We start from the raw sequence: 140,236 nt of genomic DNA on the forward strand, positions 1-140,236 counted from the left end.
ACACTCTCTGGGGTCCCTATAGTTGAGGCCTCCTCCAACCCCTACAGCCTCACCCAAGCCTCCAGGTGTAATAACAAAGCCAGACAAACTCAAGCCTCCTGGCTGTAACACAAACCTAAAGCCCCCTGGCTAAACCCTAGTGCCCATCCTCTCAGGGCTATCATGAGCTGTACTTGCAAGTCATGCTCCTTTCCACATCCTCACTCCCAGAGCTCCTGCGTCCCAGGCTGCTGGCAGAGAACTGCTAGCCTGGCTTCAGCCCTGGGCTTTACAAAGGCCAGGCCCTGCCCCCTTCTGGCCAGCTGGCTCCCCTTAGTTGCTCCTGCAACCCGCAGCTGCGCTCAATCGGCTCTGCTAGGGTTCTCTCTCTGGCAGTTTCTCCTCTCTAGGAGCAGGCACTAAGGTGCCCTGCAACACTTACCCTTCATCAATGCTGACCTCATGAAGGAACACCTTGAGAACTCCTGGAACTCTGGTGAAGTGCTTGGTGATTGGTAGAAGGCCGGTGTGGTGCCTATCTTCAAGAAAGGGAGGAAAGTAGATCCGGCAAACCATAGGCCAATCAGCCTGACCTCTATCCAGGGAAGGTCTTAGAAAAGATTATCAAAGAGGTCATTCTTAACAGACAGGCTGATGGCAACATCCTGAGGGCTAGCCAGCACAGGTTTGTTGCAAGTAGGTCTTGCTTAACCAATCTCCTTTCCTTCTATGACCAGGTGACCTATCACCTGGACAAAGAAGAGATTGATGTCATATATCTTGACTTTAAAAAAGCCTTTGATCTGGTATCCCATGATCACCTCTTAGTAAAACTAGCTAATTGCGGACTCAGCCACACCATGATCCGCTTGCCGGGGAATTGGCTCCATGGTAGGACTCTGAGGGTGGTGGTTGATGGAAGTCAATCGTCATGGTGTCCTGTGACCAGTGGGGTCCCCCAAGGCTCTGTCCTTGGTCCTATACTATTTAACATCTTCATTAATGATGTAGACATTGGTGTCAGAAGCGGACTAGCCAAGTTTGCCAATGACACCAAACTCTGGGGTAAAGCGTCCACACCTGAGGACAGGAAGGTGATCCAGGCAGACCTTGACAGGCTCAGGAAATGGGCGGATGAGAACCTGATGGTGTTTAACACTGAAAAATGCAAGGTTCTCCACCTTAGGAAGAAAAAGCTGCAGCATGCTTATAGGCTCGGCAGTGCTACGCTGTCTAGTACTATAGACGAAATGGACTTGGGGGTCATCATTGATCACAAGATGAACATGAGCCTTCAATGTGATACTGCTGCTAGAAAAGCAAGTAAAATGCTTGCTTGCATCCATAGATGCTTCTCAAGTAAATCCCAGGACATCATTCTCCCATTGTACTCAGCTTTGGTGAGGCCACAGCTGAAGTACTGCATCCAGTTTTGGACTCCACAATTCAAAAAGGATGTGGAGAAGCTTGAGAGGGTGCAGAGGAGAGCCATGCATATGATCAGAGGTCAGGAAAGCAGACCTTATGAAGAGAGGCTGAGAGCCATGGGACTCTTCAGCCTGGAAAAGCGCAGGCTCAGGGGTGATCTGGTGACCACCTATAAGTTTATCAGGGGTGCTTATCAGGATCTGGGGGAACATCTATTTGTTACACAAATTGCCAATTGCTCAAATCACAAGTGAGACTTTATAAAGGGGGATAAGGCAAGGTGCCACATTTATTGATTACGTGAGTTAGACATAGAGGTTTGGGCACACCATTTATACAAACACAAATCATCATACACATCATTACACACAGGCATACACATACACAAAACAACTATTTTATCCACACATACACTAGATATAGTTACCAGCAATAGTGCTTAATATCAGCCCAGGGTGGCCAACCCTGGCTTATTGAGTAGATGATGATGATTTGAAGATAGCAGATTTAAAGATAACAGCTGGAGCGGGGTGAACAGATGCATCTGTGCTCCAATGAAACAGCAGGAGAGAAAAAGACTCACCCAACTTGGCCGTTTCAAAGTGTTCTTTTATAGGGATTCGCATCCTTTGTTTCAGTGCTTTGAGGTTTTTCCATACCCAGCTTCTGTTTTTGCAGTTGCTCTTCTTCTGTCTTCAGCTTATTTTAGCTTTGGAGTGTTCATGTTGCCTGTCTGGTAGAATTTCTTCTTCTGTTATGTTCTTTGTGCCCTCGAGCTTCAAAGGGATTCTTCAACCATTTGTTAGTTAGTTATTGGGTGGTAACTTATATTTGGTGTCTTGTTGCTTACATAAACAGTTAAATCTTCTTCTCCCATCTCTATGCCATTCTCTCACCATTTACCCTTTTACACACACTCGTACATAAAGGCTATGCAGAGTTCATTCACTTATGTCAAGCAGAAGGATACAAAATGGAGTTTTCATGTTGCTTATAGGACAAGACTAACATGGTTATATTTACTTTTATTACATTCTATGTTAACATTATCTACAATAGTTCAGTTCATGATACATGTTCACCAGAGTGCCCCAAGGGATAACAAGGTTGAATGGTCACAAACTCCTCCATGACTGTTTCAGGATGAACATAAGGAAGAACTTCTTTACTGTCTGAGCCCCCAAGGTTTGGAATAGATTGCCACCAGAGGTAGCTCAAGCACCTACTCTGAACACCTTCAAAAGACATCTGGATGTTTCTCTTTCTAGGATCCTATGATCCCTGCTGACTTCCTGCCCCTGGGGCAGGAGGCTGGACTCAATGATCTTCTGAGGTCCCTTCCAGCCCCAATGTCTATGAAATCTATGAAATAGTGGTCTCCCTTAGTCAGCTGAACCAAGGGAACCCCAATGCATAATCTAGACCCTCTCCCAAGAAGTCTCCCATGCTAGGTACAGAGGAGAACTTTATTGGTTACAAGGAGTAGGTTTGGAATAGGGTACAGGGTAGTGCAATGTCAGAGAAATCTCTTACAGCAAACAGTGGCATGGTAGCCTTTGATTATGCATCTGTATTACTGCAAGCTATATATCTAGTTAGATCTCAGGTAGCTTACTCACAAGTATCATCCAGAGGCAGGTGGAGATTTCTTCTGGAGGCAAGTAGTTCATTGACCATGAGGTTTCAAGAGAGAGAGCAAGTTTCAGATGGTCCAGCTTCTCTGAGAGTTTTCATTATGGCTGCTGCTCCTCCTCCTGGGCAGTCTTTAAGTTATATAGACCTTATGACCTCATTTACCTCATCCAATGAAGGCCAGAAGTTGTTGGCTGCCAGCCAACCAATTTGAAATGCATCACTGGTTGCCAGGTAGACTGGCAGGGTCTCTAGACCTCTCCCAGTCATGATGATATCACTTAAGACAATAGGAGTTTAAGCCCCCACCCAGGTGTGTTAGGCCAGTCATATAGGCAGAGGGAGCTTGTTTCCCCCTCTCTCAGAAATGTATCCAGCTCAGGTTATAACCCAGGATTACCTGAAGCCAATGGGGTCCAGGGTGTCTGCTGTCCAGTGACCATGGTAACCAAATTGTGAGATAGGTCATCAGCCTGATAACAGAGTTTGGGGAGAGACAGAGATGGCATTCTGCCACAGGAGGCACTGGCTGCTGCAGGTGCTGCTGGACCTCCTCCCAGGCCCACTGAGGAGGCATGGGGTCACTGGCAGCCACCAGGGGGCAGGTGTGGCTGAAGCTGGAGGCTGGGTGACAGGCAGCTGCCAGAAGCAGGCCAGGGCTAGGTCCAGAGCTGGGACTGGAGGCTGGGTGGTGGCCAGCTGCCAGGGGGCAGGCAGAGCTAGAGGTTGGGTAGTGGACACCACAAAGGTGACCACCAGGGCCATGATGGTGTACAGCACCTGGCAGTTCTCCTCCATTGGCTCCCCTGCCTGGGCCACCATGGCAGCCTGCTGCTTCTGGGCCTCTATCATCCTCTCAAGGAGGGTAAGGTGCTTCTCCTCATTGGTGAGGAGCTGGTCCCTGAAGGCATGGTCTTACTGGTCCCTATCCCACTCCCATGCCACATCCTCGACACCCTGACCTTCACTACAGTGACCAGCCAGTCCAGCAACAGGGTTTTGTTGTGGGTGCTCTGCTGGTGGAGGTGATGTATGCTGAGGACTCCAGCTGATGGAGGTGACATCCTTGCCAGAGCATCCCCACAGGTAGCTGTTGGTTCTCTCCCATGTGCAGTTGCTGGACCTGCAGAGCAAGGAGAGAGAGGCTTTTTGAGGGTTTGCAACATTTCAGAGTTAACATGCACTGTACCAAGAGACTGTGCACTAGGGCTGTGGAAAACAGCACTGTTTCATTTAGACTTCCATTTTGCCATTTCAACAGGACAGTGTTTCATTTTGAACTTTGTTTCATTTCAAAGCACTGTTCCATTTCATTTTGTCAAAACTGTTTCACTGTTTCAACACTGTTTCTATGTTTTGCCCATAGGATATAATTGGGAAGCATGAAACTGCCTATAATTTTGTCATTTTCTGGCAGATTTGGATTACAAAAGCAGACATGGTACCCCCTTATGAGCGCAGCAGGCCTGCAAAGTTTCAAGGAGATAGGTGCAAGGAATTTCTGGGAAACTACACTTTAAAGTCTTGAAAACTAAACTCATGTCACACGTGCATGTTAAGCCATAGTGGGGTGAAAACTGCCAGCATGGTAGCCCCTGCAGGCTCCATAAAGCCTGCCAGTTTCAAGGAGATAGGTGCAGAGGTTTCTGGGAAACTGCCCTCAAGCTGTTGATAAGCAAAACTCGTGACATGTGCGACTTTTTGTGTGTGTTAAGGCACGCCCTCACTGGCACTGGTGCTGGTACTCGACATGGTAGTGTGCCCCAATGAGGCCTCCTCCATCCCTACAGCCTCATCTCAGTCCACCACTTAAAATAACAACAGGCAATAATAACTTAGTAAGCAGCACAGTAGCACCAGCAGCATTTTAGGCAGCCAAACTGTCACAGAGCCTTTCTTTCCTCTCCTGCAGAAGCTTCTTCTTCAGCAGCTGGCAGAGAACGCCCTCTGCCAGCCCCAGCCCTGGGGCTTAGATATGCCCAGGGCCCTTCCTCTTTCTGGTCAGCTGACTGGGGACAGCTGCTAGTGGTGATGGTCTAAGGACATGGCACTGGCAGACAAGGTTCTTTGGGTCAATCTTGTATCTTTTAGTAGACCAACTGAATAGTTAGAGAAATATATCTTAGCAAGCTTTTGGGTTTAAAAACCCTTCATCAGGCTGAGAAAGCACCTGCAGTTGGTGTGTGTGCTGTTCCTGGATGGAAGGAATTGTAAAGATGTCAGAGGCTGGCATGCAATGCAGGCAAGAAAGCCAGTCAGCAAAAATGGAAATGGAGGTGTCAGGGGGTGACGGACAGGCTGGGGTGGAGGGGGGATGTAGCAGCTCAGGTAAAAGTGGAGAAGTACCTGGAGAGTCAGATGGTTGGCACATTGTAGTGTGTCAGAATTCCAACGTCTATATTGTGTCCATGAGTTTCTGTACCTAGGAGGTTCATCAAGTGCAGTTCATAGGCTCGTCTATGAAAAGTGGTTTGTAAATTCAAACAAACACTGAACCTCTCTAACCTCATTACCAGAATCCAACTTCCTATAGCCAAAACACACTGAATGGATCCAGGCCATGCCATGACAAGACACACTAAACCTGCCAACAATATCTCTAGTATGCAGATGTCTTCACAATACAATACATATCTGGAAAATACATGGAGACACCAAGCAACAACTGTACATCAGAATGGGCACACAACAAAAATCTATCAAATACAAGAACAGAACACCACCTGTCTCCAGTCTCTCAGGCCTGATCCTCAAAGGGAATTTACAAGTCACTTTTCCATCCAGGAACAACACACACACAAACTGCAGGTGCTTCCTCAGCCTGACAAAGGATTTTTCAACCTGAAAGCTGGCATCCCAGGCAGCTAAGCTAAGCTCACCTGGAGCCTCACAACTCCACTGCAAACAGCAAGCCTCAGGCCTGTCAAAGACATGATGGGTCTGGGCTTTCCACAGCTGAACACCCTCTCACTTGGAAAACTAGTTGGTAGATAAGACAGGTGTTCCCAGGCAACCATGGCCACATCTGGAGGTGGCTTGCCCAGTAGGCCAAGGGGTTGCACCACAGTGGCTCCACATCCTCAGCAAGATAGGCAGCCAAGGGCATAGCTTCCTGCTTGATGTGGGGTCTGGTGCCTCTGGACCCCACCATGGAAGTCATGCCCTTGGCCCACATTGACAGCGCCTGTGGTGGAGGAGAAGACTGGCTGGTGGATGGCATACCAGCATGGGAAACTGGACCCCCTCTTCCACGTCCCCCCACCTCCACTATTCTGCCTCCCTGACTCTCTACCATCACCTCTGTCCACTGCTTCAGGCTTTGGGTGCCACATATGCTTCCCTTTACCCTTGGATCACACATGGCTTTCAGCACATGGACCATACTGGACCGCAAGGGATCAAGCCATTTCCTGATGCTCTCCTTCAGCCGCCTCACCAGTGCCTACACATCTGGTGACAAAAGCTTGCCCCAGCCAGGAACATTGATCCCCTGGAACTTTTCCATTTGGTTCTGAAGTTCCCTCACTACAGGGATCACTTGGCTAAGGAGAGCATCGCCAGCTCTGAGGGTCTTGTTGACCTAGAGGAAGGGCCTGAGGACCACCAAGATCTGGGAGATGGTATTCCACTTGTCTCTGTTAAGGGGGCTGGTGATCCCAATCTCCCTGAGCATGGCCATCTTATGGATGGCCTTCTGTTGCTCCACCAGCCTCTTGAGCATCAGGTATGTGCAGTTCAACCAAGTCTCCACGTCCTGCATGAGTCTGTGCTGTGGGATGTTCAACTCTGCCTTTTTGTCCCACAGCATCTTGCCTGCCTTGATGCTCCAATGGAAATAGCCTGCCACCTTCCTGCATTTGGAAATGAGCTTGCTGGTGGTGCTGGCTCCATCACCGCCAGCCCTGTCCCCCACCAAGCCATCCCTGAGAATAAGGTGGAACTTGTGTGCCACACAGCGGATGCCAACAAAGTTGGCCTTATGGACAGCCTTGATCACATTGGCCACATTGTCAGTGACCATGAACCTATGGGTAAGGTTGCCCTGCCCAACAAACCACCCCTGCACCAAGTGGTTCATGATCCCCATGATCTCTGTTGCCATGTGGGACTCATCCATCACCTTGGATTGAAGGAGAGCCCACCAACAGCGGGACTGGTTGCACCAATGTCCTGTGAGGGAGAGGTATGCATGATCTCTACCCTGGCTGCTCCAGAAGTCTGAGGTGAAGTGTAAGGCCACCTGCCTTATGCAGTTCCTCCCTCAAGTACTCCCTGCATGCCTCATACAGGAAGGGCACCACCATCCTGCTGAAGATGGTGCATGTGGGCACTTGATATGATGGAGCCATGAGCTCCATGAGTCACCTGAACCCTGGCCGCTCAACTAAGGAGAAGGGCTGACCATCCATAGAAAGCATCTCCCCAGTGGTTTTGGGTGATGCTGCCCTTTCCCCCTCCTCAGCAGGCAGAGGCACAGCAACAGGAGGAGTGGACTCAGCTGAGCCTCTTGCCTCCACACCCTCTACCTCAGCCTCCTCTGAAGTGCCTTCTGGGGAAGGAGACCTGGCTCTAGGGGAAGCTTGAGCACAAACTCAGATGACCCCCACTCCTTCACCAGAATTTCCCTGCTATGGCACTCAACTCCAGCTCCAGCTCTTCCTCTGGCACTGGAAGACTCAGGGTGAGAACTGAAATGAGGGTGGAGGAGACTGTCATGCTGGTGCTGCTATTTGTTGTCATGGTGGTAGTGGGAAAGAGTTATGGCTGGTGCTCTTGGAGGGGATGGAGACTCAGGCACAGGCAGTGCCACTGTCACTGCTCCCCCTCTTCTTGCTGCCTGTAAAACTAGTGGAAGCCTCATGCCTTCTTGTTGTAGCAAAAAGGCTGCATCTCAGTTTGGAGGGCAGAACTTGCAGCTCTCCTTTTATCCCCTCTTCCACTCTTCCCTGAAGGCTTGCAGCTGCCTTTCCAGTACATTTCATGGTGTGTTTCATAGTGTCTTGTCTTTTCCTTTTTGTGCTGGAAAATCTGTGTCTTCTTCTGTAATGTTTTCTGATTTATGTAATATATGTAGATAAGATAATTGTATGTGTATTTATGTAATGTATGTATGTATTTGTGTAATAAATAAAATAAATATATATATATATATTATATGTATGTATGTATGTATGTATGTATGTATGTATGTGTTCCTATATAAATTCTATATTATAATATGCAATATATGCTGTGTTTCCCTGCACAGTGAATGGAATGCACACTGTGAGAGAAAGCACAGATTTGAAAAGAATCAAGATAGACTAAACAAAAAGAGGATTTTGGGGAAGGTGTAAATTAAAAGGAATCAATGAATATAATAATAAAATAAAAGGGTATAGAAAGCAAAAAATAATGATGAATCCCACTTGCTAAGCTAGCAAGTAGGAAATTGCTAGCTTAGGAAAAGGAGCACATTTGTGGGGGGGCCAGCAGGGGAGATCATGCTCAAGGGCAAACAGCATGGATTCATCAAAGGCAGGTCCTGCCTGACAAACCTGATTGCCTTTTATGACCAAGTAATGAAATCCTTGGATTATGGTGTCGCCGTGGACGTAGTCTTTCTAGACTTTAAGGAGGCCTTTGACACTGTAACTCACCCCATCCTCATCAATAAATTAAGTGACTGTGGCATTGATGCCTGCACAGTTGGATGGGAAAAAAATTGTCTGATGGGGCGCACCCAGAGTAGTGGTGGACGGGTTGTACTCAACCTGGTGAGATGTGAGCAGTGGGGTATTCCAGGGCTCAGTCCTCGGGCCCGCACTGTTTAACATCTTCATCAGTGACTTGGACAAGGGGGTGGAAAGCACGCTGTCCAAGTTTACTGATGACACTAAGATGTGGGGTAAGGTGGACACACTTGAATGGAGAGAGAGGCTGCAACTACATTTAGACAGACTACAAATTGGGCAGATGAGAATAGAATGGGGTTCAACGTAGACAAATGCAGGGTGCTACACCTTGGGAGAAGGAATCCACAGCATACATACAGGCTGGGGAGTTCCCCTCTTTAAAGCACAGAGGCGGAAAGGGATCTCAGAGTCATTATTGACTCCAAGATGAACATGAGCTGCCAATGCCAGACCGCAGCCAGCAAGGCCAGCCATACCTTGTCATGCATCCAAAGGTGCATCTCAAGCCAGTCCAGAGAGGTGATACTCCCTGTAGCAGGGCACTAAGGTGCCTGCTACTCATAGAGCAGAGATAGTTACCCAGGTGCAGGTTGCTAGGGGCAACCAGATTGAGCTAGTGACCCACACCTGCCAACGGTCTGCTGACCGGAAGGCACAGGGTCTGGCTCACTTTTAAACCCCAGGGCTGAGGCCAGGCAGGGGGTTCCCTGCCAGCAGCCAAGGGGGAAGGAGCTCTCCCGAGGCAAGTGAAGGAGGAGAGGCCTGACTGCAGGTACAGTCTTTGATGCTGTTGTGGGATGGATTATTCCCTGGTGTGGCTTGCATGTTGTTATAGCTGGGCGGCTTGAGTTTACGTTATAGCCCAGGGGCTTGTGTTTTGTTTGCTATTTATTGGCCCAGAGGTTTGGGTGAGGCTATTAGGGGACGGAGGAGGCCTCATTTTTGGGGACCTGCTGCGGAGAGCCCAAATGCCAGTAAAGGCACAGTTTGGGACAAAACAAACCCCGGTACTCGAGGGATGATTGTAAAAAGCTGGAAAGGCCTGGTGCACCTGGGTATATTTTTGTTTTTGTTTGGACTGCTGGTGTCATGCCCTGGTTTTGAATTTGTGACCCCCTTATAGATTCATAGATTCATAGATGTTAGGGTCGGAAGGGACCTCAATATATCATCGAGTCCGACCCCCTGCATAAGCAGGAAAGAGTGCTGGGTCTAGATGACCCCAGCTAGATACTCATCTAACCTCCTCTTGAAGACCCCCAGGGTAGGGGAGAGCACCACCTCCCTTGGGAGCCCGTTCCAGACCTTGGTCACTCGAACTGTGAAGAAGTTCTTCCTTATGTCCAATCTAAATCTGCTCTCTGCTAGCTTGTGGCCATTGTTTCTTGTAACCCCCAGGGGCGCCTTGGTGAATAAATACTCATCAATTCCCTTCTGTGCCCCCGTTATGAACTTAAAGGCAGCCACAAGTTCGCCTCTCAACCTTCTCTTGCGGAGGCTGAAAAGGTCCAGTTTCTCTAGTCTCTCCTCGTAGGGCTTGGTCTGCAGGCCCTTGACCATACAAGTTGCCCTTCTCTGGACCCTCTCCAGGTTATCCGCATCCTTCTTGAAGTGTGGTGCCCAGAATTGCACGCAGTACTCCAACTGCGGTCTAACAAGCGCCCTATAGAGGGGAAGTATCACCTCCCTGGACCTATTCGTCATGCATCTGCTGATGCACAATAAAGTGCCATTGGCTTTTCTGATGGCTTCGTCACACTGCCGGCTCATGTTCATCTTGGAGTCCACTAGGACTCCAAGATCCCTTTCCACCTCTGTGCCACCCAGCAGGTCATTCCCTAGGCTGTAGGTGTGCTGGACATCTTTCCTCCCTAGGTGCAGCACTTTGCATTTCTCCTTGTTGAATTGCATTCTGTTGTTTTCTGCCCACTTGTCCAACCTATCCAGGTCTGCCTGCAGCTGTTCCCTGCCCTCCGGCGTGTCCACTTCTCCCCATAGCTTTGTGTCATCTGCAAACTTGGACAGAGTACATTTGACTCCCTCGTCCAAGTCACTGATGAAGACATTAAAGAGTATCGATCCAAGGACCGAGCCCTGCGGGACCCCACTGCCCACAACCTTCCAGGTCGAGACCGACCCATCCACCACGACTCTCTGGGTGCGACCCTCCAGCCAATTCGCCACCCACCGGACTGTGTAGTCATCCAAGTCACAGCCTCTTAACTTGTTCACCAGTATGGGGTGGGATACCGTATCGAAGGCCTTCCTGAAGTCTAAGTATACGACATCCACCCCTCCTCCTGTGTCCAGGCGTTTCGTAACCTGGTCATAGAAAGAGACTAGATTGGTCAGGCACGATCTGCCCGCCACAAACCCGTGCTGGTTTCCCCTCAGCATAATTTGCCCTGCCGGGCTCTCACAAATGTGAGCCTTGATAATTTTTTCAAAGACTTTACTAAGGATGGAGGTGAGACTGACTGGCCTATAGTTGCCCGGGTCCTCCTTCCTCCCCTTTTTGAAAATGGGGACCACGTTAGCCCTTTTCCAGTCCTCCGGGACTTGGCCCGTGCGCCACGAGCGTTCGAATATTCCCGCCAGTGGCTCTGCAATGATGTCGGCCAGTGCCTTCAGCACCCTCGGATGGAGCCCATCCGGGCCTGCCAACTTAAAGGCATCCAGTTCTTCCAAGTGACTCTGCACCACCTCAGGATCTACGTATGGAAGTCTGGCGCCTTGCTGCTGCCTCTCTACAACCCCAGTGAGAGACTTGTCGTGCCCCTCACTTAGGAACACTTAGGAACACTGCCCTCTTAGGAACACGTGCCCCTCACTTAGGAACACTGAGGCAAAGAACTCATTGAGGAGTTCAGCCTTGTCCCCCCTATCTGTCACCAATTGTTTCTGCCCATTTAGCAGGGGTCCTATTCCTCCCTGGGCCTTCCTTTTACTCCCAATATATCTAAAAAACAATTTCTTGTTGTCTTTTACTTGGGTTGCCATCCTCAGCTCCATGGTACCTTTGGCCCGTCTAACTGCCTCCCTACAAGCACGAGCAGAGGAGGTATATTCATCTTTAGTGATCTCACCTTGTTTCCACTTTTTATGTGCTCCCCTTCTGGCCCTTAGGCTGCCCTGGATTTCTCTGGTCAGCCATGGAAGCCTCCTGGCCCCTTTCCCTCTTTTGCCTCGCTTGGGGATCGTCTTGCTTTGTGCCTGAAGGATCGTGTCCTTAAGGCACAGCCACCCTTCTTGGGCTCCCATCCCTTCAAAACTCCTACTCTGCAGTGCATCCTTGACTAAGCCCCCTTGCTGTGGGACTGGTGCCCATGCCTCTGGGTCGGGGAGTGCCATGCTCCAAAAGGGAGCAGGAAAGGGGGCCACGATCCTCCAGGCACTGGAAGGAAAAGCTAGACCCTCAGAGTTGAACCCTGGTTGGTGGGTTTGGACAGGGAGGCCTAGCTAGAGGAAAAAAGGGGTCCGGCCATCCTAGGAGAGACCCCAACATACCCAGTATAATAGGCAGTCTCCCGCTCGCATAATAATTTCCATCAAGACGTGGCAGGAGAGATTAGGGCAGGACAGAAGGATTCCAAGAGGGCTCCAAGGGCACCCCACGCAACATGCGGATGACCAGGAAGATGGCACTGGGGAGGGTGACCTGTTACGCTCCCCCTCTATGCGACTTTGGTCAGGCCGCAGTTGGAGTACTGCGTCCAGTCATGGGCGCTGCACTTCAAAAGGGATGTGGCCAGCCTGGAGCGGGTTCAGAGGAGGGCCACCTGCTTGGTGAGAGGGCAGCAGGACAGGCCCTATGAGAAGAGACTGAGAGACCTGAACCTGTTCAGCCTCAGATAGAGGAGGCTGAGGGGGGACCTGGTGACTGCCTACAAACTTATTGGGGAGATCAACAGGAAACAAGTAGAGCCCTTTTCTCCCCAGCACCACCTGGGGTGATGAGGAACAGTGGTAATAAGCTGATGGAGAATAGGTTTAAGTTAGAGATCAGAAGGCAATATTTTACAGTTAGGGCGGCCAAAATCTGGAACCAACTTCCCAAGGAAGTGGTCCTCACCCCTACCTTGGGCAAATTCAAGAGGAGGTTGGATGATCACCTGTCTGGGGTCTTGTGAACCCAGCATTCATTCCTGCCTGTGGCAGGGGGTCAGGCTAGATGATCTGTTCAGGTCCCTCCTGACCCTAGCTACTGTGAAACTATGAAATTAATGCTAGCCTTTGTTGTCTGACATTGCTGAGCTGCTGGAAAACTGACCCCAAGGTAGAAAGCAGCTCAGTTCAAACAATGCTGCTTTTTATGCTGTTTTTCCATCTCTCCACCAGAGCACTGGGATTGGAAGGAACCTCAGGGAGGATCACAGTCACTGGCCAGCTACACAGTCAATATCAGAGCAGTCCTTCCCCCTCTCCTTACTTTCTGTTTCCCTGCAGGCAAGCCCAGCTTCAGCATCAAAACTCAAAATGTTTCAAAACTTTGGAAACCTTTCAACTGCCCTCGTTTCATTTTGAGGCTGTTTTGAAGCCCTTTTTTTCAATTTCATATTTTTGAGCTCGAAACAAGTCAAAACAGCATCAAAACAAATCAGCCAGTGAAATTTCATACATCACTATTAAATAGGTTTTCTTATGTGAATGATTTCTGACTCAGTGTCATGAAAGAAGTTCAGGGAATATGAGCTTGACCTATTTAGGTCAGGGGTGTCATTCATTTTGGATTTGAAATGCTCATTTGGCTACTCCTGGGTGGTTAGCAACATTCAGTTTTTATAAGCTGTTCCTTAGGTGTGACCTGAACAGTAACTTACTTTTTTTGTTTCTAAGCATAGATGTAAAAGCCTTTTTATCCTATATCTGGCTTCTCCTTGCTTCAGCCTATAATAAGGCTAGTTGAATGGAGAGCTCTCTCACATTTCAACAACAAATCATTGTCATTTTCCCAAACAAATTCCTTGTAGCACATTTTCCTTTAAAAAGAGTGCACTGAAAACACTTGATGTAAACTCGGCTCACTTACAAAAGGTGCTTTACTATGTTGTATAATGTTGCACTGAAGAACATTATTAGCTAAAAGCAGATTACCTTGATTTAAAAAAAAAAAAAATTATGTGAAGGGATTGACATTCAAGAACTTCTTAATAATAATACAGTTCCTGGGTTTTGTTTATAATAGTGATATACTTATAAAAAAGAAGCACATCCTTGGAAGAGGCAAGGCTTTTTTAGAGTAGTATCTTTTATTAGACCAAATGTATAATTGGAATAAAGCTAGACAAGCTTCTAAATGTAAGACATTCATCAGGTCTCTGATCACAGGAAACTAGCTGAAAGTAAAGCGATGTTTTGTTTTGTTTTGTTTTTTAATTTTCCCCTCCCCCACCCACACATCTGTAGGCACCCACAATGAACAGAGGAAAAGAAGCTGATTATTAGCAGATCAGGGCCTTCTAAAAGAGAGGAGAGTCATTCTTGCCCATCTTGTGTGGAAAAAATTCAGGAGTTGGATAAAATATAGTGTGCCATAAACCCAATATCATTGTTTAGTCCTTGGTTCTTAGTGTCCAGACATCTTATGAATTTTTGTTCCCAAGTTTGCCTTTTAAAGGTGTTGGGTAGATTTCCCTTGAGCTTGAGGATAAGTAGGTCATAGAGGGAGTGGTTGTTCTGTAAGAAACGTGCTCCTAGTGGGGGTGGGGGTGTGTTTCAATCCTTTTAATATTTTTTTTCCTGTGAGTTCATTCTGGTATATAGTTTCTGTTTAGTTTTATCCATGTAGTTGCCAGGAAGGCACTTGGTACATTGGATCAGATATATCACATTTTTGGAAATCATGTAGGAACCATGAATTCTGATTTTGTTTTTCTTTTTATGGGGGATGTTGACCGTAGTGGCAGTGGAGATGCACTGACACATTAAGCATTTGTTGCCAAGGCAAAGCTGTGTTCCACTTGAGGTCTGTTGGGCAGTGGAGAGTTTGCTTCTGATGATGAGTTAGGTAAGGTCATGGAGCTGTTTGAAAGCCAGGAGTAGAAGGGCTGGGAATACATCTCTCAAGGTCTGATCTTTGTCAAGGCTGCAGTTGTTTGGTGATTCTCCTGATCAGTGCCAGCGTGGGGTGGTAGGTGACAACTAGGGGTGTGTGGTTGCAGGGGCTTGGGTTTTTTTGGGGGGGGGGGAGGGGGCGTATAGTAGCAGGTTACTGCAGGGTATTTGGATAGCACTTACAAATGTATGGGCCTTTCAAATGTGTGGGATACTACTTGAGTATCCTTGTTGAATAAAGGCAGATTTTTGGCTAGTCAGGTAGACATCCTGAGTATTTTCTTGAAACTTTTCTCTGACTCCTCTTCCATGTTTGTCAATTCTATTTTGTTTCACTGGTACTCGGCAGGTATTTAAATGATCTAATTTGACATTTGTCAGACAGAAAAAACATTTTTAAAACATCTGTTATGCAACTGGTAATATTTTTTCACTGTGTAACATTTTCATTATTCTCCCAAGTGTTCTGTGTTAAGTGAATATTATAGGAAAAATAGAAGTGGAAAAGTTAAAATTCTCCAATACATTTTTCAAGTGTTATAGTATGGGGCCAAAGTTGCGTAAATTGTCTTCAGACTGCTTTCTCCCCAGAAATAATAGTTCTTTTCTTCTTTCTGTATTTTTAACATAACCCTTAACTGTTATCATTAGAAAACAACATTTCTGTTGATAATATTCTGCTATTTATTAGGGATTTCGATCACCGTCTCCAATTCAATTCAGCCAAATCTAAATCTGAAGACTCAATACAGAATCAGAGAATCAGTGATTTGGACACAGACATAGCTTTAAGTTTTTTCTACATACCTCAAGGTACTAGTGCAGCTCGTGAATGCTGCAATTGTGGGGCACATGGAACATCCCACAGGAGTGTGGGGGCTGGCCCTCCACGTGCTTGGTGGTGAACCCAGAAGTACTTCAGTCCACTTCCAGGTCTACTGGGGAGCACACTGCCCCCCCCCACCTCAACAATAAGCTGCAAGGGGGCCCCGGGTGCCCACCCTAGACCCAGGAGGCACCAGTCACCAAGCTAGAGGGCATGGGTGGGGGCCTCTGCACGCTCCCCAGCACAGCTGGAAGTGGACCAGAAGTGCTTCTGGTCCACTTCTGGGTCTGCTGCCAAGCACGCTGGGAAGTCCCCCATGCTCCTGTGGGACACACCATGCACTCTAGCTTATGCCAATGCAGCAAGTTGCATTGCAATAGGTAGCAGAGGGAAGAGCTCTGGCAAGGTTAAGCCAAAGATACTGTAGTCCAGGAGCAGGCAATTATTTTGGCTGGAGGGCCACTTAACAAGTTTTGGCGAGCTGTTGAGGGCTGTCAGAGTGGCCCTGCTCCTTGACAGATGCCCTGCCACATGGTTGCCATCTTGGAAATGGAAATCCTGCCCCCTAACCCATGACATTTGCCACCAGAAATCCCTCCCCTTGCCCACAGAAATACTCCTTTTGGCAATGGAGTTTGCTGTTTTGGAACTGGAAAAAAATTATATTCCAAACCAAATTATATTCTAAAAATAAAACATCTACAACATACATTAATTTGATTTTTTTTTTTTAATTGTTGTCCTGATTTACATGTCCCACAGTGCTCAGTTCCCAGCTGCATGGCCAGAGCCACAGAACACAACAGGAGCCAGCCTGACCCCTGTGCTTTCTAGCTGGATACTGCTGTGCAGTGTAGTCGCAGCCACACAGTCAGGAACCACAAGCCTGTCCTGGCTTGCATCACAGGTTTCCTGGCTGCAGGCACAGCAGGAGTCAGCTGGGAACCATGGGGGCTGTGCTGGCTCCTGCAGTCCCAGCCACGCAGCCAGGAACTTTTATGGTGCTGGTTGGGCTGGGCTGGTTCCTGCTGCATCGGTGATTCTGTCCCCTCCTCCCCCGCACCCGCCTGTTTTTATCCGAGTTTGCACTTTTGGTTTGAAGGAGAACAGGGGAACAGCCCCATGGTCACCAGGCCAGAAGCCTCTGCTAGGCAGAAGCATCTGGTTGGTGGCTAGGGTTGGGGAAGCTGGGGGTAGGGTGGGGCTGGGCAGGCCTTGCTGCTGCCACCACTGGGTCCTGCCATTGGCTTCTTCTGCCACTGGCACCTCAGCAACTTTTAGACAGACAGCCACTGGCAGGTAATCATTTTCTAAATTTTAGAGGGGTCTCAGAGGCCAGATAAAATGGCCTGGTGGGCTGGATGTGGCCTGTAGGCTGTATTTTGCCTGTTCATCAGGAAAAGAGGCCACTGAAGGTGGTGGATGAAGGCACTGCAGGTAAATCCTGTGTGGGCTATGGCAAGGTCTATGAACTATAGGCACACTACAGCAAGGGCCAGAGAGACTGTAAAGAGGGCTTGGGAACCCAGTGATAGTGGTCTCCTCACTGGGAAAAGGGGTTTCTGGACTGTCAGTCTGGGTGTCTAAAGGCAGTCTCCCAAATATATGATTGGTAACATCAAGACATAGTGGGCAATGTGAGAGAGTGTGCCAGATAGATGGAAATGGACCAGGACAGGACACCAGGGGGATTACAGACACCCCAGGCCTTGCTATAATGAACAACAAGCATAAAGCATGATTTTACCCAATTATTTCTGGAAATCTTCCAGCACAAATCTTTTTCTCACCTACTGGACTCTCCCCTTCTTCCAAGTGGCAATTGGTGAGATGGATCTATTTAGCCATGCAAGTCAGATGAATCTCTATATCTTTAGGTATCCAGCCTATTACATTGGCAGCAGCAATGCATAGGGGATGCACAGGGGTGCATGTGTACCCCCCCCCCCCCCCCGAGAGCTCTGGTACACCCCTTGTCAGGCCGTGCTCCCTGTTTAGGCAATGGGCAGGGGGGCAGGTGGGAGCACCAGTGCCCTGAGCACCGGCTGGGGAGCAGGGCCACCAGAAAAAGTGGCTGCATCACTTCTGGAAGTGGCTGTGGGACTTTTGGAAGTGGCGTGGCCACTTTTTGAAGAGTGAGATCAGCCACAGGGGGTACTTCTCCTCCCTCAGCCAGTGAGATCAGCTGCCAGGAGACCACCCCCCCAGTCAGTGAGATTGGCTGTGGGGGTCCTTCCCCACCCCCCCTGGTTGCTGACTAGTGACAGGGGGCACATACCCTCCCTGATTCAAGAGGCACTAGTCATCCATGTACCTTGGTCATTTTTCATTTCAGGGCATGAACTGTTCATTGCCAAGTTCCTTCCTCTGAGTCATGACTCACTGGCTACTGCTAGAGGGCATTGACTTTGAATCTGAGATGGCAAACTATGTTTCCATATTTCTAAATGCTATTTATGCTGTTAATGGCAAATTTATTTTAAATGTAATTACAAAATGAAGGTACAAATTAATGCAAACTACATTTTGTAAGGCCACTAAATCTTCATGAAGATGCTCAGTCTGTCTGTGGAGAGCAGTGACTCATCAAGAAAATAAATATAAAGCTTTAAGACCTGATGAGATTTTAAAGTCTCTCATGGAACCCTGAATGAGAAAGCAAAAGGGATTCTCACTGAAGTGGTCCTTTCATCTCAGTATTGGCATCTTTCTATAACACTGCACACATTTGCTTTTCCATCTTGATATCACATGTTTAATCAATCTGCAGTAGTTTATCCATCAAAAGTGATAATTCTGGCAAACTTATTTTTGCTTACTTTTGGCTTCAAGAAAATTAAATATGTTCTTACAGCAGTTCTCAGTAGTCCTGAAGAGATTGATTTCCCCCCCCCCCCCCCCGTTTTTTGTTTTTTCCCCTAACAATAAATATATATGCTTTTGTGGGGCATAGATACAAATATAGAAGAAAAAAAAAATCAAGAGTTTGGTGTAGTGTATAATGGAAGTATTTTAAATAGACTGACTTTCATAACTGGTAGCATGCTACCTATGAGAATATCCATTCAATAGGTGACAACACACCAAAGAAACATGATATCATTTAAGTTGGTCTCTCTAGTTTTATTGTTTAGTGCAAGTTTTCTTTAGCAGCTGGATATTGTATTAGTTAATATATTACAAACCCTAGAAGGGAAATATATCCTTGCAAAATCTTGTGTGGCATTATCACAGTTCCAAAGGAAAATGTGAAGCAGAAAGGTAGAGATTTGTCTCTTGTCCCAGTACACCTATATCCAAACTGATATGAAAACCAAAGTTTCTGGTTCCCAGGACTGTATTTGTATTGTTGGACCATGACACTGTTTAATGAATTCTAATAAGGAGCATTGGATGCTGCTGCATCTTATATAACATACCAATGTGCATGGCAAACAGATCTCTGATTACAGGTGGAGCTTTTTCCCCCCCAACCCCCATTTCCTTTCCACCTGCTGTTTCATTACCCACCCCCATCCAGTTCCTGGCTTCAACTATCCACTTCCTGGCTTCATGTTCCTGCTCCCCCCCACCTCATTTTTCACATAAGCCTACCTAGAGCAGAGATAGAAGCCTGTCCTGGCTCACCAGCCCTGTGGTGGCAGTTCACAGCTGTAGCTCTTACTAAGGCCAGCCCTCTGGGCTAGGGACAGGCATTAAAAAAGAATGAGCCTGAATCAATTCAATCTTGGCAAGTTAGTCTAACCTGGCTAGGCTGAATCAGTTTGTAACTGCAGACATCCCAGAAATGTAGGCACCTGCCTGCAGTGGCTCAGACTAGAAGCCAAGGGGTGCTAGAGCAACCCTCCCTTCCCTTCCATAGTGCTCAGCTGAGGGAGGCGTGGCCAGGGCACAGCAGGATGCTCTGATTAGGGATGGGATTTGTCCCCCTTCTGACCAGCCAGGCATATACCTGAAGTCTCTGCTGAGCTTCAGCCAGGCATCACAGGGGAGGGGCCAGCTCTGGAGTCTGTCACATTGCTTCTTAAAATAAAAGAAAAGACATCAGCTCACTTTCTGTCTGCCCTTCCCCTTTTGACTTTTTGGAAGAGGCATTTTGAGACATCTAGTCAATTGATTACAACTATAAATAAAGTTATTCTTCTTGATACTTTGAAGCTTTAAATGGATTAACACAGGAATAACTGTTCAGAATACCATTATTTCTGTGTTTTATCCAAGTTTAAACAAATGCCTAATAGGTAGGGAACTACACTGTGATGCCATTTATTATACTGCATTATCCAGTGCTTTAGTACATCACACAGTTATGATATATGCCAGAATTACCAGAGCAGCTGAAGGTAGATAAATATTTAATTGAATCACTAATGCAAATTGCTTTGGCATGGCTTGGTTGTGGCTTAAAATAAACCACCTCTTGCTAACAGCTGAAATATGGCTTTATAAACTGAAATCCTTGTTAGTGCCCCAACATTTCTAAAACTAGGAGGACTGGACCCTGGAATTCAAATGACTCAGAAAATTCCTCCTAAATTATTGTAAGGACAATATAAAGATTAAAGTTAATAAGAAAATTCAGTGGTGCAGGGTGGTGATCTGGGCTAAAGTAACTGAAAAAATATTTTGTTTGAATTTTATACTGGATGCCTTTCAGGACCTGGTTACACTTTAAACTTATGTATGCTTATGGCACCTAAAATTCTGTGAGCTTTCCATAAAACCAGTGTAAAGGAAAAATAGTTTTAATATTAATGGCAAAGAATAGGTATGTGTGATGGCCAGAAGCAGAGGGGTTACTATCATGAGCAATAAATATATGCTTTTGGAGGCATTCAGGCAATTGTCTAAGCAGTTAAGATTAGCTAATGCAAAGCTTGCAAGTTTGCAACCTACAAGTGGAATTTGTCTGTCACAATTTAACCAAAGTGTTGAATCTAACTGTTTGCACTGATCATGGGACCACTGAGCCCCCAAAATAAGCAGAGCTACAAGATTAGCTGATCTAACAGGTTTTTTTAAAGGTCAAGCCATAACAAGATCTAACCATATAGTTAGCACATTCCAAAGAATCCAGGAATAAGAAACTAAGGGCAGAGTAATGCTAATTTCAAACCTGAAAGTAATGTGGTATAATTTACTTATTGGGTGAACCTAAGTTTGGGCTGTAACCTTTCATGATAATTTCTAACACCTTTTGATCCCATATGGTAACAGCTATAGGGCAAGACTGTGAGTGGCTCAAAAGCCAACAGATTAGCATAAAATAAGGCATAAAGGAACGTGCATGTCAAGTGACCAGTTAGAAGGATGGGACAGAAGGACCATAGCTGTACCAAGCCTGGACCCCAGACTCCCAGTGTGAGTGAGGACCAGATCCTGACCAAGGGACCTTCCCAGTGACTCCTCGAACACAGTTGATTAGGGACGCCTGACTTTGCTAAAACAACTTGGCATGCACCTGGCATAGAGGGACTGCTGATAAGTTGCCAACCCCATGTGGGAACTCTTTGTCATTCTGTCTATCTGTTGTTATCATTCACTATCAGCTCTTTATTACTGTACTTTCTGTTAACTGTTGTATGCTAAGCTATAAATAAATTTGCCTTTACTTCATTCCCGACTCGCCTCCTTGATCCCGAACCCAGCAGCCTAACAGCTGATACGCTCACAGCGCCTAGCCGGCCTGTGACATATGACATACCCAAGTATCCTAGTGGACTCCAAGATGAACATGAGTCATCAGTGTGATGAAGCCATCAGAAAAGCTAATGGCACTTTATCGTGCATCAGCAGATGCATGACGAATAGATCCAAGGAGGTGATACTTCCCCTCTATCGGGCGCTGGTCAGACCGCAGTTGGAATGCTGTGTTCAGTTTTGGGCACCACACTTCAAAAGGGATGTGGATAACCTGGAGAGGGTCCAGAGAAGGGCCACTCGTATGGTTAAGGGCTTGCAGGCCAAGCCCTATAAGGAGAGACTGGGGCACCTGGACCTCTTCAGCCTCCGCAAAAGAAGGTTGAGAGGCAACCTTGTGGCTACCTATAAGTTCATCACGGGGGCACAGAAGGGAATTGGTGAGGTTTTATTCACCAAGGCACCCCCCGGGGGTTACAAGAAATAATAGCCACAAGCTAGCAGAGAGCAGATTTAGACTGGACATTAGGAAGAACTTCTTCACAGTTCGAGTGGCCGAGGTCTGGAACGGGCTCCCAAGGGAGGTGGTGCTCTCCCCTACCCTGGGGGTCTTCAAGAGGAGGTTAGATAAGCATCTAGCTGGGGTCATCTAGACCCAGCACTCTTTTCTGCTTATGCAGGGGGTCGGGCTCGATGATCTATTGAGGTCCCTTCCGACCCTAACGTCTATGAATCTAAGTAATTATTTATTAGAATTATGTCACTAGAAACCAACTCATAACTTACAGATTTTTTTTTTTTAAGTGTGTTCTGTTTCCTCTGGGTTCATGTATTATTGATTGGTTTAGTTGTCATATTCAATAAGGCTTTTCCATAAGGAGAGGAATAACAAGCACTTTTTGTGCCCTGGGCAGTGGTGGTGGCCAGGGCAGCAGCTGGTGCAGCTTGTACAATCTTGTACCACCTCTCAGATGGCACCTGGGATTGGTTCACCACTAGCCCACCCCTAGCTTATGTCATTGTCTGTCAGGTCCTCTTTTCCTCCTTTCCCTTATGAAATTAAGAAAAATAGTGAGTAGAACTAGCTTCAAAAAGTTAATATACAGAACATTGAAATTAAGGTATGGGAAGATGTTGATCCCAATATATTCTCAGTATCTTGATACTCTGAAATCTAAATACTTTTCTTTTTGTCAATCTTTTGTAGTAGTTGACCAGTTTTACTTTTGTGCACATGAAAATTGGAGATAATTTTGATTTTCCTTTAGAATCCCCGCTATAGAATATAGAGGATGGCTAAATACATTAGTATTTTGCAGTGAATTGAAGAAGATGGGGTAGAGACAATAGTCTCACTTTATCCAACATGTCAAATGATTGACAAGGTAAATGTTTACTTTGAAAACTGAACAAATATACTATGCACAGAAATACTTTATCTCCATAGCTGAGACCATCTTCCAGAGTTTCACAAAATATATTCACAACAACTAAATGTAATAGATCTGTTAGACCAGTGAATTGAACTTCCGTACCAGTTCCGTTCCCAAATCAAACTAGGTTGCTGTCTGACAGCATCCCAGTTGCTTTTGCAGCTTCCCCACTAGCTCCCCTTTGCAGAGAACTGCACAGGTAGCAGAAGCCTGTCACACTGACTGCTAACAGGGGTAAGTGGTGGAGGAAAATGGGGGATCAGCCATGCCTGGCTCCCTGTCGCTGTGCCCGCTCTTGGGAGGCATGGGGGTGTCTTGGCTGCTGTGTGGCAACCCACCAAGAGAGCCCCATACCTGCTGAAAGTGGGTGCAGTGACAGGGAAGCAGACACAGACTGGACATGACTGTCATGCTGACTGCTAGCAGGGGAGAAGGGGCAGGAGGGATAGGCTCCTTGTGCATTACAGATTGATTGAGCTGGGTTAAAATTAGTTGTTCTTTTTGTTGTTTATTTGCTTTTTTATTTTCCACCCCCTTGATGGCCATGGGGAGAGGGATCAAGGAGAGAGGGAGAATGCACCCCAACTACAGAGAGGGTGTGGACAAATTGGAGAGAGTGCAGCAGAGGGCAATAAAAATGGTTAGGGGGCTGGAGCACATGACTATGAAGAGCAGCTGAGAGAATCGGGCTTATTTAGTCTAGGCAAGAGAAGATTGAGAGGGGATTTAATATCAGCCTTCAACTACCTGTAAGGTGGTTCCAAAGAGGATGGAGCTAGACTGTTCTCAGTGGTGGCAGATGACAGAACAAGGAGCAATGGTTTCAAGTTGCAGCAAGGGAAGCTTAGGTTAGATATGAGGAAGAACTTTCTTAGTAGGAGGGTAGTAAAACACTGAAACATGTTACCTAGAGAGGTGGTGGAATCTTCATCCTTGTAGGTTTTTAAGACTTAGCTAGACAGCCTTGACTGGGATGATCTAGCTGGAAGTGGTTCTGCTTTGGGGGGTGGACTAGATGACCTCCTGATTCTATGGGGGGGGGGGGGGAAGCAAGAGAGGGAGTATGGAAGCAACGGGGATAGATAGAGTATGAGGGAGAAAAGAGAGAGAGAGAGAGAGATTTGAAAAGGTTATTTTTCTATTTTGCTTCTTCCCTCAGTTCGTTGCTTCTGTTGAAAGCTCTTTGGACTATGAAAGGTGCTGACCACCAGAGAAAAACAGCAACAGCTGTTTAACTCTGTTGGTTAGTGCTGCTTCTAACACCAAGGTTGTAGGTTTGATTCCCTAATTAGACTATATGATCTATGGAGGTCCTTTCCAGCCACACACCTGTATTGTGTTTCTATGAGATGCCACAACTATTCCCTTGCTGAGTGGCTTGGGGCTTCTCCTTTTTTAAAAAAAAAGTTCTTTTACTTTTTTTTCTGTCCTACCTCCGCTATGGTTATGATTTCTGCCCACCCCACTCCTGCAGCATTGGGGAGCTGTGCCCTGCTGCCCCCCCATTGTAGCTCTCAGCAAGCCCAGTGGCTTTTTGCTGTGCTTGGCCTCCGCACTTCTCCACGCTGCAATGTGAGGGGCCGGGGGAGAGAGCGCACGTGAGAGAGAGAGCACGTGCACACACCTAGGGTGGCAGGTTCACATGAGTCACTGCTTGTGGTATTTCCCACCCCGCTCTCCCCCTGTTTCCCCAGTGTGAAGCCAGCTGTGTCCTGTCTCCCTCCTTTTTTTCTTCTAGCCAAGGTAGCACCTCTGTTTTGAAGCAGGAATAAATCAAATGCCCCCCTTCCCTGTCTCTGTGCAGATGGTTGCTGCAGCACTGTGTATGTGCACGTTGCTCTCATGGCCAATTCTCTCCTTCCTACATTCCCCATCAGCAATCAGTATGACAGGCATATCCAGCTCCCACACACCCATCAGGAGTCTACTATGCCTCCCATGAATGGATGCAATGATCGGGAGCAGACCTGGCTGGAGATGCCGGTCACTGACTCAACAGTGCCCCAGAATTCCTGGCAGCCCAGAGAGGCTGTGGGTCATGCTGGCAGGTATGCTTGAGTACCCCCATCTTGTTGACCTGGGCCAGTGCAAACAGTGTCATGCCCCCTCTCCCACCCACTGATCAGCAAACCTCTGTTCCGTTTGCTCCAGACCTAAACTAAGGTGTGTACCTATGTGGGTTCAAGTGATTCAGCCTCCAGCTTTTTGAATGTCTGTATTTAGACTGTGAGATACCTGTGGAAAAGAATGCAAAGTGTAGCATTACACATTTCTTTTCAATTTATGCATGGGCTTCAGTAAGGAAATATCTATATTTTCATGTATAAAGAAATTTAAAAATTAGGACCTGGAGAAGTTCCAAGCTGTAGATTCAACCATGCATTTGAAATTTGTGCCTATAAGACGGACATAATTTTATGAATTTCTATTCAAGTCCCAAATAAAATAAGAGCAAACTAACGTGGTGCACGTGGCTATGATCATTTTGTCTTGCACCTTGAAGTAGCTGACTGCCTACTGGGAGGCAGGACTGTGAAGGGATTCAGAATGGAATGTTTTGCAATGAGAATTCTATTCCTCTCTAAATAGTTCTTGTTTTTCGTTTGTGTGTTCCTTCTGAAAGTACTTCTGTAGATTGATATGGCATGGTTTTGCTCTTTGAGTATGGAAAACATGACAGTTAACACTAGGAAATTTCAGTTCTTAATTTGGCTCCCAGGAGTCTACTTATTACAACACAGCCTTTAACAACATGATTACAAATCATGTACTGTAGGAAATAGATAAGTACAGTAGGAAACTTGATGAGTCACACAGGCTGTTTAAAAAAATCTCCAGAAACATGGCTAAGACAGCAATGCCTTGCTAAAGATAGGAAAAAGCAGGCTAAGATAATTATTGTAAAGATAATGGTTGGAATGAAGTCAGGCACATGGGTATAATTCAGGCTGATAAAAATGGCAAGAAAAAATGGTCTTAGCATACACACATTTTGATTAAAAAATTGTTCTCATTTAAGCCATTTGTTTGTACTTAAATGACACGTTTATCATTTAAGAAAGTTTGACTCTTTTTAGCATTCTTTTGCAGCAGCATCTGGAATGATAAGTATGCCACATTTTTTGGATTTTGCCCTTTCCCTTTAATTAGAATGTAAAAACAACCCCTTTGCATCTTTTGTCCTTCTGGAAAAGTCATTCAATGTTATTGGCAGGGATCCAGGTTTTCTGTTTCATGCAGAAAAAACACAGTTTTTTTTTTAAAGGAGAAAAGGTTGGATTTTGCTCTTTGAAGTGGGGAACTGCTAGTGGGGAGTGAGCTGCAGGCAAGGAGCAGCAGGTGGGTGTAGCTGAGCCACTAGGGGGCACTGCCCAGCTGTAGGGACCTGGCTTCCCCTTGCCCCCACCAGCAGGGGCTTGGACTGGAACAGCAGATGGAGCTGGGGTTGTGGAAGTCTCCTGTGCCCAGATCCCACTGCCATGGGGAGGGAGAGAGGTGCCAGGACCCCCACAGGGGTCAGGTGGAGCTTTCCTACCACAGAACCAAGACTCGTAGCTGCACAGTGGGTCTGCCCAGCCCCCCGGCAGCAGCTACCCCTCCCCCAGATTTCTGCATTGACAGCAGGGCACAGGGTATGGGACTGCAGCCTTGCTGCACAGGCACTAGACAGGAGCAACCTTCATGGCCCAATAGATGGAACTTGGCATAGGAAGGCAGAGCAGAGCAGGGAGGCTCAGTACTGCTGCTGCCAAAAGCCCCACACCAGCCACGCTGTGGCCGCCGCGGTGAGGCACCCCCTGCCTGCCCCTGTTGTATCTCTAATGCTTCCCCCAAGATCCCTGCCACACTACCGCCCTTCAGAAAAGCCCTGGGGCTGCATTCTCCATGTGATGGGCCAGCAGCAACCCCTCAGATCCCATGCCACCTTGTTCTAGTTGCTATGGTGCCTACTTGGGCTGAGCCAGCCACACAATCCACCCTGCCTCAGGGCTGGGCCAGACTCTGGCAGCCCCAGACTCTGGCAGCCCCAGTGGGAGGGGGAAGGATGCAGTGCACCTGGCAGAGGCCACCCTGCTAGGACCAGACACATTACTTTCCATGGAGTGAGCTGGGAAGTGTCTGGCCTGTCAGCATGGAGGAGCCTACCAGTTCTGGGTTGCAATGACAGAGGTGCAGCTGGGGTGCAGGCAGCCCAGGCCCTGCTGCTAGGCAATGTCAGGGGCAGGGCACTGTATATCAGGGCTGCTCAACACACAATTCAGCAGCGAGTACAACTGCAGCTGGACCCATGTCTTGGTGAGCAAAAAGGGTAGATTTTGAGCTCTGATTTTCCATCATAAGAAACCAAAATCAAATGCCAAAATATTTAGGTATTTAGAATTTATTTTATTGTAATGATTGAGAGGCTGGTAGGCTTCCAAATTGCTTTTAAAATTATAATATTTTATGGATATATACAAGTATCAGTTAAATGTAACTATATAGTGGCCTTTCTTTTTAATCATGGAAAAAAGAAATTTGGGGGGTTTTAAATCAGATAATTTTGAATGTTTAACAGAGAAAACCAGGATCCCTGGTTATTAGTTGGGAACTAGGGAAAAAAGCAGGGGCCGGGGGAAGTGAGAAGCACATGCAAAGTTAATCCTGGGGCAGAATCTCATTTTACTTTACTCCCCCAAATGGCACTTACCTGTTGCATAACTGTCTGACACTTGCACATAATGAGCATGCTCAGTACACTGGGAACCTTCTCTAGTTTTCACTTAATGGTTAAAGCACTCATCTAAAGAACAGGGGAGCAGGTTCCAGGGCTCCCTGTCCTAGAGAGGGGTTTGAACCTACATCCAACTTATTTCGGAACACAGTGCTCTAGCTACCCCACAACCAGTTAGGCACTGCTCATGCCTGTTTTCCAGCTCTCCAGCTGAAGCTGAGACACTGCTCTTTTACCATATTAACTGTATTTACTCAGATCCCAGGCAACAGTTGTTTTTCCCCTTATTTAAAATAAATAGATCTATTATTTGTGAATCATTCTTTTGTACTTTGTTTTTACTTGTGTTACATATAATTAAGTCACATTAAATTCCCTAATTGGACAGTATATATTTCTAAAACAATACAGTGGAATTGAGGAAGATATTAGAGTAGAAAATATTAGTTATTAAATGAGATTCCATTAAATAAGATAACATTTAGAGATTAAAAAGAATACTTAATGTTTTGAGCAAAATCTACAAGACAGGTATTCCAGACTAGGGTAATAGTAAGTAGTGGAGTAATGACTGTAAAAGTTTGAAATCTGTTTTGTTATCTTGTACTGTTTTCACTTGTATTTTTACTTTTGGCTTTATTAAAAAGATGATAGATATTTCCAGATTCTGGAATTTCTACATTCTGGAACTGAACTGATTCAATTCAGCTGTTCATTATTTAATTCAGAAACATTCAGCTAATGATCTGTCAGCCCATGTATTTTATTTCTTAATAAGTCTGCAAAAGCCTCTATTTTTCTCTGGTTTGGAGAAGAAAACTTTAACTTACTGTAACAGGGGGCCTGCTTGGGGCTGATTTAACTGTGGCCCACCCACCTGTTTCTGGGCTAACCACCTGCCTTCTCACCCACCACGCATTGTTGGTATAATTAATTAATAGATCTAAATTAAGTGGGAGGCTGCCCATTTCCTGCCCTGATGTCAGGGGGCACTATCTGCAGCTCCATTTCTCCCCTACACCACAGCTCAAGCCTTGCTGATGACATCTAGATGCTATCATAATCACCAGCCCCCACACTGGTTCCCAGAATCCTCCTAATTGAACCCCACCTGGATTCTTCTCCTCAGGCAGTCTCATCCACCTTCATACTAGGCAACATAACTCCCTGAACCACTTCCCCTTCTGGGTGTGGTTTCCCACCCCACACCAGGACCTTTGGCTCACTAGCCTTGGCCCACCTCCAGGCCAGCTGGAACCCCAGGCCTTCAGCTCTTGGGTATTCCTTGCAGTGGGCCCCCAGCCCTTCAACCCTTCCAGTCCTGGCCCTAGCATAGACCAGTCAGAGGAAGTCCAAACAAGCATGAGTCTATGGCCCTTTTTCTCTCTCCAAGGGTCCACCCTCCAAACAAGGGGTAACCCACCCAGTTGTGAGGGCTAGGGGTTAAGGCGCCCCAACCCAACTTTCACCAGGGTGGTAACTGGCCTGGCATTTCCTGGAGGCTCCCACACCACTGAGAGCCCCACCAGGCCACCCACTCCTGGCAGGGTGCAGTTTTAGGTCATGCCCAGGACCAGAAGCCTCCAAACCATCCCCTACAGCTCCTCCCTTACCTCTAGATGATACCAGCAGTCCTCCAGCCAGGTGACCCTAGGCTCCAGCAGCAGAACTGCCCTGTTTATATGGGCAGCCCCAGATTCAAAATGGCTGCCCTCATCAGGCACCTGGCAACTGCCAGCTCCAGACCCTTGAAGTGGCAGGCACCCACAGTGCCCTTCCACACTTACAAATGACACTTTGCAAGTTAAAGTTGAACTCCACAGCAAAATATGCCTTTCAGTAGTGTAATCAAAGGGGTGCAACAGGAGCCCTGTGTGTAACCTTTGTGGAGGGGCATAAAATAGTCATCACTACAGCAGCAACTAACTGTGCTACTGCCACTGGTATCATAATAGCAGGTGCTGCCACAGGTGCTGCAGCTGCCCTGTTATACCTGTTTCATAGATTTCATAGATTTTTAGGCTTGGAAGGGACCTCAGTAGATCATTGAGTCTGACCCACTGTCCAATGAATGTTTCAGTTCATAACATTTTAAATGCCCTGACCATTGCTTAGTGATGCTTGAATACAAGGTTTTTTTCCCCTTTCCTAGATCAAAATAACCTTACATTTCTGAATGATCTACATAGAATCCTAAAAAATTAAGGTTGGACAGGACAGTGAGAGGTCATTTAGTCCAAACCCTGCTCAAAGAAGGACCATCCCCAATTAGATCATTCCAGCCAGGGCTTTGTCAAGCTGAGCCTTAAAAACCTCCAAGGATGGAGATTCCACCACCTTTCTAGGTAGCCCATTCCCATCCTTCACCACCCTCTTAATGAGAGTTTTCCTAATATCCAAGCTGAACCTCCCTTGCTGCAACTTGAGACCATTGCTCCTAGATCTGTCATCTGCTGAGAACAGATGTGAACAGTCTAGCTCCATCTTCTTTAGAACCACCCTTAAGGTAGTTAAAGGCTGCTATCAACCTCCCCTCAGTCTCCTCTTCTACATAACCCTGCCTATCGTAGATTAAAATGTAAAAGTTGGCCCACATAATGAAGAGGTCAGCAACTCAAAATAAGTAATATAATAAAAATGTTAAGAAGATTGAGTGAAGATTTGAAGTGTGCTTATAGTATAAACATCTACAATAAACTGTCAGGAGAATCAGTTTCAGAATTTTCCAGCAAACCTGGAACACAAGTATAACCAGTTACTAAAACTGATCTCCACAAAACTTTTTTTTTCTGTTGGAACATAATAGCACCTTTTAGTTAGTTACTACAGTCACTGTAATTGCCTGGGGCCAGATTTTTTGGCAGTATTATAACCAGGATTGGGTGAGAGGGGAACAAGTTGGGGGGCACTGGCTGGGGGAGGGAGGGGCACCAAAATGAAGACAAGGGGGTCCCAGAATGGACACTGCTTTTCTGGCAGCTACAACCTGACTGCATAAAGTGGTGGAAAGAGACAGCCAGTGACAGTGGCAGGGCCTAGGGTGCTGTCAGCTATGGGATTGGGGGTGGGGGGACATGATGAAGATAAGGGGAACCCCCCCACCCGTTGCCACCATCTTTGCCCCACATGGCATTCAGAGGGGCCCTACTGGGGGAGGAGGTGAGAGGCTTAACTCTTTGGCTGAGGGATACCTTCCCCTATAGCTTCCAGGACCTGATAGCTTCCCTTGCTCCAGGTATGCCTCTGGCTTTCCCCTCACTCTTAGCTCTGCTTTGTTCAGGGCACTGAAGTTCCTTACTACACCTCTTCTTTTTTGGGACCATCTGAAGTCCCTTTGACCTTCTGGAGTATGGAAGAATGGCTGGTATAATATGTTACCCATTTTTCACTCTTTTCCCAGATGTCAGGGAAGCATATGGCAAGAGCAAGAGGGGTAATGCCTGGAAACCACATATTTCACCTAAGTGACTAGATGATCAGAATTAATTTTATTCCATTGGCTGTAGATTTAACAGAGAAGACAGGTAGTATAGAACTGTTTCCTTTCTGGTCAGCCTGAAGCAGCTTGTTTGTTTGGAATACACATTGTTAGTTTCCTAGTTTTCACATGTTTTAATGTGAAAAAATCCTTAAACTCCAAATTAATTTTTCAACTGGAAAAATTTAACTTGGCTATTGCAACTATCTCTGTAAAATGCTGTATGTACACATTTCTTTAATAATGCTTTAGACCTAGCAGACAATAATTTTAGCAACTTGTAACAAGATACTAAGCAACAGCTGCTGAAGGTGACGCTGAATATTTATCTGTAAAGAACAGCCATTCTCTCAACTATCTTCTATACAAAAATCCATCCACATAAAAGCTCACTGAAGCAAATCAAACACCATCTACATAAATAAGGACTATAGAGAAAGATTCCTATCTGAGACATAGGCCCCAGACAGTTCTTTGGGTTTAATGAGAGGTAATAGGTTTACCCTTGTTAATAAAAAGAGGCGTGAACAACTTTTCACAAACTACTGTATGAATGTATCATCCTCACATCTTTAAATTCCAAAGAGTTGTACTATTTGAAGCTTCACATTTAAATTGATTTATGAGCTCCAGTGTTCTTGGGCACTACACATTTTATGTACCCTGCAGCAGGTATCTACATCTGTCCTGCACTTGCTTCGGGTTGTGCAATGTCTCACACTGTGCCTTACAAAGTAATCAGAAATGTGAAAGGAATACAGCATACCATATTGCTCAAGCAGGACATCAGTAGAAATCTTTGGCAAGAAGTGAAATAATGCATTATTTCCCTGACTGAGATCTTAAAATGTTACACCAACCAACCTGCCTATCGCAAACAGGAGCAGAATGCTTGTTTTGGATGTGGCTGATTGGCAGACATGAGCCAGAGCTCAGAGCTGCTTAAACACAAGAGAAATTCCTTGCCAAGGAGAGCATTCCATCACCCCATCCTTCTGTGAAATATGAAACACCATAGCCAGAAGCAAACATGATTCAACATCCTGCTTGCTATCAGACAACTTCATGGTAAATAGACTGCTCTAACTTTTATCTGAGCCTAACTGGCACAAAATGAACTTTCCAACCAGGAGATCTTACAACAACTCTAGCTCTCCTGTGAAATATGAATTTTCATTTCTGCCTAGAAGAAATTTTACAATCTTTAAATTCTCCTATGCCTGAAAAAGTGTGTGTGCGCCTGAAAGCTTGCAAATGAAGAATTTTTTTTGCAAGTGTCTAGTTGGTCTAATAAAAGATATCCCTCTACCACAAGTTTTGATTCCTTTTGCCTGTACAGCAATATGGCTACAACCTGTATCCCTGGATATATCCATGCATTTTAAGTATGCAATCTTAGGGTGTGTATAGACAAAACCAGGACCCTAATTTGAAGTGGTGAGTTTTTAAATCCACAGCTTCAATTTAGGGCCGGTAAAACCCCTGTGTCATGCACACACCCTGCACTCTCCAGCAGCAGGAAGGGCAAGCTGCCAGCAGATGGGGCGGTCCCTGTACTGGAGAGGGGGAGGGGGCTGGTGTTTTCCTTTGTGGCAGTAGCACCCCCTCCCCAGGTGTCACCTGGCCACAGGCACCCAGCTCGGGCAGTCCCAGGGGGCACTGCAGCCATGAAGAGAAGCACTGGGCTCCCACACAGCTCATGCATGCAGGCAGGCTCTGGGGTGGGAAATCAGGATCAGTGCTTTTCTTGGGTGGAGCCCGCCTTCCCGGGCTGCTGCCAACCTGCCTGCAGGGCTTCCCGCAGAGCCCCTGAGCTGCACAGAGCCTGGTGCTTTGCTCAGCGGCTGTAAGGGCAGCAAACTAAAACTCCTCACCCCAAGTCATTTGAAGTGTATTACGCTGCCAAATTTCCTTCAGCAGCTGGAATTAATGTGCCATACACCACCAAGGTGTGCAAACACAGACACCATTAAAGCAGTGCAAAAGCATTTAGCCCAATTTAAAATGTTGTGCACGCAGGCCCCTCTTTTTGTCTACACATTGGCTTAGTTATAAATGAGCTGTCTGCTTTCTGTGTATCGTAGCACTAAAAAACAGATTTAGTTAACAAATAGTTGAACCATGAAAGCACAATAGAGTGGATATGTTGCTCTGTGGGGTCAGGCCAACTCTCAGGATCTCAATATTGTGCTGCTAGACAGGAGGGTGTGACACAATTGCACATATACAAACACACAAATCAATTGGGTGCATATACACACACACTACCAACTCAGGCACATACACATCCAAAACAGCCTAGGCACATGCATACCTATCACCAATTCAAGCACATACACTATATACCCCAAAAGTTAAATAAAAAATCAATTGTCCATACCCACACACTCAGTACACATACATAGATCACTAATTCATATATCATGCACACAATGACATATATATATATATACACACACAAACATACTCACCAGTTCACACACATACAGTCCACCTACACATGCACACAGGTAAGTTCCTAACTTGGATGGTACATTGTGTATGTGTGTGCTTGGGATACCTGGGATACTTGGGGGAAGATTAACTCTCTCTCTCTCTCTCTCTCTCTGTCTCTCACCTTAAAGTGTAGGGAGTAAAAGTTGTTAGAATCAGGATTAGAACTGGTGGGCTAGAGAGAAACTGAATGAGGAACTGAGGCTTGGGGTTACTTAAGGTCAAGTGGCCCCAGGTTACTTGAGGTCACTGGTGCAAGGGGAAAATCCTGGTGGCAAGGAGGAGACAGCCAGGAAAGAAAGAGAGGCAGAAACCTGGGAGCTTGGGGCTGGAAACTGAGCCAGACAGGTGGGGGGGCGGATAAGTGGTGGCAAGAAGGAGACAGCCAGGAAAGAAACTGAGGCAGAAACCTGGTTGCTCAGGGGAAAAGGCAGTGGGGATAGGACAGTGGCAAAGAAACAGGGGGGTTGCAGGGAGAGAGGAACTTAGGACAGGTGTTGTAGGTGGTGGTGAGCCAGAAGCAGGAGAGGGACAAATGAGACAGAAGTTAGAGGGGCAAGGAGCAGAGATTGGAGCAGGGCCACAACTGTAGTAAAGCAAAACCCAACTCAGGGGTCCGAATAACAGGTTTATTAAACAGACAACACACTACACAGCTCCATGAAGTTATTGGTTCATACATACAAGCACTCACAATGGCAGCAAGAGAAAGAGACTCAATGGAAGGGCTGGAGTCCAGGTAGGGAAGAGAAGCAGAGTCCAAGTCCTTGGTTGAAGATAGGGTGGGGGGTGATAGCTATGTCGCTGCCATGCACTGCAGCAGGGGGGGGGGGTCCGGGGCCTTAGAAGGCCGTCAGACAGGTACTTGTGATGCTTGGAGTGGAATTAATTAGGCACAGAAGCTTATCGGTTGCAAGGCAAGATTATTTACTCACGCCGTCAAGGTGGTGAACAACGGAGGTCAGAGATACTTGGTTAGTTACAGCTTAGGGTTCGTAGGTCGGTCTGCATAAGTGGTCAGATAGAAACGGTTGGGCAGAAATATGGTCAGGCCAGCAATCGTTGATTTACGTCTGAGATTGGGTCGAGACGGTGGGGGGTACTGACAAGTGATCAAATTGCCAGTTACTCTGATACGTGTGATCAGAGGTCTCCAAGGTGCACACGGAGGTTCCCCTTCTTCTTCGTCTTTGCGGAAGTAAAAAACAGGTTTTATTTGTGTAATAGCCAATTGGTTTTCGCCACGTCATAAATTTAATTAGAATCACCAATTATATAGCGGTTTCACTAGGGTGTTATTTTAGGACTACTCCCTGTATTACTCTGACCAGTTATAATGATTTATGTAAAGCACAGAAGGCAAAAGTTTTATCTCTGTTAGTGGCGCAGTAATAAATTTCTTGTTGGCATGCACAGTGGAGAAGGCTGTTATTATCATTTTGTTAACCCTTAGTTAACCTAGTGCAAAATGGGCACTACTTAATTGGGTTGTGACAAGCTACCTAGCCAGGCTGGAAAGGGGTCCTTGTCCAGTAGGTGTTGTTCAAAGTGGGGTCACCGGCAGGGCCTCCGGGTGGATAGGTAGTGTGGCCTGGTGCTGGTCCAGGTGGAGAGGGTGTCCCAAGGAGTCAGTCTTCACTACTTCTTTTTATGGGCAGACTACCTATGGTCTCCTATGGGGAGGGCCTGTCCAGGCAATGTCAGTCCTGTTCCAGAGGGTTCCAGGTGTTCTTACTGAGCATGTGTAGCCCGGCACAATGGTGGGTTGCCTCATCATTTGTTTCTTGAATGCTGAGGGTGGTTCCAATGGCTGGGTCATTGGTCCAGGTATTGGTTTTGATGGTTTGGTCATTCAGAGGAAGCTATTTTTAGACCTATTGCCATTGTCTCTCAAGCACCCTCATTCATCCCCATTCATTCAGGAACAAAGTTATATAGGAGGGGTAGATATGAGTCATAGGTTACACAATGGGGCATGGGGAACAAGATGGACACTTGACAAACACTATGGAAACTTGACATGACTTATGCTAACTTACATATGTAGGCCTAAATCATATAGTACCAGGAAAACAGTAATATGGAACAATAAAAATCAATATAAACGTAATAATTATACAATATAAAGGAGAAAAAACAAAACAAATTGCTAGCAAATTTAATACAACTCTCCCCTTACCAGGTAGGCAGGCTAGCCTTGACCCAATACTGTCTGCCCCAGCCAATCAGGGTGTGTGTGCTCTAGTGCTCCCTGGCTTCTGGTCTGGGCCAGTGTAGGCATGCAGCTGCATTTCTGGAATCAAAAGTGAATGTTTTTTCACTTGCTTATCAGTTCAATCTACACAGCTCAGACTAACCTGCAAAGTTTGAATCAATTCAGACTTGGGATTTCTGACTATCTACACTTAGCCTAAAAGGAAAGAAAGAAAGAGTTGGTGCTGGTGAAGACAGCTTGACAATATGAACAGTGTTAACTGAGGCAGTGCTGCATTGGTGAATCTGTAACTACCCTGAAAAATACCCAGGAGTATGGATGGCCCCAGTTCATCCAAGTTTATTTAAATTTGAAACCCACATTAACATTAACACAAAACCTTTGACTAATTTGCTTTTTGCACAGTTTCAAACTCTGTTTTTCACATGCCAAGTTTCATTTATTTGTTTGTTTATTTTAGTAGATAATGGGAGCAAGTCAATTCTAGCAATACCAATATTTTTCTTTATTAAGACTCTTGGTTCAGATTGATACAGATAACTGAATGGATAAGAAAGGCCAGGGCTGTCCAACTTCTGAGTGGCTGGGGGCTGCAGACTCTCAGCCACACACCTTATGGACTGCAGATCCTCTGGGCCCAATGCTGCAAGTGCCACACACTGTGCCAAGTCATATGGGTCCCCCCACTACCTTCACTGTTCTGTTCCAATGCCCCACACCCCACACACTGTATCATGTAGCCCCCCTGCTGCACAGCATGTCCAGTTGCCTCCTATTCCCTGGCAGTATTCTTGTGCCAAACAAGGTCCTCAGGTCTCTCTCAGCCCACTGGCTGCGGGTTCCTTCTGTACCATGGACCACTTTGTTCCACGCTTGGGGAAGCTGCAGAGAGTGGAAATTTAAGAAGGTAGGGGGAGCCCAGAGATTCCTGCAGTGATCGGGTTACCATATTTCCAGGTCCAAAAAAGAGGACACCTGTCACTGGGGTGGGGGGAGTGAGCCATGAAGGGGAATATGTTGGGGGGGCAGTGGTGCCTTGCCCCTGCCCATTCTGTTGCCCCTCACGGACAAACACACACCCCCAGCCCTGCTGATGACCCCCACTCTGGACCCACTGACCCCAGCCCTGCCTGTGCCCCTCACTCTCAAACAGCAGTACCCTGCCCCCCATTCCTTGCTGGTGATGCTCACTCCTGACCCACAGTCCTCTGGCACCACCAGTGCCCTGCACATGCAACACACAGTCATCTGTCCCATGTCCCTCACTCCTGATCCGCAGCCCCCTGCCCTTCTGCCGGTGCCCCTCACTCTTGACCTACAGCCCCTGCCCCCCCAGCCTTGCTGGCAGAGGTGGATTAAGGTATATTGGGGCCCTGGGCCAGCACAAAATTGGAGGCCATCTCCCCTGTTGGGAGCTGGGCTGCAGGAGGCAGGGGAAAGGACCCCCTTCCCCTCCTAGTGCTGGTGGGAGAGGCTGAGTGGGTGGACCCCCTCAGGCTGGGTGCACACACCCACCTCTTATCCCTGCTCCCTGCCTCCACTATGGCTGAATGTACATGCACACACACACACACACACACACACATGCACACAGGCGTGTACACTCTCACTCTCTGCACATGGACACAGGCACACACACAGATCCACACAGACCCCCCCCCTACACACACACACACAGACACATGGACAGACCCATACACAGACACAAACACACATTCACCCCCCCACACACAGACACAGATCCACACACACAGACTCACCCACCCACCCACACACAGACAGACACACAGATTCAACCCTCCGGACACAACACAGGGGTCCAAAAAAGAGGACATATCCGGGAAAACCCAGAAGTATGGTAACCCTATGCAGTGGTGGCAGCATCTGGAGTAATGGGGCTCTAAGCTTTTTTTTAAAAAGAAAGAAACAGTTGCTCATGCTTGAGAAAAACTTGAGATTATGAACAGTGTTAGGGACACAGTGTTGCTGTGGTGAATCTATATCTACCCTGAAAAATAGCCAGGAAGTACAAACTGCCCCAACTAATCTCACAACCCTGAGGTGGGCCAAAGGCAAGTGCAACTGTGAATTTAACAAGAAAAAAAGGAAGACCCCAGCAAATTAAGCACTTTCACATTGACAGTCTTGACCCTTAAATAAATGTAGCTATGCTAGAATGTTCCTCTACACTAACTATTCAAGACAGTCCCAGCACCCTTTCACAACCCTTGTGACATCAAAGGGAGAAAGTTTTGATAACAGTAGGCCTTACTTACAGGGCTTTCTTAGATTCTCCAAGAACTTGGAGCTCATTGTGCACTCCCAGAGACAAATTTCCACTAAGATTTGCAAAGACAAAATTGGATTCGCTCAGTTCATAAATAACTAAATTCATCTGTCAGTATGTGTCAGATTTATGTTATGCTTGCCATGCCAAATTTCTCACATTCATGTGCAGTAATAAATTAAGAATGATTTTTATCCTTTAAAAGGGACCATTTGAAGCATGTTAAGGAAAATGGGAGTCCATTTGTAAACCAATATATAGAGTTTACATACTAGCTCAGCTGTATGACAGATTCCTATTTCCCATCCTATGTTGAACAATCTAGAATAAATTCCAAATATATAGAAATAAATCATAACTGGTGATGACTCTGTGGAAATAATAACAAATGCATCCATTTTAATTACAGACAATGGTATCATGAAGGACACTCATTTCTACTAATACCACTGAAAGACATGACATTTGCATCCCAATTGAGCAGGCTACTGAATATCCTATTTTGTGTCTAAAGCCTGCAGTACTCATAAATGAAAAGTGCTTGGAATATAAATGATGCAAGAAAGGACAGAGGACTCACTGGAGTAGAAAACAAGAACCTAGCAGACAATTAGAGGCTTCAATATTTTATGCTTTAAATTCAGAAATGGCCTTGGATATTGATCAGCCCATGCAAAGTATGCCCTCCTTTTCCATGCAAAGTCTATAGGCAGGATCTCATTTCACTTGATGCACCCAAGTGGCAGTTACCCACAAAAAGCAACACAATGGCCATTTTTGGCAATTGCACACACTATGCAATCTTATTCTACATGCATTGTGGATGCATGAGCATTTATGTGGTTAGTGAGTATGCAGAGTTGGGTGCACTCTTGCTGGGCAGAAACATGGCTTGACATGTGTACCTAAGCATTGTTCCAAAAATGGTAGCCAGGTAAAAGCCAGGAAGAGGAGGGTGGCCCATGTGTCAGCTCAATAGCCTGTGATTAGGGCACTCATCCAGGAAGTAGGGACCCTGTTTCTAGGCCCCCTTCATGCAGTGAGGGCTTGAATATGCATCTCTCCAACTTTCCAGCACAGTGTCTAATCACCACTCATCAACCGGTGTCCTCCTCGGCCCTTCTCTTGATGCTGGGCCATGCACCTTGCATTCATTATTCATTGGAGAATAAAGAGAGAACAAGCAGGGAAAGTTTCTGCCTCAGAGGGAGCAGAGGTCCTGGCTAGAAGCCAAGTAACCGCCACGTCACTGAGGCACACAGCCTCTAATCCACTTCCCCCTGTCCCCACATATCTCTTGGCTGCCCAGAGGCAGTTTCAAGAGGACAGCTAAGTACTGCATAAAGCTGTGGATTTGTGCTTATAGCACTGTGCTGTGATGTAACCAAGATGTAGATACAAATCACATCTGCGTGGAGAAGGTCTGGAACCTGGGTCTTCTGCTTCCTTTGCAAATGCCCGGACCCTCAGCTTCTTGGGCTAAAACATAGAAAGATCCTCCTCCTAAAAGCTATTAGTGGGTCTTTGCTCAGTTACAATTTCAGGGCTTAAGTTCACTCAGGGAAGGTGCATCTGGAGCTATGTACCTGTCTGGCCAGGTCAGAGTATAAGGGGCAGCCAAGAGATATGTTTTTCTTGTTCCTTTGTAACAAGCAAATGTTGAAACCAGAAACCTTGCAGATCCTAAAGTAATAGAGATTATTATAAAAATCATTACAAAGAGTACTTGCCCCTGACTAAACGTTACTCTCAGTACTTGCCCCTGACTAAATGCTGCTCTCTTTAATTGAGGCAGGTTATGATGCCTATAGCATTAGAGTTTCATTTTGCAGAGCAAATTAAAGACTATGGTAGAGATATGTATCTGTCTCAGGTCATCACCAGCCTAAAATTTCATCCCTTGGTAACCAAAACAAGAGTACTTTTATTTGATAAAGACATAACGTTCATTAAAGATGACACATCTCAGCTAACTTTCTCCTGACCAAAGCTAATTGTCTCCTAGAATAAAAAACACACTTGCATTTGGAAGGAATGCAGTGTGCAGTTATATTATCCAAAGTTGTACAATGCCTTTTGTCAGTTATCTATTTCAGAAACCTACTTTTGCTGTAACTATGTATATACCATGTATGGGCTGATGGCTTTTTTGTAAAGACATTGGTTAGAGTTCCACGCTAGTGATTGAGAGCTCTCATGGGTCTTGCTGTCTAGTTCAATTCAGAGTCTAGCTCAGTTGTGTACTTAAACTTATAGTTAACTTCTAATTTCAGTAAGGATACTTATGCTTAAGGCTACATATACATCTAAATAACTTGCTGAATTGGGGTCTAGCAGTTTGAAAATTACCTATTTGGTACATAATTACATTGGGAATTCTGTAGAAGCATGTATGGCTTCTAGAGTAATCATGATCATTACAATAATAGAAATAACTACATAATGGAATTAAACTGTTGTGAAAAGGATTGTACCCTGAAATTATATACATGTGGCTTTAAGTTTTGCACAGTGATTTGCTATGGGTACTTCAAGTTATTCAGATCTTCCTATTTGATGGAGCTGCTTTCTGTAGGTCACAGTGTCTCAGCTAAAACTTTAACTATAGCAGCCTCAAAGCAAACTCATCCACCACAAGAGAGTATCCAAACTAGGGGGCCTGTAAACTTAGCTGTCAGCCACCATGCAAATAAGCTAATAAAGTGTATGAAGACTTAACAGCTCTCAATTAATGGAGTATTTCAAATATCTCTAAACTTTTACTAAGTAAGTGGGAAAAATATTCCTGGTAAAGGCTAATCTGATACCTCTTAAATATTTGCATATTTTTTGTACACAAGGAAAATGGGCTGAGATTTTCAATGTAAACAATCACTTCTGATGCTTTCGTTAATACCCTGTTCCTTAAACTTCATTTTTAAAGTTCTAAATGCATGTCAGAATTTTTGTTCCAGTGGGAATCAAAGGAGACAAGAAAATAAATGCCATCTAAAGGCCCCTTTTAACACTTTTAGTTAATGCGTGCCTTTCACTTTCAGTAATAATCCTAAAAACATAAGACATGCCATACTGGGTCAGACCAGTAGTCCACCTAGTATCCCATTTCTGACAGTGGCAGGAGTGAATGCATTAAACCAGATATATCTAGAGTGATCCATCCCCTGTTCCCCTATTCATTATACTACCTGGCACCCACCATTATTAGCTCAGAAATGCCAAAGGAAACATCTCCAACCAACCTGCCTATTAATAGGTCCATCATTCATGAATTTGTCTAGTACTTTTTGAACCTGGCTATGCTGTTTGCCTCTACTACTTCTTGTAGCAGTGAATTCCACAGGTTAACCATGTGTTGTATAAAAAAGTACTTTTTCTTGTTATTTTTAAAACTTTCTTCTACTAATTTCAGTAGTTCTAGTATTCTGGGAGGTAGTGAATAACAGTTTCCTGTTCACTTTGTGCATACCCTTCATGATTTTATAGACTTCTATCAGCTCCCCCCTCAGCCTCGTTCTTTCCAAACTGAAGAGTCCTAGCCTTTTTAGTCTCTCCTGGTATGGCAACTGCTCCATGCCTCTGATCATTTTGGCTGACCTTACATTTTCCAGTTTTACTACCTCCTTTTTCAGATGTGGAGACAAGAATTGCATACAGTATTAAAATGTGCGTGCACCATGGATTTGTATCATGGCATGATGGTATTCTCTCTCTCTCTTCTTAATGATAACCACAATTGTATTGGCTTTTTTATTCACCACAGTACACTGAACTGACATTTTTAGAGAACTATCAACAATGATTCCAAGGTTTCTTTCCTCAGTTAGAGCACCGAGTTCAGAACCCAGCACCATGTGCATAACATTGAGGTTATTTTTCCCCCCGGAGCATTACCTGGCACTTGTAGACACTGAAATTCACCTGCCATTTTTTGCCCACTCACTCAGCTTGGTGAGGTCTTTCTGCAGCTCCTCTTTGTCACTTTAGGATTTGACTACCTATAATAATTTGATATCACATTCAAACTTGGAAATTTCACACTGCACTCCCATTTTCAGATCATTGATGAAAATGTTGAGCCAAACTGGGCCTGGCACAGATCCCTTCAGGACTCCACTTTTGACCTCCCTCCATTCTGAAAAGTGACCTTTTAGCTCTACTCTTTCCTTCTTATCTTTCAACCAGCTCTCAGCCCATGAAACAGCCTTCCCTCTAATCCCATGACAACTCAATTTTAATACAGGCCCTTGGTGAGGGCCCTTGTCAAATCTTTTTGAAAGTCTGATTAAATTATGTCAACTGGATGATCCTTGACCACGTGCTTAACCTACTCAAAGAACTCCAGCAGACTGGTGAGGCAGGATTTCCCTTTACAAAAGCTATGCTGACTCTTATCCAGCAGGTCATATTTGTCCATGTGACTGCTGATTTAGTTTTTATTATCGATTCTACCCATTATCAAGGGATGGGAGTGAGGCTTAGTGGTCTGTAGTTCCCAGGATCACTTCTGGAGACCTTTTTCAGGATGACTGTTAAGTTGGCAACCTGCCAGTCCTCAGGCACAGAGGAATTTTGTAACAGTAGGTTACATAATCTTGACAACAGTTGTGCAGTTTCACCTTTGAGTTCCTTCTCCAGTGAGCCCCATCCAGTCCTGGTATCCTACAGCTGAATTAAAATTTCTAACATAGTTTCTCAAGTAATTCACATGCAGAAGACCTTAGATAAGCAGCTTGGAGGGACAAGGAAGAAAGCCAACTGGGCTTCATACTATACTTCTGCAGAACCCCCAAATGCCACAAGCTTGCCTATCCACTGTTTGGAACAGTGAAGTGTTTCTATTAAAAATATTGGAATTGAATGCAACATTTGCTAAGCATTTGCTAAGCTTTCGCTTTAAGGACTACTCTATATTACCAAGAAACACACCCCACCTATAGGTTCCCACACTGTGGGCATGTCTATACGTGCACCCCACTGCCCAGTACCTGCCAGTACTACACAGTCCTGGTGGTGCATAGGTTGTTTCTGACCGTACAGCGCAGTAGCAACAGTTAGTGACCGCTGACGCTAAATCGCTGTAGCTTGCCACTATGGCGACACAGCATCTTGTGTAGACACACCCAGTATATGCCAACTTCTAGGAAGGAGGCAACATAGAACCCATCAGGAAGTACATCTGAGACCAACCACCTGAATGAAAATTTACCACTCAACATCTAATGAGTCAAATCTATACAATTCAGCCAAGACTTGAAAAGATACAAACACCGATAGAACACCACACAGGTAAAATAAAAAGGGTTTTATATTTTTCTTGGTCAATTATGTTCTCTTGGTCAACTAAATTTTCTTCCCCAGACTTTTGGTCCAATTTTCTTTTCACAAACTAAAGGTAGACCTTTTTTCAGAAGCTGCTTGAAGATCTGATTGATTTTCATGTTTGCCTTCATTTCACTTCCATATTTTATAAAAATCCATTTTGGGGGTTGACTGTTTTCTATTGGAAATGGTAAATCCTTGCTCAATGAATGGTGAAATATTGCCAGGAAATTTTAATGGGAAAAAAAATCTGCCAGCGGATGATACAAGCAAGTGGCAATGTGAAACCTAGTGTCATTACAACATCTGTTACCGTGGCAGGCTTGCTTTTCCCTCCCTCCCACGTGTGGCAATTACTGTTTTTCCAAGATGCATGCTGAGGACAGAAAACATAGCTCAGATTTTATGTCCTTAGACAGCTTTATTGTAGTTCTTTTATAACTGTATTTCTCTTAACCAAGAATATATCCGTTCTTTCCTGTCTCAGACAGCTGAACAAAGACAGAAAAATGGCTTAATTTAACCGTACTGGCCAGCATGCCCTCATAGATTCTTCTGACCAGACATTCTCTCTTTCTGCCTGCATCTTTTTCAAGAAAATGTATTCTTGTAGGTGGCAGCATTTTATAACCCTATTTGTTTTAGCAGGTCCAGCTTCTGCCCACATGTTCATTGCTCCATGCCTCATAATAACATCAGAGGCATATTCTGCTGTGACAGACAAGATTTGGTTTTACTTCTGAAGTATATGGAAGTTATTTTCTCATTGGCAAAAATTAATCTTTTAGTGTCAGGGCTCTCAGTCCAACACTTTTCTTATTCTGCTTTAGTGCTGAGGGTGCTTCCAGGAAACCTGCTACGCAGAGAGCAGTCACATGGAAGTTATATTGCTATTTTGTTTTTAGTTTGTGACTTTCTGTAATGGCACAGAAAAAAATTTCCTGTTTAAATTGTCAGGGTGTTATGAGACTTCAAAAGTGTTTCCTACAGGTGTTTGAACAATGGAATGTATTTTCTATGGAAACACTTCAAAAGAAACTAAAACTTGATTCTGTTAAAAATGTTTTTTCCCCCTCCAAATCAAATGGAGAAAAGCAAGGTGATGGGTCAAACCCAGCAATTAATTTGGTAGGAGGGGAGGAAAGAGTTCACTGGAAAAAAGTGAATTTTTGCCCCAAAGTCAGTTTTCCCTGAAAATCAAAATATAGAACAGCTTCAAAGACAAATTTTCTACTAGTCTTAATATCCTTTAAATTATTATATAATTTCAATATATATCTGCCTTTAATTAAATTAGCAGTAAGTGTATCACCAGAAGATATAATGTGCTCTATGATTTCCACTTTCTAGGGGAGCATTCATTTCACATAAGGAAAATATTATATGTTTCTATTTTACAGCAAGCTCCTTCTACCTTAAAAATCTATTAAACAGTGATATACAATATCATTGGGACTGAGAAAAAGGAAGTACTAGGTCCTTAAGCTAGCTGCAACACTCTTTTTCTTGTCTTTTCTGCTTCTAATTTAATTGAGCAACAACATGGGTGTAACATGGCCCTGCCCTGTTACTAGGGATTGGGGGAGTCTGAACAGCTCCACACTCCAGAAGCACCTCTGCACACCCACATGGGAGAACGCACCAGAGGCTGGGGAACCAGGTCCTGGGATGTAGTGAGTCCTGCAGCAAGGGAGCTGACACAGGTGTGGGGATTGAGAGAGGATTAGTCACAGGAGCCCAGAGGGTGAAGGATAAAAGATACTGAAAACAGCCTCAAGGGGACTATTTGATGTCCTGTTGACAGCTGGAATGCTTCAGAACTTAGGGCCGTCGACGGTCTGACGGCCGGCGGTGGAATACGGCGTCCGGTGCTGATGCTGCTGCGCCGCTGCAGACAGTTGGTGTTGAAGGAGAAAAAAATCAGGGCCTGCCGCTCGTGTTTGGGCAGCTGGGCTCCACAGAACCATCAACTGATTATGTGGGACAAATAAAAAGAAAACAGGGTGTGCACGTGAGGGTCAAAGGGCCAAAACAAGTGCTCCCCCAGGGGACATTGAGCAGAGCACCCCAGACAGCGCCCACCAGCTTACAAACTGAGGGAGCTCGCCGGCGGCTACTGCCCAGTGGTGCTCTGCTCAGAGACGGGCGCGAAGGACACCGAGGAAAAACGCCCCGAGGTCTCCAGGAGCCTTCCCAGCCAGAGCCTCCCACCTGGATAGCCAGATAACGAGCTTGGCCAGAGCCGGGAGGAGGTTGACCAGGAGGTCCCGGGCCTTGGTGGGGCAACGGATGGGGTGTGCGTAAACTAAAAGGTGCGGGGAGTATTGCAGCCAGAACTTGAGCAGCAAGTTGTGGAGGAGGAGGTGCAGGGTCTGCAGCCTGGCGCACTCGATGACCAGATGCACCAGGGTCTCCCTCTGGTGGCAGAAAGGACACTCGTCGGAGACCGTGTTGATGCGTGCCAGATACATGCCCGACGCGACGACCCCGTGAAGGAGCCGCCAGCCTAGGTCCCTGGCGGCTCTCGGGACGACCTCCGAGTAGATGCTCTGCCACCGAGGACCGTCGGCTTTGCCCTTGCCAAAGTAGTCCCTCCATTTGGTGTCCTGGTGGAACGCGAGGGCGGTGTGGTGGATGGTCCTGTGGATGAGCGTGTAGAGCTGAAGCCGGTGGGCCGTCGAAAAGCGGACCGGCGGTGTGTCCCCCAGCCTGCAGAGGTGGTGTGGGGGGGAGTGCATCAGGGCCTGCCGCTGTGCGCAGTTCCCGACCAAGAACTCCACCTGCACCTGGCCCAGGAAGCAGGCTGCCTAGAATTGCCAGGGGGTTAAGCAGCCACAAGGAAAACCTGGAGCAGGGTTCTTCTCTGTCTGCCTGCCTGCTTGCTTTCTTGATCATTTGCTTTGTTGTACAAGCCTGCAGGCTCTGCAAAGCCTCTGAGAGATAAGAGGCAGCCAGGGGGTGAAGCTTGGAAGAAACACTGGAACACAGCTAAGTGCTAACTTATTTGTTTAACTTCTTTTGTTTGTTTTGCATTGCTAACAAGCCTGGAGTGGCCTCTGGGTATTATCCACTAACCTGGCTGTATCGGAGGCAAGAGCCCTGAACAGTGGGGCCTTGGCTAAAGTCAGCAGCAAAAGTAAAACTGGTCAGCTCAACTAGCTTGATCAAACATCTTGCAGTGATCTGCCCAGACTGTGCCCATAGCAGCCTACAATGGGTAAATATATTGTGAATGGCTTGCCCTATAAGTAATCTGTGTAAAAAGCAGGGGGGGGCACACAATACCTGCTAGTCCAGAGAAATCTAGACTATATTACTCTACAGTTATATATTTTGATGCTACAATAACTTAAGAGGATTTTACTAGTTTATATTGTGTTCTCTTTCTTTAGTGATTTACTTTCTTTCAAAAACAGCTTTTCTGATTCCACTGAAGCAGGGGTGAGCAAAATAAGGCCCACAGGCTGGATCTGGCCTGCCAGGCACTTTGATTCAGCCTACAGTGCCCTGCAATGAATTGTGCCTTGCCCAGCCCTTCTGTCCATGAGGGCAGGAGTGAGGCACCTACACCCATCCCCAACATGTCCTATTATGCCTCACTTCCCCACCCCCCACCCCCTTATTGGAAGAAGGGCCAGCCCCAGTAGCATGGAGTTGGGCTGCTGCTGCAGGCTTTGATAGTAGCCAGCTCCCTCCAGGCAGCAGGCAGGGAAGGGGAGGGGGGCTGCAGCTGGGCTAGAACACAGAGCTTGGGTCTAGGGCTGGATGTGGCCCAGAGCCCTCGCCCAGGGGGTGGCAGCAGTGCAGAGCTTGGCTGGGCAGCTTGTGGGTGTAAGGGGACAGGGTTATGGGGACCCATCCCATATTACCCCCATGGCATGCGGCCCTGGCAGGCAGCAGGGAAAGCAGCAGCAGGAGAGGGGGGGGGGGGGGGGGCGCTCTGCTTAGTGCTTGTGCCTGGCTCTTGGATTCTGCCAGCACTGCAAAGAGTGCAGCCCTTGCCAGGCCATTTGTTTCCCCAGCATTCCCCACAGTCGCAGGGCACAGGAGAGAAGCCCCAGGCACTGGAGCAGGCTGGGGTTTCTCTCCTGTGGTCCGTGAGTGTGGAAAGAAACAAATGGCCTGGCAGGGGCTGTGCTCCTCATTGCAATGTACAGCACTGGCCAGATTCAGGCACCAGTGCCCCCACCTGCTGCTGCACCATGGGGGGAGTGGGGGGGGGGGGGTCCACACACCTCACACCCCACAAACCACACACACAGACACCCCCCGCCTTTACCCCCAGTGTTGCTTGCATTGACTGCAGAAGAGGACAATGTATTCCAGAGCAACACACACACACACACACTTTTTCCTCTTGTTATCTACCTTATTGGTGTGATTAGGTTTAATTAATCAATGGTCACTGCTAGTGTTGCATGCATTCATAAGGCACCTATATCCTCAATATCTGATCACACTTTACACAGAAGTAAATAGTTTCTCATATACAGGAAGCAAAAATGCAAGTATATGGCTTCCATTCGGTGTCTTCTCATTGAAGACACTACAGGCATATAACATATTTTCCACGCTGTAGTGATAAGCTGAAGCTGCATCTGCATGATTTGGTATTGCATCTGGACTTTGCATCTTACATATTTTGGGGGTGTATTCATTGTGAATAGTATTGAATAATGAGAGAACTAGCATTTAAACAAATGCCAGAAACTGATTTGGTCCTACCAGCACTGCCCAACAAAAAGGGGTAATAACTAGGCCTGTGCAAATAGGGAAGTATTCAATTCAGATTCGGCCGATTTTTGGAGGACAGTGATTTGATTCAGATCACTGTCCCGATTCGGCGCTGATTCAGAGAGGTCAATAATTCAGATTGGTCAGAGAGGCAGGTACAGCTGGGTGGCTGCAGGTTCTCTTGCAACTCCTCCAGTTGTCTGCCAATCCCCAGGTCGGGGGAGCCATGGGAGAAGCTCCCATGACTACCCGGCCCCATCCCACACCCTGCCCCAGCCTAGACCCAGCACTTAAAAAAAAAAAAAAAAAAGGCCCTGCATTCACCAGCTGCAACAGTGGTGATTGGGGCCTCTGGGCACTCATGGCAGACCTCCCCCATGCAATGTGGGGCAGCGGGGATTGCCGCCCCCCCCCATGTGGCAGCTGCCCCATGGTGAGGGTGCAGCACAGCTCAGCAGGGCACCATGCACTACCTGGGAACTGGGGCTGCTGGGACTGAGCACTACTGGGCTCTGGCTGACACGTGGAGCTGCCCCAGCTCCCAGACAGTATTTAGCGCCTTGCCGAGTCATGCTGCACCCATGTCATGGGGCAGCTACCACACAGGTGACAAGCAGGGGAGCATCCCTGCTGCCCACCACTGCATGGGAGGGCCTCTGTCATGAGCACCCAGGGGCCCCAATCACTGCTGCTGCAGCAGGTGAATGCGGGGCTTTTTCTTTAAACCCTGCACTCACTGGATGCAGCAGCAGTGATTGGGGCCGCTGGGCATTCATAGCACAGGGTAGTGGGGGGCATTGGGGATTGCCTCCCTGCTTGGCACATGCACAGCAGCTGACGCATAGCGTGGGTGCAGCACAGCTTGGCAGGGTGCTACACACTGTCTGGGAGCTAGGGCTGAGTCATGTCTGGCTCCAGCTGACGTGGATTTGCCCTAGCTTCCAGACAGCAGGGCTCTGCATGCTGAGCTGTGTTGCACCCACACTAGGGGCAGCTGCCATGTGGGTGCCAAATGGGGACGGCAATCCTCGCTGCCCCCCATTGCTGCATGCTATGCAGAGGGGCTCTGCCATGAGCTCTCAGAGGGCCTGATTCCCCACTACCAGAGCTGATGAGTACAGGGCTGTAGTAAGAGGAGGAGGCTAGGGCATGGCAGGGCAGCCATGGGGGCTTCTCCTGCAGCTCCTCCAGCTGTGCCTGCCTCTGCCTGGGTGGCAGGAGCCACGGGGCTATGCCCTGTTGCTGCTTGCCCAGCCAGTGCGGGTAGGGTGGGTACAACGCAGGTGCGGCTCGTTCCAGGTGGCAGCAGGGCATAGTCCCCACTCCCAGTGCTGCCACACCCACTTCAGCACTGGGAGCGAGGGCTCTGCCCTGCTGCCACTTGCCCCCTTCTGCCTGGAGGGAGCTGCACCAGCATCCCACTCCCTTTGTCTCAGCCCCCCCCCCAGCTGGGCAAGCGGCAGCAGGACAGAGCCCCTGTTCCCAGTGCTGCTGTGCCTGCATCCTGTGCCCCCCTGCCCCAGCTGGGCAGCTTGCCCCAGCCCCTTTTCCCCCCTCCCTCAACCCCAATGAATTTACCAGTTGGAGGCAGCTGTGTCAGCTCCCTGTTTAGCCTATGGCCAAATCTCTGAAGGGGCCAAATGTTTTCCAAATCAATTCGGATGCTTCAAATCAATTTGGAGCTTTTAATTGGTCTCCCAGTTCATTTTGAATTTGGAGATTGGGTCCCCGAATTGGGCTGGATCTCCTCCAAATAGAATCAGCTACAGAAGCTTCGCACAGACCTACTAATAACATATTTAAACTGTGCAAATCTCATTGTTGTGTAATGAGGGCCTAAAAATTAATTCCAGCACTCTGCCTCATGCTGCATGTAAGAAATGACTCTCAGGAATCTCTGCTGACTTAGCTCCCAGCTCCTATCTGCATTCCAGAGGGAGAAGCTGAATTGTGAGAGAGCAAAAACACAGCCAACTTCTAGAAGTGCAAACACTTGCTTTTACATATTCATAGATTTCATAGACATTGGGGCTGGAAGGGACCTCGAAGATCATCAGGAAGTCAGCTAGGGTCAAAGGATCCCAGCAAGATAAGCATCCAAGCATTTCTTGAATGAGTCTAGAGTAGGTACCTGCACATCTGGAGGGAGTCTATCCCAAGTCTTGGGGTCTCAGACAGTAAAGAAATCTTTTCTTGTGTCCAGCCTAAATCTTTTCTTGTGTCTAGTCTTGGAAGAGTTTATGACCATTGGTCCTTGTTTTCCTTGGGGCACTCTGGTGAGCACATGTTCTCCTGGATCCTAATGAACACCCCTTGAGTACTTGTAGGCAGCCACCAGGTCCCCACCTGAGCCTGCACTTTTCCAGACTGAAGGGTCCCATGGCTTTCAGCCTCTCTTCGTAAGGCCTATTCTCTTGCCCTCTGATCATGCACATGGCTCTCCTCTGGACTCTTTCAAGCTTCCCAACATCCTTCTTGAATTGTGGAGCCCAGAATTGGATGCAATACTCTAGCCGCGGCCTCGTCAAGGCCGAGTATAGTGGGAGGATGACATCCTGAGATTTACTTGAGGAGCATCTATAGATGCAAGCCAGGATTTAGTTTGCTTTATCAGCTGCGACATCACATTGGTGGCTCATGTTCATCTTGTAGTCAATCATGACCCCCAAGTCTCTTTCAGCAGTGGTGCTAGCAAGAGGTGCACTGCCAAGCCTATAAGTATACTGAAGGGTTTCCCCCCCACCAGGTGGAGTATCTTGCATTTATTGGTATCGAACATCATCAGGTTTGTGTCCACCCACTTACTAAGCTTATCCAAGTCAGTCTGGATCACTAGCCTGTTCTTGGGTGTGGACGCTATGCCTCAAAGTTTAGTGTCATCAGCAAACTTAGCCAATGCACTTCTAACACCAGTGTCTGCATCATTGATAAAGATGTTCAAGAGAGCTGGTCTAAGGACAGAGCCTTGAGGAACACCACTGGTCACAGAGTGCCATAATGACTCTCTGCCATCGACCACTACTTTCTGGGTCTGACCTTGGAGCCAATTTCCCAGCCATCAGACTGGTGTTACAGAAGCATTACTTGAGAATTACAGCGTGGCTGAGGGTAACAGTAAAGCATGATGTTAAAGTCTTGGATCTGGGGGTGATAGAGAAATTGGCTAGTGAGTAGAGTACCCCAATTATTTTAGTGCCAAAGCCTAATTAGACTGTCAGATTCTGTATCAACTTCCACAAGGTCAATGAAGCGTCAAAGTGTAACACACCCTCTGTCCAGAATAGACAAAATGGTGGAGGGTATAGGCAATGCAAAATGTATAACCACCTTAGATTTAACCAAAGGGTACTGGAATATGTTTGGACCCAGGCCTGTGAAATCATGGCTTTTGCAATGCTCTGGGCACTTTACCAGTTTTTGTGGACTTTACCTTTTGGGCTACACAGAGCCCTGTGATCTTCTAAGGATTAATGGACAAAATACTTTGCCTGCACTGAGCATATTGTGGCTGCTTATCTAGACTGCATGGTAATATTTGCAAACACATGGGTAGACCATCTCCAGCACCTGAGGGAGGTGTTATAATCAATATGCATGGCTGGTTTTATGGCCAATCCAGGCAAATGTCACCTGGGGTACAAAGAAACTAAATATCTGAGGTATATACTAGGCAATGGCAAAATCAGGCCCCTAGTCAATAAGGTAAAGGCCTTATTGCCAGTGCCAACAACAAAAATGCAACTGAAGTCCCTTCTAAGCTTATTATCAGTAGTTCATCCCACAGTTTGCTGACACCACTGCCCCACTAATGCCCCTATTGCAGAGAGGGGCACTGCAAAGGGTCCAGTGGTTGCCAAAATGTAAGACGGTGTTTGGGGATGGTAAACAGCTACTGTGCAGTGCACCAGTCCTGCACAGTCTAGACTTGACAAAAGAGTTTATTTTACAGATGGATGCCCTGGATTGAGGCCTGGGAATGGTTCTCTCCCAAGCATTTGAGGATGGGGAACACCTAATCCTGTATATAAGTATGAAGCTCCTTTCCCAAGAGCAAAAGTTTGCTGTGATAGAAAAGGAGTGTATTGCAATTAAGTGGTCGGTTGGTGCTCTCCACTACTACTTCCTGGGGGCTCACCTTTGTTTGGTCACTGACCATGCCCCCTTAACTTGGCTGAATGTGATGGGGGATGCCAACCCCCAGGTGACAAGGTAATATCTGTCCCTTCAGCCTCTTGATTTTACAGTACACCGCCACCTGGTATCCTGAGGGACAAGCACCAAGCTAGAATTGAGGTAGTCGCATCAAAAGAGAAAATATCCCTTCCAGGATGCGGTGCTCCCTGATAAGTATACACTGGGCGTGTCTATATGAGATGCTTTACTGCACAGTAAAGCATCACTATATTGCCATGCATAGCAGCTGCTGCACATTAAAAAGGCTAATGTGTGTTTTTTCTACTACCTGTAGAATTAACTAATGTGGAGTAGTGCCTGTGTAGACACTGACCAGGAGCAAATTTGCTCATCAGCCAGGCTCTTGCCTGCGGCAGAGCAATGTGGCTGGGTGTCCCTCTGGACATGGGGCAGGGATGGCTCTTCAGGAATCCCTGGATGGCCTTCAGACCTAACTTGACCCCTGGGGCCTGTGCCAGCTGCTGCCTGGCCTTGGGCACTCTGTGCTGATGTGATGGGCATGTGCTGGCTGCAGCCTGCTGCAGAGCCCTGGCCTGATCCCAAGGCCTCTGCTAGCTGCTCCCTGGCCCCTGGGCATCATTCCCCTGTACCGTGGGCACATGCCAGACACAGCAATCCTGCAAGCCCCTGGCCTGACAGAGACACCATGCCTCTCTCTTGTGGGTATGTGCCAGGACCTGATGGTACCCAGAGTCCCTTCTAGAGCCAGCATCTGTAACAGCAGTGTTCCCAACCCTGGGAACAGAAGCCAAGGGCCCAAACTAGGTGCCAGAGGAGACTGCAGACCTCATAGCAGTCTGGGGTGAGGCCAAGGTCCAGAGACAGTTTTGCCAAACCACCTGGGTGAAAGCCCACATTTATGAGGACATGGCAATCCACATGCAGGAGTATGGCCATGATTGGTCTAGGTGGCAATACCGCATAAATGTGAAGGTCCTGCAGGCTCAGGGGTCTGCATCATGGACCATAACCACCAGTCTGGGGTTGCCTTCAGGACCATGCCCTGTATGTGGGAGCTGGACTGAATCCTGGCTCCCAGGAACCCAGACCACAGTCAATACATCTACTCAAGCACAGGCTGCAGACCAGCCCAAACGAGGACTTGCCAGAGGAGGGCCCCTTGGGGCAGCAGTGGCAGCAACTGGTGCACTCCCCACCCTTGGCCTAGTCCTCCAATGTAGGCAGCCCAGGCCAGCACCTGTCCCAGCAACTTGGGGCATGCACCTGCAGTGGGGAGGGTAGGCCAGGGATGACCCCACCCATGGCCAGCTCCAGCTCCTCCCTGGAGGGGGCCACTGCCCATACAGTTGGGTATTAGGTCTCTGTACCCAGGACCCTGCAGGCAGCTGGATTATGTCACCACTGCCACGCTTGGACTCTGACAGCTGGGACTTCCTGCCATGCCCATCCAGTAAGCCCTGCACAGGGTGCAGGGCCAGAGGGGGAAGGGGGCTCCACAGCCGCTCATGCCACCTTGCCTGCCTGTCCCTGGGCTGCATGCCTGGAGTCAGGGGCCCTGAATGAGGCAGTAGGGTCCTCCCTCCTCTCTCTGCCTGGGCAAGTTCCTCTCTGCCCACTGCTGTTTCCCCCCACCCCAGCATGCAGGGAGGCAGGAGGCAATGCAGGACTTTACTAAGCAGCCTGTGCCCCAGCTAGGCTGCCTCAGCTAGGCAGCCAGGTGCCTGTCACATGCAGAGAAACTTATTGATGGCAGCAGCAATTTCCTCCTTGGCCAGGTGGTCAGGGACTCATAGCATAGCCCTCTGGGCAGCGACACACATTGCAAGGAAGTGTGGGCTTGCCTGAGATGCTGTTGAAACTTGGTGAATGGCATTGAGCAATGATTGACCTTTGGTAATGATTGACTATCACATGAACATGAACCATCAGTGCGATGCAGTGGCCAGCAGGGCAAATAACATGCTGGCATGCATCAACTGATTCATCCTGTGTAAAACTAAGGCAGTGATACTCCCACTGTACTCGGCACTGGTGAGACTGCAGTTGGAGTACTGCGGCTGGTTCTTTGGAAAGGACTTGGAAAAACTTGAGAGGGTCCAGAAAAGAGCCACCTGTATGATTGGGGACTTCAAAGCAAGCTATACAAGGAAAGGCTGAGGGACCTGGTCTCTTTGGTCTAAAGAAGAGAAAATTGAGAGGGGACTTGATAGCAACTTACAGCTATATCAAAGGAGTGCATCAAGGGTTCAGTGAACAACTGTTCACTAGGGCACCCCTGGGGAAGACCGGGATCAATGGATATAAACTCCTGGAAGGATGCTTAGGCTTAATACCAAGAAAAACTCCTTCACAGTCAGTGTTCAGACTGTGGAATAAATTCCCTCCAGATGTGGTGCAGCCACCTAGCCTGGAAGCTTTCAAAAGGAGACTGGACAGTCACCTCTGCTGGGGTCACTTGATCCCAGTTGTTTTCCTGCCTAGAGCGGGGAGGCTGGACCTGATGACCTGTGAGGTCCCTTCCAGCTCCTAACAATCTGAAGTTCTTAGCTGTGCCTGGGACACCATGGCAATCAGCAGTAGCAGGGCATAGTGGGTCAGGCACCCCACAGTGGGCTTGTTGCAACATATACCTGGGGGACTCTCAACATGGGCGTGCTTGGGATACAGGTCACGTGTGGTGGGGGTCCTGGCCTGGGCTGCCTCTCTGGAGAGGGCTGCTGGCAGGAGAGGGAAGGAATCACCAGCTCAGTGTCCCAGCTGGGCATGAGCCCCTCACACTCACAATCCTGGGTGCCATGGGCCCAGTGGCATGACTGCTTGGCCTGTAGGGAGAAGAAGCGGGGGGGCGGGGGGGTGGATAAGGCTCAGAGTTGCTGGAGTTGCTGCTGACAGGACCTAGCTCTGGCCCAGCCTAGGGAGGAGATGGGGAAGGCAGGTGGGTTGCCACAAGCAGGCTGGCTGCCCCCATGGAGGGAGTGGGGATGGAGGGCTCACCTGGTGGCCACCTGTGGCAGGGCCTGCCTGGCCAGTTTACCATGGCCTGGGCATCAGTGCATGCATAACCACTAAACTGAGACTGGATGGTGCGCAGTAGGGCTGTGTGAAATTTCAATGCTGTTTCGACTTGTTTCAAGCTCAAAACAGCAAAATCTAAACAAAATGAAGGGCTTTGAAATAACATTGAAATGAAATGAGGGCACTCAAAACATTTTGAATTATTTCAAGTTTTGAAGTTGAAGTTGGGCTTCCCTGCAGGAAATGGAAAGTAAGGAGTTAGGCTCCAGGAGCAGCAAGAGACACATTGGTGAAAGCCCGCTGCACCCCTGCTCCCCCGAAGCCCCCCAGGGACCCCTCCCCCCCCACTGGAGGTAAACAGGGCCCGTGGTGGAAGGGGGGTAACCCCTAGAAAGTGGGACGAGGTGGCTGAGTGGAAGCCGGGCCGGCTCTCGCCCCACCCAGGCCCCTACTTCACCCAGCCCCCCAGGGCACCATGTGAACAGGCTGTGCAAACAGGCATGCTTGTCTGCTGGTGCGTAAGTTAGCACAGCGTATGTGCGGGAGGGCCTGAGGCCCTGTCTGCAAGCCCCCTAAGGTAGGTAGAATCAGGCCCAGCCCGCCTACCAGCAGCATACTGTGGATGGGCACTCGCCATACCCTGAGGGTCCCTCTTTCAGGCTCTGGGGCCCAGGAGCATGGCTACCTCCCCTTGTGGGGTCTGCTCCCTTTTGGGGTCTCTGACACACTAGCTGGAGGAGCTCCAGGCCACAGTCCAGAGACTGCATGCCATCAGGGACTGTGAGCAGGAGATCAACTCCTACTGCCAGGCCCTTCTCCCCCGGGAGCTGGAGGGTAGACCACAGTCTCCCTCCGGTACAAGGAAGGACTCGGACCTCCCATTCTGTCCAGTCAGGGGGATGGACCAAGGTGGTCAAGGGCCCTAAGGCCTGCTGCACCAAAGCCCCTGGACCGCTGGAGCTCAGCACCAAGTAATAACAGCAACAAACCTGTTGCAGTCCCAAAAGGGCCTGCTAAGTTGCCAGCTCCTGCAGGCAACACCTGCTCAACTGAAGCTACTGCCCCCGCTCTCCCCAAGGCAAAACTGTGTTTGTCATGGGGAAACTCCATCCTGAGGGGGTAATCTGCCACCCTGACCACTTAGCCCAGGAAGTCTGCTGCTTCCCAGGGGCCCGCATCTGAGACATTGCAGAGAAGATCCCTAAACTCCTCCAGCCCACAGACCACAATCCCATGCTCCTTATTCATGTGGGCACCAATGACAGGGCTTGGAGTGCTCCCAGCAGAGTCAGGAGGTGCTACAGGGATTTGGGAGCGGGGCGAAAGGGTCTGGGGGCACAGGTGGTGTTTTCTTCAATCCTCCCAGTCTCAGGGTATGGGCTGAGGAGGGAGAGGAGGATCCAGGTAGTTAACCAAAGACTGCAGTGCTGGTGTCATTGGGGAGGCTTTGGCTTCCATGATCACAGCCTGCTCTTTGGTGAGAGAGGCAGCGAGCTGCTGGGAAGAGATGGCCTCCACCTCTCTCCACTGGGGAGGAGGCAATTCTCAGCCAGACTGGCTGATCTGCTCCACCGGGCTTTAAGCTAAGCCCACTGGGGGAAGTGTGTGTGGGGGGGGGGAGACTATGGCCACTGCTGGCCCACTGAGCAACCCTTGCAAAGCCAGCAGGCCAAGGCACTTAAGGGACCCCACCCCTGCCCCAGCCCTGGTGCAATCTGTGGGCAAGGCAAGAGCCCCCAAGGGGACACTTGTCTGCCTGTACCCAAATGCCAGGAGCTTGGGGAATAAGCAGGTGGAACTCGTCCTCCTGCTTAACACAAAGAATTATGATGTCATAGGGATAACAGAGACGTGGTGGGACTCCACCGATGACTGGACCACAGGTATAGATGGCTATACCTTGTACAGGAGAGATCAAGTAGATAAAAGGGGTGGGGGTGTAGCTTTCTGTTTAGGAAAGCTACACATCCCAGCAAGCTGATATTGGTGACCAGGGTGGGTGACTGGAGACCCTCTGGGTTAAAATCCATGGGGAACATGGCGCAGGGGACACAACGGTGAGAGTCTATTACAGACCTCCCACTCAAAGTCAAGAGCTTGACCAGGAGTTCACCTGGGAACTGGCTGAGGCCACATGCTCCAGGACCATGGTTGTCATTCATAGATTCATAGATGTTAGGGTCAGAAGGGACCTCAATAGATCATCGAGTCCGACCCCCATGATGTCATGGGTGACTTCAACCCAGACATCTCGTGGGAGGATCACTCAGCAAAATCCAAGCGGTCGCAAAGCTTCCTCTCCTGCGTGGATGACCTCTACCTGACCCAAGAAGTCTATGGGCCAATGAGATGTAAAGCGCTGCTCGACCTGATACTGGCAACTGGGGATGATCTAATCAGCGACCTAGTGATCGATGGGTGACAGCGACCATGAGCTGATCACCTTCAGCATCTGCTGTAAAACTGGCAAGTCGATCAGCAATACAGAAGTCCTTGACTTCAGGAAAGATGACTTTGACAAGCTCAGGAGGCTTGTCAGTGAGGCCCTAAGGGACCACGACGCCAGGGGGAGGGGAGTTCAGGAAGAGTGGTTGCTCCTCAACGGAGCAATCCTCAATGCACAAGCTAATTCTATTCCATCTCGGAGGAAAGGCAGCAAGAGGGCGCAGCAGTCCCCCAGCTCTCCAGGGATCTAGCAGACCTACTGAGGCTAAAAAGAAAGATCTATAAAGGATGGAGGATGGGATTCACCTCCAAGGAGGAACATTCTGCACTGGTTTGGTCCTGCAGGGAGCAAACCAGGAAAGCCAAGGCTGCAACTGAACTCCAACTAGCTTTGAGTATTAAGTCATTTTTCAGGTATGTGGGGAGCTAGAGGAAAAGCAAGGGCAACATTGGACCCCTGCTAAACCAGATGGGACATCTGATAACTGGTGCCCAGGAAAAAGCCAACCTATTAAATGGGTACTTTGAGTTGGTCTTCCATCAGTCCCATGGAATGCCCATGCCCACTATGGGGACAGGGAGTTCTGGGTGAGGGTGATCCCCTGTCCTCCAATGCTGACCTCGTGAAGGAACACCTTGAGGGGCTGGATACCTTCAAGTCAGCAGGCCCTGACAATGTACACCCCAGGGTACTCAAGAAGCTGGTGAGCATCATAGCCCAGCCCCTGGCACGGATCTTTGAGAACTCCTGGCGCTCTGGTGTAGTGCCCAAAGACTGGAAGAAAGCCACTGTGGTGCCTATCTTCAAGAAAGGGAGGAAAGTGGATCCGGCTAACTACAGGCCCATCAGCCTGACCTCTATCCCGGGGAAGATCTTAGAAAAGTTTATTAAAGAGGCCATCCTTAATAGACTGGCTGATGCCAACATCCTGAGGGATAGCCAGCATGGGTTTGTTGTGGCTATGTCTTGCTTGACCAATCTCATTTCCTTCTATGACCAGGTGACTTATCATCTGGACAAGGGGGAAGAGATTGATGTCCTATATCTTGACTTCACAAAAGCCTTGTGATCATGGGATACCAGGTCACTCTTAGCGAAACTGACCAATTGTGGCCTTGGGTCCACCACGATCTGCTGGCTGGGAAATTTTGGCTCCAGGGGGTGATAATTGATGGAAGTCAATCATCATGGTGCCCTGTGACCAGTGGGGTCCCCCAAGGCTCTGTCTTTGGACCCATATTGTTCAGCATCTTCATTAATGATGTGGACATTGGAGTCAGAAGCAGACTAGTGAAGTTCGCCAATGACCCCCAAATTTTGGGGCAAAGCATCCACACCTGAAGACAGGAGGGTGACCCAGGCTGACCTGGACAGGCTCAGAAAATGGGCAAGAGCGAACCTGATGGTGTTTAACGTTGAAAAATGCAAGGTTCTCCACCTTGGGAGGATAAGCATGCTGCAGGTTTTTAGGTTTGGCAGTGCTACGCTGGCTAGTGCTACGGAAGAAAGACTTGGGGGTCATCATTGACCATAAGATGAACATAAGCCTTCAATGCGATGCTGCAGCTAGAAAAGTGAGCAAAATGTTGGCTTGCATCCATAGATGCTTCTCGAGCAAATCCCAGGATGTCATTCCCCCCTTGTACTCAGCCTTGGTGAGGCCACAGCTGGAGTACTGCATCCAGTTTTGGGCTCCACAATTCAAAAAGGATGTGGAGAAGCTTGAGAGAGTCCAGAGAAGAGCCACGCACATGATCAGAGGTCAGGAAAACAGACCTTACGCTGACAGGCTGAAAGCTATGAGGCTGTATAGCTTGGAAAAGCGCAGGCTCAGGGGTGATCTGATAGCCACCTATAAGTTTTTTATTAGAGGTGACCACCAGTATCTGGGGGAACGTTTGTTCACCAGAGCGTCCCAAGGGATGCCGAGGTCAAACGGTTATAAACTACTGCAAGACTGTTTCAGGCTGGACATAAGAAAGAATTTCTTTATTGTCCGAGCCCCCAAGGTCTGGAATAGCCTGCCATTGGAGGTGGTTCAAGCACCTACATTGAACACCTTCAAGAGAAATTTGGATGCTTGTCTTGCTGGGATCCTATGACCCCAGCTGACTTCCTGCCCCTTGGGCAGGGGCCTGGACTCAGTGATCTTCCAAGGTCCCTTCCAGCCCTAATGTCTATGAAATCTGTGAGAGGGAGGGGAAGAGGGGGAAGAATTGCTCTGATATTGATGATGTAGCTAGCCAGTGACTGTGATCCTTCCCTGAGGTCCCTTCCAGTCCCGGTGGCCTGGGGAGGTTGAAAAACACCATAAAAAGCAGCACTGTTTAAACTGCCTTGCTTTATTTTATTTATTGTACAATAAGGGCATAGCTACAAGCCAGGGCATAGCTACAAGTTTATTGCCTTGGTCAGTTACTGAGCTGTCTTCCAGAAGATCAGCAGCATTACACAACAAGTCTACCTTTCATTGCCTAGCAAGTGTGATTCAAAAAAAAAAATTTGTGTTTTCAAAAAAAAACCTTTTTGCTTTGGTTTCTATACCCTTTAATTTAATTTTATTATTAATTGATTGATTCCTTTCAAATTTATTCCTCCCCCAAAATCCTCTTTTTCTTTAGTCTATTTTGCTTCTTTTCAAATCTGTGCTTTCTCTCACAGTGTGCATTCCATTCACTGTGAAGGGGAGCACAGCATAATTATATTGTATATTATAATATAGAATTTATATAGGAAAACACATGTATATATTTTTATTTCATTTATTACATAAATACATACAAATGTACATACAATACATAAATGCACATACATACAATTATCTTGTCTACATATATTACATAAATTGGATGGATAACATTTACAGAAGAAAAGACAGATTTTGCCAGCACATTAAGGCAAAGACAAAACACTATGAAACACGCTATGGAGCATGCTGGAAAGGCAGCTGGCAAGCCTTCAGGGAGGGGGTAGAGGGAGAGCTGTAAGTTGTCCCCCCCCCAACACATCCTCTCAAGCTGAGACAGCTTTTTTTGCTACAAGAAGAAGGCCTGAGGCTTCCATTAGTTTTTACAGACAGCAAGGAGAGAGGAGCAGTGCCATTGCCACTGCCTGTGCCTGAGTCTGCATCCCCTCCAAGAGCACCAGCCATACCCCACCCCCACCATCATGACCACAAGCAGCAGCATCAACATGACAGCTTCCTCCACTCCCATTTTACTTCCCATGTTGAGCCTTCCAGTGCCAGGGGAATTCTGCAGAAGAAGGAGGAATCATCTGAGTTCGTGCTCCACACCCATCAAGTTTACCTTAGAGCCAGGTCTTCTTCCCCAGAAGGCACTTCAGAGGAGGCTGAGGTAGAGGGTTTGGAGGCAAGAGGCTCAGCTGAGTCCACTCCTGTTGCTGTGCCTCTGCCTGCTGAGGAGGGGGAAATTGCAGCATCCACACACACACCCACACCCCAGAAGTGAGCAGGTAGTATGGTCTGGGATCATTCTGAGCTGGTAGATGATCCGACATATACTATCTGCCTGCACTGCTAAGCCAAAACCAGCCAGGGCATAGCTACAAAACACATGAGCATCACAGGGATGCTGATGCATCTCCACAGGCACCACCTCCTTGCCCTTGTTCCTCCTCAGCCTGGCACCAGTGTGAGTGTGCCTAAAGGGAAGTTCCCCATTCACTCCAAAGCCCCCATTTCCCCCAAAGCAGAGGCAGGTCACCCTTGGAACAGTGGGGGAAAGGCAGACGGAAAGGAGGCACGTTGCAAGGGTGAGCAAGATCACCCAGAGTATTGGGGAGATGCTTGCCCTTTTCATTAGTTGAGTGCCCAGGGTTCAGGTGACTCATGGAGCTCATGGCTCATCATAACAGATGTTCATATGCCCCACCTTCAGCAGGATTGTGGTGCCCTCCCTGTATGAGTTATGCACGGAGTACTTGATGGAGGAGGTGTGCAAGGCAGGTCCACAGGTGGCCTTACACTTCACCTTGGCCATCTGGAGCAATCAGGGAGGAGATCATGCCTACCTCTCCCGTACAGGGCACTGGTGTGACAAGTCAGGCCATCAGTGGGCTCTCCTTCAAGCTAAGGGGGTGGATGAGTCAGTCCTACATGGCAAGGGAGATCATGGTGGTGATGAACCGCAGGGGTGGCTCATTGGGCGGGGATCGAGCTCACCCGTGGGTTCATGGTCACTGACAATTGGGCCAATATGGTGAGGCACTCCTTGATGCCAACTTTGTTGGCACCTGCTGTGGGACCCACAAGTTCCACCTCATAGTCAGGGATGCCTTGGAGGGGGACAGGGCTGCTAGTGATGGTGTCATCACACCTGGCCAGCTGATATTGAAATGCAGGAAGGTGGTGGGCTACTTCTACCACAGGATCAAGGGGGGCAAGATGCTGCAGGACAAGCAGCCAGAGCTGAGTGTCCCATAGCACAAAATCATGCAGAATTTGGAGACTCAGTGGAACTCCACATACCTGATGCTGGAAAGGCTGGTGGAGCAACAGAAGGCCATCCATGAGATGGTCTTGCTCAGGGAGATTCGGATCAGTGAGCCCCTTAATAGATCCGAGTAGGATACCATCTCCCAGATCCTGGTGGTCCTCAAGCCCTTCCTCGAGGCCACAAGCCATCAGAAGAAGAATGTATCCCTGCTGAGCTCCCATACCAGGATCAACTTGGAGGTATGAGTTGGGACTATGGGGAAGTAGGAGGCCCCAGGTCCTGGGCATGACCACTAAATTTGAACTCTGCCAGGGTCAGGAGGCCTGGTGGGACTGCTGGTGGCGCGGCAGTCCCAGGAAATGTCAGAACCGAGCATTCCCCTGGTGAAAGGTGGTTAGGAGGTGCCATAACCTCCAGTCATCACACACATGCACGCATATTCCAAACAAAAAACATTTACACAAAAAAAGCATCACTCTTGAACAGTTAAGCATTCAAGCAAAAAAGAAACAGATGATTAGAAACATGAGGTTTGTGTGTAAAGCCGGAAACATATTGGCATGAAAAACACTAAATATTCTCTTGTAAGGCAGTTATTCTCCCCTTGGGAAGCAAGTGGACAATCTTTTGGCCAAAATCAGGCATAGTTAGGACAAGCCCATGAGGTACCTGAAGGAAAGTGAGAGGAACCTCCATTCAGGCACACCTGCTGGTCACCAAGTAAAGGGAACACAGGAAGAGACCACCCACAGGATTGTTTGGATGCCCACAAGCTTAATGCTTCCCTTCTGGCAGCTTGGCAGAAGATTGATGCTGTCAATACTTTCCTCATCCCCCACATTTTGTTCATCCTGAGAGGCTTCGTGATCCCCAAGACACCTCTCAAGGAGGACAACAAAGGTTGAGTGGCTCCTCGCAAAATGGATGAAACTACCACTGCAAGCCAGCAACAAGATCCTGCACAACCCTTACCAGCAAGGGGATGCCAGTGTCCCTCACATGAGCAACCTCTGATACACTGCAGTAGTTAACCATGCCTTTTTCCTCCTGACCTGTTTTGACAACCAGGTGAGAAGCACTGCATCTGATGCCTTGAAAGAGGGTTGCAAGGCCTCCATCCTAACAAGACCTGGTCATGTTCCTGAGCAGGTCACTGGAGGACAAGTTTGGGCAAGATGGTGAGGGTTATGCCTTGCTGTGAAGCCAAGCTCACAACTCCATCTGGTGCCTCAGGAAGTGCACTGGCTGCTGCTGGATGTGATATGAGGAGCAACAGATGGTGGAGGTCTTGCTGCTCCCAGCCACAACTGCATGACAATGACCCACTGCATCAAAACCTCCTTGGAGATTTTCCTGAAGAAGACCATATGGGCCAAGTACATCAGCCATCTGAAAGCAAAATATAATCAGGCCAGAGTCTTTAAGCTCACCTCAAAGTGGGACACCAGCAACTAAGTCATGCCCTACAAGAACTTCATATGGTTTGCCAACTGGCATTTCATCCACTGGACTCATTTCAACTGCCTGTAGCCCAATGGCACCATGTGATATGGAAACTATGAGAAAAGATGCTAGAGGTGTGGCTATGAATACAACATCCTGGACCATGCCCTGGGTGGATGCAGGACCCACGTCAGAGCCTGGCAACTCTGCCACAACACTGTCAGGTTGGTAAAACTCATCTCAGAGATGGTGAGAATGGTGGCGATGAGCCATGCTGTCCCTAGCTGCAACAGCCTGGACATCATTGTGATGGACTATAGCAGTGTACCTTTGGGTGCCTGCCACTTTAAGGGCTGGAAGTAGTCAGCTGGTAGGCACTTGATTAGGGCAGTCATTTTAGGACCCAGCTCTCACAGGCTGGGGCAACAGTTTGCTGCCAGCCGCCAAGGGAGTAAAATTCAGGTCATGACAGGCGAGACAGGGCAGACTGCCCCAGGCAGGTGGGTGGGCTAACTCAGGATCTAGCCTGGGAAGGCCCCCTGTCACATGGATGAAGACAACAAATGGATCCTGATGTTTGATAAGACCATCCTCTTTGAGAACCAGTGACAGGTCTTATCTGAAGGCCTGGATTGAAAGCTGAACAAGTACAAGCCACTGGCCAATACCCTGAGGGCCAAGGGGTGTGATATTTGACAGTGCAGGCTCTAAATGTTGGAGTATTCAGAGCACAGGACCCCAGCAACAAGAATATCCTGTGAGTCTACAGAGTACCCTGCTGCTATGCCAAGCTGATAAGGCACCTCATGGTATCCAATACCATCTGATATCCAGAGACATCTATGTCAAATACATCATGGGGCATCACCAATGTGAAGACTACCACTCAAGACCAATGGCCAGAAGCAAGAATGAGGGGATGGCCTGCATCCTGTTTGTAGTTGCCATGAGCTGACAAAGACTCTATGTGCCCTGGACTATTCCCACCCCAGCAACTGTACACTGCACACTAAAACTGTATCTGAGCACATCTTACCAACTCACAATTCCCTACCAATGCAGTTACCATGCACATGGTCCTGTATCCTCTCAACAATGACACATTGCTATGTTTTCCTTTCCCCTTTAACCTCAGGCTAATATAATCTACAGGACCAACTGTGTGTTTTAGATTGTGCCCATTTACTCCAACTACATTCTATGTAACTACCTTGTGCAGGTTCGTGTATTTTCCTCAGTCCTTACAAACCTATGTAACTAACTACAATTTTTATCATTCACTAATAAAGTTTTAAAATCTGAATAAAAGATATGATTATTTCTGCAATGAGAGCAAAAATAGCTCTGTTTTATCAAGTATTGTAAGAAACCTAAAAAAGATTGCACTTCCGTAGCTCATGGATTTCATAATTTTGGTTTGATGACATTTTTCACTTGTCCAGGGAAAGTTAACTGATTTCTACATGAAAAACTGGCTTCAAATTTCTAATGCAAAAAAGCCCAAACCAACAAAAAAAACAACCAGCCACCTTCTGAAGTGTAAAAGAAGAACTGAGAACTAATGTCACTAAAGATGGGGTATGGGTGAGAAATGTCACAGGTCTAATTAAAATATTAAAACTGGCATCAATGAAACATAATATGCTTTACATACCACCTAAGAATAGTAATGAAGCCATTCACAATATTTTTAACATATTGAAAGAAAAATTATTCTGAAATGAGATTAGAAATTATCAACCTACAGGCCTGCATAATTGTAACACTGAAATACTGAACCTCTTTACAATAACATTTTCCAAACACATTGCGTTTATACCACACCACAGTAAAGTCAGTCACCCTTGAGCCCCGCCTTCTTAAACTGTTTCCCTGCTATCAATCTTGTGGCAGATTGCTGACAATTTCCCCCCCACACCCCTCTACTGCTGCCACTGCTAATTACGGGTTAGCATTAACAAACTTCTCAAAAAGAAACAAGAAGCATACATCCAATAGAAAAATGGTTCAGGATCCAGAGAAGAGTACACTCATGCAGCCAGGATCTGCAGACATGAGACAAGGAAAGACAAGACATCCATGGAAGCCAAGCTGGTGACTGAAATTAAAGACAATAAAAATTTCTTCTATAGGTATAGGGCAAGAAAAAAATCAAGCTCCATTGTGGCACCCTACAGAAAATGGAGGGGAAGCCTACAGTTGACCCCCATGAAAAGGCAGAGCTTCTCAACAATTACTTTGCATTAGTATTCCTGAAACCGGGCAAAAACTGGTCGCCAGACCATGGGTGCAGAGAATATGGCAATGATAGCGGTCCTCATAATATCAAAACAGGTGAAGATGCTCTTCGATCAATTGGACTCTTTCATGTTGGCTGGTCCGTCCAACCTTCACCTGAGAATGCTGAAGGAGCTGGCTGAGCTCATAGTGGTGCCTCTGGCAAGGCTATTTGAGGAATCATGGAACTCGGGAGTTGTCTCTAATGACTAGAAGAAAGTTAACATGGTACCTATATTTAAGAAAGGAAAGAGGGATGACCCTGCCAAATCTAGACCCATCAGTCTGACTTTGGTCCTGGGAAAGATCTTTGAAAAAACTGTCAAGGAGGACATTACCCACAAGCTGAAATCTAGTGGGGTACTGAGAAGCAATCAATGTGGCTTTGTAGAGGGGAGGTCATGCCTAACAAACCTGATGTCCTTTTATGACCAGGTAATTAATCACCTGGACATGGGACAGCAGGTGGACATCATCTACATATATTTCAGCAAGGCCTTTGATACTGTTTCCCATGACATCTTCTCAGTTAAGTTGGAGAGTACTGGCCTAGACCAGGCTACAGTGAGGTAGATTGGGAACTGGCTCAGTAGCCAATCCCAATGAGTCTTAATTGATGGGACGGCCTCATCCTGGAAGGCCATCTCCAGTGGTGTGCCCTAGGGATCAGTGCTTTTTAATATTTTTATTAATGACTTGGATGAAGGAGTGAGAAGTGCAATGATTAAGTTTGTGGACAATACTAAGCTGTGGGGACAAGTGGGCACATCAGAGGACAGGTCAAGGATTCAGGAAGACCTTGACAGGCTGGTCCTATGGGCTGAACAAAACCAGATGAGGTTGAACAGAGACAAAAGTAGGGTCATGCAGGGCAGGCAGTGAGCCAGCCGCAGGGAGCAGGACCTGGGCTCCTGCTGGTAAGTAGGGGGCAGAGGGGGCTGGAGGAGCGGGGGACCCCCACCGGCCCTGCCCACTCCCCCAGCAACCCGATGGCTGTCCTGCCTGGCCCCATCCCCCACCTGGCACCTGGCCCCTGAGGCCCCCCCCCCCAATCACTGCCCCACCCAGCCCCAGCCCCCACCTGTCCCGAGTTCCTTTTTGATCACAGCTATACAACCATTCACAAATCAATCCCCTCCTTGCTTTTTCATCACAACTATAGTTCATTCAAACTTATAAAGTAAATTACAAAGTATTTCTCAATCACTGACATAAATTCATTCAAAGTTCATAAATTAATCCCTCTTCTTTCTTAAACTCTGATATAATATATTTACAATGTATAAGTCAATTCCCACTCATCTTTTTTTAATTTCAGGCTTACTGTGAAAATCCCTCCTTTGTGTTCACCCATACTGGTTTGCCTCCAAACCTCTGGCACCCCTACTGGGATCCGTTCCTCACCACATACTACCAGTCTCCACTGGCTACCTCCGGAGAGAATTCTCATCTTCCCCTGCCCTGGTATTGCCAGAGCGGCCCCGCTACCCTGGGTGCCTGTTTTACTTGGCTTTCTCTACAGGACAGTTGGATCTTTGCTCAGGAGGCTTGCTCAGGCTTTTGCAAACCACAACTGTTCAGCTGCCTGGACCCCACATCTCCACATGGGGTGTACAACTCCTGGCTTCACTGTACTATTCCCTCTCTGAACAGTGGTCGGTCTTCTGGCTCTTCTTTTAATTGCCTGGTCAGCCCTTTGAGCCAATCAGCCAATCAGGGTGGACCTCTCATGGCCTGTGATCCTTCACCTGGAGGCCAACCCCCATCCCAGGCTCTCCCTGGACCCTTTTATCAGTGCATGAGGGGCTACAGGATTCTCCTGGGCAAACCCAGGTGACTCCCTGGCATCTTGGCTGGCTCTGAGGGTCCATAGGAAAGGCTTCACCCCAGCTCCTGCTACAGCACTCATGAGGCTGGTGTTACTAATAGTGTTTATATACACTGCACAGGTCCTCCCCTAATCAGAGAAAATCATCAATAGAATCTAAAGGGCCACATGCATTTTCTTCTGGGGCACTAGATGGGAGAAGGTTGTGAAGACCAAGTTGTATAAGACAAAAAAGACTGGTAGCTGAGGAATGTTGGACATCTGGCTGTTCCTTTGGACCAAGTACACAAGCCAAATCTGCAACCTGGCATCCAGAGCAAACTCCAAAAACATCCTGCTTCATGAGACATTTTGCAAGGAACAAGCTACAATGCTGTGGGGTGTACATGCTGCCCAACATGTGCCCGTGGGAGCCATTGAGGTTCTACAAGGTCCTGGAACAGTTCCAGAACAGATACAGGCTAAAAAACCAAACCAAACAAAAAACCTGAAAACTCTGAAAAACCACCGTAAGATACAGGTGGTGGTAACAGCAAGGGCCAGAATATCAACCATGGACGTGCTCCCTGACAATGGCAGCAAGGCTGTGTGGGAACAAGTCTTCCACAAGAACCTGCAGAAACACAGGGACTTGAACTTCCAGGTAGCCCAACAGGCACTACCTGTGTGGGCACTGAGAAATAGAGGGGGGTAGGAAGGCCCACCAAACTGCCCCAAGCAAACCAGCCCATGGCAAGTGGAAACAAAAATCAACTACCTCCTCTGGCACTACACCTACACCAGGGATATGTGGAAAAAAGTAATCTTACTCCTTATGATGGTGACAGAGGTCAAGATTCTGACCAGAGAGGTGGTGCTGTTTGGACATACAAACAAGCAGCAAGGGACCCCAAGAGCCCACTTCAACCAGTTCATCTCTTGCTTCAGGAATACCCTGTGGAAAACCAGAAACATGCTCATGTAGAGGCACTCAGACTTGTCAGTTGAGGACTGTGTCAGATGCAGTTGTACTACCAAAAAAAATTAAAAAATAAAATTGGAAGATAACAGGGAGGAGATGGTGCAAATCATATGGAAGGGGAATACTGCCATGGACTCTTCAACAGCAAGATCCCCAAAGATGACAATAGCATTTAAGAGAGGGTGAGCAATGAGCATATTGGGGAAAAAGAGGATGATGAAGTCAGTGCTGACTGGGGGAGGGAACAGAAGGGGTGGGAGAGGTAAAGAGTTCAGAGGCAGTTTGACATAATTGTAACAGGCAAAGAGATGGCAAGTGACAGACAAATTGGAGGACTGGGACATGAGGTTCAACAAAGACAAATGCAAAGTCCTGCACTTAGGATGGAACGATCCTATGCAATGCTACAGGCTGGGGGCTGATTGGCTGGGCAGCAGCTCTGCAGAAAAAGACCTGGGAGTTACCAGGGACAATAAGCTGAATATGATCCAGCAGTTTGCCCTTGTTGCCAAGAAGGCTAACGGCATGTTAAGCTGCATTGGTAGGTGTGTTACCAGTAGGCCAAGGGAAGTGATTATTCCCCTCTATTCAGCACTGGTGAGGCCACATCTGGAGTACTGTGTTCAGTTTTGGACCCCCCCCCCACTACAAAAAGCATGTGGACAATTTGGAGAGAGTCCAGTGGAAACAAGAATGGTGAGGGAGTTGTAGGACATGACTTATGAGGAAAGACTGAGGGAACTGGGCTTATTTAGTCTAGAAAAGAGGAGACTAAGAGGGGACTTAATAGCTAGGGCTGTGTGAGTCGGCAGCGATCCAATCCGGCTTTGGATCCAGCCACTTTGGATGGCCATGATCTGATCGAGAGCTCTGGACCAGGTTTCCGCCTCAATCCGGCCGAAGCAGCTCTGAAGCTTCGGAGCCGCCTCGGAGATCCGGCCATAGGGTATAATGAGGAATCAATGGAAGATCTATAACTTTGTTGGTTTTTGGATGATTTGGCTGAAACTTGCAAGGATGGTAGCCTCTGCTAAGAGCATGAAGCCTACCAAGTGTCAAGAAAATTGGTGCAGGAGTTTGGGGGGAACTGTACCCCAAATTCTTGAAAGCTAAACTCATGTTATGACTCTGTGTTACACCACAGGGGACTGAAAACTTCAGGGCTGGTAGCTCTTACTGAGGCCACAAAGCCTGCCAAGTTTCAAGATCAGTGCCAGGTTTGGGGGGGAACTGCACCCAAAATGCTTGAAAGCAAAGCTGAATGTACAAACCACTTTTCAGAGCTGGGCCTATGAACTGCACTTCATCAGCCTCCTAGGTAGTAGGTACAGAAACTCATGGACTCAAGTTCTGGCACACTGCGACCTTCCAGACATCTGACACCCCAGGTACCTCTGCACTTTTACCTGCACTGCTACATCCCCCCTTCCCCCCACCCCAGCCTGTCCCTCACCCCCTGACATCTCCATTTCCATTTTCACTGCCTGGCTTTCTTTCCTGCATTGCATGCCAAGCCAGCCTCTGGCTTCTTTACTATTACTTCCATCCAGGACCAACTACAGGTACTTCCTCAGCCTGACAAAGGGGTTTTCAACCCTAAAGCTGGCATCCCAGACAGCCAAGCTGAGGTCACCAGGAGTCTCACAACTGCACTGCAACCAGCAAGCATCGGGCCTGTCAAAGACATGGCAGGTCTTGGTGTTCCCCAGCCAAGACTTTGTGTGTGCGTGCGTTAGCTGGAGGTTATGGCACCTCCTCCCTGCCTTTCACCAGGGGATCATTGGTCCTGGCATTTACAGGTCTGCCGCGCTGTCAGCAGTCCTGCCAAGCCTTCCTACCCTGGCAGGGTGCAGTTTTAGTGGTCATGCCTAGGATCTGGGGCCTCCTCCTTCCCCACAGCCCCAATCCCATACCTCCAAGTTCATCCTGGCAGGGGAATGAGCTCATCAGGGACATGTTCTTCCCCTGCTGGCTGGTGATGCACTTAGTGCCCCCTCCCCCTAAAGCCAAGGGCATTACTTGGCTTTTCAAAACCTCCAAAAAGGAAATTGGTGCAGACAGAGTGAGAAGGGTGGCACTCAGTCTGTCTGCAGGTTGAGCTTGGGGAACCCCAGCAGTGAAAGGTTCACCTTTAGAAACACCAGCTGCTCCATCAACATAGGATCCAAGCAGGTGCAGTGGGGTGTCACAACATCCCCAGCAATACTGAACACTCTCTCATGTGGAACACTAGTTGGTGGACAGGACAGGTGTTGCTGGGCAACTGTGGCCAGATCCTGTCACATCTGGCTGTGGCTTGCCCAGTAGGCCAAGGGGTCACAGTCCAGTGACTCCACATCCTCAGCGAAATAGGTAGTCACCAAAGCCTTGGCCCTACCTGCCTGGGGCTGGGGTCTGGTGCATTTGGACCCCAGCATTGAAGCCATGCCCATGGCCCACATTGGCAGTGGCTGGCATGGAGGAGACTGGCTGGTGCCAGTGCTGGTGCCGGTGCCGGGAGTGCTGGCACGGGAAAGTGGATCCCCCTTTTCCACATCCCCTCACCTCTGCGCTTCAGCCTTCCTGACTTAGTTCACCAGCACCTGCGTTCAGTAATCAAGGGTTTGGGGGCTGCCAGTGCCAGTTTCCTGTTGCCCTCCTTCAGCCACCTCACCAGTGCCTGCACGTCTGGTGACACCGGCCTGCCCCAGCCAGGAACATTGATCCCCTGGAACTTCTCCATTTGGTTCTCCAGTTCCCTCACTAGGGGGATCACCTGGCTGAGGAGGGCATTGCCAGCGCTAAGGGTCTCGGTGGCCTTGAGGAAGGGCTTGAGGATCACCAAGATCTGGGAGATGGTACCCCACTCAGCTCTGTTCAGGGGGGCACTGATCCCTACCTCCCCAAGCAAGGCCATCTCATGGATGGCCTTCTGTTGCTCCACCAGCCTCTTGAGCATCATGTATGTGGAGTTCCACCGAGTCTCCACATCCTGTATGATTCAGTGCTGCGGGATGCTGAGCTCTGCCTGGTTCTCCCGCACCATCTTGCTCCCCTTGATGCTGTGGTGAAAGTAGCCCACCACCTTCCTGCATTTCAAAATCAGCTGGCTTGTAGCAGTACTTGTGGTGACGCCATCACCGTCAGCCCTGTCCCCCTCCATGGCATCCCTCACTATTAGGTGCAGCCTGTGTGCCACACAGAGGATGCCAACAAAGTTGGCATCATGGACAGACATCACCATATTGGCCCCATTGTCAGTGACCATGAACCCACAGGTGAGCTTGGCCTGCCCAATGAGCCACCCCTGCACCATGCAGTTCATGGCCCTCATGATCTCCCTTTCCGTGTGGGACTCATCCAGCACCTCGGCTTGCAGTAGAGCCCACTGACAGCCTGACTGATCACACCAGTGCCCCGTGAGGGAGAGGTAGGCATGATCACCACCCCGGCTGCTCTAGATGTCAGAGGTGAAGTGCAAAGCTACCTGCAGCCCTGCCTTGCACAGCTCCTCCCTCAAGTACTCCCTGCATGCCTGATACAGGGAAGGCACCACCACCTTGCTAAAGGTGGTTTATGCTGGAACTTTGTAAAATGTGCTACAAATTGCCTGAACCCTGGTCGCTCAACTAGGGAAAAGGGCTGGCTATCCAGAGCAAGGATCTACCCAATGCTCTGGGTGATCTCGTGCACTGTGGGAACGCGCCCCCCTTTCTGTCCACCTTTCCCCCACTGGTCCAGGGTGGCCTGCCTCTGCTTTGGGGTAAGGGGGTTTTGGAGAGAGCAGGGGACTTCCCTTTTGGCACACTCACACTGGTGCCAGGCTTAGCAGCAGGAAGAAGGGCAAGGTGGTGGTGCCTCCTCCGATGCAGCAGCATGGCCATAGTGGAGGAGTGTCTCACATCCTTGCCACGGCTCATGTGCCTTCAGCAGTGATGGCAGATGGCAAACCTGGGATCATCTGCCACCTCAAAATTATCCCACTGTCACAGGGAGAGAAAAACCGGGGAGACTACCGAGTCCACAAGGGGAACCCCAGGGCCAGGAACTGGGGTTGGAACAGGAAAAAAGAAAGTAAAAAAAGAAAATTTGCTCACCACAGGATGGGAGGAGCAAGGACGGCAGGGAAAGCCCGCGCAGGGCATTGATCACGCTTTAAGGCACCTGCGGCCGGCGGATGACGTCACTCACAATCGCCGGCCGGCAGAAATAAAAGGGCCAGCGGTGAGAGGGAGCGGGGGCGCATGGGTGCCAGGAGAGAGCCTGGCCGGTGGTGTCAGCTGGAGGCGTGGGACGCCAGAAGCGACTGCGCGTGCCAGCTGCAGTGGAGCGGAGGAGCTCAGCAGCGAGCCAGTGCCTGAAGCAAGAACGATAGCTGCAGGCAAGCAAGGAGACGAAGCGGTAGGAGATCCCAGGGTGCGGGGAGGTCAACAAACCTGGGAAGACCCAGAGGGAAGGCAGCCTCATTGGGAAGACCCAGAAAGAGGGGAGCCATGAGGAGAGGACCCGGAGGGCGGATTGCTGCTCTGGCAAGACCCCGAGAGAGGGTTGCAATTTGAGGAAGACCCAGAGAGAGGGCTGTGGATCAGGGAAGATTCAGAGAGAGGGCAGCAGCAAGGTGGAGGGCGAGGTGTAGGGGAGGAGGAGCCTCACAGAAGACATCAAAGAAGCAGGCAACCGATGAGGGCGACCGCGTCGCTCAAAGCCCCACCCACTGGAAGATTCAAAGTCATGGCAGACAAGAAGGGGCAGAGTGCGGTGTGTGTGAGCATCTCCCATAAGGCCACCTACAACGGCAAGGCAAGTACCGGCAAGCGCTCGGAGCAAGGAGGCCCGAGGTAAGATGTACAAGGCCCGGCGGGTACACCCGCATTACACTACTCCCTGCTTCTGGGTTGAGAGGAAGGATCCTGCCTTTTCCCCCTTCTCAGCAGGCTGAGGCTGAACAGCAGGAGGAGCTGCCTCAGCTGCACCACTTGCCTCCACAACCTCAGCCTCCTCCAAGGTGCTGCTTTCTGGAGGAGACCTGGGTCTAGGGGAAACGTGAGGGGTGTGGAGCACTAACTCTGATTCCCCCTCAATCCCCAGAATTGCCTGAGCCAGCATGCTCAGCATCCCTGGTTCCAGCTCCAGCTCCTCCTCTGGCAGTGGGAGGCTCATGCTGAGAGCTGAAATTGGGGTGGAGGAGGCAGTGATTCCACTGCTGGTGCCCACTTCTGGACTGAGTGGAGGTGGTGCAGGTGCAGGGACATTAGGTGCAGACACTGCTCCTACCACCTTGCTTCCACCGGCAGCACTGATGTCATGGCTGCTTGGGAATAGAATGCATCTGTGTTTGGGATGGGGGAGCTTGCAGCTCTAGCTCTGTCCCTACCCCCTCTCCTTCCCCTGTCAGAAGACCTGGCACCTGCCTTTCCAGCACGCTTCATATTGATCTTTCCTGTGCTATCTGGTGTTGTGCTGTGAATGAAATTATTCATGTCTATTCCTGTGTCTTCTTTCTGGCTCTCATGATATTGTCTATCTTGTGTTCTGAATGAAATTATTTGCATGTGTTCCTGTGTCTCAATATATTATCTGTGTCCTGCTCTTCTGTAAATATCTGTCTGTCTTCTTCCACTGTGATTTTTTTTCTATATTCTGGGTCTCTGTGTATGTGCGTGCATGTATGCGTGCATGTGTGTGTGCGTGCAAGCAAGCAATCTGTGCCTCTTTGCACAGTGATAGATAACACTGGCTGGGAAAACACAACTGTCTTTTTGCAGTTTCCAAAAGAAGTTCCCAGAAAAATAATTCAAAGAAATAAATTGAATTGTAATACTACTAATAATTGAATTGAATAGCTAAGCTAAACTAAGCTAAGTTAAACTAAATCCTAACCACTTCTTTACAACATGAAAAAGGAGCAGGCAAGTCTCAGTGTGAGCATTCCTCTCTCTCACAGCTGCTGACAGGGAACCAGCTGCAAAAGGCACAGAAAGGCTGGAAACAGGGGCTTTTATACTTTTTTTTAGTCCCATCCCACAGACGCTGCCATTGTAAAGGTAGCCAGGAAGAAATCCTTCTCACTGGATAACTGCAGACATCAATCTCCCCCCCTCCCCCCCACCACTCCCACTCTCCGTCCCTCCCCCAGCTCTCCCTCCCTCTTCTAATGCCCTCAAAATGGCTGAAGCGGCTCCAGAGCATCCAAAGCAGGTCCAAAGTGCTTTGGATGCCCCCAACCCACTCCGGACACCATTACTGGTATCCCGCTTTGGCCCAGAAGTGCCGCTTCGGATGCCAGATCATCCAAAGCAGGTCCAGATCCAAAACGGGATCCAAAGCCTTGCACAGCCCTATTAATAGCAGCCTTCAACTACCTGAAAAGTAGGCCTGTGCAAATAGAGAACTATTCAATTTAGATTCAGATTCAGCCAATTCAGAGGCCAGCAATTCAATTTGGAGGTTCAGATTGCTTTTCTGAATTGATTTGGCCGAATAGGCTTTGGAAGATTCGGCACCGATTCAGAGATTAGGCCATACAATATAATGGGGAATCAATAAAATATCTATAACCTTGTCATTTTTTGGCTGCTTTAGATGAACCTTGCAGAGCTGGTAGCTCCTGCTCAGGGTATGAAGACTGCCATGTTTCAAGGAAATAGCTACAGGGGTTTCTGGGAAACTGCACCTCAAAATCTTGAAAGCAAAATTCATGTCACATGTGTGTTTTAAGATACAGGAGGGTGAAAACTTCAGGACTGGTAGCCCTTGCTGAGGCCACAAAATGTGCCAAGTTTCAAGGAGATTGGTGCAGGGGTTTCTGAGAAACTGCACCTCAAGCTGCTGGCAAGCAAAACTCATGACATGGGTAACACTGTGTGTTTTGAGGTACAGCGGGCTGAAAACTACAGGCATGCTAGGCCCAGCTGCAGCCACAAAGCCTGCCAGCTGTCAAGGAGATAGGTGCAGCAGGGTTCTGGTGCCCTGCACCTCTGGCTGATAACAGGCAAAACTCATGACATGGGTGCATGGCACTGTGTATGTCTTCAGGTACACCCTCACTGATGCTGGGGCTTCTGCACAACATGATAGTGTGCCCCAGTGAGGTGTCCTCCTCCCCTACAGCCTCAGTCCAGTCCACCACTTTACATGGCAACAGGTATAAAATATCTTAGTGACTCAGCACCAGTAGCACAAGCAGCATCTCAGGTAGCCAACCTGTCAGCCCTTCTTTCCTCTCAAGTAGGAGCAGCTGCATGTTTGTTAAGATGTTCCATCACTGTGTGACTCTGTGTGTGTGTGTGTGTGTGTGTGTGTGTGTGTGTGTGTGTGTGTGTGTGTGTGTGTGTGTTCAAGTGCACACTTCCTGGAACTGGGGCCTCTGCACAACATGATAGTGTGCCCCAGTGAGGTCTCCTCCTCCTCTATAGCCTCAGACTGGCCCACCACTTTACAAGGCAACAGGTAAAACAATCTGGTGTCTTTTTAGTAGGGTAACGGTATAGGTAGAGAAATGTATATTAGCAAGCGTTTGGGTTGAAAAACTCTTTGTCAGGCTAAGGAATCACCTGCAGTTTGTGTGTCTGCTGGTCCTGGATGGAAAGAATATTAAAGAATCCAGAAGCTGGCCTGGCACGTAATACAGGCAAGAAAGCCAGTCAGTTAAAATGGAAATGGAGGCGTCAGGGGGTGAGGGACAGGCTGCGGGTGGGGGAGGGGGAATGTAGCAAGGCAGGTAAAAGTTCAAAGGTACCTGGGGAATCAGATGTCCGGCAGGTTGTAGTGTGTCAAAATTCCATTGTCTATATTGAGTCCATGAGTTTCTGTACCTACTACATAGGAGGCTGATGTTCATAGGCCTGGCTCTTAAAAGTGATTTATAAATACAAACAAGCACCTAACCTTATCACAAGAACTAAAGCCAACTTCCTACAGCTCAAAACACAAAACCTACCAACTATGTCCAGTACCCCCCCAAACCACACACCAGAATCTATCAAAGACAACAATGCCACACTACCTGTGGGGACACATTCCTCACCAAAAAAAACCCACTCTGCCTCCAGTCTATCAGGCCTGATCCTAAGAGGGAACAAATTACAAACCACTTTTCACAGCCAGGGGTATGAACTTCACTTCATCAACCTCCTAGGTACAGAAACACACGGACTCAACATAGATTAGAAATTGGAATTCTGACACTAAGCAACCTGCCAGACATCTGACTACCCAGGTACCTCTGCACTTTTACCTCTGCTGCTACATCCACCTTCCCCCCACCCCCAGCCCATCCCTCACCACTTGACGCCTCCATTTCCATTTTCACTGCCTGGCTTTCTTGCCTACATTGCTTGCCAGGCCAGCCTCTGGCTTCTTTACTATTCTTTCCATCCAGGACCAGCAGACACACCAACTACAGGTGCTTACTCAGCCTGACAAAGGGTTTTCAGCCCAAAAGCTGGCATCCCAGGCAGCTAAGCTGAGCTCACCTAGAGCCTCACAACTCCACTGCAACAGCAAGCCTCAGGCCTGTCAAAGATGTGACAGGTCTGGGCTATTCCCAGCCAGGACTGTGTGCATGCACGCATTAGCTGGATGTTATGGTGCCTCCTACCCACCTTTCACCAGGGGATCATTGGTTCTGGCACTTACAGGACTGCTGCACCACTAACAGTTCCACCAGGCCTCCCTACCCTGGCAGAGGGAAGTTTTAGTGGTCTTCCCCAGGACCTGGGGCCTCCTCCTTCCGGATAGTCCCAGCCCATACTTCCAAGTTGGTCCTGGCATGGTAGTGAGCTCAGCAGGGTTATGTTCTTCCCCTGCTGGCTGGTGATGCAGTGAGTGGTGTCACCTCCAGCTGAGAGCAGGGCATTAACTGGTTTTAAAAAAATGAAAAACGGAAATTGGTGCAGATGGAGTGAGGAGGGTGGCATTCAGTCCATCTGCAGGTGGAGCTTGGGGAACCCCAGCAGCAGGAGGTTCATCTTCAAGACCACCAGCTGCTCCACCAAACCAGGATCCAAGCAGGTGCGGTGGAGTGTCACAACATCCCCAGCAATGCTGAACACCCACTCACTTGGAACACTGGTTGGTGGACAGGACAGGTGTTGCCGGGCAACCGTGGCCAAATCCTACCACATGTGGCTGTGGCTTGCCCAGTAGGCCAGGCGTCGCAGTCCAGTGGCTCCACATCCTCAGCAAAATAGGTAGCCACCAAAGCCTTGGCCCTACCTGCCTGGGGCTGGGATCTGGTGTGTTTGGACCCCAGCATTAAAGCCATGCCCTTGGCCCACATTGGCAGTGGCTGGTGTGGAGGAGACTTGCTGGTGCTGGTGCTGGGAGTGATGTCACAGGAAAGTGGATCCCCCACATCCCCTCACCTCTGCCCTTCTGCCTCCCTGATTCTGTTAAACAGCACCTGCATCTAGTGATCGAGGGTTTTGGTGCTGCCAGTGCATATGCTCCCCTTCACCCTCAGGTCACACACGCCCTCCACCATGTGGACCATACTGGACTGCAAGGGATCCAGACATCTCCTGCTGCCCTCCTTCAGCTGCCTCATCAGTGCCTGCATCTCTGGTGACAGTGGCCTGCCCCAGCCAGGAACATTGATCTCCTGGAAGCTCTCCAATTGGTTCTCAAGTTCCCTCACTAGGGGGATCACCTGGATGAGAAGGGCATCGCCAGAGCTAAGGGTCTTGGTGGCCTCGAGGAAGGGCTTGAGGACCACCAAGATCTGGGAGATGGTACCCCACTCAGCTCTGTTAAGGGGACTACTGATCCTGATCTCCCCAAACAAAGCCATCTCATGGATAAACTTCTGTTGCTCCACCAGCCTTTTAAGTATCAGGTATGTGGAGTTACACCTTGTCTCCTCATGCTGCATGATTTTGTGCTGTGGGATTCTCAGCTCTGCTTGTTTGTCTGCAGCATCTTGCCTGACTTGATGCTCTGGTGAAAGTAGCCTGCCACCTTCCTGCATTTGGAAATGAGCTGGCTCATAGTGGTAGTGGCAGCGGCATCACCAGCAGCCCTGTGCCCCTCCAAATTGTCTCTGATTATGAGGTGCAGCCTATGTGCTACACAGCAGATGCCAGCAAAGTTGACATCATGGACAGCCTTGACCATATTGGCCCCCATGTCCATGACTATGAACCCATGGGTGAGCTCAGCCTGCCCAACGAGCCACCCCTATACCATGTGGTTCATGGGCACCATGATCTCCCTTGCTGTGTAGGACTCATCCAGCATCTCAGCTTGGAGGAGAGCCCACCAATGACTGGACTGATTGCACCAGTGTCCTGTGAGGGAGAGGTAGGCATGATCTACACCCTGGCTGTTCCAGATGTCAGAGGTGAAGTGCAAGGCGACCTGTGGCCCTGCCTTGCACAGCTCCTCCCTCAAGTTCTCTCTGCATGCCTCATACAGGGATGGCAGCACTGTCCTGCCAAAGGTGGTGCACGTGGGCACTTGTTAAGATGGGTCCATGAGTGCCATGAGCTATCTGAACCCTAGCCACTCAACTAAGGAGAAGGGCTGGCTATCCAGAGCAAGCATCTCCCCAATGGTCTGGATGATCTTGCTCACCTTGGGAACGTGTGCCCCTCTATCTACAGCTTTCCCCCACCGCTCCAAGGTGGTCTGCCTCTGCTTTGGGGGGACAGAAGCTTTGGAGTGAGTGGGGGACTTTCCTTTGTGCTCTCTCACACTGGTGCCAGGCTGAGCAGGAAGAAGGTTAAGGGGCTGAGTATTGGGGGAAAAAACAGAACAAATATAAATTGAAAGAAAATGAATTGAAAGTATAGGATTCTAAACTAAGCTGAGCTAAGATAAGCTAAGCTAAGCTATATCCTATCCAATCCTTTCTAAGAGCAAAAAATAGTAGGCCACTGACTAGGAAGCCAGTCCAGTAGCGACAGTACCTTTGAGATACTGTTGCTCAGGCAGAAACAGCTCAGAAAAGGGACAGAAAAGTCTGCAGATAGAGGCTTTAATGCTGTTTCTGTGTCTGTCCCCCAGACACTGTGACTGGAAGGGGAATCAAGGAGAAATCATACTCACTGGCCAGCTAGAGATGTCAGTCCTTCCCCTCTCTCCTCCCCCTCCCTCCCCTGGTCCCCCTCCCTCTTCTAAGTTTCTGTTTCCCCTCAACGTCTGCCTTCTGAATCTCCAAATCACCAAATGTCTTCCGAATCTTTTCTGAATTGATCCAGAGGCTCTGAATTGTTTCAGAAAGTTTTAAGTTTTGAGCTATTCAATTCAGATTCAGAGATTCAGCCTCCGAATTGGGCTGAATCTTCTCTGAATTGAATCACAAGCCAAAGCTTCACACAGCCCTACTGAAAAGGGGTTCAAAAGAGGATGGAGCTAGACTGTTCTCTGTGGTGGTAGATGACAGAACAAGGAGAAATGGTCTCAAGTTGCAGCAAAGGAAGGTTAAGGTGGATATTAGGAAGAATTTTCTCATGAGGAGGGTAGTAAAACACTAGAATAGGTTGACCAGAGAGGTGGTGGAAACTCCATCCTTGGATATTTTCAAAACTTAGCTAGACAAAGCTTTGGCTGGGATGATCTAGTTGGGGATGGTCCTGCTTTGAGCACAGGGTTGAAGTAGATGATACCCTGAGGTCCCTTCTAACCCCAACTTTCTATGATTCTATGATTCTTATGTAAATCATTAAAAAGATGTTATACCAATTGGCTGAATTGTCCCTGGGGAATCCCCCAAATTGGAACCAACTAGAATTTAAAAAGGCATTGGTGATAGTTCTTGCCCCAGGCTGCAGAATTTTAGCATAAGAGGCTCAGAATTGACCTACTGCCAAATTAGAAAGAATACTTAAGAATGGACATGAATTACAGCAGCAAGCCTTCACCAGTAGTGGTAAAAAGGGAGAAAAATTAGCAGCCATCACATTTAAGAACTGTGGACCAAAGAGCTCAGAAAAACAAAAAAGAGAAGAAAACCAAGGGTTTAGAAAACCGTACTCATGGAGGGCAGTATTGTGGAGAAGATTAAACAGAAAAAAGGAGGATATAGGTGGGCTCCCACATGCTGAACTATTGTGCTGGTTGGTGGCCCATGAGGAGCAGGATCCCATGCTCCCTCCCCCTGTCTCTGATAATGGATCCACAATGGGGGTACCAGGCATCCTATAGGTGATCTGTGGGGACGATCTGTGGTAATAGTCCATTTTGGGACTGAAAACTATGTGCAGGTGGCTAGGTGGAAGATGTTAATAGAGATGGGTGCACCAGATTCAGTTGTGAGTTCTGAGAATAAACTATTTTCCAAGTGGAAGATGGGTGGAGTAAAGATGTTAGTAATATCTCATGGGAAGAGCACTCAGCCAAATCCAAATGGTCCCAAAGCTTCCTCATGTGCATGGATGAGCTGTATCTGACTCAAGAAATCTATGGACTGACGAGAGGCAAAGCACTGCTCAACCTGGTACTGGGAATGGGGGATGACTTAATCAGTGACCTAACAATCAAAGGGAAGCTGGGAAGCTGGGAGACAGCAACCATGAGCTGATCACCTTCATCATCCACTGTAAAGCAGGCAAGTCAGTCAGCAAAGCTGAAGTCCTCGACACCCTGTGAGTGTAGAATGCATGTGTAGACATGCCCTATAAGTACTATATGTAAATTACTACAGGTATGTTTATTTCAAAGTCAGCATTTTCAAATTTACCCTTTGCTTCCATGTACTCAGGGAGGGCAGGATCTGACAGAAGGGGGGGGAGTTTTGGAGAGCAAGGGGGTACCTGACTCCCCAAATTTATTTGCCCTGCTGTAGCAGTGGGAGGGGGACAAAGTTCAAGGCAAACCTCCAGTAATTAGATTCTATACCTGGAAAAATTATAACAAATTTTTAAGTTTTCCATATATAGAATCTAATTATTGGGGAGTTCATCTTAATTTTCAGGGCCATCTTATATTTGAGTAAATGCAGCACAATACTGTTCCAGGGGTAGTTCCTGTCTGGAGGCTCTCCTTCAGCTGTTCTTTCATGCCAGATCCAAGGTGTCACTCTCTATATACATCTACAAAGGTCATGGTGGGTACTGACCCTTCAGTGATCTTTGCTCAGTTTTCACTTACAACAGTGGTGCTCAACCTTCTCCCTCCCCCCGCTCGGGCCAGATGAACAGTGCTCAGTCTATCTATGGGCCGGATCCCACTGGTGAACCAAATCTGGCATACAGGACAGAAAAGCATGGCCCAATTCATGTCAGGGAGCAAACTAGACCCAGTTGGGCCCCGCAGGGGAAAACAGTGTGGCTCTGCCCCAATCTGGCCATATGGGGTGCAGGGAGGAAACGGCAGGAAAAGAGGGCATGGCCTAGCTTACAGCATTTGTGCCCTTATAAAAAAATATATATTTTTGGAAGGGATGGCTAGTATATAGGAAGACTGGGCTCACTTAGCCCTTTACCTCACTGCATCTGAAATGGGCACGAATAGTTCCTAACCCTTCAACTATGTATACCAATAATGATATTCCAATAAAGGGGACACACACCCCTCTCCAAACATGCATACCAATGGAGATATACAGATAAGGGATACACAGCGTTTGTCACAAGGAACACATCAGCAGGGCTACATTACCATACAAGTAGAGGTCTGGCTCTGAGACTCACTACTGCTTAAAGAGGTAAGACCATTCCAGTAAAATAAAGCAGGCTGTCTTTTCTCTCAAATGGGGAGTCCAAGGTAAGAGGACCAGTATGAGCTGCAGGAGTCTGATGAAGAGAAAACAGCTATCTGCCTAACATCCCACTGGGCCAATTTATCTCTGCAGTTACTTGTAGGAAACCAATAAGCTAGGCCAATAGAGCAGGGCTTGGCAACCCATACCCTGTGGGCCACATCTGGCCCACCAATCAATTCCATCTGACCCACAAAGCCAGGATGTTGACAACAATTCAGCAGTGACAGGAACCAGTGGCAAGAAAAGTAGCAGCTGTACTGGAAGCACACAGGAGACAGGGAAAGCTGCATCCAGGTTGAAAGCACAGAGGTGGCCTGCTGGGTCAAAAGTGGTGGCCTGCCTTCAGAGCATGCTGTGCCAATTTGGCTGGCCACTCCTACAAGGATGCTGACCCCTGTTCTACAGTTATAAGATTTAAAAGTAATCTCTACTTCATGGCTTGCTGAGATATATTAGAGACAAATCAAGTAAATAGATCCAAATTAGGTTAAAAGGTGTAATAACGACTTGACCTTTCAGCTCCAAAGCTTAATCAGGCCTAGGACTTGGATTAGAAAATCCTGATCTTGCATGATCTGTTTTTCCAAGACTTCAGACCAATGCGTTAAAAAATAAAAAAGTGCTAAACCACCTTTAGTGTGGCCTTCATCATTAGCAGCATAATACATATATTATCTGCTTTATTTCTAACAACTGAAGACCATTTCAGCACTGCTTTTTGTCCCGCTATCATTGAAAAAGTCAGTTCTGATACTATAGGACAATGTTTATGAATAAAATATCCTGTTATGACTAAATCTGAAAAAAAAAATAGTTAAACTATTTAGGTCACAGAAATAGCAATAAATTAAAGCTAATTACACAGTTTAGAGAAGTTACTTTGAGTCACATATTACATATGCTAAAAAATTCTCTATGCTGATACTCTAATTTTTTCATATTACCAGGTCCTCATCTTGTTGGCCCATAGCCGGTTTCCACAGGTTAAAAAAAATATATATATTCTGAGGGAAAACTATTGTCTTCCATTCCTTGATGCTCCATACAGGCCACCATGTTTGGCAACATTTTTTTAAGGGAAGACAGATTTTTTTCTGGAAAAACATTAGGAATTAACATTTTCTATATAAAGTAGCCAAATTCTAATCTATTTTAGATTACTTTGAAGATGCTTCATTGCAGTTAAAAGAATAGAAAAAGAGAATAATGGTTAGGTAAACATATGAAATCCACCCACAGATTAGCTAGAATACATCTAAGTTACCATGAAAACCACACATAGACTAGCCCTAAAATACACTTCAAAACAAGTGAACTGTACTGTAGTGTATTCATGAAAGCCTCCAGGCTTCCCAACAGTATCCCTGTCATTATTGCTATTTCTAGGAAAGATACCTTATTGCTGCCTACCCAGTTTACATTCTCTTTGAGGTAAATGCCAGTCACCACTGCTATTGAAGCAATTTCATCTGCCTTTAGCATGCTCTCTGATCACAATATTAGAAATGTTGTTTTTAAACAGATGCATGTACACGCAGTGCATACTTGTAGTAAACCTCATGGGTCCACTCCCCTGCAGTGCCTGGTGTCTCGCCTCAGGTCCCACCTGCCTGCCACACTCTCTGGCCCCACCTCACCCCAATCTCTTGCTTGCCACACTGTTGATGTTCTTGTTACTTTGCTAAGGAGGCAATCCCGGGAGGCCAGAAGTAGCCTCTCTGGGACTCTCTGGCCATCCTTAAGTTAAGTCTACACTCAGTTCTGGAAGACCCTGGGCATGTATGCAAGTGCAGACATCCTGTCGGGGAAGTGCTCTAACTCATGGCACTTTACACAAAGTGCCATGAGTTAGATCATCATTGAACCCAAGAGGCATGCATTTGTTTGCTTGTTGGGTAAGGAGGCCGGGGGGGGGGAAGAGGGGAAGGGGCCTGGAGGCTGCCTGCACTAGCCCTGACCAGCATGTAGGGGTGCTTCAGCAGTCTCCCAGAAGACTGCCAGGCTACCCCTCTCCAAGTTCCATCCCCCCTACACCTGCAGCTGGCAACTGTCAGCAATGGCTGGGGGGAGGGGGGAAAAAAGGGGAGGAACAGAGACCCCCCATGCAGCACATGCCCCCCTGCTACTTCTGCTGAGTGAGCCAAGCCAGGCCTGCATGCCTACGTGGTGCCTCCCTTCCCCCTGCCCCCCACCTAAGTGTCTTGACAGTGGCAGAGGCTGTCATCCTCTCCATTTCCCCACTTTCTCAGGCAATGGAGAAATGGAGCCTCCCCCCTCACAGGCCCAGCCCAGCTCCCCCCACCCCCAAGACCCCAGCAGGGTTAATCAGGCAAGGCCCACGTGGCAGGGGAATTCCGTTTCCACCCTGCCCCAGCTCCAGGTGCAGCAGCCTCTGCCACTGTCAAAATGCTCATGCAGAGAGCAGGGGGTGGGGGAAGGGAACCTCCTCTGCTGTGCAGGCCCACCTTGGCTCCCCCCAAAACCCCAACAGGGGTAGCAGAGGCTTCTGTGTCTAGAGCTAGGGTGAAGGTGGGGGGAAATGGAGCCCCCTCACCTCATGGGCCCTGCTACCTGTTCTGGGGTCTGAGGGGAGCTGGACCAGGTCCATGAGATGGGGAGGGACTCCATTCCCCCCCCCCCCACCACACCAGCTCTGGGTGCGGACACCTCTGCTGCTGTCATGACATTTGCACAAAGGGTGGAAGGGATCCTCCCACACCTCATGGGCCCAGTTCAGCTCCTCCCAAGATCCCAGCAGTGGTAGCTGGGGGTGGGGGAATGCACAGTGGCAGGGGGGGGCTCCTTTCCCCCACCCACCCTCCTTCACCCACTGCACAGGGAGGAGACTCCATCTCCTCTCTGTGGAGGACCTGTAAAGCCACATAAGACGTGGGTGGAATTGCCCAAAATTTACCCTTGCAAGGAACTGATAAATAGCTTCCCTGAGGTGCTCTGCCTTAGACTGCCCCTGTCTGATACTTCATCATTTGAGGGTTAAATTTTTGCATGATTGGACATTTTAAAAGCATTCTGTAGCCATGAATGTTTGTTACATTATGGATGTAGAGTGCTTTCAGGGGCCTCATAATGCAAAAATATATGACTTCTGTAAGGTCCCTCTACGTTCCCCTTGGGAGGCTCCCCCTTAAAGGCAGAACCCACTGCAGATGTCCCAGCCATGACCCTCTTCTCTGCCTGAGCCTTCAGCCCTGATCCACAGTTTAGAACCTGAGCTCCCTGGCTTCAGGCCTAACCCATCTCTCTTACTTTGTGCCCAGCCCTTGGCCCTCTTAACCTTAGCCCAGATCACTTCTCCTCCCTCCTTGGCAGGGCTTGACATCCCCAGAGTACCCCAGGCACCATAGTATGTAGCCCCCAATCCACAGATTTAAACACAAAATGCAAATACAAAACAGCAACTAACTAGTCTTAACTCAAATATAAACTCTTCTGGGTCTCTAGTGCTCAAACCTTCTTACTCAAGCATGCTTGCTTCTGTCCCACCAAGTACCTCTCCTGGGCTGGTTTGACCCCTCACTGCAAGCAGCACTGTTAGAAGTTCTCTGTCCCAAAGCAACCAGGGTCAAACTGCCCCCTGCATAGCCAGAGGTTGGGCATATATGCCCCAATCCCAGCCCCCTGGGTGGGGCATATATGGGTGGCTAACATCTGCTGCTGCTTTTCCCTCAGGTTCTCTGCAATCTGCCTTTGCCTATACTCCCTACTTCCTATAACAGGGAACCCCTGCCCCTGTTACCAGTACTCAAAATACAAAGGGATACCAACATCCTTCTCTATTAACAGGGCTGTGCGAAGCTTCAGTCTCTAATTCGATTCAGCGGAGATTTGGCCTGATTTGGTGGCCAAATCTCCAAATCCAAATTGAATCAGAGGACCCTTTAATTTCTCTGAATTGAATCATAACCCTCTGAATTGATTCAGAGAGATTTGGAAAGATTTGGAGATTCAGACATAGAGACAGCTTTAAATGTTTTTTCTACATACCTCTAGGTAGCAGGGGCTCATGAGTGTTACAATGCTGGGGTGCATGGAGTGTCCTACAGAAGCACGCGGGGCTCTCCAGCGCAGTTGGCAGCAGACCCAAAAGTGGACCAGAAGCACTTCCGGTCCACTTCCGGGTCTGCTGGGGACTGTGTGGGGGGGGCTGTGCCTCCCCAGCTCAGTGACTGGTGCCTCCTGGGTCTGGGGGGAGCACACAGGGTCCCCCTGTGGCTGATCGCTGAGCCAGGGGGGAGGGGGGTGCCCCCCAGCACACCCACCGGCAGACATGGAAGTGGACCAGAAGTACTTCCGGTCCACTTCCAGGTTTGCCACCAAGCACGTGGAGGGCCCCCCCCCCCCCCCCACTCCTGTGGGATGCTTCATGCACCCCAGCATTGCAGTGTTCACAAGCCACACTGGTACCTCAAGGTATGTAGAAAAAACATTTAAAGCTGTGTCTATGTCCGAATCACTCCAAATTCTCTGAATCAGCATTGAATCTTCAGCTTTGGATTCAGCCAAATCGAATGTGGGACTGTGATCCAAATCAGCAAATTGAATCACTGTCCCTGATTTGGGCCAAATCCAAATCCAAATCGAATAGGGCCTGCTTTGCACACCCTGTCTATTAAGACTTTGACAAGACATTTGCTCATTAACAAAGTGCAGTTTTTTCTGTGTTTAAAATAATTTTCAACTTGGGATTTTGATCAAACTAACCACAGTTAAAGGCTGGTCAGCAGCTTTGTAGGATAGTGGAAGTTCACAAAAATGTAAATAAGCATGGGCTATATTGATCCATCATTATTAAGAGTTGGTGATTCAGAATTGTTACTTGGTGTGGCACAAGAAGTTCCATATCATGTTTTTCTAAAGAGGTATCCAGGAACATATCACATTCTGAATCCAAGTAGATTTTTAGAAGATGTGCCTTTTAGTACTAAACCATATCTAGTGAATTTAAATTTCCAAAACTTTTCAATGTTTATTTGTAGTCAGTCATCACAACTCTTTCAAGTACTGTTTTTTTTTTATATATTGTGATGATCTTAAGTAGGTAATCCTAGAAAGGAAACCATCTTAATAATGAAGTAATTTACTGTGCTCAGGGTTGGAGTTTCACTGGTATTTTACACATACAACTGGTATTTTACACTCTTATAATCAGCAAAAGCTTCCTGAAGCAGTTGACACATTTGGTAAGGTCTGCTGTAATATTCTTGCCTTGGAATATTGATCAACATTCTTTGCCTATGGTCTGAGAATGCATTCTATATTTATTAAATGCAGTCTGAGATCCTGATGGAACATTTACAATCAAGGAATGAATCACTCCCCAGAAGTAATGTAGTGATTATTAACCATTAAAGCCCTTGTATGTACACAGTAGGAAGAATTAAGTAAAATTTAATATGCAAAGAATCCTTTTCAAAGTGAAATGCAGATTATGGGCATTATTTTTTGTATATTATTTTAAGAATATTAATACAGCAAGCCAGAGTCACATGAAAATTACTGCCTCAACTTTAACTGTCTTAGTAGTTATTTTCTCAGATTTCTTTGTGTGACAGGGGGCCTTTCCAGGACTAGACCACGAGTTAGCCCACCCACCTGCCTAGGGCAGTCTACCCTAATTCTCCTGCCACGACTTGAATGTTTTCATAATATATTAAGTGGGAGGCTGACCATTCACTACCCTGATGCCAGGGGGCACTAGCCATGGCTCCGAACTTTCCCTACACCATGGCCTATGCCTCACAGATGGCATCCAGACTATTATTGCTCCCTGGCTTCAGGCCAGGGCAAACTCAGTCTGCCATTGGACCTGTTGCACACACGCACTCCCTCTGTCCCCCTCTCACAAGGGGCCTCTCACATACTGCCCATCATTGGGACACTCTCTACTGCTTTGCTCCACTGAGTGACTCCCTTTGGGCCATCAGGCTTCACTACTCGCACTCTGGTAGGACACATGCAGCCCTTCAGATCCCTCAAGTTCACCTACTCTATGTGGCCTGACCTTACACCAAATACTGAGCTAACTGTGCCCTGAGCCCCTCACTGGGCAAATCAACTTTATCTTCACTCGAGGGGGTTGGCCCATGTACTGTCCTTTAGGTCACCCTTGCTGACCTACTCAGTACTCCCCTGGTACAGCCCTTCAAGCCTCTCTCAGTGGCTCTACTCTGTACCCCACACATGCAGTCCTTCAAGTGCCCCTTTTTGCACCCTACTCTGCATGGGCCCTCATGATAACCCTTCACAAGAACTCTACCCACTCTGGGTCCTATAGAACCATTCATCCCTGCTGGGCTCAGGTGCCTCCTAATGGAGGCACCTGATGCAGACACCTCTGCCTGGCCCCACTATTCTCTACACAACCCACCAGATGGTGGAATCTGGAGTTAAGGCACCTCTACCCACCTTTCACCAGAGGGTTAGCTGGTCTGGTATTTCTTGGGGGCTGTCCCACCACAGACAGTCCTGCCAGACCCTGCTTCCCTAGCAAGGTGCAGTTTTAGGTCATGCCCAGGAGCCTCCAGACCTCCCCATAGCTCCTGCCCTTACCTCCCAGATGTTCCAGGAGCAGTAGCTCTGCCAGCTAATGTTAGCACCTCGGCAGCTGGCAGCCCACTGCTGCCTCTGCTTGGCTTGCCAAAGTTTGAAAATGGCTGCCTTAATCAAGCACCTGCCAGCTACCTGCTTCCAGCCCTTAAAGTGGCAGGCACCCAAAGGTGTACTGCCACAGTTCATTACATTTATGTTCTCAGATTTCTTTAGAACATATGGCAATGCAGTTATTTCACCATTTCACTTAAGGAATTCCATGATCTTTCAGTGATGCAATCAGTAAGAGAACAGTGGTTAGACAGCTGATTTATGATGAGGGCCAGCTCTCCCAGGTGTTCACCAACACCTGACCTGAAAGGCTGAAAGCACTAGGAGAATGAAGTCCACAGTTTATAGATGTAGATATCTAATTTCTAATATATAATGCAGAAAAATAATGGTCTGTTATCCCCTTTTATTTTACGAGGGACTTAACTTCACATTTAAATATATTATAAAGGTTCCTGAAATATAAAATGTAAGATACATTAACAAGATATGTAAGTGAATGTAATTTGCTAATGGGATTGAGTTGTTGAAATAACAATTTCTCCACTTTTGAATTTCAGAAAGAAATATTGCTCACATCTGCTGGTTTTCTTGCATGAAAAACCCTAGAATACAAAACTAGTATTCTGGAAGCATGTATAGATAGTGAATCCATGACTGATTGACTGACTGCATGCTGAATTAGTACTGTTACAGCTGCACTGATTCATTTTTTTACTACAGCATGACAACCACTTCACTTGCACTTCCATTCAGTATAATGGCATGTTGTTTCTCACAACCACAATTATGTATTATTATTTGTTGTTCCCACTGAGCTGCAACACACATGGCACCAGTTTAAAAATCAGCTGTTACAGGATCAGAGGATGTTAGGAAAGTAAAGCTGAAAGGGCCCACATAAGGTCATCAAGTCCAGACCCCTGATCAACCATCCTAGCTAGGTGTCTGTGAAATCTCCAACCTTGGATGTTTTCAAGAACAGGTTAGACAATGTCCCCATGTAGTCTATTCTAATGTTTAACCATCCTTTTAGTCAGAACGTTCCACCTAATCTCCAACCTAAATTTACTTTGAAGTTTGAGCCATTTCTCCTAGTCCCATCCACTACAACCACAGAGAAAATCCAACTTCCATCCTCTGTAAATCACCCTTCAGGTATTTGACAATTGTTACTAAAATATCCCCTCAGTGTAGTCTTCTCCAAACTAATAACCAGGGCTGTGTGAAATGCCTGTGTTTCATTTCGGATTTGGCGTTTTGGAGGGACAGTGTTTTGTAAGGCTGTCCAAAACAGCTGTGTTTCATTTTGTTTTGGATTCATCATTTTGGAGGGACAGTGATTAGTTTCAGTGTTTTGAATCACTGTCCCATTTCATTTCAGCCAAAACTGTTTTGGAATTTTGACGGTGTTTTGGCCATAGGCTATAATGGGGAATCACAAAACTGCCTATAACTTTGTCATTTCTTACCTGATTTAGATTAAACTTGCAGGGATGCTATCCCATTATAAGGCCATGAAGCCTGCCAGGTTTCAAAGGGATAGGTGCAGGGGTTTCTGGGACACTGATCCTCAAGGTGTAGAAAGCAAAACTCATGACGTGCGAATGTGTGTGTGTGTGTTAAGGCTCAGCAGAATGAAAACTGCAGGCATGGTAGCTCCTGTTCTCACCCTCACAACTCCACTGCAACCAGTAAGCCTCAGGCCTCTCAAAGATCTTAAAGGTCTAGGCTTTCCCCAGCCAGGACTGTGCAGTGGCTGGAGGTTATAAGGTGCCTCCTGCTCCTATCCATCTTTCACCAGGGAGATTCAAAGTCCTGGCATTTCCTGGGGCTACCATGCCACCGGCAGTTCCACCCAGGCCTCCCTACCCTGGCAGGGTGCAGTTTTAGGTCATGCCCAGGATGATGTGGGGCCTCCTCCTCCCCATATAGTCCCAGCCCTTATACCACCAAGTTCTCCCTGGTATGGGAGCTCAGCAGGGAGATGTTCTTCCCCTGTTGGCTGTTGAGAAACTAAACTGACACCTCCAGCTCTGACAGTGGGGCATTAAATGGCACCTGTCCTGCCACATACATAGACCCTCTTGCAGGCATTAGATTTTGGGCAAAGTGGTACAGGGGTTTCTGTGAAACTGCACCTCAAACTCCTCAAAGCAAAATACATGTCACTTGTGTGTGTTAAGGGGTGTAGGTTGTAGCCATGTTGGTCTAAGGACATAGCCCAGACAAGGTTCTTAGGGTCAATCTGATATCTTTTATTAGACCGTCTGAATAGTTGGAGAAATTCTTCTTTGCAAGCTTTCAGGTTTAAAAATCCTTTGTCAGGCTGAGGAAGCATCTAGTTGGTATGTGTGAGCTCTTCCTGGATAGAAGAAATAGTAAAGAAGCCAGAGGCTGGCATTCAATGCAGACAAAAAAAGCCAGTCAGTGAAAATTTAAATAGAGACACCAGGGGGTGAGAGACCGACGTGGGGGAGAGGTGGAAGGGGGATGTAGCATGTAAAAGTGGAGAGATACCTGCTACCTGGGGAGTCAGATGTTTAGCAGACTGTAGTGTCATAAACCCTATGTCTATATTGAGTCCATGAGTTTCTATGTCTAGGAGGATGATGAAGTGAAGTTCATAGGCCTGTCTGTGAAAAGTGTATTGTAAATTCAAACAAGCACTGAACCTCACTAACCTCATCACCAGAAACCAACTTCCTACAGCCCAAAACACACCAAATGAATCCAAACCATGCCATGACAAGAAATGCAAAACTTGCCAACATATCTCCAGTATCCCCACAAACTGCACACCAGAATCTGTTACAGACAAGAATACCCAACTACCTGTGGGGGCACATTTCTCACAAGAAAACCACTCTGTCTCCAGTCTCTCAGTCCTGAGATTCAAAGGGAATTTACAAACCACTTTTCACAGATGGACCTATGAACTTCACTTTATCAACCTCCTAGATACACAAATTCATGGAATCAATATAGACATTGGATTTATGATGCACTACAAGCTGCCTGACATCTGACTCCACAGGTAGCAGGTACCTCTCCACTTTTACCTGCTACATTCCCCTTCCCCACTACCCCAGCCTGTTTCTCACACCCTGACACCTCCATTTTCATTTTCACTGACTGGCTTTTTTGCCTGCATTGCATGCCAGCCTCTGGATTCTTTATTATTCCTTCCATCCAGGAAAAGCACACACACACCAACTAGATGCTTCCTTAGCCTGATGAAGGGTTTTAAACCTGAAAGCCCATGCCTCACAGATGGCTAAGCTGAGCTCACCTGGAACCTCACAACTCCACTGCAACCAGCAAGTCTCAGGCCTCTCAAAGATCTTCGGGGTCTGGGCTTCCGCAACCAGGACTCTGTGTGTGTGTGTGTGGTGGCTGGAGGTTATAAGGCACCTCCTACCTACCTTTCACCAGGGAGGTCATTGGAATTGGCATTTCCTGGAGCTGCAGTGCTGCCAGAAGTCCCATCAGGCCTCCTGACCCAGGCAGGGTGCAGTTTTAGGTCATGCCCAGGCCCTGGGGCCTCCTCCTTCCCCATAGCCCCAGTACATACCTCCAAGTTCATCCTCGCATGAGAGCTCAGCAGGGACATGTTCTTCCCCTTCTCGCTGCTGATGTACTGAAAGTCACCTCCGGCTCTGCTCTGGGCATTAAAAGGTTTAAGAAAAAAAAATGGAAATAAGTGCAGATGGAGTGAGGAGGGTGGCACTCACTCCATCTACAGGTGGAGCTTGGGGAACACCAGCAGCAGGAGGTTCACTTTTAAGAACACCAGCTGCTCCATCAAACCAGGATCCAAGCAGGTACAGTAGGGTGTCACAACATCCCCAGCAATGCTTAACACCTCTCACTTGGAAAACTGGTTTGTGGACAAGATAGCTGTTCCCAGGCAACCATGGCCAGATCCTGCCACATCTGCCTGCTGGGCACCCAATAGGCCAAGGGGTCACAGTCCAGCAGCTCCATGTCCTCAGCGGGATTGGTAGCCACCAAAGCCTTAACGCTACCTGCCTGATGCTGGGGACTGGTGGATCTGGACCCCACCATTGAAGCCATGCCCTTATCCCACATTGGCAGAACCTGTTGTGGAGGAGACTGGCTGCTGCTGGGAGTGCTGGCACGGGAAAGTGGATCCCCTGCTTCCATAACCCACTGCTTCTGCCCTTCTGCCTCCTGGAGTCTGTTCACCAGCACCTCCACTGAGTGATCCAGGGCCCACATGCTGGTGCACATGCTCCCCTTCACCCTCAGTTTGCACATGGCCACCAGCACGTGGACTGTACTGGACCGCAACAGATCCAGCCATTTCTTGATGCTCTCCCTCAGCCACTTCACCAGTGCCTACACCTCTGGTGAAAGCACCTTGCCACAGCATGGAACACGATCCCCTGGAACTTCTCCATTTACTTCTCAAGCGCCCTCACTATGGGGATCACCTGGCTAATGAGGGCATTGCTTGTGCTGATGGTCTCAGTGGCCTCAAGGAATGGCTTGAGGACCACTAAGATCTGGGAGATGGTATCCCTCTCAGCTCTGTTAAGCAGGCCACTGATCCAAATCTCCCTGAGCAAGGCCATCTCATGGATAGCCTTCTTTTGCTCCACCAGCCTTTCCAACATCATGTATGTGGAGTTCCACCAACTCTCCACATCCTGCATGATTTTGTGCTGTGGGATGCTCAGCTCTGCCTGTTTGTCCTGCAGCATCTTATCCCCCTTGATGCTGTGGTGGAAGTATCCCGCCACCTTCCTGCATTTTGCAATGAGCTGGCTGGTTGTGATGGCACCATCACCGACAGCCCTGTCCCCATCCAAGGCATCCCTGATTACAAGGTGGAACTTGTATGCCACACTGTGGATGCCAACAAAGTTGGCATCACAGACCGCCTTGACCATGTTGGCCCCCTTGCCGGTGACCATGAACCCATGGGTGGGCTCACCCTGCCCAACGAGCCACCCCTGCACCATGCAGTTCTTGGCCCCATGATCTCCACTGCCATGAGGGACTCATCCATCACCTCAGCTTGAAGGAGAGCCCACCAATGGCTTGACTGATGGCACCAGTGCCCTGTGAGGGAGAGGTAGTCATGATCTCCACCCCATCTGCTTCTGATGTCCAAGGTGAAGTGCAAGGCCACCTGCCAACCAGCCTTGCACAGCTCCACCCTTAAGTACTCCCTTCATGCCTCATACAGGGAGGGCACCACCATCCTTCTGAAGGTGGTGCATGCAGGCACTTGGTAGGATGGGGCCATGAGTGCTATGAGCTGCCTGAACCCTGGCCGCTCAACTAGGGAGAAGGGTTGGCCATCCAGAGCAAGCATCTCCCCAATGCTCTGAGTGATCTCTCTCAGCTATGCAACATGCCTCCCTGTGTCCCCACCTTTCCCCCACTGCTCCAGAGTGGCCTTTCTCTGCTTTGGGGGTATGGGTGCCTTGGAGTGAGAGGGGGACTTCTTTTTGAGCATGCTTCCACTGGTGCCAGGCTGAGGAGGAGCAAGGGCAAAGGGATGGTGCCTTCTGAGATGCATCAGCATTCCCATGGTGCTGTAGCATCTCTCCTCCTTTCCCCAGCTAGTCTTATATCAGCAGTGCAGGCAGATAGCATACCTTAAATTATCTGCCACCTCAAAATGATCCCACACCACACTACCCTGTCACTTCTGGGGTGTGGGTGTGGATCCTGCCTGATACCCTTCCATAGCAGGCAGAGGCACAACAACAGCAGGATCAGTGTTAGCTGAGCCAATTGCCTCCACAACCTCAACCTCAACTCTTCTGAACTGCCTTCCAGGGAAGGAGATCTGGCTTTAGGGGAACTTGGAGAGGAGTGGATTACAAACTCAGATTCCTCCTCGGTCACAAGAATTACTTTTGCTAGGGTGCTCAGGTCCCCTACTTTCAGATCAAGCTCCTCCTCTGACACTGGAAGGCTCAGGCTGGGAACTGAAATGGAGGTGGAGGAGATTGTCATGCTGGTGCTGCTTGTCACGCTGGCGGTGCTGGGGGTTATTATTATGGCTGGTGTTATTGGAAGGGGTCCAAATGCAGACACTGGTCCCAACTCCTTGCTGCCACCAGCACCAGAAGCCTTCTGCCTCTTAGGGAAGAGGCTGTGTCTAAGTTTGGCAGGGGTGGTAAGGAGGGGAATTTTACACCTTTCCCTCTGCCCCTTCTCCCTCCCTGGCCAGAAGACTTGGCACCTGCCTTTCCAGCACACTTCATATTTGGTGTGCTGGAAAAAAAATGTGTGTCTGTGTGAGTGTGTGTTTAATAAATGTATGTGTATTGAGTGCTTTCCAGGAAAAGCACTGCTTTATTTTGGTTTTGGGGGGAAAAAAATATAAGAAGAACAAATAACAGGATTTGGGGGGAAGGGTAGGCAAGGGTAAATAGGAAAGGATTAATGGCAATGGCTACAACTTTGTAGCAAGGCACTACCAAGCTGCAAGCTTACAGATGCTGCTCTGTGCTCCTGCTGCATACAGACAGTCACAGACAGCTGCAAAATGGCATACAGTGGTTCACAAACAGCCTTTTAAGGTGCTTCTCTGTCCTTCCCCCAGAGCACTGGGATTGGAATGGATCCCAGGGACAGATCATTGTCACTGGCCAGCTACAGATTCATAGATTCATAGAAGCTAGGGTCAGAAGGGGCCTCAACAGATCATCGAGTCCAACCCCCTGCCCTGGGCAGGAAAGAGTGCTGGGATCAGCCAGATGCCTATCTGATGTCAATGTCAGAGCAGTCCTTCTCCCCCCCCACCTCCTCCCCCTCCCTCTTAGTGTCTCTTTCCCTGCAAGCCCACCTGCAAAACAGCTCTGAAATAGGTCAAAACAGCTCTGAAACATCCAAATCATTTCAGAAAATTTCTGAAACATTTCAGGTGACCCATTTTGTTTCGGAGCTGTTTCGGAACTTTTCATTTCATTTTGGATTCAGTGATTCAACTGTCAAAACATCCAAATCTGAAACAAAATGAAATGGCCACTGAAATTTCGCACAGCCCTACTAATAACTTTAGCTCTATCAGCCTTTCCTCATAAGTCTTGCCTCCGAGGCCCCTAATAATTTTTGTTGCTCTGTAATGGATCTTTCCAATCTGTCCACATGCTTCTTGAAGTGTGGGGCCCAAAACTTGACACAGTACTCCAAGTAAGGCATCACCAGTGCTGCTTCTACTTCTCATGCCTCAACATACCATTTGACCATTTTGTTATGCGTGCTTGTCCTAGTTTATTGTATTTTGTGAGATCTTTCATTGTATATGTGCCTTCAATAGCGGGCATTACAGCAGGTGTTGCATAGTCTGAGGCTCGATCCTGCAGTCACAAGTGGGGTCATAGCAGGAGCATTCATGTTGCGACCCCTGTCAGGTAATACGTGTTAATACCTGCAAATTCTGCTAACACTCCAAACTATGATTTTGACCCTCATCAGTACTGAATGGAGTAGAAGAATCATTTCCCTTGATTTGCCAGTGACACTGAAGTTAATATATCCCAGTATGCCATTGGCTCTCTTAGCAACAAGAACACACTGTTGGTTCACATTCAGTTTATGGTCTATTCTAACCCCAGGTCCTTTTCTGAATTACTGCAGCCTAGCCACTCATTCCCTCATCTGTATTTGTGACCATAATTATTTCTTGTTGACTGTGGTGATAGTGTAATGAGCTCTGAATTTACTGAGTTTCCTTCAGGATTGCATTTAACAAACTCTAATATTCCTTAAAGGAAATTTACATCCAAAATAGATCAGAGCTGTAGACATGAAATAAAATACTTGGACTGGGATTTTTGAGAGAGTCCTAAATTGTGCTAGAAAGAGTCCTCCTACAAACCCACAGGCAGTCCCAGGCCCTAGGAAGACTACAAGAGAACATGGCCCTTCATTCAGTGGCCAAAGTATTCTCATGACAACAGCCCACACCTATTATCCAAAAGACATCCAAAGTTCTGTATGGCATGATAATTCCAAAATCTGAGAGAAGGGTATCACTACTGGAAATCTGCTTTTATTTAGGATCAGAATTCATCTTCTGCAGAGCACGGAAGATGCAAAGGAATGATTTTTTCCTTTTTAGTTGTGCTAAAAGTTGGCAGTAACCCTTAGCATTTTTCCATTTTCAAAGCATTTAAAAGATGTGTTATTCTGAGACGTTACCAGATGAGACATTTGTCCTGCCTCCTGCCATTCATTAAAATTACAGAAGAATGTTAGAGCTCGATTTTCTATTCTAACAAATCTTATCACAGTGGAACCAAGCTCAACAACTGTATGAGTCAGAACCTTTTGTAAGCTGGCAGAGATGACCTATATTAGGCTGAGAATATTCTGCTGGGTCAGACAGTTATTTCTCTCCTTCATTTATCTTACAGGAAACATTTTCTGATACTTTGGCAGCTTTACTGTTCATTTTATTCCATTACATCATTCTAAGTAATTTGAGAAATTTTTTCCTCCTGGATACATTTCAGTCTGACATACATGTTAATGTACATCACAACAAGAGAAGAATTGAGGTGGTGTCACAATAAGAAAGTTTCTGAAATCATTCACATGGTTTTATTATTCAGTCACTTACATCAGAAAATTGTTTTTTTGTTACCTGAAGCTGAAGGGTGTGAGATCTAATCCTAATTTGAACTCCTGGATGTACCCACATTTGACTGGTGCATGTCAACCAGCCTGGTTTTTCATATTAGAAAGATAAATACAAGATTTTGTATAGATCCCAATAAGCCAACAGAAATGTTAGTCACTGTACTTAGTACCATAACAAATGAGTCTCAAAGACAGAAGGGAAATGTTTGAGCCAGCTTAATTAGCTTGAAACCTTTACAATCTTGGCTTAGAATTAACTACTCTGTCAATACGGTATTTAGAGAACACACATTCTGGTATTATTAATACATTAATTTTCAGAAGATGATAATTTAATTCTTATAAAAGGTGCTAGAAAGACAGCTGGGAACATACACAGCCAGAAACCAGAAACAATACTTACACAGTATCAACACATGCTTGCCCATTACTTTGCCAATGTACTGAAGGGCTGAGCTGAAGGAACCTCAAAGGAGGCTGTCCCCAGCCACTCAGATTGCCAATGGGTTGCTAATTAGTACCCTTTCTATAGGTGTTTTTTCTTCAGGTGAACAACTATCCATTAGGAACTGGCAGAAACCCTCAAACAGCTGTCACTTGGCAGCCCTTTGTCATTAGTGACCTGGATATTCAAACTATTGGGCAAGCAATAAAAGTGTCCTTGTACTATTATCAATGCTGCTGAGTCATCCAGCTCTCAAATATCCAGACAGGTGGTAAAGGACCTGCTATCTTACTGCATCCTTCTGGTTTTTTTAACCCAAGTTTGCAATGAAGATAACTACCACACTTTGCCTTTAACTATAACTGCTTCATGGAAAAAGTAGGCATTTTTCTCCTTAGTTATACTTATCACACTAAATCTGCTAGAAATGCATTATATTACAGCCCTGTCAACATGTTAAACTACGCAGTTCTGCTGTATTTGCTTCATGTGGTCCTTCACCGCACCCCCCCCCACCACAAATGTATCCTCCACCACATGTACCATGAATTTTTGCAGACAATTACAACTAAAATTATGTTTATAATGCCAGGAATCTTACCAGAAAGATGTATGTCCCTGGTTAATGAAATTCTCCTAATGAAATTCTCTTGTCAGGTCTGTTGTACTCCATGTGAAATAGTGACAGTATAAACCTTGGGCTATCACCTAGACATTTCTATTTGGTTACAAAGATATAAGATGAATTTGCAAATCTACCGTAGTCACCTTGGAGAAAAATATCACTATTTCTGATTCTGGAATTTTGGAACAGCTCAAGACTTGAAAAACAAAAATGATGAAACAGCATCATTTGCTCTTTGTCTCAAGAGCAGAATTAGTGCCAATGGTTATTTAAAAACTGTAATTCTCCACTGGGACATTAAAAAGAGTATTAATGGAGTGAGATAAAAGGCACTAAATAACAGTTGGAAAAAACAACATCTTAGGTTTAATCCTTACTGGGTGTTGTTTTGGGGGTAACTGTAAAGAATACGAGACAGAAATAGAAAACAATTCACTTTAAGAGTAAGCCTTAAGTTCAGTTTAACTGAAACCACACAGTTCTGACAACTAAATTAATATTGATGAGAGAAAGAAGTCTAGTCCTTCTGGGTTCTTCAGAACCCCACATCACAGAACTTCAATAGAATATCCATGAGGCCATAAGACCAAATATATTGGCTAACCAAGCCCTAATGCTGTGGTTCTCAACTTTTTTGGACTCAAGCACCTCTTAGAAAATGCCAGCTCTTAGTTTTCACTGGTTTTTGACTGAAAAATAGAGCAATTCTTCTCTAAAATAAAAGACCACAACAGGTCAAAACATTTGACACCCCAGGGTGCCACAGCACCGTGACCAAGAATCACTGCCCTAATGCATGATGCTTAATTGCTTAAGGAAGTAGTAAACTCATGCTAACTTCCCAGATATCACACTCTAAGTACAAGTTTTAAGTTTCATGCATAATACCTGCACACATCATATTATTATTGATGCTCAATACAGTTGCTGAAAAACAATTCAGGCAAGCCTCAACTTGGTAGAAGCAGAGTAGGACATCTCTACTTAGCACCCAGGTCTAAATTTAATACAGCTTTCTTCTTAATAGGCACAGCTACAGGAGAAGCACTAATATCCAGCTAACCCTGATCTCATTACCAGGCTGTAGTTATTCTGGTGATGCCCCAGCAGTCCTGGCAGAGATTTGTTTTCATGTACTTGTTTTAACTTTATAAATGTTAACGAGAGCATTATTTACATGATCAGACTACTTTTAGATGAGTGACATTTAATGCATATATTTTTGCATTACGCAATATTTGCCATTTTCATTTACCACTAGGGTGGCCATCATAGAGGACATTCCAGTTTTCTGCTACTCTGTCCTCTATCGATATGAAACCCAATGCCTTTAAGAGAAAAATAGAGGACATAAAGGCATCTGGGTTCGTATCAATAGAGGACAGAGGACAACTGACCTGTCCTCTATGATGACCACCTTATTTACCACAGGCATATGGGAGTACTGGCTGCTACAGAAGAACCAAAAGAGAAAAACTAGAAGGATCTGTGTGCACAGTTGCAACATGCTGTTGTTAATAAATATTCTCCTGGTATGGTCTGAAAGGTCTCTCACTCAGCTTGTACATCTAACAGAATTTTTTTTTCTATCTATCTGTATGCAGGCATTTACCTACCCCTCATTAGGATACTATTTTAGATCTTTATGACAGAGCATTTTTTATATTTTAATAGATGAGGAACATTTTTTTTTCTCAACACAGAACCACTGAGATCTTTCTGGCAAGTCACCAAATAATAATACATCTAAAAAGAGATCAACATGCTTTTCAGTGAAAGAAGAGGAAATTGTTGAGAGCTCAGCCCACGAAGTCACCCACAGAAATTATTTTGATCATATCACATGTTCTAAAGCATAAAACTGGCACTGGCCTCTGCCAGATCTTTGTAAGTCCACTTCATCCACATAATACTTGTTGCATGATTCCCCCATCTTATTCTACCCTGTAATGTACCATCAAGTTAATAAACAGCTTACATGCAGGCATTAATGGTAACCTTTCCTACTAGAAGATAATGAGGATCTTTTCAATAGGCACAAACACTGACAAACTATTTGTGGAGCCTGCGCCTCGCTCCGTCTGACCTATCGGGGTGTGGCCCCTCCCCTCAACTCGCCTGCCACGCCTTGGATGTACTCAATTACCTTCGGAGGGGTCTCCAGTGGAGCTCTTTATCCTGGGTGGGGCCTCCCGATAGGCGGTGGTACTCACGGTTATCGGACGCGGTGATCCACGGGGCTCCGCCTCCCCTACACCCCGTCCACACGCCAGCCGCCGGGCGATGTCCTTCAGGTGTTGCCGGGCCCAGTATGATGGCCTCTGCCTGGTTCCCCGGTTCTCGGTCGTTCCCCTCTCCTGCAGAGAGGGGTTTCTCCTTTCTCCTCCCTTATAGATAACACTCCTCCGGACCAGGGGGAGCTGGTGGTTGCTTCCCCTGGTTCCAGCCCCCTCCTGGGGCCTCCGCTCTCTCCCCTTTCCTCCCGTCCGCAGGGCACTCCCCTGCTTCCTGTACGGCTGCCGCTTCAGGATGCAGCAGAGAGAGTGCCTCGGCGTGCACTCTCTGATCGCCTCTTGCCTGGCTGCTGGCAAAAGGCGTCCCGCTCCTGCCTATACTGCTTGCTTGAGACCCGAAGGCGGGGTCCTCGACGCTCTGTGCGAGAGCCTGCAGCACGGGCCGCGCACCCGTACTCTCTCCCCCTGGCTCTCCCTCTTTCCCTGTCCTGTCGGCGTTTTTGAATCCTCCCGCAGCAGCCGCTCCGGCCGCTGGGATTGGCTCAGCTGTTCGCCGTGCGGTGAACAGCTGTTGCCAGAGCCGGCGTAATGGCAGCTCGCGCGGCTGCAGCCGCGGCTGCGGCTATTCCTCCCGCTGCCCCTCTGCCGGTATGTATGCCCTCCTGGGGGCTTGCTCTCGGGGTCTAGGGTCTGTGGGTCCCCTCTTCTCCCCCTCACTCGCCTGTGGGGGCGCTTCGCCGCCACAGACCTCCCCCCTTAAGTTGCCTTGTGGCGGCTGATTTTCTCTCGTGACGGCATGTGTCACCTGCAGCTCCTCCCTATGGATGTGGCCCATACCGTCCTCTGCGTCGTCTGCGCCTCCCCACCTGGACAAGAAGTCAGCCACAAAGTTATCTCGGCCTGGACGGTGTATCACCGTGAATTTGAATGGCTGTAACGCCAAAGCCCAGCGGGTGATCCTGGTGTTCATGCTCTGTTTCTGTGTTAACCACTGTAGTGGTGCGTGGTCTGTTACTACCACGAATTCCCTCCCCATCAGGTAGTACTTAAAATATTCTATTGCCCAGCGTATTGCCAGGCACTCCCTTTCGATGGTGGCATACCTGGTTTCTGCCTGACTGAGTTTCCTGCTGGCAAAGGCAATTGGGCGCTCCTCCTGCCCGTGTTTCTGCAGTAACACTGCTCCCAGCGCCCGTCCTGATGCATCCGTCTGTAAAATGAAAGGGGCGTTAAAGTTAGGCGTGTGCACGACAACGTCATGGCGCATTGCTTCTTTCAAATTCTGGAAGCTTTTTCGCATCCCCGGTGTCCATTTCAGTGGTGTCACAGATTTCCCAGCTAACGTGTCAGTAAGCGGCGTGGCGAGCGTCGCGAAGCAGGGTATAAATCGTCGATAATAGTTAATGAGTCCCAAGAAGGAACACAGTTGTTTGCGGGTTCTTGGTTCCTGGAACTGCCTTATAGCCTCAATCTTATCTGTGAGTGGCCGAACTGTCCCTCGGCCTACTCGAAACCCTAGGTATGCTGTTTCTTTCCCCGCCAGTTTACATTTCTTCGGGTTGGCGGTCAGCCCTGCATCTCGGAGTTCCCCCAGGACTGCTCTGAGGTCTTGGAGGTGTTGTCGCCAGCTGGCCGAAAATATAATGATGTCATCAATGTATGCCGCTGCGTATGCTGCGTGGGGTGCCAATAGGTTGTCCATTAACCTCTGAAACGTCGCAGCTGCTCCGTTGAGGCCGAAGGGCATCTGCGTGAATTCGAATAGGCCCCATGGGGTCCCGAAGGCCGTTTTGGCACAATCCGCGGGTCGCATCGGGATCTGCCAATATCCCTTTGCCAAATCAAGCGTGGTTATATACTGTGCTTCCCCGATTTTCTCCACGAGGTGCGTGACGTGTGGCATCGGAAAGGCATCAAACGTAGTCAGGGCATTGAGCTTCCTGTAGTCTATACATATGCGCAATGACCCAGCCGGTTTGATGACGGGGACTATGGGGCTCCGCCATGGACTGCGGGATGGTCGTATAATCCCTTGTTCTTGCATTGTCATAATCTCTTGTCGTATTTCCTGTTGCCACCGCTGCGGTATCGGCCTCCATCTCTCCCTCACCAGTGCGCCCTGAGGGGTCCTGATTTCTTGTTCTACTTCCGTTACTCGCCCCGGGATCTCTTGGAACACTGCCCTAAATTCCTCTATCAAAGCTAGTAATTCCTGCTGTTGGTGGTGGCCCAACTCCTTGCCCATCTGTACTGCTCCCTCCTTCCCGGGTCTCCTTAACCCGAGACACATCGGTCCCAGGTCCTCCTTTGTATCCTCACCTAAGGCCAACCAGCCCTGGGGAGTTTTCCACTCTTTGAGCAGATTTACGTGGTAAATCTGTCGCTCCCGGCGGTGACCTGGTTTAAGCAATTCATAATCCACGGGCCCTACTTGTCTCACCACGGTAAATGGCCCCTGCCACATAGCCAGCTGTTTGCTGGAGGAGGTTGGCAGCGATACCAGAACTTTGTCCCCCGGCAGGAACGTCCGCATTTTCGTCTTCTGATTGTAACGCCTTTCCTGTATGCCTTGGGCATCCCTCAGATTTTGCCTGGCGATCCGTTGGGCCGTGGAGATTCGATCTTGTAGCTCCTCCCGATACCTCTCCGCCGATACCCCCAAGCCTATTGGCTTCTCCCACTCCTCCCTTACGATTTGTAGCAGTCCCCGAGGGCTATTGCCATACACCAACTGAAATGGGGAGTATTGGGTTGACTCCTGCGGCGCGTCCCTTAGGGTGAACAGCAGGGGTGTCAAGATGGTATCCCACTTCCGCGGGTCTTCCTGGGCACACCGCCTGAGCATCCGCTTGATGGTCCCATTTAACCTCTCTACCAAGCCGTTAGTTTGGGGATGGTAGACCGAGGTCTTTAGTTGGGTGATGCCGAGGGTCTTGCATAAAGCCTTCATTACCCCAGACATAAAGTTTGTTCCCTGGTCCGTGAGGTTCTCCCGAGGTATGCCCACCCGGGCTATCCACTTAAGAAGTTCCTCCGCTACCCGAGTGGCATTTATGGACCTTAGGGGCACGGCGTCTGGGAAGCGGGTGGCATAATCTATCATCACCAGGATATATTGGTATCCGTTATGAGACCTGGGGAGAGGTCCTACTATATCCAGGGCGACCCGCGAGAACGGTGTCTCCACTATGGGCATGGGCTTCAGGGGTGCCCTTGGGGCCTTCCATTCCTGGGCCCTCTGACACTCTGGGCATGCGGCCCCCCACCTTTCCACATCCTCTTGGAGATGAGGCCAAAAGAATTCTTGGACCAGTCTCGCCCGGGTCTTGTTACGTCCCAGATGGCCACCCAGGGGTGAGTCATGGGCCAGTCTCCACACCGCTTTGCGGAGTGAGGTCGGGACCACTAATTGTCTCCCCCGTATGGTACCCTCCTCACCCCGTTGGACCCGATATAGTAGCCCCCCTGTTACCTCGAAGCTGGGATGCCCCTGGGAAGGTCCTTCCCCGGGGTCGGCGTCCCACATCTGCTGCAGTTCCGGGTCCTCCTGTTGTGCCCTACGAAATTGGGCCGCGCTCACGAACTGTTCCAGGTCGATGTCGCCTGTCGTAGTCTCGTTGTGACGGGCTGTGCCCTCGCCGGCCCACCCGTCGCCCCTCTTGATCTGGTTCCTCGCCTCCTGCGTAGCCCTCACTCGCTCAAGGACGGTATAGAATGGGCCCCATTCTCGGCCTAGTATCATCTCGCATGCCAGGGTCGGGGCAATTCCCACTCGGAGCTCTCCGCTAAACTCCATTACCCTAAGCGGGACATAGCAAGTCTGGAACCGCATCTCCCCCCCTAGTATGCAGGTCATCGTCAGGGGCCCGTCATTCTTTCGTTCCCTCTGTGGAGCGAGGTCTGCCCGAAGTAGGGAGTGGGAACACCCCGTGTCCAATGTGGCCTTAACCATCCTGTCTCCAACCCATGCGGTTACTACGGGCCGGTTCCACCCCTCGTTCTGGGCTGCCGACCCGAAACTGCAATCCATGGGTTCCCCTCTCTCTGTCTCTTTGCCTCTGTCCCGGGAGGGTGGATATCCTGTAGGGGTGCAGCTCAGCTCGCTCAGGCCTTCCCCACATTCGCGGGAGATGTGTCCGGTTTGCCCACAGTGGTAACACACCACCCCTTTTGGTGTCCCTCGTTTGGGGACCGTTCGCCTTTCCCCTTCGCTTGTGGGTCCCTCTTTCGTGCCTCAGGGCCCTCGTCCGTATCCCTGTTCCCTTTCCGAATTCGCAAAAGCCTCCGCCAAGCGAAGTGCCTCTTTGCTAGTTTGCGGCTGGTGTCTGCGTACCCACCTCTGGGCATCCTCTTCCAAATCCCATAGGAATTGTTCTAACAGGATCTAGTCCATCACGCCCGCCCAGTCAAACTTGCCGGCTGGCAACCATTTGTTAAGCGAGTCCCTTAGAGCTTGCAACAACCCCCGGGGTCGCCTGGCCTCCTTGGACTTTCGGGCTCTAAAGGCCTGGCGATGACTTTCTGGTGAAATCTCAAGCCTGTAGAGGATTGCCGCTTTCACTGTCTCGTAATCACGAGCTTTGTCCCTCGATAGCGCTCGGTAGGCCGCTTGGGCCTGATCTATCACCAGCGCCCCCAGGTGGTGGCCCCACTGACCACGGTCTAGCCCTGTCTGGACGGCTGTCCTCTCGAATGCCTCGATATAAGCTTCTGGGTCGTCCTCCCTAGTCATCCGGGGCATTTTAAATAAAGCAGCATTGCGCTGTATCCACTCCTGCTGGTGTGCGCTCTGTTGTTGCTGCACTGCCAGCACCTGCCCTATGGCCTGGATAGTCTGCGTAAGCAGGTCCGTGGGCGCGAGGGCAGGTTGTTGCATCGCTGTCGGGTCCCGGGTCGGGACACTGTCCCTTCACCACCGTACGAGAACGATGTGGTTCCCGGCCAATGCACCACTGTGGAGCCTGTGCCTCGCTCCGTCTGACCTATCGGGGTGTGGCCCCTCCCCTCAACTCGCCTGCCACGCCTTGGATGTACTCAATTACCTTCGGAGGGGTCTCCAGTGGAGCTCTTTATCCTGGGTGGGGCCTCCCGATAGGCGGTGGTACTCACGGTTATCGGACGCGGTGATCCACGGGGCTCCGCCTCCCCTACACCCCGTCCACACACCAGCCGCCGGGCGATGTCCTTCAGGTGTTGCCGGGCCCAGTATGATGGCCTCTGCCCGGTTCCCCGGTTCTCGGTCGTTCCCCTCTCCTGCAGAGAGGGGTTTCTCCTTTCTCCTCCCTTATAGATAACACTCCTCCGGACCAGGGGGAGCTGGTGGTTGCTTCCCCTGGTTCCAGCCCCCTCCTGGGGCCTCCGCTCTCTCCCCTTTCCTCCCGTCCGCAGGGCGCTCCCCTGCTTCCTGTACGGCTGCCGCTTCAGGACGCAGCAGAGAGAGTGCCTCGGCGTGCACTCTCTGATCGTCTCTTGCCTGGCTGCTGGTGAAAGGCGTCCCGCTCCTGCCTATACTGCTTGCTTGAGACCCACAGGCAGGGTCCTCGACGCTCCGTGCGAGAGCCTGCAGCACGGACCGCGCACCCGTACTCTCTCCCCCGGCTCTCCCTCTTTCCCTGTCCTGTCGGCGTTTTTGAATCCTCCTGCAGCGGCCGCTCCAGCCGCTGGGATTGGCTCAGCTGTTCGCCGCGCGGTGAACAGCTGTTGCCAGAGCCGGCGTAATGACGGCTCGCGCGGCTGCAGCCGCGGCTACGGCTCTTCTTCCCGCTGCCCCTCTGCCGGTATGTATGCCCTCCTGGGGGCTTGCTCTCGGGGTCTAGGGTCTGTGGGTCCCCTCTTCTCCCCCTCACTCGCCTGTGGGGGCGCTTCGCCACCACACTATTTATCACAAGTCCTGCCAAATCCCTGTATATTTTCACTAACAGGTCAGGAATGGAAAAAAGATGCAAAAGCTAACCTTATTTGTGCCTCTTTGTTTCTACAGAAAGTGATTCAGGTGTGATCCAATGTCAGAAATACAGCTGGCCATTTTGCATATTGGCTTCTATTCCACACAGGAGAGAACACATACCAGCAGACTCTTCCTATGCCTAAAGAGGGGTGTTTGTGGCTGAAAGCTTGCAAAATACAATTTTTCAAGGAATTTAGTTGGTCTAATAAAAGATATCACATTTACCCAAAGAATCTTGTCTGCCAAAGTAGGTTTGCTGCATTTGAATTCTTCTCAGCTCATTCACACATAACAATTAGAACATGCCAGCTGCTATCCTTTTAAAACATTCCCTTTTCGAAAGAGCTGTGTGTCTACACCCTGAAGGATTTTGAGACACACAGGGCTACATCCTATTTTAGCATGAAGATCTAAATGACATGTACATAGCCAGACAACAGCATTTTTTGCTATTTATTCAGTTTATGATTCAATCTTGCCCAACCTACTTAGTGTGCTCCAGCCAGCAGTAAGCCTGGAGAAGAAATAACACCCAAGTATGCACAAAAGTTTTGGAATTCATTCAGGTTAAAAAAAAATCAAAATTAGGCATGTATAGTGGAGGAGAAGAACCCTCCAGCCTTTTAGTCAATAACTTCTCCAGGCCTTCTCTTGAAGCTGGCCCATTAGACAGCCAAGAGGGGAAGACTTGAAGAGCCAAGACAGGAAGAGTATAAGGCAGGTTCCCTCAGCAACCATTGCAACCGTCAGGACTGAGTTAACAGAGAACATATTTTAATGGCCAGGGTATTGAAAGAGAGTCTTAACTCTCAAGTCAAGCAACATAGCACAGTTATGCCTGGGTTCCAAGAAGTCAGTCCCAACATGCTTCTCCCATTATTATTATTAGGAGAATTTTTAGTAATGGCCAAAAGGATGTAAAAAACTACAGCCCATTCTAGTGGAATTAATTGGACTCCTCTGAAGGTCTTAGACACCAGATACTTTGTATTACAAGAGTGTCTACAGGCATTACACAGTGTTATGGTTCTATTGTGCTACTCATCATAGAAAGATAGGACCAACCCCAGACCAGTGCAACATAGAGCTGCCTAGAGAGTTAAGCAATGTACCTGGAATAGGACCTGTGTGCAGGATAGGTACAGCAAAATGGTTGTTTGTTGATTTGCTATAAAGAGACTTCAGAAGCCTGAGCTGAGACACATGCCAACAAGAAATCCTATTCCATGGGGAAAGCTCTGCTATCCCCTTGACACTCTGGGTGACAGCAGGGCTATGCGAAGCTTCGGGTGGTGATTAGATTCAGAGGAGATTCACCTCAATTTGGTGGCCGAATCTCTGAATCTGAATCAAATCAGGGGACCAATTAAAAGGTCTGAATGGATTCAAACCTCACCGAATCTTTGGAGAAAATTGGAGAGCTCTGATGATTCAGACAGTCCCTGGTGGCTGCAGCAGGGAGCTGCAGCCAGACTCAGAGCTGGTAAGTAAGGGTGTGGGGGGGAGCTGGAGGAGTGGGGAGGGGATCATGGGGGATCCCTGCCAGACCCCATCCCCTGCCTGCTCCCCAAGCCCCCACCATGGCTGCCCCGCCCACCCCAGCTCCTGGTGCTTTAAAAAAACCCCACTCACCAGGTGCTGCCGGGCAGGGGGGGATGATTCCTGCTGGCCCCCACTGCCCCACACTGCATGGGGGTCTGTGCACGAGCCCCCTGACCCCCCCCTTGCTCCTCCAGCCCCCCAAAGGTCCCCCACCTGGTCCAGCTCTGGCCCTTTAAAGAAAATCCCTGGTGCTCACTGGGTGCTGCCATGCGGGGGGGGGTGAGCCCCACTACCCCCCGCTGCCCTACGCTGCATGGGGGTGCTCTGCCACGAGACACCCAACCCACCCCCTCATGGGAGCCGCGCCTGGGCCAGCTCCAGCCCTTTAAGAAAAAGAAACAAGAAAAGCCCCAGGACTCACTGCTCTTGCACTGGCCTCAGGGCTTCAAGGGACTCATGCAGAGCCCTCCACACTGTGCAGGGCAGTGGTGGGGGCAGTGGGGATCACCCCCCTCCAGTAGGAATAGTGAGTCCAGGGGTTTTCTTGTTTGTTTGTGTTTTTTAAATGTCCAGAGCCATGGCAGGCGGGGCAGCAATGGGGGGGCTGGGACAGTGGGATGGCATCGGGGGGGCTTGTGTAGAGCCCCCCCACCCAGTGGGGGGCAGTGGGGGGCAGCAGGGATCCCTCCCCCCACCTGGCAGAACCTACTGAGTTGGGGCTTTTTTTTTTTTCAAAGTGATTTGGGATGGGCGGGGCAGCCATTGCCAGGCTGGGAAAGCGGGTGGAGGATGGGCCTAGCTGATTCGGAGATTCAGCCAAATCAATTCGGGTCAGTGATTCAGATCACCAAATCAAATCACTGTCCCCCCGAATCGGCTGAATCTGAATCCGAAGTGAATACTAGCCGCTTCACACAGGCCTAGGTGACAGTATCTGCTGATAATATTAGGAAGTTCCTGCCCAAAGAGCTACTACTTTGAATGCACAAAGGAGCTTGTTCAGTGCTGCTGACTGCCATTTCCATCTCTTGTGAGTAAATCTGCATTAGATGTCAGCTAGTGGCTGAGATGACAAGTTAAACACATAATGACTCATTTAAAGTTTAAGATGGCAATTTGAGCACTGGAAATTTGACGCTTATATAACACGCAGTGGAATCACAATTCTGAAGTGTCTTTTTTTCCTTAAAAACCATCATAAGTGGAGGTTTATTATTGCAAGAGTCCAGCTAAATGTTTTCACCTTGGTCTTGGGAATGGCTTCAGGGGCACGTCTCACTCTGCAGCTGCAGCAGGATAGTCACATAGTACATGCAGAGGAAAAGCAGGTGCTTTGGGAAAGGAAGTTGAGAAGAGAGCTGCAGCAAGAGTGAGTGCCTGAAGGGTTCTCATTCCCAGCTTGTGTAGATTGCTGGTACCTTCATCCTACTTTTTGTGTTCTGACAAGAATACTGAGCTTTTTTTGCTTTTTCTTAAAAAGAAGATTGAGCTGTACTTTCAAGCCTACTAGGATAAAGCTTTTTGCTTTGGGAGCCACGATTTATTCTGATGCTACAGGAATATTTACTGCAGCCTTACGATTAATGAGCCTTTCCTGGACACAGAGCTCTTCACATAAGTATAACTTTGAGATGAATAATTTATATCAAATTTTTGTAGATCTAAAACTGCCTCTGACTAGGAGCAATTCCTGTAATCTGCATCCAAACAGACCCCTAGAGAAATCAAATTAAAAATGACCAATTGTTTAATACACAAGTAAGCTCAGTTTTAAGAGTGATTTTGAATGGGAGAGAGTCAGACTAATATTTTGTTTATTATATTAACCCATAAAATAAGGGCATCGTAAAATCACAAGCACAAGATTCCAAGATCAGTTAATCAATTATAAGACATTCTAGAATTCAGACACAACAAGCAGCAGACACTGGGTGCATCAACACGTCACTGTATGGAGACATTGCTAGGGTACCATGCTTTAGTACTTCCTTTTGGAAGTACAGCATGGGCAGTTATTGCACTGTGCGCACGGCACACAATTAGATTTCACCACTATATCACCATAGCAGCATGCTATACTTGGGGAGTGGACTGCTCCAGTGACTTAGCTGCCAATCACACATAGACCCACATTAGCACTACATCACTGCAGCACACCGTACAGCAATGTAGTGTATTGCTACATTGCCATAGGGTGACATGTAGATGCGCCCACTGTGTATAAAATGGCAAAACTAGAGCAAAGGGCAGATTTTTAAAGGCATTTAGTCACCTACCTCCACTGGCACTCAGGCACCTAAGTTTGGTATTTATTTAACTACCAAGCATTACATGATTGACTAGAGGTAGAATAATAAAGTAATATGCACACACATGAAATTTTATATATTGACAAGATGTGGAATGAAGCCAAAGAGCCAGACCATACCATGCTTGTTAGCTGCCTAAGTGTGATCCTGTTCCATCATGTTCCAGTCCTAGAAGAATTGTTAATATAAAAAGTGGGTTTGTCCTCCTCTCCCCACTGCATTTTTGTGACTGATTATTTTTAAGGTTAATGGTACGTTACAAAAACAGATGGATTTTAACGCACTCAAAACAAGGTGGATAGGATCATGTTCAGTCTACTTTGGTACTTAATAGGTGAAGTAGAATCTGACCCATCCTGAAGTAGTGCAACCTGTCACTTACAAAGATAATAGTCTTGCCTTTACAGAAATATATTGTATATATTATGCAATATATGTGCATTCATGGTAAATATATGAATTCTCATGCATAGGATGAAGTACATATTCCATTAGCAGTCATGGGAGTATCATGTTATTTATATTTGCATGCATCAAGAGAAAACTATATTCTCTTTCATGGTATTATTTTCATGCACGCTACTTCCAGGAAGGCAAAGGGAGAAAGGTGGGGGTCTCACCACCTCTGAAACATACACATTTATTTAGGGGCCTAACTTCAAGGACCTAGGTTCAAAAGTTGTGGTTTAGATCTCAGATAAACCCAAAAGACAATATTCATTTGTGTGGGAAAATAATCTTTTATACAGCTTTTAAAATGGGTCATTTAACCACATACTGCTTCCTTCAAGCAGATTTTATTACAGAGTCACAGTTTCCAGCATTTGAGGCACTCAGCTTATTTCAATGTAAAGTAGAGGGAAGTTTTCAAATTAAAAAGGAAGCCATGTGTCATTAATAAGAAGCTCATTGGCTTTGAATGTATGCCTTCATCCCTTACCACTTTAATGGAATTTCCTAAGTGAACCTTGGCCATATTTTGATCAAAGAGAAAAACATATCCCTTCATCTCAGAAAACTTTGGACAGTTAACTAGGGAATGCTTTTCCAAATTCCAACATCTTAATAAGATTCACCTTTTAGCATTGCCCTCTCTATAGCTATCTCTATAGAATTCAAAATGAGGTTATTATGGAGTGGGTGGACAATTGTGCTAGGGTGTTTTATTGAGACTTATTCTAGCACACAAAGCAGATTTTACAGGACAGCTTCAGAAATATGAAAATGTCTTTCAAGCATCTAATGTATTTGTCCCCCAGGAAAGGCTTGTTTCCTATTGCACATCTAATGTTTTGTCCATGATAACCCTATAGGTGCTAAACAAAAGTACTTCTGTAATGTCTTTAAGGAAACTAGTGCCCCACATAATAGGTCTGTAATCCTTTTTTTTCTTAATACACATCCGAAGGTCCCCCTTTTTAATTGCAACTCTTAACTTGTAGACAATCAATCTCCTATTCTAAATAATTGCTATACATTCTTACTATTTTCATGCAATAATATACCATTATGCTCCATAAAATATAGATTAAATGCAATTATGGTCCAATTTTAAAAGGCTGGAACAAAGAATTGAATAATCTAGAAGACGAGTGGCCAACATGGGTGCCACAAATGGCATGGGCAATGCCTGAGTGTGGGACATGAAAGATCAGGGAGGGAACAGGGAACACTGCAGCAGACAGAGCAGGGAGCAGAAAGCAAAATAGCAGATCAGGCCAGCAGCACAAAGAAGCGAGCAGAAAGCAGAGCAACAGATCCATCAGAAGAAGGGGATAGGGCAGAACTCAAGGAGGGTGTGGAGCTAATTTGTGGTACATCTGCAAAAAAAGGTTGGCCCTCACTGATCTAAAACAGGGTACTCAGCTTTCAGTGAGTGGACCAGATGCAACACTCGGAGCCATCACATCTGGCCTGTGGGGATCCCCATTAGTTGGAAAATTCAGTGGTAGAGCTAATACAGCCACCTTCATTTCCTGCCAAATTCCCAAACCCCAAGCTCCATGCAGCCACTTGGAGCCAGGCTATGCTCCCTTCTCCCTGTGTCTAAATCAGAGCCCGGCCATATCTCCTTCCCAACCATGGGGCTGTGTTGGGACCAGGCTGCCTCCTCCTTTTGCATGGCTGGATGGTGCCTTCTGTGCCCACCCTGGATGCTAGATCAGGACCACCAGCCAGATCTGGCCTGCAGATGAAATGCACACTGCCCATCCAGCCCACTGGGGAAAAAGGTTGAGTACTCCTGAGCTGGAACATCTCAAACTTGAGGCATTATTTTCTCAATAAATCTTACTTGTTCATATATATATAAAGACTTCTTGAAGGTTAAAAATGAATTTGTTACTACTATTGCTACTAAATTGGCAACAATAAAAGGAGCATCTTTATAAATGGGTACTGTTCAGTTCTAATATGTTATTTTATATTTGTAAAACATTTGCTTATACAAAATTACCCCCTGGTGGCCGTGCATTCCCTGCCTGGCTCAGGTTCTACTGTAGGCCTCCCTTGTTCACTTGCCCATCATGCCTTGTTCTCACAAGAATTAGTTTAAAAGGAGGCTTCCTGTGGGCTGTTAGGGAGATCCTGAGTCCATACAAACCACTACTGGGCCCCTCCTCTGGGGTCCCTTCACCTAGGCTCGGCCCTTATGCCTAATAAGCCCTTCTTGGCTCACCCATGTACCTGCAGAGTACTTGTAGCCTTAAGAGCACACTGTAAGGGCTCTGTTCCTCCCCTATACCATACCACAAGCCTCACAGGTATTATCACTATGCTGTTCAGTTCACACACTTGGCCTCCCTGGGCCCTTGGACCCCCATGGTCCCACCTTCGGCCCTGACCCTGTCCCTGGGTCTGTAGACCCTCTGGTCCAACCGTCAGTCAAGCCCTGGCTCCTGAACCTCCAGGTCCCACACTCAGGTACTATCCCTGTCTTTGGACCTTCTTGGGTATCACTCTCTCTCAGCCCTGCTTTGTGTTCCAGGACCCTCTGATCACACTCAGCCCTTTCTGGTCCTGGAGCTCATGAATCCCTGGGTCCCTGCTCTCTAAGCCATGAGTGGGCAAAATGGCAGTTCCAGTGGGCAGCCAGACTCCAATTCCCAGCAACCCCTCTCTGCATTGTTGCAGCTGGTTTCAATGGAGACCCTGGGAGGGGCAGGGCCATGACAGGGAAGAACCATGACAGCACAGGGTCGGGGTTTCCATGGAGACTGGCCCAAGCAGCTGTGACAGGGTGCATGGCTGGGCACGGAGCTGCTCCAGGGCTAGGGCCAGGATTTTGTGGTGGTGACAGCATGGTCCAGAGTCTGCGTAGAGCTGCAATCCACTGCCTGCATGTCCTGCTGGGGCACAGCCACAATCTGCTGCCTACATGCCCCTCCCTGAGGGCATGCAGGCAGCAGATTGAGGCTCTGCCCAAGCTCTGGACCATGCTGTCACCACTGCAAAATCCCAGCCCTAGCCCTGGAGCAGCTCCCCACCCAGCCATGCACCCTGCCACCAGTGCTTGAGCTGGTCTCTATGGAAGCCCGAGCCCTGCACTATCACAGCCCTGTCCCTCCTGGGGTCTCCATGGAAACCAGCCAAAAGCAATACGGGTAGGGGCTGCTGAGAAACAGAATCTACTGCAGGCCAAATGTGGCTCATGGGCTGGACTTTGCTTGCCCCTGCTCTAAGCTCTCGCAATCCCTGCTGGGCCCCACACAGCCTCAGAGCTTCTTATCTCCCTGCTGGACAGCTGGCCCTCTAAGCAAGCCTTGCCTGCCCTTGCAGGGCTCTAAGCTAAATTGCTAATACAACTTAATAATAAGCACCTGCCTTCTGGCAGGCACTCAAGCCTTCTGTAGGTTTAACATAAAGCAGAGCCACCTCTCTCTATAACTAAGCCTTTCTCTGCCCCAGGTACCTTCCCTTGTTCCCTGCATTGCAGAGTGGCTTTCTTCCAGTATTCAGGAGCCCTGCTACTAGAAGCATCTCACTTCATGGCTCCCATGGCTAGACTGCCTGGCTCAGGGCTTCTATAGCTCCAGCACAGCCTGTTGCTGGCCAGGTAAGTTCTTAATTATTCCCCTTTACCACCTACAAGCAGCCTCTCAGGCTGGTTGCCCCCTTAAAGGAGCAGGTACATCCCAGTGCACTGCTACACCTAGTTACAGGATACTTACTTTTTCCAAGTGAGTAATGAAAGTGGAGGAACACCACACATGGAGAGCAATGACATCAAGACCCTCATTCCAGTACAGTTCTAATGACTACTTGGCCTCTTACAGGTTGAAAACCAGGACTGGCTCCAGAAAAAAAAGGAGGAAGTGCTTTTGACCTTTGTGCCTGTGCAGGAGTTGTGGGGGTGGGGAGGAGGGTTACTGATTCAGTTCTAGTTATTGCTCTGGGAAACATTTACAAATAACTGAAAGCTGCAGAAATTTACAACAACAAAACTTTTAGAAACACCTAAAGATTTGTGTTAACAGTTATGGACTCTGGGCAGGGAGCCCAGGGCCTGGGAAGAAACCCATAATCCAGGCACAAGATTTAGAATGACTGCTAAGAAAGGCTGGGGTCCTAATCTGTGGATCCTTGACCAAGCCTCCACAGCTAGAATAAAAGGGGGCAGGGTGTGGTTTATCTTCACCAAAGACATGGCCACAGGGTATTCGCAAATAACCCTGGAAGCAAACTCCTAGGAGAAGATCACATCCACCTAGGGACTTTATGAGTTTGTTCAAATGCCATTGGACTTGCACGGAGTGGCAGCAACATTCCAGTGCTTGATAGCTAAGGTGTTGGCATCTCATCAGGGATACACTGCTGCATATTATACTGACAACGTGGTGGTGTACTCAGGGACCTGGGAAGAACACCTATAACATCTGACAGCAGTATTAGAAGAACTGTGAGCCACAAACCTGACCACCAGCCAAAAGAAATGCACATTGAGACAGGAAGACAACCAGTATTTAGGCTTACGAACAGGGGGAAAAAATACAACCTTTGTTAGTTAAGGTGCGAGCCATACAGGATTATAACCCACCATGAACAAAAACAAAATGCGGTCCTTCCTGGGGCTATCTAACTACTAGTGCTGCCTAGTACCCCAGTTTTCAGACATAACACCTCCACTGTCCAAGCTAACCAAAGGCATGACCCTGAATCAGATCATCTGGACAGTGGAAGCCAAGACAGTCTTCCAGCAGGTCAAGAAAGCAGTACATATGCAGTCTGTGGTGCACACACTGGACTTTTCAAAACCTTCCTGGTGCAGACAGACATGTCAGATGTGGCCCTAGGTTTTGTGTTTTCTCAGTTGGGGGACAATGGGGAACACCCATGGCATATATTAGCAGAACACCGCAACCCTGGGAGCAGGGGAATACCACCATAGAAAAGGAATGTTTGGCCCTGAAATGGGCCATTAATAGCTTCTGCTATTATTTGATGGGACATAAGTTTACAGTAATAACAGACCACACACCACTTCAGTGGCTAAAAAAGGCCAAATTAGATAACTTCCAGTTGTTACGATGGAGTTAAGTGTTGCAAGGTTTTGATTTTTCTGTAAAGTATCACTTGGGATGACAGCACTGCAATGCAGACTTCTTGGAAAAGATCAAGGAAGAAAAACCACCAGCCCTGTGGACACCTGAGCCAAGAATTGGGGGGGAGCGGGGGGAATGCGTGTAACAGGGACAAGCCCTGTTACTGAGGGAAGAAGCACATCTGAGCCATGTCTCCCCCCACCCCCAAAACAGATGCAACTGTGCCACGGCCACATGGACCAGCCAAAATCCCATGCGATGGGTGCAGCTGTGATGAGCAGCCCTTGTGGGGAAGTTTCCCCAGCTGTGGGCAATTGGAAGCCCAGCTGCCCATGCAAGGCAGAAGGGCCCACCCCTGCCAGAGGGGGGAGTTGAGAGCTGCAGTGGTGGGGCTCTACAGGGGTGAGAAGCAGGGGTGAGAAGCAGGTGGCCGCTGCCAGGGATGTACAGCTGGCATGATCATTGGGCAGACTTTCCTCACCTGGCAGAAGCCATGCTGCCAACCCACACCCAGATCAGGGATTCTGGGGACACAGGGACAGGGAACAAACAGTGGAGACCATGAATGGCCAGCACAAAGGTAAGTGCAAACTTTTTCATTTATTATTATTAGTGATTTGTGTTAACAGTTATGGACTCTGGGCAGGGAGCACAGGACCTGAGGCAAAGCCCATAATCCAGAGGCAAACCTCAGGCCAGCTGCCTGGGCAGGCCAGGGTCCTAATATGTGGATCCTTGACCAACCCTCTGCAACTAGAGTCAAAGGGGGGCAGGGCATAGCAGTACACCTGACTCAACATGCCCAGCAATGCCTCTCCAGGGTTGTAGCTACCTGGGCAGCTCACATCTTCCCCTTATAAAGAGCCCTAGAACCAAGATAACATGACATACTCTTTGACTAGCCTTGCAAAAATGGGGAGACCTGAGAACCCCAACAAGGTAGTCTGGTGGTACTCCTTGACTAGATGCATAGATATGGAAACCTGTTAACCCCAGTTATACTGGGGCTGTTAGCCTGGATGGAAATATGGACCCCAACTACATGGTGGTTTCTTTAGCCTGACAGATGAAGAGAACTTTAAAACCTAATTCCAGGGCAGCTCCTAAAATGAGTCAATATTTTATAGTACATCCACATTACATCTGGCCCGGATGGAATGTACCCAAGAGTGCTAAAAGAATTAGCTGACATTATAGCACAGCCTATGGTGAGAATATTCAAGAACTCATGGCACTTGGGTGAGGTGCCTGATGATTGGAAGAAGACCAATGTGGTGCTTATCTTCAAGAAAGGGAGAAGGAAATATCCAGGGGACTACAGGAAAATTAGCTTGACTTTAATCCCTGGAAAGATCCTGGAAAAATCATCAAGGAAACCATTACCTACATCCTAACAGAATATTCTGAGATAGCCAACACGGCTTCATGGCAGGTAGATCTTGTCTGACCAATCTGATTTCCTTCTATGGTCAGTTGATGCATCCCCTGAACAAAGGAGAAGAGGTGGATAGCATATTCTTGGACTTCAAGAAAGCCTTTGACTTGGTGTCCCAAGATGTCCTCATGGAAAAATTGGGGAATTGTGGCCTAGACAATTTCATGGTCTGATGGCTGGGGAACTGGCTCTGTGGATGGACCCAGAGAGTGATAATTCATGGAACCAAATCAACTTGGCACGCTATAACCAGTGGCCTCCCCCAAGGCTCTGTTCTCGGACCTGTACTCTTCAATTTGTTTATAAATGATCTGGACTTGAGTGTTATAAGCAGATTGGCGAATAGGGCTGTGTAAAATTTCTCCAGCTGTTTCATTTCAATGCTGTTTTGACTTGTTTCAAACTCAAAACAGCAAAATCAAAACAAAATGAAAGGCTTCAAAACAGCCTTGAAATGAAATGAGGGCAATTGAAATGTTTCAAAAGTTCCAAAATGTTTCAAGTTTCAAAGTTGGGCTTGCTTGCAGATAAAGATAAACTAAGGAGAGGGAGGGGGAAGAGGGGTGGAAGGACTGTTCTGATATTGACATGTGTAGCTGGCTAGTGACTGTGGTACTTCCCTGAGGTCCCTTCCAATCCCAGTGCTCTGGGGGAAGGATGGAAAAACTGTATAAAAAGCATTCTTTGAACTGAGATTTCTCTGTGCCTTCACACTTAGAAATGCCACAAGTTTTGCTCTGAATAGCTTGAGGTGCAGTTTCCCAGAAATCCCTGACCTATCTTCTTGAAACCTAGCAGGCTTCATGGCCTCAGCAGGGGCTACCATCCCTGCTGTTTTCATCCTGATGCGCCTTAGCACGTGACACGAGTTTTGCTTTCAAGATTTGAGGTGCTGTTTCCCAGAAACCCCAGCACCTATCCCCTTGAAACTTGTCAGGCTTCATGGGCTCAGAAGAGGCTATGATCTTTGCAATTTTCATCTGAATCAGACAAGAAATGACAACGTTATAGGCAGTTTAGTGTTTCCCCATTATAGCCTATGGGCGAAACATCGAAACAGCATTCAAACAACAAAGCTGCTTCAATGAAACAAAATGGAACAGTGCCTTCAAAATTAAACAAAACTTGAAACAAAACACTGTTCTGTCAAAACAGAGAAACAGAAGTCAAAACAAAATGGTGCTGTTTCACCCAGCCCTGCTGGTTAAGTTTGCTGATGACACCAAACTATAGGGAAGTGCAGCCACCCTAGGGGATAGGCTGGCAATCCAGGCTGACCTTGACAGGCTTACAAGTGGGTGGATCAAAACCAGATGGCATGCAACACCAAGAAATGCAAGGTGCTCCACCTTGGGAAGAAGAACCCACACCATACTTATATGTTTGGTAGTGCTAACACCATGTCTGGAAGAGAATTCATAGTTTCATAGTTGGTAGGGTCAGAAGGGACCTGAGTATATCACCAAGTCTGACCCCCTGCCTTGGGCAGGAAAGAATGCTAGGGTCAAACAACCCCGGCAAGGTGTCTATCTAGCCTCCTTTTGAAGACCCCCAGGGTAGAAGTGAGCACCACTTCCCTTGGAAGTTGGTTCCAGATCCTAGCCGCCCTGACTGTGAAGTAGTGCCTCCTGCTATCTAGCCTGAATCTACTTTCAATCAACTTATGGCCATTATTCCTTGTTACTCCCAGTAATGCTCAGGGGAACAGGGACTCTCCCATCACCTGCTGGTCTCCCTTGGTCAGTTTATAGATGGCCACTAGATCCCCTCTCCGCCTTCTCTTGTGGATGCTGAACAGGTTCAGGTCTCATAGCCTCTCCTCGTAGGGCCTGCCCTGCTGCCCCCTGATCATGCGAGTGGCCCTCCTCTGGACCCTCTCCATGTTGTCCACATCCCTCCTGAAGTGCAGCACCCAGAACTGGATGCAGTACTCCAACAGCAGCCTAACCAATGTCATATAGAGGGAAAGGATCACCTCCTTGGACCTGCTCATGATGCATCTGTGGATGCATGACAAGGTGCAGTTAGCCTTCCTGACTGCATTCCCACATTGGCGGCCCATGTTCATCTTGGAATCTATAATGACTCCAAGATCCTTTTCTGCCTCTATGCTGAAAAGAAAGGAGTTCCCAGCCTGTAGGTATGCTGCTGGTTCTTTCTCCCTAGGTGCAGTACCCTGCACTTGTCAGTATTGAATCCCATCTTATTCTCATCCGCCCACCCCTGTAACCTGTCCAGATCCAATTGAAGCCTGTCCCTCCCTTCTAGCATGCCCACTTCTCCCCACATCTTAGTGTCATTTGCGAATTTGAACAAGGTGCTTTTCACCCCCTCATCCAAGTCACTGATGAAGATATTGAACAATGCGGGCCCAAGGACTGAGTCTTGGGGGACCCCAGTGCTCACATCACTCCAGGTCGAAAATGACCCATCCACCACCACTCTCTGGGTGCAGCCCTCCAGCCAATTGGTGACCCATCTGATTGTGTAGGCATTGACACCACAATCTCCTAATTTTTTAACGAGAATGGGGTGAGAACAGTGAGACTAGGGTGAGAGACAGCGAGGTCATAATTGACCACAAGATGAACATGAGCCACCAATGCAATGCTGCAGCTGGCAAAGCAAACAAAACTCTGGCTGCATCTTCTGATGCATCTCAAACAAGACCTGGAAAGTCATCCTTCCACTTTCCTCGTCCCAGGTGAGACCACAGCTGGAATACTATGTCCCGTTCTGGGCTCCACAATTCAGAAAGGATGTGGAGAAGCTCAAGAGAGTCCAGAGGAGAGCCATATGAATGATTAGAGGACAAGAGAGCAGGCCTTATGAGGAGAGGCTGAGAGACATGGGATGCTTCAGCCTAGAAAAGCATAAGCTCAGGGGTGACTTGGTGGTGGCCTATAAGTATATAAGGGGTGTACACCAGGAACTGGGAGAACATCTGTTCCCCAGGGCACCCCATGGGAAAATTAGGTCCAATGGTAACAAACTCTTGGAAGACTGTTTTAGGCTGGACATAAGGAAAAACTTCTTTACTGTCCAAGTCCCCAGGACCTGGAATAGACTCCCGTCATAGGTGGTACAGGCACCTACTCCGGAGTCCTTTAAGAAACACTTGGATGCCTATCTTGCTGGGATCATTTGACCCCTGCTGACTGACTGCCCTTTGGGAAGGGGGCTGGACCCGATGATCTTGTGAGGTCCCTTCTAGCCCTAATGTCTATTAAATCTATTAAATCTATTATTAAAGGAGGAAAGACCAACAACCCTGAATTACAAGATGATGTCTTTATAGGGACCATCAAATGGGAAAGGACCTTTTTCAACTCCTGTTTCAACAAACCCATAGATTTGTAATCAGAACAATACAGGAGTTATCACATTGGGGGATATTTATATATTTTAAGTTCAGGACAGTCAGCCTAAAATATATAAAGCAGAGGCAATGCTATCAATCAAGCCACCTGAGCAAACTCCAGACAAATGGCAACTATGCCCCCTCCTTCCACTCCCCAAGTCAGGACAATCCAATGTTTTCCTGACAAAATGTACCTTTTTTGCCTATTATCTCCCAGCAATCACCTCTAGATATTCTTCACCCATCCTTGTGAAGAAACCTCCTCATGGTGTTCCAAAATCCTTCATTAACAGTTGTGTTTTCCATTCTGGCCCTTCCACCTACAAAAAACAGCTACTTTACTAATACTCTGATCTTGATAGATATAACCTCATATACTGTACAGGTACTGCTCATTTGATTTCGTCCTGGTTAATGTTTCGTTATTACGTCGCTGATCTATTAGAGAACATACTAATTTGAAGTCATGCAATGTTCAATTATAATGTTGTTTGGCTGCTGGAAAAATGGAGTAAACCACAGATTTCACCTTTTACCAGAGGCAAATGTAGATTTCTCATTTTACAAGTGTGACGGGTTAGCTGGCAGTGACTTAGCCCAGGGGTTTTGAAAGGGCAAAAGATGATTGCAGGACTTGGGATTCCCTTTCCTCACCAATCAGGCTCAGACACTCACCCTCCATGTGCCCTGATTGGCCCCTTGGGTCACCTGAAGGGGGATAAAAGGGGCAGCGTGGCTGACTCAGGGGAGAGACCAGCAAGGGACCACAAGGAAGGAGCTTCAAAGAGCTGGCAAGAGCTGGGCCAGCGGGGCGGGAGCAGTTGCCCCAGAAGAGCCTGAAGGAGTGGAACCTGCAGGCAGCAGTTGGACCCTCAACAGCATGGTGTGCAGCCAGCAGGAGGGGCTCCCACTGGGCTCTAGGATCGCCTATGAGAGGCTGTGGCCAGCAAGAGAGGCTCCACAGCTCCAGCAAGGAACTGAGCAGTGGCCCGAGAGGTTCCTAGCCCTGCTTCCAGTTCCTCCAATAAGAGGCCAGGCAGCTGAACATGAGGCGGGGCTCCAGGAAGGTCAAGACCCCTAGCAGGCTGAAGTAGTGCTAGCATTAGTGGCTTTGTGGCAGAGTTTCTGCCTACCGTGTGAGAGATCCAATTTCAATTCCCAAGTGGGGTAACTTGAGGTGAGTGAGCTAACAGGGAAAAAATCTTCTTGCAGTAGAAAGGGGCCATTGTGTTTTCTCCCCCTCCAGGTACCTAGGCCCTATATTCCTTGTCATTTGACATTTTGTATTTTGTGCCTTTTATATTCACCAACCAATATTGTTTGTTCTGCTGTTTGTGTTTTACATTTTGGTTAACCCTGTCTTTTGTCAACTGGATGAATATGTTTATGATTGTAAGTGTCTAACCTTTGTTGAATCCTGCCCCCTCGGGGCGTGGTAGTGTCCCCTATACCCCCTGGTTTATACTGGTTATGTTCCTAGTATTGTGCTCTTATTAAAAGGTATATGGTTAAGTTCCCATTGGTGGTCTGGCTCTGCTCTACAGGGGGAGGAGAGTCCCTATACTTCCCACAGTGCTTGTGCACCTGCTTTGATCCCTTCAGTTGGAGAGGGGGTATCTCTTGGAGTACCACCCGGGTTACACAAGAGAAACCCATGGATTTTTCCATTTTGCAGTGAGATCCCTGCAAGCTGGTAGAGTTCCAGGTCTGAGAAGCTGCTCACCACTGTTCCCTGCTGCCCTGCTTCTCTCCCCCTATGACCCAGCATGGCAGAGAGCAAAGGAGCCACGTGGGGATCTCCTCACCACTGCTCACCCTGTGCTGCCCTGGCCTCCTGTGTGCAGGGCTGCAGTAAGGGCAGCAGTGCAGGGCTGCACCCCTCAAAGCAGTGACAGGCACAGGGGGCAAATTAAGAGGTTGTGACTTGGATGATTACACAGTCCAGTGGGTGGCAAATTGGCTAGAGGGTTGTACCCAGAGAGTGGTGGTGGATGGGTCAGTATTGACCTCTAAGGGCGTGGGCAGTGGGGTCCCACAGGGCTCAGTCCTTGGACTGATAGTCTTCAATGTCTTCATCAGTGACTTGGATAAGGGAGTGAAGTGTACTCCTTCCAAGTTTGCGGATGATACAAAACTGTGGGGAGAAGTGGACACAGAACAGGGAACAACTACAGGCAGACCTGGACAGGTTGGTCAAATGGGCAATAAGCAATAGAATGCAATTTAACAAGGAGAAATGCAAAGTGTTGCACCTAGGGAGGAAAAATGTCCAGTACACCTACTGCTTAGGAAATGACCTGCTCGGTAGCACGGAAGTTGAAAGGGATCTTGGAGTCCTAGTGGACTCCAAGATGAACATGAGTCATCAGTGTGACAAAGTCATCAGCAAAGCTAACTGCACTTTATCATGCATCAGCAGATACACGACAAACAGCACCAAGAAGGTGATACTTCCCCTCTATCGGGCACTGGTCAGACCGCAGTTGGAATACTGCATGCAGTTTTGGGCGCCACACTTCAAAAGGGATGTGGATAACCTGGAGAGGGTCCAGAGAAGGGCCACTCATATGGTTAAGGGCTTGCAGGCCAAGCCCTACAAGAAGAGACTAGGGCACCTGGACCTCTTCAGCCTCCGCAAGAGAAGGTTGAGAGGCGACCTTGTGGCTGCCTATAAATTCATCATGGGGGTGCAGAAGGGAATTGATGAGGCTCTACTCACCAGGGTGCCCCTGAGGGTCACAAGAAATAATGGCCATAAGCTAGCAGAGAGCAGATTTAGACTGGACATTAGGAAGAACTTCTTCACAGTTAGAGTGGCCAAAATCTGAAATGGGCTCCCAAGGAAGGTGGTGCTCTCCCCTACCCTGGGGGTCTTCAAGAGGAGATTAGATAGGCATCTGGCTCTGGTCATCTGAACCCAGCACTCTTTCCTGCTTATGTAGTGGGTCGGACTCGATGATCTATTGAGGTCCCTTCTGGCCCTACCATCTATTAATCTATGAATCTAACCCCCACCCCCACCCCCCCATTTACATTAATTCTTATGGGGAAATTGGATTCGCTTAACATAGTTTCACTTAAAGTCACATTTTTCAAGAATGTAACTATGATGTTAAGCGAGGAGTAGACTTATCATGATTTACTGTGTCATTCAGAGCCCTGACAACCTCCCAGGAGCCAGGCCTGTAAGTGTATTGCCATGCATATTAAATTGTTTATGCTATCATTAATCAGTACCTAGAGATTTAATACTTTAAATGCTATTGTGAGATGGGCTAGCCAGTAGTGATTTGGATCAGGGGATTTTGAAAGAGTAAAAATGATTGGAGGGCTTGGGATTCCCTTTCCTCACCAATCAGGCCCCAGAGAGGGGGGAGGGCTCCCCCCCCCCCCCGCATGGCCCAGGTAGAGAAACCAGAGCTGAATTAAGACTCACCTTCTATGTCCCCCTGATTGGCCCCTCCAGCCACCTGGAGGGGGATAAAAGGGGCAATGCAGCTGACTCGGGGGGAGAGACTGGTGAGGGATGATGAAGAAGGAGCTTGAAAGAGCTAGCAAGAGCTGGGTCAGCAGGGCAGGAGCAGTTGCCCCAGAAGAGCACGCGGGAGCATGACCTGCAGGCGGTGGTTGAGCTCTTGGCAGCATGGTGTGCAGCCAGCAGGAGAGGCTCCCCACTGGGCTCCTGGATCCCCAGTGAGAGGCTGGGCAGTGCTGTGTGCAGCTGACCCAAGAGGCTCACAGGTCAGCTTCCAGTTTCTCCAGTAAGAAGCAGGGTAGCTCAGTGTTAGGCATGGGGCTTCCAGAAGGTCAAAAGCCCTAGTGGCCTAGAGCATTCCCATATACACACTTGGGGTTGTGTATTATGGTGTGTGTGTGTGTGTGTGTGTGTGTGTGTGTGTGTGTGTGGGCGGGCAAGATGGCTCCTGTTGTTTTGGCCATGTGCTCAGCACATGGAAAGCTGGGGCCTGTATCTGGGCAAAATATGTAAAACTGTCTGGCTTCATTGGCCAGAGGAAGCAGAAGATCCTCCAGGCAAATAGAGTGAGAGAGGCTGGTGGTGACACTCCCTAATTGGATAAGGCTTGACTGATATCACACCAGGTATATAAGAAGAACTCAGCTAAGGTTTTTCTCTCTCTCTCCCAGGGCTGCTGAGAGTGGCACAGCTGAATTGGGAGCCATGAAACCTGTTCCCCATGTGGAGGGTCTCCCCACCTCTTCACTGGAGAGGATGGGAAAGCCTTAGGTATAGGAAGAGAAATTCTGTCTCAGAGTTTGAGACTCCTATTTCCTCCCTCTTTAACCCCCCATCCTTTTTCCCCCCCCTGAGTTGGGGTGTTGATCCCTAGAACAAACTGATCAGGAATGGAGTCCTGGCAGTTCTGCTGGCAGTTTTGGCCACACAGGCCTTGAGTGAAATAATACCATGTGGCATTAATCCCTGGAGCAAACTGATGAGGAATGAGTCCTGGCAGTTACTGGCTCCCTGTGTTTGGGAATTGTAGTGTCTCAGCATTGTGGTATAACTGAAAATCAATGTCGAGGCTTCAGTCATAGGCCTGGGCCCTTTTTGCTGTTTCATAGCTATTGCATATCAGTCTTGCTGTATAACTGGCTAAAGTCATATGTTTGGCTGGCAGATATGGGCCAGGGTGAAACCTGGCATGGTTTGAGCCAGGGAGAGACCTGGAATTTCTGGTTGTTTATCCAGGCCTCACTGCAGTATAGGCCTGACCAGAATTTGCTACCCTGTCCAAGCCCAGTGAGATAGGTCTGGACCTCCTTTTGTCCCTTTTGCAGTGTATGTCCCAACCAAGTGGTGAGGTTAGGTGCTAATTTAGTTCAGACCCAAGCCAAGATAGGCCTGAACTTTCCTTCAAGTTCTTTTGTAGTTTTCTGCCCACCAGAGCTGGGATTGGGACTAGGGATTTTGGGGTGTGATATGCTGACAAAAACCACAGTTACCCCCTCAAAGCCACCACGCAGAAGTGGAGATTCCAGAGTTTGTATCCATTGCTCCTGGTCTTCCTCAGGGGTGCCCCAGTGAACAGCTGTTCACCGAGTTCTTGATGTACTCCCCTGATGTAGTAGTAAGCCACTACTAAGTCCCCTCTCAGCCTTCTCTTCTGTAGGCTAAAGAGGCCCAAGTCCCTCAGCCTCTTCTTGTATGGCTTGTCTTGCAAGTCCGTGATTATATGGGTGTGTGGCAGGGCATTGTTGGGGCCTGCCACTTTAAGGGCTGGAGCAGGCAGCAGCCAGGTTCTTGAGTACGGTGACCATTTTGAGACCCAGGATATATATAGGGTGAAGCAGCAGTTTGTGGCTGGCAGCTATGACAGAGACATCAGCCAGCATAGCTGAGGCTCAGAAACAGCTTGGAGGTAAGGGCAAGAGCTTATGGGGATGGTTTGGAGGCTCCTGGTCCTATGCATGACCTAAAACTGCACCCTACTGGGGACGGGTGACCTGGTGGGGCTCCTGGTGGTGTGGGACCACCCCCAGGAAGTGCCAGGCCAGTTGCCACCCATGGAAAGGCAGGTCAGGGTGCCTTAATAACCCCATCCCCCACAACCAGGTGGGTAACCTCATCATAGAGTCCAAGGAGGTGGACCCATATAAGACAGTGTGGGCTAGTTGCTCAGAAGCCTGACTTGAGGCACCCTTGACTGGTCAGTGCTGGGGCCGGGACCAGAAGGGTCAAAAGGGCCAGGGGCCCACCGCAAGAGATGCCCAGAGCTGGGGGCCTGGGATTCCAACTGGCCTTTGAGGTGAGACCAGGGCCTGTGTGGCCAAAGGTCCCAAGGGGGCCACACCTGAGAGGGAGAAGAGTGCAGGGAGCTAAGCAGCCCAGAATAAGGGGGAGTAAATCACCTGATGGGAAGGGATCTAGTTGGGATCCAGATTAAAGGGCCCAGTGTGGGGTTGGGGTGTGGGGCCAGAAATGTTAAGAGCTTAGGTGTCATTTGTGAGGCATGGGCTACGGTGTAGGGAAGGTTCAGAGCTGCAGGTAGAGCCCCTGGCATCGGGGCAGGAAATGGGCAGCCTCCCACCTGGGTAATATCTTAATCGTTTTCCTTGAAGGTGTGGCAGGAGAGAGAGGCAGGTGGTTAGCCAAGAAACAGATGGGTGAGCCAACTTCTAACTGGCCTGAGGAAGGCCCCTGTTACAGGGTGGCTCTTCTCTGGACCCTCAAGTTTTTCCACATCCTTGTTGAAGTGCAGTTCCCAGAACTGGACGCAGTACTCCAGCTGTGGTCTCACCAGTGCAGAGTATAGTGGGAGTATCACTTCCTTAGTTTTGCATGAGTTGCAACTGTTAATGCATGCCAAAGAGTTGTTTGCCCTGCTGGCCACAGCATCATACTGCAAGCTCATGTTCATGCAATGGTCGATCACTACCCCTACGTCCCTTTTGGCCATGCTGCAAGTCAAATTGTCGCCACCGAGCCTGTAGGTATGTTGGGGATTGTTTGACCCCAGATGGAGCACCTTACACTTCTAAGTATTGAACTTCATCTGGTTCCGGTCTGCCCAACTCTCCAGCCTGTCCAGGTCCACCTGTATCTGCAACCTATCTTCTGGCATGACCATGCTCCCCCATGGGACTCTCTGATATGGGCCCCCCTCTCCAGCCCATTAGTGAAGGGCAGGTATGGGGTGCAGGCCCCGGAACATTGTTTGGGAGCCCCAAGTCCTAGACTGAATAGGTATGGATGGAGTCTCCCCCAAGAGGGTGCCACCTATCAACTTCGCTTTGTAGTTAATAATGTTTTAGAATTATATTTAGTGTTGTCTTTTTATTTTATTTTCTGTAATAAATTTGGGTTTTGTGTTTACACTGCTTGTGAGGAGGGGAGGCTTGTTTATATGAGATGACCCCAGCAAATGTAGAGTTACCAGATTTCTAGGTGGGGGCTCAATCCACTGGTATAATTTATGAGGTATCCCAAAATGTGAACTGGCCTTCTTTGCTGCTGACCAGTGCCCAGCAGGAGGGTTATGTTATGTTCTGAGTAATTTGCTGTTTGCCATTATTTAGTGCACTAATTTATGTAAACAAATTTTAAAATGCAATGAGTCCTTTACTGCACATTCCAACCCATATAGAACCATAAAATAGTAGGGTTGGAAGGAACTTCAGGAGGTCATCTAGTTCAACCCATATAATTAATGGCATTTAAACTCACTACAAGGGAACCACTTATTGATCACAATCATTTTTAAAGAGCTATTTTATCAGCAATAAATCTATTTCTATTTATGTGATAGAATAGTAGTTTCCCCCTGTTGCACTCCCTCACTTATAAGCAATTTTAAACAAAACGCAGCATTGCAAAAAAACTTGTTATGAATAATTAAATTATATACCTAAACACTATGTAAAATGAACATTATACTATACAGTACTTGACTCTTCAATCAGCACTCCAAACGGAAGGGAGTTTTATAGGAACTGTGATAAAACTGGCCATAGAAAGTAAGATTCTTCTCTGCGTGTGCTGTATATTCCAGTGTATGGAATAAAATAAAGAGATGTAGAAGTAAATGAGCTAGAATATCTCATTTGCAAGAGAATTTAAATAAATATGATGGTTTTAAAGCATAGTGGAAAATAATTTATCAGTATTCACACTGCTGTGCTTAGTTACCTAAGAGAAAGAATCAGTCACAAAAGTGAGGGTAGTTGAGTTTTAGCTAAAAGATTTAATACAATAAAGGAAACATTTTGAACTATAAGCATCAGATACAAGTTATAAATCAGGGTATAAGTATTATGCCATCAGGCAAAAGGATTACAGCCTGCTTCTTCTGGACAGTTTGTCAGGATACAATAATCCTAGAAAGCCAACAGGAAACCAGATGGTCATCAAAGCCTCTGTCCCCATTTTTCAACAGAATGATAGGCTAATGGGGAAACTGATCAAGAACCTTGGATGAGGATTGCTTTTTTTTGTTGTTACTACAGGCATTACAGGAAAGCAAAACAATGTTGAAAGAGTTAAAACAATGTTGGAATTCAATAAACTTATTTTTATGTATTTTCATAATTCACTGTAGAAATCAAAGGGAAGCAGAAAAGTAAAAGGCAATTAATCAAGGAACTCTTACATATGTAATTAAACACTATATTATTAAATGAAAAAATCAATTGAAATGTGGAAATCATGCCTGATTTCAGTAGGCATTGTCTGACCATTTCAAGTGATTAAAGGAGTTTTCTCACAATGTGAGTGGCATTTGGCATTGACCCAATGGTGAATTCCATAAAAAGGCAGAGGAACTTATATTTAAAATTTTTAAAAAATGAGAGCAACCCTAGCAAAAATTATCTCCTATACTCCATAGCATAATATATGCTACTTGTTGCTGTTCAGTAGTACCATTTCCCCTCAGATACACCTGAAGTTCATATTAAGTTTTCTAACATCTCCAAGGGAGAGGGCACGAAAAAACAGGGCAGAAGAGCTGCAGATGAGATTGAAGACCCATGATGGGATCAGGTCTTGGGTAGCCCTAACAGAAAATTTCAACTCTGTGAGATGAGAAAAGACTCTGCACAACAGGGGGTTGAACAAAGATGACCTTTATATGCACCTTAACTGAACTTTGGGGCAGAACAATTTTGGGGGTATAGAGTATCTGTGGCAGAGCACCAATGGGGTGCTCACCACTTAAGAGCTGTTGCAGGCTCTGAGTGAGCCTGCTTTGTGAGCAGCAGGGAAAGCCTCCCTCAGAAACCATTTTAAGGGGGAAGGTGGGTGGCAAAGCACCTTTGGTGCCTGCCACTTTAAGGAGGAGAGCAGGCAGCAGACAGGTGCAGGCCAACCCTAATGAGGCAGCCATTTTAAGATCCTGACTCAGGGCTGGAGCAGCAGTTTGCTGCTAGCAGCCTAGGAGACAACATCTGGCTGAGCTGCTGCTGGAACATCTTGGAGGTAAGGCAGGAGCTATGGGCATGGCAGGAGGCTCCTGCTCCTGGACATGACTTGAAACTGCTCCATGCTGGAGATGGGTGGCCTGGTGGGGCTGGCCATGGTGGGACAGTCCCCCAGAAATGCCAAGCCAGTTATCTCCCTGATGAAAGGTGAGTAGGGGAGCCTGAAAACCCAGGCTCCCATCACCCAGTGGGTTAACAAGATTGGAGGGGAGTAGGGCCAGGCACGCCTACCAAGAGGTACCTGAATTCAGAGTGGTAGTGGGGCCAGGCACACCCATGAGCGAGACACCTGAGCCCATAGGGGTGTAATATCCCAGAGGGTAGTGGAGGCAGGCATGCCTAACAAGAGGCACCTGAGCCCATGGGGTGTAAAACCATGGAGCCCCAGTGAAAGCAGGTGAGTGTGTTGAGCCCCAGTGAGAGCAGGCAGATGTGCTGAGCCCCAATGAGAGTGGGCAAGTGTGAGAGAGTCCCAAGTAAGTCTTCAGATGCCTGAGGCTGCAAGCAGGCCAGAGGCCAAGTGAGGCATCATAGAGGGAGCTTCAAGTAGAAGCCCCAGTTGGAAAACTCGTGGGCTGTGTTACCCAGTGAGGGGCCAAGGGTGGAGTTAGTCCACTGTTTGGCTAATTGCTCAGCCACCATGCAGATGAAGGTTGCGGGAGAGGCCCAAAAGGCTGTGCCATGGCCAGCCAAGGAGTGAAAGGACAAGCCTGATGGCCCATGTGGTTGCTCAAGGGAGCAGGGTGGGGTGAATGAGGCCCAGTAAAGGGCAAGAGTCTAAGAGGCCTTGTGAGAGCAGGCAGAATGGTACAGGCCCCAGTGAGAGAGGGGCGGTATTGTGAGGCCCAGACAAGGCAGTGTGAGAGAGGCCTAACAGTGCACTGAGTTGGGCCTGGCCACAGGCTGGAGCATAGCACAACTCACAGATATCATCTATGAGGCATGCAACACGACAAGGGAAGGTTGGAGTCATGTGTGTACTGCCTTTTGACATCAGTGTGCTCGAAGGGCAGCCTCCCAACTAATTATCATCTTAATTATTTAACAACAAGGCGTGGCAGGAAAGTAAGGCAAGCAGCTTGCCCAAAGACAGGTGGGCAGGCTGGCACTGTAACTGGGCCTGGAAGTTAACCCCCTGTCACAGTATCATAGGCAGTCCTCAACTTATGTTTCAAGTTACAATGTTTTGTACTTACAATGTTTATAAATTGACAGCCCATTTCAACTTTATGACATCAGTTTCAACTTTACAATGTTTGATCTGATGCAACACCATCAAGCAAAGAAGTTTACTGCATCACCTATCCCTCTGGAGAACATCTGTCCAAACTTCCTTAGACACTTTCTTTAAGAAAGCAGACAATACTCCAGAAAAACCTGCAGCCAAGACTCCTGAGGAGACCCCAGCCAAGAACCCTCTCAAAAGTCCAACCAAGAGCCCTTCAAAAAGTCTAGCAAAGTCACCTCAAAGAAGTCCTTCCAAATCAATATGATTGCTATTTACAATATAAATACATTAATGTAGCTGTATTACTCATCTATAATTGATCAAGTACAAAATTCTGGGTTATTTTTGGTGAAAATAGGGTATTGGGCCTTGGTTCAGGAACCAATCCCCCATTTATAACATTGTTTCCTATGGGAAAATCAGTTCTGAGTCACAATGTTTTGACCTAAGATGCGGTTTTCAGGAACCAATTGTGTCATAAGTCTGAGGACTGCCTGTACTCAAAATAGTCCAAGAATATAGATATGGGTGTCTTATTGAATCAGGAATGCACTGGGCTGCTAATCTATTACACTTGGTAGACTTGCAGAGGTCTACCATGCTGGAGGCTTCCAGGTCACATCACGACTCCACCAGCTTATCCACCACCTTTGGGACAAAGAGGACATCCCCAGGGATCTCAAGAATGTGACCATCATGACCTTCTACAAGAATGAGGACAAATCTGGCTGTGGGAACTACAGGGGGATTCCCTCCTGTCCACTGAGGGTGAGATCCTGGCCTGCATCCTCCTGAATTGCCTTCGTCCCGTCAGTGAGGAGATCCTTCCAGAAACCCAGTACAGCTTCTGACCATCCCAGGGCACTGCAGACATGGCTTTCATTGCCAGGAAGATCCAAGAAAAATATCTGGAGCAAAATCAAGAACTATTCCTGGCCTTCATTGACCTGACCAAGGTGTTCGATTCCTTAAATCATGGAGCTCTGTGGACCATCCTACAATCAATGCCTTGGCTGCCCGCTGAAGTTTGTCACCATGCTGAGACTCCTACATGATGATATAACCACCACTATCCTCAGCGGAAGATCTGAAACTGACACCTTCCACATCCGGACCAGGGTCAAACAAGGTTGCATGATCACCCCCACCCTGTTCACCATCTTTCTGGCCATCATCATCCACCTTATCCGAGATGATCTACCATTCAGCATCAGTATCCAGTACTGACTGGACGGGAAGCTTTTCAATCTTGGGCTCTTCCGGGCAAAAATGAAACTCACCACCAAGGACATCCAGGACCTTCAGTTTGCAGATGATTGCTGCATGATGGCTTACTCTCCACAGGATGTGCAAGTGACCTTAGATCTCTTCAATGCTTCATATAAGAAACTTGGCCTGTCCGTGAACATTGCCAAGATGAAGGTTCTCCACCAACCGTCCCTAGGCCAGCTGAACATTCCTCATGCTACCTACATAGACGGGGAAGCTCTGGAGTATGTGGAGCACTTTTGGTATCTCAGCAGTCACCTCTCTCAACAGGCTACCATCGATGAAGAAGTCCAGCACCAGGTCAACTGCACCAGTGCTACCTTCGTCAAGCTATGACAATGTGTTTTTGAAAATGGAGACCTTCGGAAATTGGCAAAGGTCCTGGTTTACAAGGCTGTTGTACTGACCACCCTCCTCTACTGCAGTGAAACCTGGACCATCTACCAATGCCACATTAAGGCCCTCAAGATCTTTCACCAGTGGTGCTTACATAGAATCCTGCGGATCAAATGGAAGGACCACCGAATCAGTGCAAGTGTCCTCCATGAAGCTGCACCCAACAGAATCAAAGCCTTGCTCTTGAGAAATCAACTCCAATGGATGGGCCACTGTGTCCAGATGTCTGAGAACCACTTCCCTTACCAGATTCTCTTTTCTCAGCTCTCCATTGGCTAACACTCAAAGGGTGGACAAAGGAAACAGACACACTCAAGGTCGCCCTCAAGCATGGAGGCATTAACATCAATGGCTGGAGGAGCAAGCTCTGACCATTCAGTGTGGTGCCACCTGGTCCACCAAGGTGTGCACCACTTTGAGGCCCAATGACTTCATGCTGAAGCAGAATGGTGGAGGAAGGAGCAGGAGATTAACCTGGGGCTGCAAATCCCACTCCCCTATGCAACAACATCCCCCCATTGCTGAAGAATGTGTGTATCCAGAATCAAGCTTCTCAGTTACCTGAGGACCTAACAAGCTTGATGGACATCATCCTCGACTCCAAGGGACTGCCAACAATGACAAATCTATTACACTTGGCCATATTATTTTTCCCTGTAGAGCATTTACTACTGTTGACTGAGATGTTTGAAAATGGTGAAGAACATAGCCACACTACACTTACAGCATTCAAACAAACCCTGGAGGGAGATCAGGTCTGTGTGGACCTGCTCTGGGTAACATATCCAAAAACCTCAGCACATGTTTGGATTTTAGAGGTGACAAGCAGAGATCTAGAAATCAGAACAGACTCAGCAGTGCTGAGGCTATCAAAAGCAGGTTGCCTGAGTCTCACTTGACTTTGCAAAGCACTGCGAGTTAGCAGATACTTTCTGACATGCATTAATGAGATATCAGACATAATTCTTGGAATGAAAGGGACGGAAGACCAGGTTGTGAACTTACCAGTCCTTGGATAGCCCAGGTCCAGAAATTCAGGAAGAATATCCTGAAATTCTCCCACTTATGACATGGAGAGAAGTGCTTGCTTAAGTTGCCTGCCACACGGTTGTGAAGATCAGGTAGCTGGTCCATGGACAAGTGTTTTTTTTTTTCTAACACACCAGTTCCATAACTCAATATTTTCTTTGCACAGAGGAAGAACCTCCCACCAACCCAGTTTTACAGGTAAACATGGCCATGGCATTGTCTCATGATCTGTACCAAATGCTTAGAGATATGCTGATTCATAGTCCCTGTAGACAACACAAAACACCAGAATATGAATGTGCATCCTTGTCTCCTATTTCAGGTAGAGGTTCTGAACCTAGAGGTTATGTATATGTGTTCCTGAGCCTAGCAGTGAGATATCCATGATGATACAATGGAAAACAAAGAAGGGGTGGTGAAGTTTCTCCTGAAGATATTTTATTTGTCTTTCCAGGACACAACATCCTTTGCAAGGTGAAACAAGACTCACATTTTGGAGCAAACAGAATTAGAAGCATATCACTAGCATATCCATAGGATGCTTGCTGGATTGTATACCAATGTAAACCAACTCTGTGTGCATCGAAGAGATAATCTGTCATACCGTGCTATCTAAACACACAAGGCCTTTGGCTCATTAGGGACAGGTGTGTTCTCATTGTCATACAATAATAACCCCAAGCTTCACACACTTCCTTAGGGGAGATGCGATGCCTACTTCCATGTATCTATCTAGAAAACTAAGAGACATGAACAATTCTACCCATCCCAGAAAGGACATAGTCACAATCAAAATAATGCTAGCCATTCTCAGGCCCAGAACAGGCTGCCACCATCCATATCTTTGGGGCTTAAGATATATTTGCTGTAAAACCCTTTCCCCTAAAACCAAAGGACCTTCTCATTTACCCTCTGCAAAATAAATGACAAAATTCCATTTGCAACAGAATCTTGAAAAGGGGTCTTGGAAAGGTACAAAAGAGATGGAAAACAGATGTTGAGCTGAATAAAGTGGCATAGGCAGTTAAGAGTGGTGCCTTCTACTATAACTGTTGGGATTTAAATACCATTACTACTCCCATTATCATTATACTGTTATTCTACAACAATGGTACTACTGTTATGACTACTCAACGAATACCATCATGACCAATTCAAAGCAGGGGCCTGGAAAAGAAATGGCAGCAACATCCCTAAGGAGACATTGAAGGAATTTCCTGAAGATGTATACCTCATGCCTTCTGCAGCTGAAATAAATTCACTACATAAAGTCTGGGTGTAGTATTTATACAAATGAATAAACAGTGTAGTTAACTACAGCAATTAATTTAAACTTGTTTGGGAGTGTAAAAGGTCAGAGGGGTTAAAGATAAGAGACTAATGAAAAGGAGACAGGCAAGAGAATAGAAGACCGTTAACTTTAAAGGATAAGATGGTGGGAGGGGTAGGGTGAGGTGTAAAGGGGTGTAAAGTGGATCATAAATCAAGTAATTAACAGCTCATTCACAAGTGCCAGGAATTGGGACTGAGCAGGACACCTGGCTACTTAAATCCCTGACCAGGGATTAGAAGAGAGAAGGGAGAAGTATATTGTAGCAGGGTGGAGTCCCTAGAAGTGACCGCGTTACCCCTAGGCTCCTTAACCGTGCCAGTCTTGCCCTACAGGCACCCTCTATCTCGCCCGCCACGTCTTGTTGGTATAATGGATATAAGGAGGCTGCCCTTGATCTTTGGATTTAGACATGGTCTGGCTAGATCTTACTGAACCCTGTGGTTCATAGACACCTTGGTGTACCACGTTATGGTGTATGGTGCCTGAGTCTCTTAGCCTTATGGGCTATATGTGTGGCTCCAACAGCCCCTTTACCACACCCCAAGCCTCGCAGATGGTACTGGCGTTGTCTTGCCTAGGCCTCATTATAATTCAGCCCCTTGTCCTCACTAGGCTCTCTGCAGCCCTGTCTCTGCGCCCCTTGGCACTGGGCTCTGTGCACCGCAAAAATGCTGCACCCCCTCTGGCACCGGGGTCTGTGCCCCCAAATGCTGTGCCCTCTCTGGTGCCAGGGTCCCTACGCTACAGTGGGCCCTCAATGATGCCTCCTCCTTCCCCAAATAGCCTCACCCAAACCACCGGTGTTATCAGACAGCAAACAAGCAACAGCAATCAAACATAAGCCTCTGGGCTATAACGTAACAAAGTACAAGGCATGCTCTGCCCCTTTAAAAGAGTAAAACTCCTTCTCTAGGACTGGGTGCCCATAGGCGAGGGTATCTTATGGGCTCCTGGTGCCCCATTAGCCCTAAGGGTAGCGTAACCAATGGCTGTAGCATCTCTGAGTCCTTCCTTCCTGAAGGCTCCTTCCCCTTCAGCTGCTGGCAGGGAATTGAACTGTCTGGTCCCAGCCCTAGGGTTTACGTAGGCCTAGGGCCCTGCCTCTTCCAGCCAGCTGGCCAGGTACAGGTGCAGCCAATTCCCTCATTAGTTAGTTGCCATGGCAACCTGCACGTGGGCTCCCTCCCTGGGCAATATCTGCTCTAATAGGAGCAGGCAACTTAGTGCCCTGCGACATATATCCATGCAGGACCAGAGTCAGTGGAAAGTAGGTGAACTGGTGGGGAGAAGCCATAGAGAAAAGATTCAACTTCAGGGAAATAGAGGGAGCCAAAAAGGGAAAACAGTGGGCTGGTGAGGTCAAAGTACTGAGGAAGAGAGAGATCCTCATGTGAAAGGATAGAAACTTTTGCTTTCTTTATTACTGTAGCAGGGCACTAGGGTTCCTGCTACTTGGAGAGCCGGGATAACCCCACAGGTGCTGGTTGCTGAGGCAACCAAAGGGAACTAATGGCTCACACCTGCCTAGACAGCTCACAAGAAGGGGCAGGGCCTAGCTCCTATATAAACCACAGGCAGGAGGCAGTTCCCGACCAACAGCCAAGGAGAAAGGAGATCCCTGCCAGGAAAGAGAAGAGAAGCCTGAATGCAAGAGCAGTGTCTGTCACTGCGGCGGAATGAAGAATCCCCAGTAGGCTCGAGCATGATTACAGCCGGGTGGCTTATGTTTGTGTTGTAGCCCAGGGGCTTGAGTTTGTGTTGCTATTTGTTACACTGGTGGTTTGGGTGAGGCTATTAGGGGTTGGAGGAGGCCTCATAGGGGACTCACAGAGGTGTGGGGACCCCAGTGCCAGTGAGGGTGCAGCATTCAGGGTGCACAGACCCCATCCCCAAAGAGGGGCAGTTGAGAAGCCCCAGAGAGGGGGCGTTGCTGAGAAGCCCCAGTGCAGGCGTGGTGAGCCCGAGAGAAGAGGGCAGCATTGTGGTGAGCCCCAGGAAAGGGGGCATTACTGAGAAGGCCCTGAGAGAGGGCAGCATTACTGAGAAGGCCCCTGAGAGAGGGCACAGAGAGAGACAGGGATGCGGAGAGCCCAAGCGCCAGAGAGGGCACGGAGAGAGAGAGACAGAACAACGTCGGTTACATCTGCGAGGCTTGGGGCATGGTACAGGGGTGGTAGGAGCCACGCATAGCCCATAAGGCTGGGGTGTACAGAACACCCGAGACAGGAGAACCATGGCCAAGAAGATGGAAGGCAGCCTCCCTATAAAAATATATAAAATCAAAGTCATAGCGGGCGAGAATTGGAGGGTGCGAGTCGGCAGCTTGGCACGGTAAAGGAGGCGGCAGGAGAGAGCACAGTGACCCTGACCTCCCTCCTGTTACAATTACCTTTGTGCCACATCAGAGGCAGAGGATCTTGATTTTATTAGGCAAACACATGGTTGTTTTAATTTTTCTGTCTTAAGAACTGAAAAATCTGGAGGTTTGGGTTTGGGACTGTCAAAGGGGTAAATCAGGTCCCAGCAACGCCTGAACAGGACAGAGATAGGGCCAGTGCACAGTAAGGGGCCTGGACTGGTGAAGGTGACCCCCCAAAATACGTTCTAATACGAGTGACTGTCTGTTTGCAAAAGCAAGGAGTCTTGGGAATATTCATTAATGTGAGACTGATCCTGGTGTTGGTACCCACCTCTCATGTGTAAACTTTTAAGATCAAGTCATGACAGGCAAGAAAAGGAGGTGAAGCGGGTACCAGGGATAATTTCTAAACAAGCCCAGACTTGTCTAAAATTCAGGTCATTAGAAATTTTTTAGGCAGGGGGAGATCTCCTTTACCTAGTAGCATTAGTGACACTCATAATCACATATGAGTCACTAGTAGGTGGTGTTGTAACACAAAACATTATACTACAGAAATTCCTGACTCACCAAAATAATTGGATACACAGAACTTGGGTTAGAAGGAGAATCATATATTTTTAGAATACTTCCTAAAAAAAAAGATCTTAACTAATGAAAATTAATCTGTTGCTTGGTAACCCTCAATCTCAGCAATAGAGATAAAAATTATTCTGATGACTGTGGCAGAGAATAAGGTGCCATGTGATGGGACTAAAGAAAAATCTTGGACTCATTCCAAAGACATTTCCACTGCATACTTCTAAGTCACAACTGAAAGCTTATACACATTTCTGAGGAAGTCTTTGCTCTGACATGGGCCCATGTAGACTGTCATGGCAGCCATGGTCCCTAAGGGGCACTGCTGAATGTGTTGGGTCAGGCATACCGCTAGCCCCCTGACCCTTTTTACTCTAGCTGCGGATGGTCAGCCAGAGATCCACTGATCTGGCCCTTGGCCTCCCCAGGCAGCTTGCCTAAGGTGCACTACTGGAACCACAGAACTTCCCTCAGGTCCCTGGGCTCCCTGCCCAGGGTCCACGAATATCAAACCTAAATCAATAAAAAGTTGAACTTATCCGTGCACTGTCCCCGCCGCTCGCTCTGCAGGTGGTGGGTATGGTGTGCCCCCAGCAACCCAGGTCTGGGCACAGGCTGGATGCAAGGTTGCTGCTAGATGAGGGGAAACATACCTGCCTGTTTCTGCCCCAGCCAGCCCCATGCAGCTGCTCCCAGCTGCTCTTAGCTCCCCATGCCTGCAGGAGCAGGACCTTTCACTCTGTTTCGGCAGCCAGGCTCCCAATTGCCCACAATTGGGGCTGGTAACCACTGCTGTGCCCACTGCATGGGCTTCCAGCCAGTCCATGCAGCCAGAGCACAGCTGCATCTGTCTCAGGGGTTGGGGTGGGAGGAAGCCATCCTAGGCCAGAGATGATCCTGGTGTGCTTCTTACCATAGTGATGGGGCCAGGCCCCACTACAGCCCAACTATGCTAAATGGCATGTTTCTGTGGGACAGATTTCCCCAAAATGCTGAAAGTTACCTTCACATTCTACCTCATTCAAAGTATGTGAGGTTAATCAGCAATATCCTCAATTAAGTACAGGTTTCCCTCGCTTTATGCTGTACATGCATTCCTGGAAAATGGCACATAACTCAAATTTGCATAAAGGGAACCCACTTTACAACGTAACTGTGGAGCCTGTGTCTAGCTCCGCCTGGCCTATCGGGGTGTTGCCCCTCCCCTCAACTCGCCTGCCACGACTTGGATGTAATCAATTACCTTTAGAGGGGTCTACAGTGGAGATCTTTATCCTGGGTGGGGCCTCCCGATAGACGGTGTTACTCACGGTTGAGTGACGTGGTGGTCCACGGGGCTCCGCCTCCCCTACACCCCGTCCACACGCCAACCGCTGGGTGATGCGTTCCAGATGTTTCCAGGCCCTGTATGACGGCCTCAGACCGGGTCCCCGGTTCCCGGTCGTTCTCCCTCCTGCTGGGAGTGATTCCTCCTTCCTCCCTTCTTACAGAAAATACTCCTCCAAATCAGGAGGAGCTGGTGGGTGCTCCCCCTGGTTCCAACTCCCTCCTGGAGCCTCCGCTGTCTCCCCTCTCCTACCGGCAGCAGAGCGCTCCCCTGCCTCCTGAGCGTCAGCCGCTTCAGGATACTGAGAGAGTGCCTCGGCTTGCACTCTCTGACCGCCTTTCACTCTGCTGTTCGCGAAAGGCGTACAGCTCTTAGATAAGCTGCCTGCCTGAGACCCGCAGGCTGTGTCTTCTCCGCTCTGTGCGAGAGCCCGCAGCACGGGCTGCCCGCCCGTACTCTCTCTCCCTGGATCTCCTTCTCTCCCTGTCCTGCCGGCATTTTTAAACCTTCCCGCCGTGGCCGCTACGGCCGCTGGGATTGGCTCAGCTGTTCGCCGCGCCAGGAACAGCTGTTGCCAGAACCGGCGTAATGGCGGTTCGCGCAGCTGCAGCCGCGAATGCGGCTCCTCTTCCCGCTGCTCTTCAGCCAGTACGTATGCCCCTCTGGGGCTTGCTCTTGGGGTCTGGGGTCTGTGGGTCCTCCCTTCTCTCCCTCACTAGCCTGTGGGGGCACTTCGCCGCCACAGAAACAAATAAGGATACATTCCAAGACCTCAACTGTACTTACCCTCAGCCCTATTTCTACCACTGTAACAAGACAATTTTGGTACTCACCAATAGCACAATAGTACACACAAGCACAGGGCGGTGGTGAATGTTACCATAATGGGGATGGCAACTACAGAAACACGTATCTCAGACAA

At 48.1% G+C, this 140,236-nt stretch overlaps 1 long non-coding RNA gene across 2 annotated transcripts; it reads right to left on the reverse strand.

The window, feature by feature from the left end:
- Positions 1 to 1,678: 1,678 nt before the first annotated feature.
- LOC132244526 (uncharacterized) lies at positions 1,679 to 114,792 on the reverse strand. 2 transcript variants are annotated; one of them, XR_009456086.1, is made up of 3 exons: positions 114,691 to 114,792; positions 92,366 to 92,455; positions 1,679 to 4,162 (listed from the first exon to the last, which is right to left on the reverse strand). It is a non-coding gene; the product is annotated as an uncharacterized LOC132244526 (long non-coding RNA). The 2 variants fall into 2 exon arrangements; XR_009456085.1 differs by lacking the exon at positions 1,679 to 4,162 and adding an exon at positions 60,262 to 60,777.
- Between the last annotated feature and the right edge of the window lie 25,444 nt (positions 114,793 to 140,236).

Source organism: Alligator mississippiensis, chromosome 12 (genome assembly GCF_030867095.1).
Source record: "Alligator mississippiensis isolate rAllMis1 chromosome 12, rAllMis1, whole genome shotgun sequence".
Classification (NCBI taxonomy): Eukaryota; Metazoa; Chordata; order Crocodylia; family Alligatoridae; genus Alligator; species Alligator mississippiensis.